Raw genomic sequence first — 144,179 nt, forward strand, 5'->3', positions numbered from 1 at the left:
AGGTCTGGAGGAGGGGCATAGAGGGAGGAGCCAGTGCACACCATACTAGAAAGTTCTTTTAGGTGCCCATGTCTCCTGCGGAGCCCGTCTATACCCCATGGTCCTTACGGAGTCCCCAGCATCCTCTAGGACGTAAGAGAAATATGTTTTTCAAAAAACCATCCACTCTTCTGTCTGACATCATTTAATAATGTTGATGGCAAGGGTAAAATAGATTTTCGCACAAGTCGAATGACGTGGGTATCTACCTTAGGAGGCACTTCTCTTTTTAAACAGTCCCCAGTTGGAAAAGGGTAGTATGAATCCCATTTTCTTGGGATTCTATATTTCTTATTGGGCGTAGCCCAAGGTTCCTCCATAATTTCAGTCAGATCTTCTGACCCTGGAAACTCAACCCTCACTGTTTTGGGACGTTTAAACACAGGTGCTTTAGTTTTAACTACTGGCTCCACTGAATCTTCTAGAGACAGAATAACCTTCATTGCTCCAATTAACTTGTCACGCTCGGTGTAAGTGGGGGCTCCGACAACCGAGTTTACGCTGAAGGGTTAGCTACCTGTGAGGAGAGTAAACGAGGTGGCTGAATGTAATTCCTCCTCATGGGGTGGAAGCCAAATTAGCTGAAGAACTACGGTAAAGAGGAACTGAAGACTGTTTTATGATTAAAGATAAGGCTGAAGAACTTGGACTTTGAATAAATGAAGACTGTGGTTTGTGACTGAAAGACGAGGCTGAAGGACTTGGACTTTGAATAAATGAAGACTGCTGCGGGAACCGCCATTAGCACCTGGAGATCCTCTACGACCTGGAACCCCGTGGGCGCTTCCACGAGTGGCAACGGACTTACAAGGACTGCAGCAGCATTTAGGTAACCGATGGATGAGAGCAACCAGGACCAGGGAACCAGGAGTAACCTGGGAGCACAGAGCTGGAGAACCTTTCACAAGGAGGTAACTTGAAGCACTGGCAATCTCCCTCTGAGCCAGCCCACTTTTGTAAAGGGAGAACACGCAGGATTGGCTGAACACAGATTGGGAACTTCATTGGTAATACTCTGGTCTCCAACATGGCTGTCCCCAGCAAAGGAAACCTACTTAGCTGTTAGCACACAGCTTTAGCCAGCTTGTCTCTGACACACTATACTGTGTCACCACCAGAGGACCATATCGCAGCGATCCCCATCGCAGCGCCCGGCTCTCCAGACCCTCAGCCCTTGGCAGCCGCACATCCATCCAGGAGGACCCGTCGCCAGCAGCTCCTTGCTGCCGCGCCAACCAACGGGACGATAACCCGCGGGAGCACCCGCCGGAGGTAAGGCTCCGGAGCCTGACAGTACCCCCCCTTTTTAGGGTGGGGTCTGAAAACCCTTGTGCTTTCATCGGATTCTTGGTATGAAAGGCCCGGACTAATCTTGGAGCGTGGATGTCCTCTTCAGAAACACAGGAGCTTTCCTACGGTCCATATCCCTTCCAATCAATAAGATATTGGAGACGACCATATCTTTTACGACAGTCAAGGATCCTATGAACTTCAAATTCTCCCTGAGCAGCTTGCACCTTGGGAGGTCTAGGGACGCAGCTCGAAAACGGTTAAGTATGAGAGGCTTCAGTAAGGAGATGTGAAATGCATTTGGGATCTTCAAGTACGGAGGCAACGTCACTTTGTATGCTACTGGATTCAATACTTTTTCAACAGGATATAGTCCAATGAATCTGGGGGCAAATATTTTGGAAGGGACCTTGAGTCTTAAGTTTTGAGTAGAAATCCAAACTTGATCACCCACTTTGAGACTAGGAACAGCCTTCCGTTTCTGATCTGCAAAAAACTTGTATTGATTGGACGTTTTAAGCAGAACCTCATTAACTTGTTTCCACATCTAAGTGAATTGCTGAAGGGCTAACTCTGCGGCAGGTATTTCGAGAGCTGGAAGAGATTGGAAAGCAGGAACACGTGGATGAAGTCCATAATTCACATAAAAGGATGTGGACTGAGTAGCGGAATGGTAGATTGTGAGCAAATTCAGAAAATGGAAGATAGTCCAGCCAATCGTCCTGAGAAGACATGAAGAGTCGTAGGAAAGTCTCTAAGTCTTGGTTCACTCTCTCAGTCTGGCCATCCGTTTGGGGATGGTATGAAGAAGAGAAACTTAATTCCATTCCAAGGGCTGAACTCAGTGCTCTCCAGAATTTAGCCACAAACTGAGGACCTCGATCGGAAACTCTCTCTTGTGGAAGTCCATGTAACCGGAAGATATCTGATATGAACATTTTTGATAGTTGTGGAGCGGTTGGAAGACCTGTGAGTGGGACAAAGTGTGCCATTTTGGAAAATCGGTCCACAATGACCCAAATGGTGATTTCGTCCTCTGGAGACAGGTAGGTCAGTTATAAAGTCCATGGAGATGTGTGTCCAGGGTTTTTGTGGAACAGATAGTGGATGAAGAAGAAGACCCAATGGTGATCCTCTTGGACTTTTATGTTGGGCGCACTTTGGGCAGGCAGCTATGAATTCCAAAACATCAGTCTTCAGATGAGGCCACCAATAGGAGCGTTGGATGAACTTAAGAGTCTTGAGGATACCTGCGTGTACCATACACGGCGAGGTATGAGCCCACGTGAGCAGTTTTTTCCTCAGTTCTGGTGCAACATAAGGTTTTTCCCGGTGGCAGAAGCGGAGTAGTACGAGTTGCAGCAAAGGAGGCCGGATCTAGGATGAATTGTCTGTCCGAAAGATCTGTGGACTCATCTGAATGAGAGAGCGCATCTGCTTTCCGATTAAGAGACCCTGGACGATAACTGAGCTTGAAAGAAAAAATAAGATTTTACTTACCGATAAATCTATTTCTCGTAGTCCGTAGTGGATGCTGGGACTCCGTAAGGACCATGGGGGGTTAGCGGCTCCGCAGGAGACAGGGCACAAGAATAAAAGCTTTAGGATCAGGTGGTGTGCACTGGCTCCTCCCCCTATGACCCTCCTCCAAGCCTCAGTTAGGATACTGTGCCCGGACGAGCGTACATAATAAGGAAGGATATTGAATCCCGGGTAAGACTCATACCAGCCACACCAATCACACCGTACAACTTGTGATCTGAACCCAGTTAACAGTATGATAACAACGAAGGAGCCTCTGAAAAGATGGCTCACAACAACAATAACCCGATTTAGTTAACAATAACTATGTACAAGTAATGCAGACAATCCGCACTTGGGATGGGCGCCCAGCATCCACTACGGACTACGAGAAATAGATTTATCGGTAAGTAAAATCTTATTTTCTCTGACGTCCTAGTGGATGCTGGGACTCCGTAAGGACCATGGGGATTATACCAAAGCTCCCAAACGGGCGGGAGAGTGCGGATGACTCTGCAGCACCGAATGAGAGAACTCCAGGTCCTCCTCAGCCAGGGTATCAAATTTGTAGAATTTAGCAAACGTGTTTGCCCCTGACCAAGTAGCTGCTCGGCAAAGTTGTAACGCCGAGACCCCTCGGGCAGCCGTCCAAGATGAGCCCACTTTCCTTGTGGAATGGGCTTTCACAGATTTTGGCTGTGGCAGGCCTGCCACAGAATGTGCAAGTTGAATTGTACTACAAATCCAACGAGCAATAGTCTGCTTAGAAGCAGGAGCACCCAGCTTGTTGGGTGCATACAGGATAAACAGCGAGTCAGACTTTGACTCCCGCCGTCCTGGAAACATATATTTTCAGGGCCCTGACAACGTCAAGTAACTTGGAGTCCTCCAAGTCCCTAGTAGCCGCAGGCACCACAATAGGTTGGTTCATGTGAAAAGCAGAAACCACCTTAGGGAGAAATTGAGGATGAGTCCTCAATTCTGCCCTGTCAGAATGAAAAAATTAAGTAAGGGCTTTTATATGATAAAGCCGCCAATTCTGACACACGCCTGGCTGAAGCCAGGGCTAACAGCATCGTCACCTTCCATGTGAGATATTTTAAGTCCACAGTGGTGAGTGGTTCAAACCAATGTGACTTAAGGAACCTCAAAACAACATTGAGATCCCAAGGTGCCACTGGAGGCACAAAAGGAGGTTGTATATGCAGTACCCCTTTTACAAATGTCTGAACTTCAGGTACTGAAGCCAGTTCTTTCTGGAAGAAAATCGACAGGGCCGAAATTTGAACCTTAATGGACCCTAATTTTAGGCCCATAGACAGTCCTGTTTGCAGGAAATGGAGGAAACGACCCAGTTGAAATTCCTCTGTAGGGGCCTTCTTGGCCTCACACCACGCAACATATTTTCGCCAAATGCGGTGATAATGTTTTGCGGTTACATCCTTCCTGGCTTTGACCAGGGTAGGGATGACTTCATCTGGAATGCCTTTTTCCTTCAGGATCCGGCGTTCAACCGCCATGCCGTCAAACGCAGCCGCGGTAAGTCTTGGAACAGACAAGGCCCCTGTTGGAGCAGGTCCTTTCTTAGAGGTAGAGGCCACGGGTCTTCCGTGAGCATCTCTTGAAGTTCCGGGTACCAAGTCCTTCTTGGCCAATCCGGAACCACGAGTATCGTTCTTACTCCTCTCCTTCTTATGATTCTCAGTACTTTTGGTATGAGAGGCAGAGGAGGGAACACATACACTGACTGGTACACCCACAGTGTCACCAGAGCGTCCACCGCTATTGCCTGAGGGTCCCTTGACCTGGCGCAATATCTGTCTAGTTTTTTGTTTAGACGTGACGCCATCATGTCCACCTTTGGTTTTTCCCAACGGTTTACAATCAGGTGGAAGACTTCTGGGTGAAGTCCCCACTCTCCCGGGTGAAGGTCGTGTCTGCTGAGGAAGTCTGCTTCCCAGTTGTCCACTCCCGGAATGAACACTGCTGACAGAGCTATCACATGATTTTCCGCCCAGCGAAGAATCCTTGCAGCTTCTGCCATTGCCCTCCTGCTTCTCGTGCCGCCCTGTCTGTTTACGTGGGCGACTGACGTGATGTTGTCCGGTTGGATCAATACCGCCTGACCCTGAAGCAGGGGTTTCGCTTGACTTAGGGCATTGTAAATGGCCCTTAGTTCCAGAATGTTTATATGAAGAGATGTTTCCATGCTTGACCACAAGCCCTGGAAAAAATTTTTCCCTGTGTGACTGCCCCCCAGCCTCTCAGGCTGGCGTCCGTGGTCACCAGGACCCAATCCTGAATGCCAAATCTGCGGCCCTCTAGTAGATGAGCACTCTGCAGCCACCACAGAAGAGACACCCTTGTCCTTGTCGACAGGGTTATCCGCTGATGCATCTGAAGATGCGATCCGGACCATTTGTCCAGTAGATCCCACTGAAACGTTCTTGCATGGAATCTTCCGAATGGAATCGCTTCGTAAGAAGCCACCATTTTTCCCAGGACCCTCGTGCACTGATGCACTGACACCTGGTCTGGTTTTAGGAGGTTCCTGACTAGCTCGGATAACTCCCTGGCCTTCTGCTCCGGGAGAAACACCTTTTTCTGGACTGTGTCCAGAATCATTCCTAGGAACAGTAGACGTGTCGTTGGAATCAGCTGCGATTTTGGAATATTTAGGATCCACCCGTGCTGACGTAACACTACCTGAGATAGTGCTACTCCGACTTCTAACTGTTCCCTGGACCTTGCCCTTATCAGGAGATCGTCCAAGTAAGGGATAATTAAGATGCCTTTTCTTCGAAGAAGAATCATCATTTCGGCCATTACCTTGGTAAAGACCCGAGGTGCCGTGGACAACCCAAACGGCAGCGTCTGAAACTGATAATGACAGTTTTGTACTACAAACCTGAGGTACCCTTGGTGAGACGGGTAGATTGGGACGTGGAGATAAGCATCCTTGATGTCCAGAGACACCATATAGTCCCCTTCTTCCAGGTTTGCTATCACCGCTCTGAGTGATTCCATCTTGAATTTGAACCTCTTTATGTAAGTGTTCAGGGATTTTAGATTTAAAATTGGTCTCACCGAGCCGTCCGGCTTCGGTACCACAAACAGCGTGGAATAATACCCCTTTCCCTGTTGTAGGAGGGGTACCTTGATTATCACCTGCTGGGAATACAGCTTGTGAATGGCTTCCAAAACTGCCTCCCTGTCGGAGGGAGACCTTTGGTAGAGCAGACTTCAGGAACCGGCGAGGGGGAAACGCCTCGAATTCCAGTTTGTACCCCTGCGATACCACCTGTAGAATCCAGGGGTCCACTTGCGAGTGAGCCCACTGCGCGTTGAAATTCTTGAGACGGGCCCCCACTATGTCTGAGTCTGCTTGTAAAGCCCCAGCGTCATGCTGAAGACTTGGCAGAAGCAGGGGATGGCTTCTGCTCCTGGGAAGCGGCTGCATGGTGCAGTCTTTTTCCCCTTCCTCTGCCCCGGGGCAGGAAGGAATGGCCTTTAGCTCGCTTGTACTTATGGGAACGAAAGGACTGAGTTTGAAAAGACGGTGTCTTTTTCTGCTGATGTGAAGTGACCTGGGGTAAAAAGGTGGATTTTCCAGCCGTTGCCGTGGCCACCAGGTCCGATAGACCAGCCCCAAATAACTCCTCCCCTTTATACGGCAATACTTCCATATGTCGTTTGGAATCCGCATCGCCTGACCACTGTCGCATCCATAACGCTCTTCTGGCAGAAATGGACATAGCACTTACTCTTGATGCCAGGGTGCAAATATCCCTCTGTGCATCACGCATATATAGTAATGCATCCTTCAAATGCTCTATAGTTAACAGTATATTGTCCCTATCCAGGGTATCAATATTTTCAGTCAGGGAATCCGACCACGCGACGCCAGCACTGCACAACCAGGCTGAAGCGATTGCTGGTCGCAGTATAACACCAGTATGTGTGTATATACTTTTAAGAATATTTTCCAGCCTTCTATCTGCTGGTTCTTTGAGGGTGGCCGTATCAGGAGACGGTAACGCTACTTGTTTAGATAAACGTGTGAGCGCCTTATCTACCCTAGGGGGTGTTTCCCAACGTGTCCTAACCTCTAACGGGAAAGGATATAGTGCCAATAATTTTTTAGAAATTATCAGTTTTTTGTCGGGGGAAACCCACGCTTTATCACACACCTCATTTAACTCATCTGACTCAGAGAAAACTATTGGTAGTTTTTTCACACCCCACATAATACCCTTCTTTGTGGTACTTGTAGTGTCAGAAATGTTCAATGCTTCCTTCATTGCCGTGATCATGTAACGTGTAGCCCTACTGGACATTACGTTTGTCTCCTCACCGTCGACACTAGACTCAGTATCTGTGTCTGGATCTGTGTCGACCCACTGAGGTAACGGGCGTTTTAGGGCCCCTGACGGTGTCTGAGACGCCTGGACAGGCACTAATTGATTTGCCGGCTGTCTCATGTCATCAACCGTTCTTTGCAAAGTGCTGACATTATCACTTAATTCTTTAAATACGATCATCCAGTCAGGTGTCGACTCCCTAGGGGGTGACATCACTAACCCAGGCAATTGCTCCGCCTCCACATCATTTTCCTCCTCATACATGTCGACATACACGTACCGACACACAGCACACACACCGGGAATGCTCTGATAGAGGACAGGACCCCACCAGCCCTTTGGAGAGACAGAGGGAGAGTCTGCCAGCACACACCAAGCGCTATATATATATATATATATATATATATATATATATATATATATATATATATATATATATATATATATATATATATATATATATATATATATAAGTGTTAATCCCTTATAGCTGCTGTTTATATAGTTTTTAGCTGCCAATAGTGCCCCCCCTTCTCTTTTTTACCCTGATTCAGTAGCAAGTCTGCAGGGGAGAGTCAGGGAGCCGTCCTTCCAGCGGAGCTGTGAGGGAAAATGGCGCTTGTGTGCTGAGGAGATAGGCTCCGCCCCTTCACGACGTCCTTATCTCCCGCTTTTTCTGTAAAAAATGGCAGGGGTTAAAATACATCCATATAGCCCCAGAGCTATATGTGATGTATTCTTTAGCCAATCTAAGGTATATCATGTTATATTGCGTCTCAGGGCGCTCCCCCCCAGCGCCCTGCACCCTCAGTGACCGGAGTGTGAAGTGTGCTGAGAGCAATGGCGCACAGCTGCGGTGCTGTGCGCTACCTTAGTCTGAAGACAGGATCGTCTTCTGCCGCCGATTTCACCGGACCTCTTCGCTCTTCTGGCTCTGTAAGGGGGCCGGCGGCGCGGCTCCGGGACCCATCCAGGCTGAACCTGTGATCGTCCCTCTGGAGCTAATGTCCAGTAGCCTAAGAAACCCGATCCACTCTGCACGCAGGTGAGTCCGTTTCTTCTCCCCTTAGTCCCACGATGCAGTGAGTCTGTTGCCAGCAGGACTCACTGAAAATAAAAAACCTAAAATATACTTTTATTCTAAGCAGCTCAGGAGAGCCACCTAGCCTGCACCCTTCTCGTTCGGGCACAAAAATCTAACTGAGGCTTGGAGGAGGGTCATAGGGGGAGGAGCCAGTGCACACCACCTGATCCTAAAGCTTTTATTCTTGTGCCCTGTCTCCTGCGGAGCCGCTAACCCCCCATGGTCCTTACGGAGTCCCAGCATCCACTAGGACGTCAGAGAAATGTGAGAAGAACAGTGCCCACTTGGCTTGCCGTGAGTTTAAACAACGGGCGGTCTGAAGATATAAAAGATTTTTGTGATCTGTGGTTACTGAGATTGGGTGCTGAGCTCCTTCCAGTAAGTACCTCCACTCTTCAAAAGCAAGTTTTATGGCAAGCAATTGTTCTCCAATGGCGTAGTTTTGTTCTGCCTGAGAGAATCTTCGGGAAAAATAAGCACAAGGATGAGCTTTCTGATCCTCGAAGTACTGGGATAAGACTGCCCCCACTCCTACTGAAGAAGCATCTACCTCCACCTAAAAAAGGACGACTGAGATCAGGTTGCCGAAGGATTGGAGCAGACACGAAGGACTCTTTTAGAAACGAAAAAGGATTTTAGTGCCTCAGGTGGCCAAGCTGCAGAATTAGACCCTTTTCTTGTTAGTGCTGTAATCGGGGCAATGATGGAGGAATAATCTTTAATAAACTTCCTATAGAAATTGTCGAAGCCTAAAAACGCTGAATTCCCTTCAGAGTGGTAGGAAGGGTCCAATCTGATTGCTTGGACTTTGGCAGGATCCATCTGTAATTCCTTCCGGGAAATTATGTAACCTAAAAAAGGGAGGGAACCTCAAACGTGCACTTCTCTAGTTTACAAAAGAGTCGATTTTCCCTTAGACGTCTCAAGACTTCTCTGACTTGTTCCCGATGGACATTCAGATCTTTGGAAAATATTAGAATATCGTCCAGATACACAACCAGGCACTTATAGAGGAGATCTCGGAATAACTCATTGACATAATTCTGGAAGACTGCTGGAGCACTGCATAAGCCAAAGGGCATCATAAGATATTCGTAATGCCCGTTGCGAGTATTGAACGCAGTCTTCAACTCGTCTCCTTTGCGAATGCGTATAAGGTTATAAGCTCCTCGCATATCCAATTTGGTGAAAATGGTAGCCCCCTTTACACGGTCAAATAGTTCAGGAATCAAGGGCAAGGGATATCTGTTCTTAACAGTAATTTCGTTTAGGCCCAGATAGTCAATGCAAGGCCGTAGGCCCCCGTCCTTCTTAACAAAAAAAAAAACCCTGCCCCAGCTGGAGAAGAGGAAGGGTAAAGGAACCCTTTCGCCAAATTGTACTCAGACATCGCTTGGGTTTCAGGGAGAGACAAAGGGTATGTTCGGCCTCTGGGAGGTGTTTTACCAGGCAGTAAATTGATAGGGCAGTCCTAACTTCGGTGGGGAGGTAAGGTATCCGCCACTTGCTTACTGAACACGTCCAGGAAGGGCTGATAGGCATCTGGGAGATTAGTGGAGTGTAGGGTAAGGAGTGACTTAACGGTGGATAAACAACTTTGAGAACACGACTCCCCCCAGGCGAGTACATCCATAGTTTGCCAATCCAAGCGGGGGGTTGTGCTCCTGCAACCACGGTCATACTAGGATTATTTTTTTGAGAGGCTTTGGGAATTACCAGGAAAGAGATAACTTCAGAATGGAGAATACCAACTTTCATTTTCAGAGGAACTGTACGGTGGGTGATGATCCCTTCAGGGATAGAACTTCCGTCAACCGCAGTGATAGAGATAGCTCGCTCCAAACGAGTGGTTGGTACTTCAAACTGTCGGACTAAGGCGGAAGTAATGAAACTTTCTGCAGCTCCAGAATCCAAAAGTGCTGTAACATGAAAGGAGGTAGAGGGAAGTTTCAGACATACAGCCAACAGTGATTCCTTCCTGGTAACTTGGTTGGGGAATGCTCCTAGCTTAACTTCTCCTGCGTAAGCTAGGAGCGGGAGATTCCCAGACGTTGAAGACTTAACAAAGTGGTCGGCCGCCCCACAATACTTGCAGAGGTTGCTCTGTCTGCGTCTTTGACATTCCTCATTGGTGAGACAGGAGCAGTTGACCTGCATGGGTTCTTCAGTAGACGGTGAGGATGGTCTAGGAGTGGGACAGGCCCGAGGTTTCGGTCGCTCGAACCTTCTCTCCAGACAGAGCTCCTTGTATCTTAGATCAATCTTGTTACATAAAGAAATAAGCTGATCGAGCTTAACTGGCACATCCTGAGTGACCAGGTCATCTTTAATTTTGTCGGAGAGACCGTTCCAAAAGGTGGCAATGAGAGCCTCTTCATTCCAGCCCACTTCGGAAGACAGAGTACGGCATTGGATCACGTACTGGGCGACAGTACGTGTTCCCTGATGCAGAATCTCCAAAGAGGCAGAGGTGGTCCAGCCTGGCTCGTCAAAAGATTTTACGAAAAGTTGCCACGAATTCCGGGTAATTCGAGAGTATGGGATCAGTTTTCTCCCATAAGGGTTAAGCCTAATCCAGAGCTGGTCAGGTTAGAAGTGAAATGATTTATGCGATTTTGGTCCGATCAGACGGAAAGTTAGCTGACTGAAGCTCAAACTGGATCTCGCATTGACTGAGGAACCCTCGACATTGCTTTGGACTACCGTCAAATTTACTGGGTGGCGATAGTTGTAAACGAGGAACTGGAATCGACATTAGAGGATTAGGTGCTGGCGGATTGGAAGCTGGAACTGTAGTCCGAGATGTCGAAATGGCTGTGTGAAGGGAATCCAAACGAGTGGACATATTCTGCAAGAACAGTACAATCTGTGCCTGCATGGCCTCCTGTTTATTTAGACGAGACAGAATGTCCACAGAGGCATCGCCCCCAGTACCCTGCTCACTTGCCGGATCCATTAGGCCAGTGCTTACTGTCACGCTCGGCATAAGTGGGGGCTCCGACAACAGAGTTTTGGCTGAAGGGACAACTACCTGTGTGGAGAGCTAACGAGGTGGCTGAATGTAATTCCTCCTCATGGGGTGGAAGCCAAATTAAGTGTTAACATAGGCCGGAGGGCGTAAAGAAAAGGAGGACTTCGTAGGAAGATAACTAGTTTTAATGAATAATCAAACTGTACACGAATATTGGAGAAATAGAAGAAACTGGGAGAATTAGAGTCTATGGTTAAATGACTTGAAGAGTGGAGCTGAAGAACTCCGGTAAAAGAGGAACTGAAGACTGTGTTTTATGATTAAAGATGAGACTGAAGAACTTGGACTTTGAATAAATGAAGACTGTGGTTTGTGAGTGAAAGACTAGGCTGAAGAACTTGGACAATGAATAAATCAAGACTGCTGCGGGAACCGCCGTTAGCACATGGAGATCCTCTACGACCTGGAATCCTGTGAGTGCTTCCACGAGTGGCAACGGACTTAGACAGGACTGCAGCAACGTTTAGGTAACCGATGGATGAGAGCAACCAGGACCAGGGAACCAGAAGTAACCTGGGAGCACAGAGCTGGAGAACCTTTCACAAGGAGGTAACTTGAAGCACTGGCAATCTCCCTCTGAGCCAGCCTACTTTTGTAAGGGGAGAACACGCAGGATTGGCTGAACACAGATTGGGAACTTCATTGGTAATACTCTGGTCTCCAACATGGCTGCCCCCAGCACAGGAGACATACTTAGCTGTTAGCACACAGCTTTAGCCAGCTTCCGTCTCGGACGCACTATACTGTGTCACCACCAGAGGACCTTACCGCAGCGATCCCCGCCGTAGCGCCCGTCTCTCCAGACCCTCGGCAGCCGCACATCCGTCCAGAAGGACCCACCGCAGCCCCGCCAACCAACGGGACGGTAACCTGCGGGAGCACCTGCCGGAGGTAAGGCTCCGGAGTTTGACATAACTCAGCTATATACTCTGAGCTGCAACCCTCTATTTGCTCTTCATAAGGAGAAGTAGAGTATATGGAGTCATCTGTTGTATCATCCTGTGCATTAGACGATATATTTACCCTTGGTTTATGAGCTTGTTGACTTGTAGAAGCTGTAGGGACTATACCATAAGATGGGAGCTGCATGTATGGGTTAATCATGTACCCTATTCCTGCGGTTGGAGCTTACGGGGCCAACAGGATAGTCTGTGCAAATATGGCCCAAGGTGTATCTATTTGTTGTTGAACAGGGATCTGCCTTGCAGTCTGCTGAAATGAAAAACAATTTGCACACAACCCATTATTTCCCAAAGATTGGAGTTATTAACCCCACCTTGCAGGATAAACATGTTTTGAGTGTTGGTGTTACTTTTGTAACCTTGTCACCTTTGCCGCTCTTAGACATGATAAATAATCAACTCTTTCACAGTATACTACACAATCTGTGACTGAAAACACTTTATATTGCATAAAAAGTGATATCAATCCGACCCCAACCCAAGCACCAGCATTGAGATTCAGAAAAAACACTGACAAACATATAAAGTCAGCAATCACACTAGCAGTCAGCCACATGATATTAGTCATATGAGCATATTATCAACTACAAACATATTTCAAGTATGTAGACGTACATTTACTGTTTTCTGTACTATACAGTTATTTTAATGTATTCAGACGCAATTGCGGAGAAAAACCACAGTATTGTACAAAACTCATATGCAATTGGCATTAAACTTAACTATTCATACTAACACAGTAGATAGAAATTTAGTGCGGTATAACCCTTACTCTGTAGAGTGGGATACAGGGAGACTCACCCCACTTCCAGGATCGATCAATATGTTAGCAAACCGCTGAGAGGATCCAGACGCTACTAGTGTACACTACCGCTCCGATATTTTTAATGGACACAGACGCTCAGTGAACATTTAGTGCATGCATACGCTCATGTCTGCGACCCAGTCTCTTAGCGGTAAACCTTAGTGTATACAGACGCAGCGGCCTATGCTGTGACCGAGTCCCCTCGTGGTAGCGTCTGAGACGGAAGTGAGGCAATCCGTTTATGGCGGGAGATGCACGGTAACTGGGGGGAGGGGCGACCAGGAGAGCGTTTGACTCCCCACTGCTGACATCAACCCTAGGGATCACGGCCTCAAACTAAGCCTGGCGCCTTATGATCCCTAAAGCCTAGCGCTAGAGCACCAGTCTCCTCCCAAATCAGTGCAGCTGTGTCTGTATTCCCCCTCTAAGCGGAACCGTTGCCTTACCTTCTCCCCGTGCTCCGGCCACAGCCTGGTAACGTCTGCTGGACCTGTTAGTAACATCCGACACAGACGCCCGTGGAGACGGCACTTGTACCGTGGGTAAGCGTTGTTGCGACCCGGCAGAGAGTTGTTGGAGCGACTCTTTCCAATATGCGTGTAAAACGCTATTAGGAAAGATCACTCAAAAAAAATGGTAAGACTATAAAATAAATCAAAATTAAAGCTTAGGGCTGCCAAACACAGCAGCCCTGTGACCATGGTGCGACTCCTGCCGCACCAAATAAAAAACTGATTTGACTGAGTTGGTGGGCGGGATTGTATGGGCGAGCCCAGTGCATCCTGGGAGGTCACAAAGCTCGTGATCGATTTGATGCCAATCCGCTGACGCTCCAGCATATCCCAATGTTATCCTGTGGATAACCTGTGGACCCAGCCAGTGAAAAGAATTTGTCCATCGAGTTCAACCGGTCAGTGATCTCCTGCACTGTAATACAGGTTGAGTATCCCTTATCCAAAATGCTTGGGACCGGAGGTATTTTGGATATCGGATTTTTCCGTATTTTGGAATAATTGCATACCATAATGAGATATCATGGTGAAGGGACCTAAATCTAAGCACAGAATGCATTCATGTTACATATACACCTTATACACACAGCCTGAAGGTCATTTTAGCCATTGTTTTTTATAACTTTGTGCATTAAACAAAGTGTGTCTACATTCACACAATTAATTTAGGTTTCCTATACACCTTATACACAGCCTGAAGGTCATTTAATACAATATTTTTAATAACCTTGTGTATTAAACAAAGTTTGTGTACAATGAGCCATCAAAAAACAAAGGTTTCACTATCTCACTCTCATTCAAAAAAGTCTGTATTTCGGAATAGTCCGTATTTCGGAATATTTGGATATGGGATACTCAACCTGTATTTTAAAAATAATTTTTAATGTGGTGTATGCTTAGCCGCTATGTCTATTCTTCTTTTTTTCATTTCTATATTGCATGACTTATCCACCATAACACTGTATATCCTTATTCATTAGGAATTTATCTAGCCCATTCTTAAAAGTAATGATCGAGTCCACCATGACTACTCTCTCAGGTAGGGAATTCCAAATACGTATTGTTCTTACTGTGAAGAAACCTTTCAGTCTATTGGTGCGAAATCTCCTCTCCTCTAACTTAAACGGGTGTCCGCATGTCATTTGTGTTGATTTTACACAAAAAAAAATCCCCCGCTGTGTATTGTCAACTAATATATTTTAAAATGTTAATCATGTCCCCACTTAATATCCTTTTTTTCCCCAGTGTAAACATGCCTAGCCTTGCAAGCATTTCATCGTATTCCAGGGTTTCCAACCTCTTAATCAATTTGGTTGCCTGTATCTGAACCTTTTCTAGTTCCAAAATATCCTTTTTATAGTATGGTGCCCATAATTGTGCACAGTATTCAAGATGTGGCCTCACTAGTGATTTATATAATGGGAGTATAACCCTCTCATCCCGTGCATCAACCCCACGCTCTATGTGAACACCAAAATCTTTTTCCAATATAGAATCCCCTAGTTTTTCTCTAGTGTGTAGGTATCTTGCTACCAAGGTGCATTACCTTACACTTGTCTATATTGAACCTCATTCTCCATTTTGCTGCCCATGCTTCCAGTTTAAATAAGTCATTTTGAAGAGACTATGCATCCCCTCCGAATTTATAACCTTACATAGTTTGGTATCATCTGCAAAAATTGACACCATGCTCTCTAGACAAGTCCATGTTGGTTCCTAGTAAAATCCTAATTAGCTTCAAGGAACGCCTGTATTCTATCCCTTAAATTACCTTCCCAGTACTTTCCCCACTATAGATGCAAGACTTACTGGACTATAATTACCTGGTTCAGATTGACTTCAATTTTAAATATCTGCACTATGGTGGTCATTCCGAGTTGTTCGCTCGTTGCCGATTTTCGCTATATTGCGAATAATCGCTTAATGCGCAAGGTTCGCAGAGCGCATGCGCTTAGTTATTTTACACAAAAGTTAGGTATTTTACTCACGGCATAACGAGGAATTTTCATCGTTCTGGTGATCGTACTGTGATTGACAGAAGTAGGTGTTTCTGGGCGGAAACTGGCCGTTTTCTGGGAGTGTGTGAAAAAACGCTAGCGTTTCTGGGAAAAATGCGGGAGTGTCTGAAGAAACGGGGGAGTGTCTGGGCGAACGCTGGGTGTGTTTGTGACGTCAAACCAGGAACGAAACTGACTGAACCGATCGCAATGGCTGAGTAAGTCTGGAGCTACTCAAAAACTGCTAAGAAATTTCTATTCGCAATTGTGCTAATCTTTCGTTCGCAATTCTGCTAAACTAAGATACACTCCCAGGGGGCGGTGGCTTTGCTTTTAGCAGCATTGCACACGCTGCTAGCGAGCGAACAACTCGGAATGAGGGCCTATTTCCACTATACGTCAGTCTTTGGGAACCATGCCTGATCTGAGTAATTGAAAATCAAATATAGGGGGTCTTGCTAAAATCAGAGTGTAGCTCCATGAGAACCCTTGGGTGAATTCCGTCGGGACTAGGTGATTTATTAATCTTAATTTTTTTTGATGTATGGTAACAACTTACCATTGTTAAAATCTCTTTGTGCAAGGTACACTGGGCTCCACAAGGATTAACATCGGGTGTAGAGTAGAATCTTGATCCGAGGCACCAACAGGCTCAAAGCTTTACACTGTTCCCAAGATGCACAGCACCGCCTCCTCTATAACCTCCGCCTCCATGCACAGGGAGCTCAGTTTCGTAAACCAGCCCAATGCAGGAGCAGGTACCAGAGACGACAACCGCTCGTAGCAAAGTACACCACACACTCACCAAAGGAGAGGGTGTCAACGGCTATGCCAATACCAACCCAAAGAAGCTAAGTGCGTCAGGCTGGGCGCCTTGTGGAGCCCAGTGTACCTCGCAGAAAGATTTAACAATGGTAAGTTCTTACCATAAATCTCATTTTCTGCTGTGGGGTACACTGGGCTCACACAAGGATTAACATTGGGGATGTCCTAAAGCAGTTCCTTATGGGATGGGACGCACTGTAGCGGGCACAAGAACCCGGCGTACAAAGGAAGCATCATGGGAAGCGGCGGTATCGAAGGCAAGGAACTTTATAAACGTGTTCCCAGAAGACCACGTAGCCGCCTTGCACAATTGTTCAACGGTCGCACCACGGTGGGCCGCCCAAGAAGGTACAACAGACAGAGTAAAATGGGCCTTAATGGTAGCAGGAGATGGACGACCAGCCTGTATATAAGCATGTGCAATCACCATTCTAATCCATCTGGCCAGAGTCTGCTTGGAAGCAGGCCAGCCACGTTTGCGAAAACCAAATACAAAAAAAGAATCAGACTTCCTAACGGAATAGATATGGAGAGCCCGTACCACATCCAAAGACCGCTCTTTGGTAGACAAATCAGGAGAATTAAAGGCCAGAACCACAATCTCCTGGTAAGGTGGAAGGAAGACACCACCTTAGGTAAATAACCTGGTCGCGCTCTAAGAACCGCCCGGTCACGGTGAAAAATCCAAGAGGGGGACTTACAGGATAAGATACCCAAGTCCGAGACCCTCCTAGCTGAAGCAATCCCCAGCAAGAATAGGACCTTAAGGGAAAGCACCTTAAGGTCAGCAGATGCAAGAGGTTCCAATGGAGACTCTTGTAAGGCCTCCAAAACTACCGACAAGTCCCAAGGGGCCACGGGTGGCACATAAGGAGGCTGAATCCGCAACACACCCTGAGTGAATGTATGGACATCAGGCAGAGTAGCAATTTTTCTCTGAAACTAAATCGACAAGGCAGAGATGTGAACCTTGAGGGAGGCCAAACGCAGGCCTAAGTCCAGGCCCTGTTGTAGAAAGGCCAACAGTATGGCCGTATTAAACTTGAAAACGTCCTGATTGTGAGATGCACACCAAGTAAATATACGTTATGGTAAGAACTTATCGTTGATAACGGTATTTCTCCTATGTCCACAGGTTTCCACAGTATAACATTGGGATATGATGGAGCGACAGCGGATTGGCACCAAACGATCACAAGCTTTCTGGCCTCCCAGAATGCACCGGGCTCGTCCATATAATCCCGCCCACTGACTCAGTCAAATCAGTTGTTTCCAAAGCATTTAGGCAGGAGCATTATGTAGAACCCTATTCATGCGAAAAACACACATGCACACTCTTCCATGCAAGAGGGAAGAGTTTAGTGAATATACAGATTCTCAAATCAGGTGCGTCAGGGTGGAAACCTGTGGACATAGGAGAAATACAGTTATCAATGGTAAGTTCTTATCATAACGTATATTTCTCCGGCAGGGTCCACAGGTTATCCACAGGATAACATTGAAATTTCCCAAAGCAATTTTTAGTGGTGGGGATGCTCCTGATCAATAGGAGAACCTTACGCCCGAATTGAGCATCATGAGAGGCAAAGATATCCCAGGCATAATGTCTGATTGAATGTGTTTATTGGAAGCCATGTGGCAACCTTACATATCTTTTCTGCTAAAGCACATTATTGTGCTACCCATGAAAGACCTTCCTCACATGTAAAGTGAGCAGAGACATTAGCCGGGACAGGGAGATCAGCTTAAGAATATGCTTCTGAAATAGTCATTCGAAGCCATCTTGCTAGTGTCTGTTTAGTAGCAGGCCATCTCCTCGTGAAATCCGTAGAGGATGAAAAGAGAATTTGTCTTTCTGATGGCACTGGTACAATCCATGTAGATACTTAATGCACGGACTACGTCCAGCGACGCATCTCCCACAGAAAATCCCTATTTCTGAAAAACCGGGACCATAATATCTTCATTAAGGTGGAATATAGATCACCCCTTATGAAGATAGCCAGACCTAGTTCTGAGAACTACTTCATCTGGATAACATCAGAAAAGGAGATTAGCATGAAAGTGCTCCTAAATCTGACTCTTCTAGCTGATGCCATAGTCAGCCGAACGAGAAGTTTAGCTGTCAACCATTTAAAATCCACTTCACTTAGTGGTTTAAACAGAGCAACTTGACAGGCTTTGAGGACTAGATTTAGATTCCCTGACCCTGTAGTAGGGAAAATGGGAAGGTTGAATGCTCAGCATTCCCTGGGAAAAAATGCACTCCTGTATTTTGGTATTTTTCTTTCGGAACCATACAGTCAAATGCTGACAATTGTATTTCCAAGGAAGCCACCGCTGAAACCTTTATCTATTCCTGTTTGAAAGAATGGAAAAACCCTGAAATCTCTGCAAGATTTCGGGTCCATACCTCTTGTATTGCACCAATGAATATACGTTTGTCATATTTGGTGATAAATACGAGTCAAGGAAGCTTTTCCTTGCTCTGAGCATTTGTGAGAATCCTCTGGACCTCAGTATATGGATTTCAAAAGCCACGCCATCAAAACATTTGAACAAGATATCTGTGATAATCAAGGTTCCTGTCTTAATCTGGGTGTAGAGGAAAACAGAAAAGGTATTCAACCTTTTCCGGGGATCTGTATACCAACACCTTCTGGGCCAAGCCGAGGCTTATTAGGATCCCGGCATCTTTGTTGTATTTTCCTCACTATCCTGAGTAGCAGGATGATTTGAGAAATGCATAAAAGAAATAAAACTCCCCTTAAAAAGATATCCACAAAGATCACTTCCTTTGTTCCTGACCTGATTATGGCTCTTTGTTCAGATGGGACACCATGAGAATGATCTCTGGCCAAGCCCATTTGTCTACCCGAGTCTGAACCGACTTTAGGGTGCAAAGCCCATTCATTTACCTGAATGGCGTGTCGACTTGAGAAATCAGCTCTTCAGTTTAGGACTCCCGGAACAAACCCTGAGGACAAGGCTGGAAGATGGAGTTCTGCACATTTTAGTATTTGATTTACCTCCTTCCTTGCTATTTGTCTGCACGTTCCTCTCTGAAAGTTGAGGTACACTACTGCACTTTCCCTGTCCTTGCGAATCTGGACCGATCTTCCTTTAGGAATGTCTTGTGCCTGAATCAGGACCCAGTATATGGCCTGAAGTGCTAACAGATTTATTAGCTGGCACCTTTCTTCTGTGGTCCATAATCACCCGGAATCATAATTTTCCGGAAAATGGCCTCCATAGCCGTGAAGACTTCTATTTGTTGTCAGGATTTCCCCACCTGATATCCAAAAAAGAAAAAGGTATCCTCTGATCTAGATGGACTGTCTGTAGACCGCAGGCTACTTCTTACCTTTTTTTTGCCAGTACCACGTACTTGTGTACTGTCCATCTGGCCCATCTACACCCCCTGGTATTCACAGATGGTCTTGTGCTCCGAGAATTTAACCAGGTACAACACTGATAAACTTCCAACATCATTGAGATTGGACATATCCAGTGTGATGCGGCCTTAGATGGAGGAGATGCTGAAAAAAATCTTGAGTGAAATTATGCCCACTCCACCATGTGTATTGTTAACACCATCAAACCCATCATTCGCATTGCTGCGTGAATAGATATTGTTTGACATTGTAACCACTCTCCTAGCTTTGCCTTGGATATCTTGTTCCAAGGTAACGACTTCCTGCAAACTCAAATTCAGTATAGCCCCATCATGAGTTATGTTAGGGAACCAGAGATGATCCCATTTACGAACCACCTGTGCCACTGCAGACAAGTTATTTGTATGTTGTAGATGACACAGAACCTTTCCTGTATTTGTGTCAGGATAGGAAGGTGGTCAAGGTATGGCAATTTTCTTAACCTCTACTAACTGAAATAAATTGCCATAATCATTTTGGTACTCTGGGGCTGTGGCTAACCCAAAGGGTAAGGCCTAACTTAATTTTTGCTGAAGGATGGTAACCTTGAGATAACACTGATGGACAGTGTTATAGGAGCCTGAAGGTAAAATTCCTGACTTATCCAGGAATACCATGTATTATATTGGCTCCTCACCCAACTATGGAGTTGCCTCCACGTGAACCGTGTTACCCAAATTTCTGTTTTTGAAATTGATATTGGGGCGAGGGATTGTTTTTGACCCAGGTGGGAACAAACCCTCCATTATGCATGGGTTACTGGAATGACTATTCCTGACAAAACATTTTTTTGAATTGATTCATGCAAATCCCTCGCCTACGCCTCTACCCGAGACGGGCTGAAACCGAATACCTTTTAGAATGGTTCCAGAAGGGAAAGTATAACCTTAGAGATACCGCTTCTTGCACCCAGGCATCTATTTGTAGACTGCTATCAAATCTGTGCAAACTGAAGAAGTCGGCCCCTTATCCTTCTGAAATCCGCCAGAAGGAGAACCGCACCATCATACTGATGGCCTCTGGTTTGGAAGCTGGTCTCTGGTTTCCTTTGCTTCTTTGACTTACCAAACTTATTGTATGAAGGCTGTTACGTTCCTTTATGACTGACAAGGCCGAACCAGACCCCTGTATTTGGGGTTATATGTGGAAGGGAACGTGACCTTCCTGGAGCCTGTTTCTGACTCCGGAATAACGGTTAATTCAAACAGAAACTTTTAGCCAAGGCAAAAATATCCAGAACCAGCTTCCCGTGTACAGATGAAGAATTTATACTATAAGTCATGTTGTTCCTAGGCACAGAAACTAGTCAAGATAACCGTGGACCCATCTGTACGTGAACCAAGCTGTTCTTGAACAGCAATTGTTATGCTGATACCCTAGAACATTAGTGTCCATATGAGCCATATGGGATTCTTACTCCCTTGCAGGCGCTAAAACCTGTCTTCCAGTACCTCAGCCCAATGTACCAACAGCACCTGGTACTTCAAGGTGGTCTCCCCTCCAAGAACTAACCAGGCTGAACACTGCTTAGTTTCCAAAATCTATTGAGATTGGGCCTATCCAGCGTGGTGTAGCCGTAGACTACACGGTGAAGTCCTGGCTGTCCTTATGACTGCCCCAGACAAAGACAATAGTCTTATTCTTTTGATGGCAGAGGCCCTCTAGATTTTTGCTTTATCAAATGATATGCATATCTATTTTGAGAGGCACTTCCCTATTTTAAACAGTCCCCATCTTGAAAAAGATATTGGAATCCCATTTTCTAGGCATTCTACTTTATTGGGTGTAACCCCAACCTTTTTCCTGAATTCTGCCCCTGTGCAGAAAATCTTTTGGGGCATTTAAACCGAAGTGCCTTATTCTTACCCCAGGCTCTGCTGCCTCTATTGACAGACTAGCCTATTTTTGCTCTCATTTATTTCAGCTTATTTATTTAGTTAGCTGATATCTTTTACCTGTTCTTCGTATGCTGAAGTAGAGTATATGGAGCTTCCATCGTCTGATGATAATCATGTGTATCCTGTGAAGTCGATGATTTAAATTCGGTCATCAGCTTGTCTTATTGAAGATGCTGTTGGGGATATACCACAATCAGTGAGCAGCATGTGTTAATAATGTAAGATTAACATTTCAGCTAAACTGTACAAGGTCTGTGCAAACATCGCCTCAATGGGTCTATCTATACCTGATGTAAATCAGGAATGTATTATGCTAAACAGCAAATCATTTTTACACATAACCATCCTGTACCAGATCATAGAGAATAAGACAGTTTATGCCGAACAACATATAAGCATTTGCTGCCCTTAGACATGATAAATACTCAGCCCTTTCACCGTGTACTACACAATTTTGTGACTGTAATCACTTTCCTCTAAAGTGATGTGTGACCCTTCCCATGCACCTGCATTAAGGATCAGAAGTATCAACCGACAATCATTTATTATGAAGTCAGCATCACACTAGCAGTCAGTCACATATTATACACACACACACATATTTTATAAATATATATATATATATATATACATACATACACACACACATAATATGGGCAGATCATCAACTACGAAACACATCTCAAAGCATGTAGGAGTGCATATTACGGAATTCTGTTCTATACAGATCTTTAAAGTATTCAGACGCATTGCGAAGAAAACCACAGTATTGTACATAAAACTCATATGCAATAGGCACTAAAGTTAACTATTCATACTACAAAGGTAGATAGAATTTTAGTGCTGTATAACCAGTACTCAGTAGAGTGGGATACAGGTAGACTTACCCCACTTCCAGGATCGATCAATACGTTAGCGAACGCTGAGTGGATCCAGACGCTACTAGTGTACACTGCCGCTCCGGTAATTTTTAGTGGACACAGACGCTCCTGTCTGCGACCCAGTCTTAGTGGTAAACCTTAGTGTATACAGACGCAGCGGCCTATGCTACAACCGAGTCCCCTCGTGGTAGCGTCCGAGACGGAAGTGAGGCATTCAGTTCATGGCGGGTGACTCGGCGGAAACTGGTCATGAACTGGGGGGAGGGGCGACCAGGAGAGCGTTTGACTCCCCACTGCAGACATCAACCCTAGGGATCGCTTTAGGAATCATAAGGCCCCAGGATTAGTTTGGCGCTTCAGCCACTGTTTGGTAGTCTCCTCCAAAATCAGTGCGGCTGTGTCCTTATTCCCCCTCTAAGCGGAACCGATGCCTTACCTTCTCCCCGTGCTCAGACCACAGCCAGGTAACGTCTGCTGGACCTGCTAATAACATCCGACACATACGCCCGTCGAGACAGCACTTGTACAGCGGGTAAGCGTTGTTGCGACCCGGCGGAGAGTTGTTGGAGCGACTCTTTCCAATATGCGTGTAAGACGCTGTTAGGAAAGATCACTCAAAACCATAGTAAGACTATAAAAATAAATAAATAAAATAAAGCTTAGGGCTGCCAAACACAGCAGCCCTGTGACCATGGTCCGGCACCTGCCGCACCAAACAAAAAACTGATTTGACTGAGTCAGTGGGCGGGATTATATGGACGAGCCCACTGCATTCTGGGAGGCCAGAAAGCTTGTGATAGTTTGGTGCCAATCCGCTGTCGCTCCATCATATCCCAGTGTTATCCTGTGGACCCTGCCGGAGAAAGTAAGCATTCCAGACCCTATGGTAGATTAGAGCAGAAGCCGGCTTACGGACCTTCAACATAGTTTGAACAACCGCCTCAGAAAAACCCCTGGCCCTCAGGATGGAAGCTTCAAGAGCCATGCCGTCAAAGTCAGACGGGCAAAATCCTGGTAAACACAAGGGCCCTGAACGAGGAGGTCTGGTCGCTGTGGAAGTAGAAGGGGACGATCCCACGAGAGACCCGTAAGTCAGAGAACCAGTGCCATCTGGGCCACGCCGCAGCGACCAGAAGCAGGTTTCCTCCTTCTTGCTTGAACTTCCGTATAACTCTGGGCAGGAGTGACACAGGAGGGAAGATAGGGCACCTGAAAATTCCATGAAATTGCCAGAGCGTCCACGAACGCAGCTTGAGGATCCCTTGTCCTTGCTCCGAAGACCAGGACCTTGTGATTGTGTTGAGACGCCATCACATCTGGAAGGTACCACGTGTCCACGAGAAGTTGAAACACCTCCGGATGGAGGCTACACTCTCCTGCGTGTACATCCAGACGACTGAGATAGTCCGCATCCCAGTTCAAGACGCCTGGAATGAACACTGCAAATATGGCTGGCAGATGGCGTTCTGCCCACTGAAGAATTTGTAATACTTCCCTCATTGCCATGCGGCTTTGAGTGCCGCCTTGATGATTGATGTACGCCACCATGGTGGCGTTGTCCGATTGTACTTGAACAGGTCTGTTCTGTATCAAATGCTGGGCCATTGTCAACGCATTGAACACTGCCCGCAGTTTCAGAATATTTATCGTGAGTCGAGACTCTACCTCGGTCCACCGACCCTGAATAGTGTTGCTCCAACACCGCGCCCCAACTTCTCAGACTGGCATCCGTTGTCAGAAGGACCTAGTCGGATATCCAAAAGGGACGGACCCTGCTCAATTGTTGGTCCTGCAGCCACCAGCTCAGTGACAGGCGGACCTCTGGAGACAATGAGATCATGTGAGATCTGATCCGGTGAGGCAGGCGGTCCCACTTGGTCAGAATTAACTTCTGCAGAGGGCGAGATTGGAATTGAGCATACTCCACCATGTCAAAAACCGACACCATGAGACTCAGCACTTGCATTGCCGAATGTATCGACACTTGCGGACGAGATAGGAAGCATCGAATCCTGTCCTGAAGCTTCAGGACTTTCTCCTGAAATAGGGACAACCGTTTGTTGTGAGTGTCCAATAACGCTCCCAGGTGTAACATGCTCCGAGCAGGAACCAGGTAGGATATCTTCCAGTTGATCAGCCACCCGTGGGCTTTCATGCACTGGACCGTCAGGTCGAGATGAAAAAGGGGAAGTTCGGGGGAATTTGCCAGGATCAACAAATCGTCCAAGTACGGTAGGATCCTGACCCCTTGACGGCAGAGCGCAGCCGTCATGACCGCCATTACTTTGGTGAAAACTCGGGAAGCCGTTGTCAAACCAAAGGGTAACGCCCGAAATTGGTAATGAAGGTTGCCCACCGCAAACCGCAGGTACTGTTGATGAGATACCGCAATATGAATATGCAGGTAGGCATCCTGTATGTCCAGGGAGACCATATAGTCCCCAGGCTCCATGGCCAGAACAATAGAGCGCAGGGTTTCTATACGAAACTTGGAGACTCGCACATGTTTGTTCAAGGACTTCAGATTGAGAATGGGCCGCGAGGACCCGTTCGGTTTCGGGACTAGAAACAGCGGTGAATAGTACCCCTTGCCTCTCTGAACCAGAGGCATATGTACCGCCACTCCTGTGGTCAGGCATATCTGTCAGGCAAAACCGCTGCGGGGGACTATACTTGAAGGGTATGGAGTAACCTCAAGCGACTACTTCCCTCGCCCAGGCATCTGAAGTGGTCTTCAACCATTCCTGGGCAAAACCTAGACGTCGGCCCCCAACCCTGGGATCCCCCAGAGGGAGGCCTGCTCCGTCATGCAGCAGGCTTGTCAGTCTTGGAAGCTGGCTGACGGGCGGCCCAGGCACGTTTCGGTCTGGGCTTGGCAGGTTTGGAAGCCCGAGCTTGCTTTGGGTAAGCCTGACCTTTTGCTTTACCAGGAGTAAGAAAGGGGCCAAGGGAAAGTACTTTTAGCTTTCTGTGCAGAAGAAGCCGTACTAGGTAGGCAAGCTGTTTTAGCAGTAGCCAGATCAGCCACAATCTTACTGAGGTATTCTCCAAAGAGAATGTCTCCCATGAAAGGAAGCACCTCCAGGATTTCCTTGGAATCCAAATCCACCGACCAGGATCTCAACCAAAGGATACGTCTGGCCAAAACAGATGCAGTAGCAGCCTTGTCCACGAGCACCCCGGCATCGGTGGCCGCCTCTTTAAGGTACAGAGAAGCCATGGCAACATATGAGAGACATTGTAGAGCATGCTCAGATGCATCAGAAGGCAGTTCCGCCTCAAAGTTCCTGAGCCCACGCCTCAACAGCCCAAGTCGCTACAATATTTGGCCTTTGCACAGCCCCGTAAGGGTATAAATCGCTTTTAAACAGCCCTCCACACGACGATCCGTAGGTTCCTTCAGAGAAGTGACGGTAGTTACTGGCAAAGTGGAGGAAACAACCATACGCGCCACATGAGAATCTACAGGCAGAGGAGTTTCCCAATTTTTACACACCTCCGCAGAGAGAGGATAGCGAGCCAACAGTCTCTTATTCGGTGTAAATTTTGTCCCCGGATTTTCCCAGGATTCCTGACGTATGACAACCAGGTGTTTAGAATAGGGTAAAACTTGTTTAACCACCTTCTTACGCTTAAACCTATCCGGTTTCTTGGAGACTGTTTCAGGCTCAGAATCAAACACTTGAAGAATGAGTCGTATCACCTCAATCAAATCCGAGACATCCCTTCCCCATCTGAAACATCAGCGTCCGTATATGCACCGTCCTCCTCAGAGGATGTCTGTTAAAGCCGTGGATTGAGAAGAGGTAATGGCCCGTTTAGAAGACGACTTAGTCTTAGGCGGGCGACAGTGACTTCGATTTAGTCATAGAACGGTTCAAATGCTGTAACTTAGAGGAAAGCTAATCCGCTCATGGCGGGTTCACAGCGGGGACCATAAACTGTTGCAGTGGCACAGGTGGTCCCACAGGGGGCGTCCATTTAGTCACAAACGTGTTTAACAAAGTGGAGAATGTAGCCCAAGGTGGGTCCTTTGATGCCCCAAGCACTACCAACCCACTCGGGGGTAAGGAACCCCCAAATCTGAACTCTCAGATGCTAAATTATCCTCCATTACGTCTGCGGCCTCACTACTACGCAGTGTGGGAGAGGCCCCAATGTCATTGCCATGTGTAGCAGACATAACTATATACACAATAATGGGCAACCCGGTACAAAGTGTAGCAGAGAGATGGCACAGACCGGGAGTTCAATAGATATAGAATATATGGTGACTATAAATCACAAGTAAAAATACCCCGTCAGTATATCTTGTGATACAATCCTATATTATTTACGGAAAAAAAACCTGAAACACTTAGCCCCCACAGGTATAGTAATATAGGAATAGCACGCTGAGTGAAATGCCCTGCAATAAGGCAACCACGCAGCAGCTACATGCACACACACAAATATAGTCACAAGTGTACCATGCAGAAATTATGTACCATAAATTGCACTGGACTAGAAATACAAAGTAATACTCAGTATGGCTATATGTGATAACTATAGATATAACAAACACAGTAAGCACTGGATGTATATCACAGGGTGTTTGTACCACACAACCCTGACAGTATGCACTCTTTTTTAACTAACACAGTCGCAGTGACAGGTAGAATACTCAAGTGTCCTGTAGGAAGCACAGCACTGGCAGTCAGGCGGTTCAACAGAGGAGGATTCATCCCAGCAATCCCAGGAACAGCAAGGCTCTATCTGTAATGGCCGCTGACCAGGAGTGAAGGAGAAGGAAGCAGCTCCAGGGCGGGAACATTGTATAAATGGCACCCTGGGGTTGGGGGAAGGGGCCTCAGGTCCGGCCTGGTCCCCCTCAAAATGGGGGAACTTGTACTAAATCCCCCTGACCGGTGCCCAAAATAATACCCTGGTGGCTAGTGGAGCAGCTGCCCAGTACTCAGTGTCCACACCAGCGCGCACACGGCCCGCCTCCTATGGCCGCGCTGGATCGCGGTAAAGTGCGGCACAGGAGCCCCTTACCTCCCCCTTGTCTGCGGCCCCGCGATCCGGGAGACGGCGGAGTGTGTGACTCACATTCAGGAAGAAGCCTGCGTCTCCGCTGCAGTGACCTGGCAACCCCGGCGCAGGAGTATACAGCGCCACTGGTGATGATGGAGCTGCACGCTGGAAAGTCTGAGACTTTGCCAGCAGCAGCCCTTGAAGTCTTCAAACAGATTACTGTTCAGTCTTAATAAAATAACTCTGAAAAAGGCTGCTTAAGGCAACCACCTGTAAAGTGCCTGCATACTGCAAGGCACCAACTTACAAACTGAGCTCCCTGTGCATGGAGGTGGAGTTATAGAGGAGGCGGTGCGGTGCATCTTGGGAACAGTCAAAAGCTTTGAGCCTGTTGGTGCCTCGGATCAAGATCCTACTCTACCCCCGATGTTAATCCTCGTGGAGCCCAGTGTACCCTGCAGCAGAAAAACTTGCTTCATTTTTCCGCTATGTCATTGTAGTCTTTGCTTAGGACCACCAACTTGCCTTTTAAGGGGCCTATACTCTATGTTGTGGTGCCTATATATGTAAAGAGCAGCATTACTCCTAGGTGGTCTCTGCACTAGGTATGTGCAGTCCTATCTCCTAGACCTAGGACTTTAGACATGCCTGCATGACTACAGAAGTGCCAATGTGAAAGTTGGCTGGGAAAGCAGATGTAGATATTACTGAGAGGGATGAGGGCTCCCATGATCTGTGAAGTGCCTGCAGAAAGTAGTCTGTGATAGGTCTACCATTTTACCATAAACTGACGGAAAAGGAGCCAGTTGCAAAGGCTCAAGTCTTGATGAGGTCATACAGCCTCATTACATTGGAACGATTGAGGTAGAACTTCTGTATAACCTTGTCAGCAGAGAATGCATTCGGATTTAACTGTGCACGGAAGAACCTAGGCCTGTGGTAGCTCAATCAGCTGCTGTTGCTCCTGATTCAGGCTCCTTGGCCCTCTCAGTCAGGTGGTGATGTACATATGTCAGGAAAGCGCAGGGCATACCATAGTGTTTCTAATGACATTTTTCCTACACCCCATATGCTGGTCTCTCTTTTTACAGACATCATAATGAAGTTTGGACCACCAGAAACTGGTTAAGAAGTCAAACACACCTGTCAAAATCAACCGAAAATCAACATTTAGTAAATGTACCAGATTTGTCATGTACCTCAAACCATCCCTAAAAATTTTTTGCAGTCTGGGAGGTGGCATTATAAAGAAGCCACTGCCATCAGGGAATACCATTGCTATGAATGGGGGTACTTGGTCAACAAGAAAATCTAGGTAGGCGATACCTGTAACATGTAAACATAACATTCACATAAATGCCTGCACCCAAGGTTTCACAAAAGATTGCCCATAGCATCTCACTAACTCTGCCGGCTTGCCTTTTTCCCTTAGAGCATCCTGGTGCCATCTCTTCCTCGGGCACTAGACACACACGATGCTCATGTGCCCATTGAAGGCACATTTAGCAGTGGGCAGGGGTCAGCATGGGCACTCTGACCAGTCTGTGGTTATGCATTCCCATATAAAAGTCTTATTTGTAGAAGACTGTTCTTAGATTTTCCAGCCTGCTACGGTTCACCATTGCGAAACGAACACAGTGAAAATGAGTGAAGCCGCAAGTCGGCAAAGCCTGTTTATTGAGTACAGAAAATGACAGTGTTCACATAAGAGCCTTTGGCAAAATATGCTGGTGTACAGCAGATAACAGCTTTACAATATAGTTCTATAAGAATACATTAGCTCTCATACAATGGAGTACCCTTACTTCACTATGTAATAAGACTGCAAAAAACATATGGATAGCCAACTAAGTTTCCCAGAAGTACACTTTTACAAGTCCGTTTATGTCAGTACAGTGTACACATAAGAAACAAATTGAAACCACAGGCCCATTGTGCTTTAGGAGGAAAAATAAAGAATAAAGATGTCAAATCTATATCTAACTGCTTTAATAGGACTCTGAAATGCTGTGCTAGATGCAAATGGTGGACACAAACAGCACCAATTTGTGTGTACTCTAAGCAAGCATTACTTGGTGGGAATTAGCGGTTATTGCTTAAAAGGCTAATGTAGCGCACAAAAACATTTTATGTTTTGGAAGGAAAATGGATAAAATCACTTAATATTATTTTCCTGCGCTACAAGAATACTCTAAGTAGGACAATTTACTGTATAACAATCCAACTCAGAGTTGCTATCATGAAGCTTGTTTAAAGAGGGGTACTCATGGAGCGATAATCTAAGCAATCGGACTAGATTGCTTAGAAATTAAGCATGATCTGTACGTGTGTAACCCCCACAGCGATAGCGATGCGCGGTCCAGCGAGACGCTTTCGCTGGTGCTAGATTAAGCCTGCATGCAATCAGGTTTCAAGTTTGGACTGGTAACACATCACCAGCATACCTTTAAAGGATCCAGTATGAAATACCGGCAGTAAGGAGACTAAGTAAATTAAATGCATCCCTCTTTAACAAAGTGCATGTTATCATGTTTCGAGACTTGAGAATATGTTTATACAGTGTCTTAAGTTTTAATGTTAGGCATGCTCCATCCATAATGACAATTTAAAGAAAATTACAGTAGATAACTGTTAAAGTACAGGTTGAGTATCCCATATCCAAATATTCCGAAATACGGAATATTCCGAAATACGGACTTTTTTGAGTGAGAGTGAGATAGTGAAACCTTTGTTTTTTGATGGCTCAATGTACACACACACACTTTGTTTAATACACAAAGTTATTAAAAATATTGTATTAAATGACCTTCAGGCAGTGTGTAGAAGGTGTATGTGAAACATAAATGAATTGTGTGACTGAACACACACTTTGTTTAATGCACAAAGTTATAAAAAATATTGGCTAAAACTACCTTCAGGCTGTGTGTACAGGGTGTATATGTAACATAAATGCATTCTGTGCTTAGATTTAGGTCCCATCACCATGATATCTCATTATGGTATGCATTTATTCCAAAATACGGAAAAATCCCATATCCAAAATACCTCTGGTCCCAAGCATTTTGGATAAGGGATACTCAACCTGTATAACTAGTTTAGTTTAGTTTAAATAGCTGGCAAAAGCAAAATGCACTGAGGAAACCAAGCAGAATCTTTGTAACCAAAGAAAGACTTCAATTTGGAACTAAAAAAAGTACTATAGTAAAGAAGAGGTATAACGTCAGCATTGTGTCCTAAGGTTTAAGCATCACAAGTGAAAAGCATGTAAAGGATTGTCATTGCTGCATAATAAATACTTAAACGTAACACAAAGATTACTCTGTCACTATCCACAGATCAGTAGTAAAACCCTTATTATTTTAGCTGCACTGTTCCTTGAATATCCTCGCCACTGTGTTTCTCTATTACACTTGGTTTCAGACAGAAAGGTCTGTAGCAGCAACAATGAAGTTATTGCAGCAAGTATCCACCTAAGTAGCACTGTTTTTACTTTTTTGAGAGACCCAGCCTTAAACAATGTAAACTATTTTTCTTTTCAGCACAATTTCTTAATGTTGCAACAGCCCTCTATTAAGCAGCTTTTAAAATAGAGAAAAAAAAGTGATCTATTTTGTCAGCATTAGGCCGAGCATAATGTCTATCACTCTGTTAAACACCTTCAAGTCAACTGCACTCATTGCTGGTTTGTATACATTGACTTAAAAACATTGGTCCAATCCTTTTTCGCCTGGAGACAAAACTGTGATGAGGTGAAAACGTTGAAGTGATACAAAACATACAAATAAACAACATTATCTTTATATGAATATAATTTCAGTGGGAAAAAGGTTTACGAAAATTAGCAGCAGGTTCACCATTTTCAGTGCTTTAAAAACAAGAAAAGTGTTGTGCAGACATAAAGATACATTAACCCTTTAGTTTCCAACAGGTTCTCTAATAGCAGCTTCAACCGATTTGCATAAAAATAACCTGTTTTGCAAATTCCCCAAATTGTTGCAAAGTGCTGAAAGCAGCGCCTACAGGTATAATGGAAGGAAATGGCAGCGCAGTGTTTTGGCTGTTCCTTTTAATGTTCTCCAGTGAAAAATAAGAAACCTTTATTCATCTCCCAAACATGCAGAAAATAATGTTTGGGTCCCCATCTAATGTAAAAAAATAGAGCACTATGGAATAAATTTACATCCAAAAATATAGATATATAGGATATCTGATGGAAAAGAACACCTGGTCTTATAAATGTAGCTCTATTTAAAAGCGCGGTCAGAGGCCCCATCATTCAGAATGGGTACTGTAGATTTGAAACAAAAAAAAAAAAAAAAAAAAAAAAAAGTTTATATAGTTTCTAGTTTCGTACAAAACAAATCTTTGATAAAATTCAACAGTTCATGTGACATCTACATGAAGTTTCTCCAACCACTTCTGCACCAGGTTAGTCTGCTATTCACTGTGGATGAAATCTGTTCCCCAGAACAGATCGGGTTATCTTTTGCCTTAACATGACTGCTGAGCTAAGTTCCATGGTTGCTGCTGTTGTCAAGAGCAAAGAGAATGGTGGCTTGGGGATCCCTTCTCCAGTAAATAGCAGACAGGAATGTCACCATACAATGATGGATCCGTAACAGGATAGAGCATCAAAAAGAACAGTACAACACCCAGAATGTAGAAAAAAAGAATGGTTGTACGTTGTGGATGGTCCAAAGCTGTAAATATCGCTGGAAATCCGATGTAATTACAAAAGGAATGGCAGAGAACAGGTCCTATGAAGTGTCCTAAAAATGAAAGAAACAGTGAAATGGACCACAAATAATTGCCTAGCTACAACCCAACCCATTCAACTTGCCTACACATACAGGAGCTGGCTGTGAGCATAAATACTGTAAGATACTACAGGTTGAGTATCCCATATCCAAATATTCCGAAATACGGAATATTCCGAAATACGGAATTTTTTGAGTGAGAGTGAAATAGTGAAATCTTTGTTTTCTGATGGCTCAATGTACACAAACTTTGTTTAATACACAAAGTTATTAAAAATATTGTATTAAATTACCTTCAGGCTGTGTGTTTAAGGTGTATATGAAACATAAATGAACTCTGTGAATGTACACACACTTTGTTTAATGCACAAAGTTATTAAAAATATTGGCTAAAATTACATTCAGGCTGTGTGTATAAGGTGTATATGAAACATTAATCTATTCTGTGCTTAGACTTGGGTCCCATCACTATATCTCATTATGGTATGCAATTATTCCAAAATACGGAAAAATCAGATATCCAAAATACTTCTGATCCCAAGCATTTTGGATATGGGATACTCAACCTGTATTAACATTCTAACGCATCGACTGGCTGCAGGTTTGTTCTAACTCTGGCCACTTTATCTCCTCTTCTGTGTATCCTGCCCTGCAGTGGGACCATAGCTGTTTTAAGGCTTGTGAAACGCACCTAAAATGGCTCTAGTAACATTTAACCTTTTAAAGACTAATGAACAAGGGGAAATAGGTGTCAATTTCTCACTCTAATCAAGCAAATGTTATGTTGCATCTCTGGACACGTATGGGTTTGTTTATATTGACATAAAGTAAACTACTATCTGTGGGCCTGATTCAGAGTTGTATGCTACTGTTCAGCCGCATGGAAGCGGCTGTGCAATACTGTAAAGCTAACGTGCAAATGCAAGCATGAGGCATCTGGTGTAAATGGACGCCTCCTACCTGCTTCCGTGAAATGATAGCGTGTCTGAAGACACACCATTGGATCACACTGCATAATCATTGGTCATCTAAGTAACCTTCAGGTTACTCAGATTTCCATCTCACGTCTGCAGCTGAGGTCAGTAAATTTGCGTCACCAGATGCAGACACTGTCCTCAGCACTCCCACAAAACTGAGGTGACACCTCCGTTTTGAGAAACAGACCCAGTAACCTCCCCTTCCCCGCCACCAAAGTCCTAGACTGTCAATCAGGCTGGGGCTTAGGGGGCACTGCACAGAACGGGTCCTGCACATGCGCAGTGCTCCCACCTTCCAACTTGTACGCTAACCACCGGGTTAGCGCACAAGTCTGAATTAAGCCCTATGTCCATTAGCTATTAAAATAGAAATGTCACTCTGGAGCTTATCTTTTCAGTTCTCCGGAGTACAGCAATGAAATGCATGTGTACACTTTTATTGAACGTCTCAGGGGCATATTCACCACAATCCATATCTCAGATGCGGATGTGATGTGATAAATTGGCCCCAATCCGCAATGCGATAATTGAATACATTGCAGGTATGTACCAATTATCATATGTTTGAAAGAAAGCTCTGTCTCTGTGAACCTGCTTTCCACAATTCTCATGGTATTTTCTTGTGAAAATAAAGAGATTGTATCGTGCATGCGCCAACCACCCCACCCCTACTTGCCCTTCTGCGTATAGTTACCAGCCCTGTGATCAGCGAGTTCTCTCTTCCAGGCAGCTAGTCGCTGGGCTCCTGCTCTATGATCCTGGTCAGCTGTGCTGTAAACCAGCACCTCCTGTAATGCGAGATGCCGGTTTAATGCACAGCTGACTGGGGTCACAGAGCCGGAGCCCGGCGACCAAATGATCGGATGAGAAAGATCACCGGACCCCTGGGTGCAGATAAGATTTTTTTATTTGTTTTATTCTACAGTGAGCAGCTTGTGGTTTATTTAGACCACAAAACTGATCACACTGGCCGTCTCCCAGCTCTGCCTGTCAGAGCAGAAGTTGGGAAAAGAGGGAAACCCTGCTTAATGCCATCTCCAGATAGCGTTATCACAAGGCTTTCCAGTGAGAGCTTTATATATTAAGCTTCAGGTTTTTAAAGCAACCAATTTTCAGAGGTTTTGTTTGCAACATTTAAAACTTCAATAACACAATGAAAAATAAATAAATTCCCTATTATTGTTAACATAAACCCACAGGCAAAGCTACAGGGTGATTCAAAAGTTGCAGTACACCCTTTTGTTTCAAAAACTGTGCAGGAAATAGGAAAACTGAATACTCCAGTAAGGGATGGGTGAGGTGGGCTATCTTTTAGGGTATGTACCGAACATGGGCACCATCTTGAAATTGGCCACCTTGAATCTAAGTCAGTTTTTTCAAATGGAAAGGGGGTCGTGTAACATGTCAAACATCAGAATTTGCTGAAAAGTTTATTGCTGCAAACAGATACATACCCATACCCTAAAAGAAAGCCCACCTCACCCATACCTTACTGGAGTATTCAGTTTTCCCATTTCCTGCATTTTTTTTTTAACAAAAGGGTGTACTGCAACTTTTGAATCATCCTGTACACAAAATATAATTGAGCAAACAAGCCTTGAAAACCTATTGCTTCAAAAATAGGATTTTGGTGCTTACCAGATAAATCCTTTTTGTTTGAATCCACAGGGGGCACTGGAGTACTCTTGGGATATGGATGGGGCGTTAGCAGGGATTGGCACATTTAAATATTTAAATTAGTAACCCTCCACCCCCTCGATACTCCCAAGGTACATCAGTGTTTTTACTGAGCCGAACAGGAGCGACAGAGGATGAACAATGGAGAATTACAAATAACATAACGAACAACGATAAAGTTGACACATAACATAACGGAGCACTAGAAAATAGGATTTTGGTACTTACCAGGTAAATCCTTTTCTTTGAATCCATAGGGGGCACTGGAGTACTCTTGGGATATGGACGGCTTCCGTAGGAAACAGCACTGAATATTTAAATTTAGCACACTCCGCCCCTCCATATCCCCGAGTACCTCAGGTGTTTTTTACTGAGCCGCACAGGAACTATAGAGAGGTTGACAATGGAGTATTACATATAACATAACGGACAACAACGAAGTTGACACATAACGTTACTGACAACTAAACAGTTGACACCATAACCAGCACTTGATAATTTGAACCAGTCGGTGAGAGTGTGTTACCATAAGATCCCCTGAACTTACCACAAACCAGGTAAAACTGCTCTGGGTGGGCGTCCAGTGCCCCCTATGGATTCAAAGAAAAGGATTTACCTGGTAAGTACCAAAATCCTATTTTCTTTTTCATCCACTAGGGGTCACTGGAGTACTCTTGGGACGTACCAAAGCTTCCCCCTTGGGCGGGAGAGCTGTTTGGCACCTGTAACACTAGGCGGCCAAAGCTAGAAGCTGATGCCGCAAACGTATCAAACTTGTAAAAGCGCACAAACGTGTGCACTGATTACCATGTAGCCGCACGGCAAAGCTGCGTCGTGGAAGCTCCACGACCAGCGGCCCATGAAGTTCCCACAGAACGTGTGGAATGAGCCGTTACTGATGTAGGCGGCTGTAACCTAGCATGAAGGTAAGCCTGACGTATGGTCAGTTTTATCCATCTGGATAAGGTTTGTTTAGACGCTGGCCAACCCATCTTGACAGCATCATAGAGAACAAACAACGTATCCATCTTACGAACTGAAGATGTTCGGGATACATAAACGCGTAATGCTCGTACCACATCCAGAGTTCCAGAATGTGCTGTCAACACAGGAACTACTATTGGTTGATTGATGTGAAAAGATGACACTACCTTTGGTAAGAAAGCGGGATTCGTCCGAAGTTCCGCTCTGTCATCATGAAACACCAAATACGGTGGCTTGCATGACAAGGCACCCAAATCTGAAACACGCCTTGCCGAAGCTAAGGCTAGAAGAAAAATTGTTTTCCAAGTGAGAAACTTTATATCCACTTGCTGTAAGGGTTCAAAATATGAAGACTGTAAGAAATCTAAAACCAGATTCAAGTCCCATGGCGCTGTAGGTGGAATGAATGGAGGCTGTACTCTGAGGACACCCTGCAGAAAAGTGTGTACCGACGGCAACAGAGCCAATCGTCTTTGAAAATAAATTGACAACGCAGATACCTGCACCTTTAGTGTAGATAAACGCAGTCCTCCATCTAACCCAGTTTGTAGAAATAACAGAAGACGGGATAACTTGAAAGATGATGTCGGAAACTTACGAGTTTCACACCAACCTATATAGGCACGCCAAATTCTGTAATAATGAGCTGCCGTAACTGGCTTCCTAGCTCGTAACATGGTTGGTATAACCGATTCTGGAATGCCCTCTCTTCTTAAGAGGGCGGTCTCAACAGCCACCCCGTCAAACGCAGCCGCGCTAAATCGGGGTAAAGGAACGGACCCTGTTGTAACAAGTCCGGACGTAGAGGGAGCGGCCAAGGTTAGTCTGCGAGTAGTCCGCGGAGATCCGAGAACCAAGCTCTTCGAGGCCAATGAGGCGCCACTAGTATGACTGTGACAGACTCTCTTTTGATCCGTTTTAGCACCAGAGGGAGTAACGGAAACGGTGGAAACAGATACACAAGACTGTACAGCCACGCGATGGTGAGAGCATCCACAGCCACTGCCTTTGGATCTCTCGTTCTGGACACATACTGGAGCGTTTGGCGATTGTGTCGAGACGCCATCAGGTCCACCTGAGGATAACCCCAACGCTGAACCAACATGTGAAACACTTCTGGATTTAATGCCCATTCTCCTGGATGAAAATCCAGACGACTGAGATAATCCGCTTCCCAGTTGTCCACTCCCGGAATGAACACTGCCGACAATATCACATGGTGGTATTCCGCCCAACTGAGGATTCGAGCTACTTCCCGCATTGCCATGCGGCTTCTCGTTCCTCCTTGTTTGTTGATGTATGCGACCGCCGTCGCATTGTCTGACTGCACCTGGACAGTGTGAGACCGAAGCATGTGCACTGCTTGTCGTAGCGCATTGTAAATTGCGCGGAGTTCCAGGACATTTATAGACTGCAATCTTTCGTGATCTGCCCAGAGACCCTGGAGCTGACAATTTTGAACTACAGCTCCCCAACCTCTGAGACTGGCGTCCGTCGTTAGAATTATCCAATTCCAGCCGCCGAACAGTCTCCCTGCGGTTAGATTGTGTTCCTTGAGCCACCAGAGCAGAGACCCTTGCCCTTGGCGACAACCTCACCCTGTGGTGAATCTGCAGATGCGAGCCCGACCACTGTGCGAGCACATCCAGTTGAAATGGACGCGAGTGAAATCTTCAGAACTGAAGCGCTTCGAAAGCTGCCACCATTGTGCCTAAGAGGCGAATGCACAAATGTACCGACACTGTGCGTGGCTTGAGCACTAATTGTACCAGATATCGTAGAATCTGTACTTTCTGTTGTGGTAGGTTAATTCTTTGATTGACCGTATCGAAAATCATACCTAGGAATTGCAGGCGTTGAGACGGAATTAGATGTGATTTCTTGAAGTTGACAATCCAACCGTGGTGAACCAGTACATTGTACGTTAGCAGCGCATGTTGGAGAAGTATGTGTTGAGACGGGGCTTTGATGAGCAGATCGTCTAAATACGGAACTATTGTCACTCCCAGGGATCTGAGATGAGCTATCATCACAGACATCACTTTGGTGAACACCCGAGGCGCGAACGATAGGCCAAACGGTAGAGCCTGAAACTGGTAATGGTTTTGGCGTATCGCAAACCGCAAGAATCTCTGATGAGGCTGCCAAATCGGAATGTGTAAGTGCGCATCCTTGAGATCTAGCGCAATCATGAATTCCTTTGGCTCTAAACCCGCAATCACGGAACGCAGAGATTCCATCTTGAATCTGTAGTAAGTTACGTACCGATTGAGACCCTTTAAGTTCAATATTGGTCTGACTGAGCCATCCGGCTTCGGTACCACAAACAGACTGGAATAATAACCCTGACCCTGTTGATGTACAGGGACCGGAATCAAAACTGCTGAATCCAGTAGGGACTGAATGGCAATTTGCAGAACCGCCCTCTTGTCGTCCGACAGAGGCAATCCTGTCTTGAAAAACCGCAGTGGCGGAAGACAGTCGAACTCTATTTTATAACCTTTTAACACTAAATTGCGGATCCACCCATCCGCGGATGTCTGTAACCACGCCAACTAGAGCGTCTGAAGGCGTGCTCCCACAATCGGAGAACCGAGATGGGCTGGTAGCCCGTCATGCCACTGGCTTGTCGGTAACCTTAGCGTCCTGACGACTTGTGTTGGTTTGTTGGAAACCACGTCCACGACCACGTCTACCAGGCGTGGCTGTTCCTCTGCCACGTCCTCGAAAGGACTGAGGTCTAAAGGATTTGAACGAAGGTCCAGAGTACCTCCTTCTTGGTACCGGTGGAGGCAATAGTAAGAAAACCGACTTTCCTCCCGTAGCCTCAGCAATCCATGTGTCCAATTCAGGACCAAACAACTTCTTGCCATCGTAAGGTAACGCCTCTATACCTCGTTTGACCTCTGCCTCCGCTTGCCAAGCACGCAGCCAGAGTGCTCGTCGTGCCGTAACTAGCGACGATGAAATACGAGAAGTGAGCTGACAGACGTCAGTAGAAGCTGTACAGAGATACTCTGCAGCCTCACACATTTGATCAGCAAGAAGTATAAGGTGTTCGTCATGTAAGGCAGACTTAAGTTCTGTTATCCATACTATGAGCGCCTTAGTGACCCAGATACCAACCAAGCCAGGTCTCAGCAGCACTCCTGCTGCTACATACATGGACTTTCCTAAAAAAAAAAATATTCAAAGTAATTGTGGACTCAGCCACAGAGCTGTTACTACTTCGAGCACAGAAAAAACACTGAGGTACTCGGGGATATGGAGGGGTGGAGTGTGCTAAATTTAAATATTCAGTGCTGTTTCCTACGGAAGCCGTCCATATCCCAAGAGTACTCCAGTGACCCCTAGTGGATGAAAAAACAAAGTTGACATGACAATAGATAATCACCTTAACCATTGAACAAGTCGGTAAGAATGTGTTAACATAAGATCCACTGAACTTACCACAAGACAGGTGAAAACTGCTTTGAGCGGGCGTCCAGTGTCCTCTGTGGATTCAAAGAAAAGGATTTATATGGTAAGTACCAAAATCCTATTTTTTTTTTTTTTCATCCACTAGGGGTCACTGGAGTACTCTTGGGACGTACCAAAGGTTCCCCCTTGGACGGGAGAGCTGTTTGGCACCTGTAACAGTAAACGGACAAAGCTAGATGCTGAAGCCGCAAACGTATCAAACTTGTAAAAGCACACAAATGTGGGCACTGATGACCATGTAGCCGCACGGCAAAGTTGCGTCGTAGAAGCTCCACGACCTGCTGCCCATGAAGTTCCCACAGAAGGTGTGGAATGCGCTGAAACGGATGTAGGCGGTTGTAGCCTAGCATGAAAGTAAGCTTGACAAATGGTCAGCTTAATCCATCTGGCCATGGTCTGCTTGGAAGCTGGCCAACCAATCTTGACTGCATCATAAAGAACAAACAATGTATCTGTTTTACGTACTGTTGATGTTCGGGCTACATAAACGCGGAGTGCGGGTACCACATCCAAAGTAGCTGGAGTTCCTACCCCTTCTGATAACCGAGGAACTACAATTGGTTGATTGATGTGTAAAGAAGATACCACCTTTGGTAGGAAAGCGGGATTTGTCCGAAGTTCCGCTCTATCATCATGAAACACCAAATACGATGGCTTGCATGACAAGGCACCCAATTCTGAAACGCGTCTTGCTAAGGCTAGTAGATAAACTTTTTTCCAAGTGAGAAACTTAACATCCACTTGTTGTTAGGGTTCAAAAATTGAAGACTGTAAAAAAAAAAAAAAAAATCTAAAACCAGATTCAAGTCCCATGGCGCTGTAGGTGGTATAAATGGAGGTTGAACTCTGAGGACACCTTGCGGGAAAGTGAACTGTTGGCAAAAGGGCCAAACGCCTTTGAAAGTAAATTGACAATGCAGAGACCTGCATCTTTAGTGTAGATAACCGTAGTCCTCCATCTAAACCAGTCTGTAAAAATAGCAAAAGATGCGAAAATTTGAAAGATGTCGGAAACCTCCGAGCTTCACACCACCCTATATAAGCTTGCCAAATCCTGTGATAATGAGCTCCTGTAACTGGCTTCCACGTAACATGGTTAGTATAACAGACTCTGGAATGCCCTCTCATCTTGAGAGCGGTTTCAACAGCCACCCCATAAAACGCAGCCGTGCTAAATCAGGGTAAAGGAACGGACCCTGTAGCAGTAGGTCTGGACGAAGCGGACACGGATGGTCTGCGAGTAGACTGCGGAGATCTGAGAACCACGCTCTTCGAGGCAAATTATGTGCCACAAGTATGACTGTTGGACTCTCGTTTGAGCCGCTTTAGCAACCGAGGAAGTAGCGGAAATGATGGAAATAGATATACGAGGCTGTATGGCTACACGATTGTGAGAGCATCCACTGCCACTGCCTTTGGATCTCTTGTTCTGGACACATACTGGGGTGTCTGACGATTGTTACGAGATGCCATTAGATCCGCCTGTGGGTAACCCCACCGCTGTACCAACATCTGGAACACTTCTGGATTTAACGCCCATCCTCCTAGATGAAAATCCTGATGGCTGAGATAACCCGCTTCCCAGATGTCCACTCCTGGAATGAACACTGACGAACAATATCATTGGTGATGGTCAGCCCAATTCAGGATTCGAGCAACTTCTCGCATGGCCGTGTGACTTAAGAGTTCCTTCTTGTTTGTGGATGTATGCAACTGCCGTTGCGTTGTCTGACTGAACCTGAACAGTGCGAGACTGGAGCATGTGCACTGCCTGTCGCAGTGCATTGTAAATTGCCCCGAGTTCCAGGACATTTATTGACAGTTATCTTTCTTGGTCTGACCATAGACCCTGAAGTTGACAATTGAAGACCACTGCTCCCCACCCTCTGAGACTTGCGTCCGTTGTCAGAATTATCCAATTCCAGACTCTGAACCTTTTTCCTGTGGTGAGATTGTGTATGTCGAGCCATCAGTAGTGATACTCTGACTGTTGAACCTCACCATCTGATGAATTTGGAGATGAGAGCCTGACCACTGTGCGAGAAGAACCAGTTGAAAAGGCAGTGAGTGAAATCTTCCGAACTGGAGAGCTTCGAAAGACGCCACCATCTTTCCTAACAGTCAAATGCATGAATGCACTGAGACTGTCCGTGTTTTGAGCACTAACTGTACCAGATGACGAATACTTTGTGCTTTTTGTTCTGGCAGGTAAATTCATTGATCCACCGTATCCATAATCATTCCTAGGAATTGAATTCTTTGATGCAGAACCAGGCTTGATTTCTTGAAGTTGACAATCCAAACGTGCTGAACTAGTACATTGTACGTTAGTAAGGAATGTTGAAGGAGTATGTGTGGAGACGGAGCCTTGATAAGGTCGTCTAAGTACGGAACTATTATCACTCCCAGGGATCTGAGATGAGCTATCACAGACATCACCTTTGTGAATACCCATGGCGCGGATGAGAGGCCAAACGGTAGTGCCTGAAATTGATAATGGTTCTGTTGCACAGCAAACCTTTAGTACGCCTGATGCGGTGAACAAATTAGAATGTGTAAGTACGCATCCTTGAGATCCAGCGAAATCATGAATTCCTGTGGCTCTAAACCTGCAATCACTGACCGCAGGGATTCCATCTTGAATCTGTAGTAAGTCCCGTACTGATTGAGCCCCTTCAGGTTCAGTATCAGTTGGACCGAGCCGTCCAGCTTTGGTACTACAAAAAATAGGATTTTAATTACCTACCAGTAAATCCTTTTCTCATAGTCTGTAGAGGATGCTGGGGTCCACATTAGTACCATGGGGTATAGATGGGTCCACTAGGAGCCATTGGCATTTTAAGAGTTTGAGAGTGTGGGCTGGCTCCTCCCTCTATGCCACTCCTACCAGACTCAGTCTAGAAACTGTGCCCGAGGAGACGGACATCTTCGAGAGAAGGATTATACACAGATAGTGGCGAGATTAATACCAGCTCACACATACAAGTGCCTTGCTAACCAGCTTGAAAAACCCAGCAACTGCTGAAACATTACTTACCAAGTAACAATGCAGTACATAACTAAACAAAGTTGTACTGAACCAGATAACGGTTGCAGGAAAACGAAGCGCTGGGCGGGAGCCCAGCATCCTCTACGGACTACGAGAAAAGGATTTACCTGTAGGTAACCAAAATCCTATTTTCTCTTACGTCCTAGAGCAGGATTGGGGAACCTCCGGCCCGCGGGCCGTATAAGGCCCGCAAAGCCGTTTGTTCCGACCCACCTGCTTGCGTCAGTGAGACACGCCGCCGCTCAGTCCGGCGGCAGCGTGTCTCAGCTGTCAGGGCAGAGAGGAGAGCGCAGCTACTATGTCCGGCGGCAGGTAAGATCTCAAACCAGCTGCCGGTTCGTGAGCCAATCAGAGCTCGCGGACCAGCAGCCAATCAGGAGCCACCGCTGCCGGTCCGCGAGCTCTGATTGGCTCACGAACCAGTGGCTGGTTTGACGTCCTACACGCCGCCACCCGACATAGCCACGCTCTGCTCCCTGTCCTGATCCAGACACCCGAGACACACCGCTGGATGGAGCAGCAGCAATAAGCAGCCCAGTGGGGTGGGGGGGCACTGTGGGGGCGTTTGTATACCTGGCACCGTGGGGGCATTTGTATACCTGGCACTGTGGGGGCATTTGTATACCTGGCACCGTGGGGGCATTTGTGGATCTGGCACTGCACTGTGGGGGCAATTGTGGATCACGTCCCACTTTAATTGGCCATACCCATTTTTTTGACGCGCGCACACAGTACCTCTAAGGGGCACACCTACTGGGGGGCAGGATAATTTTTTATGTTGAGAATTTTTGTATGGCCCCCGAAGGATTTTATAAATATCCAAATGGCCCTTGGCAGAAAAAAAAAAAAGGTTCCCCACCCCTGTCCTAGAGGATGCTCGGGTCCACATTAGTACCATGGGGATTTACCAAAGCTCCCAGAACGGGAGGGAGAGCGCTGAGGCTCCTGCAGAACTGATTGGCCTCTGATGATCTGAAGTTCAGTCAAAGTATCGAACTTGTAAAACTTTGTAAATGTGTTCGACCCAGACCAAGTTGCAGCTCGGCAAAGTTGCACTGCCGAGACATACCGGGTAGCCGCCCAGGAAGACCCCACCTTACGAGTAGAATGGGCCCTAACAGATTTTGGACACGGCAGTCCTGCCGTAGAATAAGCGTGCTGAATAGTGAACCTAATCCAGCGAGAAATAGTCTGCTTAGAAGCAGGACACACAACTTTCTTGGGATCATATAGGACAAACAGAGAGTCTGACTTTCTGTGACAAGAAGTTCTCTGCACATATATCTTCAGAGCCCTTACAACATCCAAGGACTTTGATGTGATTGAGGAGTCAGTAGCCACTGGCACCCCAATAGGTTGGTTGATATGAAATGCTGACACAACCTTCGGAAGAAACTGCTAACGTGTCTGGAGCTCAGCCCTATCTTCGTGAAAGATCAAGTATGGGCTTTTACAGGATAAATCCACCAATTCGGACATGCGTCTAGCAGAAGCTAAGGCCAACAATGTGACCGCCTTCCATGTAAGAAATTTGACATCATCCTCCTGCAGAGGCTCAAACCAATCCGACTGGAGGAACAGCAACACCACATTAAGGTCCCAAGGCGCCGTAGGTAGTACAAAGGGAGGTTGGATGTGCAGAACTCCCTTCAAAAAAAATCTGAACCTCAGGGAGGGCAGCCAATTGTTTCTGGAAGAAAATAGATCGGGCCGAAATCTGGACCTTCACAGATCCCACCCTCAGGCCCATATCCTCACCTGCCTGCAGGAAGAGGAGAAAACGTCCCAGTTGAAACTCCACCGTAGGAAACTTCCTGGATTCACACCAAGTGACATATTTCTTCCAAATACGATGGTAATGTTTAAACGTTACCCCGTTCCTAGCCTGTATCAGGGTAGGAATGACCTTCATCGGAATGCCCTTCCGAGCAAGTACCAGGTGTTCAACTATCATGCCGTCAAACATAGCCACGGTAAGTCTTGATAGGCGAACGGCCCCTGCTGCAGCAGGTCCTCCTGAAGAGGAAGAGGCCTCGGTTCTTCTTGCAGTAGATTCAGAAGGAATAATAACGCCGAAGCTTCTTGTTGAGACGAGAGGCCATCATGTCTATTTGGGGTAATCCCCAAAGATCTGTTATTTCATTGAATACCTCTGGATGGAGACCCCACTCCCCTGAATGGAGATCGTATCTGCTGAGGAAGTCTGCTTCCCAGTTGTCTACTCCCAGAATGAAGATGGCTGACAGCGCCAACGCGTGTTTTGCTGTCCAGAGGAGTATTCTTGTCACCTCTGACATTGCCGCTCTGCTCTTCATTCTGCCCTATCGGTTTATGTAAGCCACTGTTATGTTGTCCGACTGCACTTGAATGGCCCGATTTCTTAGAAGAGGGGCAGCTTGAAGAAAACCATTGTAGATGGCTCTTAGTTCCAGGATGTTGATGGGCAGGCCGGCTACCAGGCTTGACCACCGTCCTTGGAAAGTTACTCCTTGAGTGACTGCTCCCCAGCCCCGAAGGCTCGCATCCATGGTTAGGACCCAATCCTGAATCCCGAACCTGCGGCCCTCCAGAAGGGGAGGTAATTGTAACCACCAGAGGAGTGAAATCATGGCCTTCGGCGACAGACAAATTCTCTGGTGCATGTGGAGATGAGATCCCGACCACTTGTCCAGAAGATCCAGTTGGAAGCTTCGAGCGTTGAACCTCCCGCACTGGAGAGCCTCGTAAGAGGCCACCATCTTTTCTAACAGGCTAATGCATTGCTGAACAGACACCCGGGCTGGCAGCAGGACATCCCGGACTATAGCCTGTATTACCAACACCTTTTCCTGCGGAAGAAACACCTTCTGCATTTCCGTGTCGAGGATCATTCCCAGAAAGGACAACCTCTGGGTTGGTTTCAAATGTGACTTTGGAAGGTTCAGAATCCAACCATGACTCTTGAGTAGGCGTGTTGTGAGAACAATGGACTGCAGCAGCTTCTCTTTGGGCGATGCCTTTATTAGCAGATCGTCCAGATATGGAATGACGTTCACCCCGTTTGCGGAGGAGAACCATCATCTCTGCCATCACCTTGGTAAACACCCTCGGTGCTGTGGAGAGGCCGAATGGCAGGGCCTGGAACTAGAAATGACAGTCCAGCAATGCGAAACGGAGATAAGACTGATGTGGCAGCCATATCGGAATGTGGAGATAAGCATCCGTGATATCCAGGGATACCAGGAATTCCCCTTCTTCCAGACCGGATATCACCGCCCTAAGAGACTCCATCTTGAACTCCTTTAGAAAGGGGTTTAATGATTTTAGGTTCAGAATAGGCCTGACCGAACCATCCGGTTTCGGTACCACGAAAAAGGTTCGAATAGTAACCTGTAGCCTGCGCAGGAGGAGGAACTGGCACAATGACCTGTGCCTCCACCAGCTTTTGGACAGCTTCTTGTAATACAGTGCTTTCTGCCAACAGAGCTGGTAAGCCTGATTTGAAAAAATGAGGAGAAGGGAGACTTTGAAATTCCAGCCTGTATCCCGGGGATACAATATCTATCACCCAGGGATCCAGTCCGGACGATACCCAGATGTGACTGAATTGTCTGAGTCTCGCTCTCACTGGCCCCACCTCCAGGCCGTGCGGTACACAGTCGTGCGGAGGACTTTGGCGTACCTGAAGCAGGCTTTTGTTCCGGGGAAGCTGCAGCGGCAGGTTTCTTGGACTTAAATCGACCTCCCCTAAAGAAGGTATTGGACGGTCTGGCCTTTCTAGGCTTGTTAGACCGAAAGGACTGTGTTGCAGATGAAGAGAAGGATTTCTTCGGAGCAGGTGCTGCTGAGGGAAGAAACGGAAACTTACCCGCTGTAGCTGTGGATATCCACACGTCTAGAGCTTCCCCAAAGAGAACCTGACCTGTATAGGGTAGGGACTCCACACTTTTTCTGGATTCTGCGTCGGCCGACCACTGGGGCAGCCACAGGCCACAGTCCCCGACGAGCTGAAATAGACATGGAAGATATTCCCGCAGCCATGGAACCCAGGTCTTTCATGGATTCTACCATAAAACCTGCTGAATCATGTATGTTGCGTAAAAATAATGCAACATCATCCTTATCCATTGTATCCAAATCCTCAAGTAAGGTAGCCGACCACTTTACTTTAGCCTTTGCAATCAATGCACTAGCAATAGTGGGAAGTAATATGGCCCTTGAAGCAGTGTACATTGATTTAAGCTTGTTATAAATTTTCCGAACAGCCGGCTCCTTTAAGGCGGTAGATCCTGGAACAGGTAAAACCACCTTCTTTGAGAGTCTGGACACAGATGCGTGAACAATCGGCGGGTTTTCTCATTTTTTTTCAATCCTCCTCAGGGAAAGGAAACGCCACCTGTACCCGTTTAGGGATTTGGAATTTGTTTCTCCGGGTTTTCCCATGCTTTCTCAAATATAGCATTCAATTCCTTTGACGCAGGGAAGGTTTGCGAGGCCTTTTTATTTTCAGTAAAAAAGGCCTCCTCAACCTGGTCAGGTGTGGTATCATATATTCAACACATCCCTGATAGCCTCTATCATCAATTGCACCCCTTTTGCAAGAGATGCGGACCCCCGCGACACATCCCCATCACCGTCTGTGGTATCAGAATCGGTATCCATGTTGTCTTGTGTGACATGCACAAGCGCGCGCTTATGGGGGTATATAGCAGAGCGTCCTGATGTACCAGAAACCGGCCATACTGCCATAGAGTTCTGTAATACCTGGTTTGCAGATTCATTACTTGCAACCCTGTCAGAAATCTGAGAAATCCAAGATTTGATAGAGGAAAACCACTCAGGCTCCCTTGCTGGTATCTGTGCTAAACCAGTGCTATCCTGATTACATGGAATGGGATCATCCTAGGAGGAAAAATCCTCTGCAGCATATGACACAGTTTCCCTGGACATAGCTAAAGAAGACCACCAAATACTCCACACACACAGGGGAGGGCAGACAGGGTTTCATCCCCAAGAATGGCAAAAGAGACACAGAGATTGGAGCCAACCCACACACAGCACTTTTACCAAAGGGAGACCCCTTATCAGCGCTGATTGTGCACCTTAATAGGACACACAGTCGTATCACAGCCTCCCCTGCTACAACCCCCTGGTACCGTTTACAGAAAGCTGGAGTTGCTGTGGAGGGACCTGATTCTCCATCTCAGCGCTGTGCAGGCAGGAAAATGGCGCTGAAACGCTGCTGGGTCTGCTCTGAGAAGCTCCGCCCCCTTAATGGCGCTGTCTTCCCGCTCTTCATGGATTATACTGGCCTAAGGAATTAGTGCAGGCTGAGATCCGAGGACCCCGACAGGCTGAGTGACCAGTGTAGGGGGTAAGCACTGGCCCAGAGCGCCCCTCACAGCGTCGCACTATGTACTGCTGAGCCTTCACAGGAGTGCAGTTAATACTGTGCTCCCTCACCGCTGCCGCCATCTTCACACCGGCCCCCCACTTGCTAGGGGGGGTCGGTGTCTCACTCGCCACTTCTTCAGCTCTGTAAGGGGGTGGCAGCTTGCTGCTGGGGCGAGCGATCCCTTGTGGCGAACAGCAATCTGACCCCTCTGGTGGTCAGCGGAGAGAGTGGCTCAGACCCCGCAGGGCGGACACTGCTCCCCCCCTTAGTCCCTTGCTGCCAGCAGCCTCCCTGTAAAATAAAAAACTCGAACAAAACGTTCCTCTAGGAAAACTCTGGAGAGCTCCCCTAGCTGTGACCGACTTCTCATGGCACATTTTCTAAACAGAGTCTGGTAGGAGATGCATAGAGGGAGGAGCCAGCCCACACAAACTCTTAAAGTGCCAATGGCTTCTGGTGGACCAGTCTATACCCCATGGTACTAATATGGACCCAAGCATCCTCTAGGACGTAAGAGAAACATTACTTGCCAAGTAACAATGCAGTACTTAACTGAAAACAAAGTTGTACTGAACCAGAAAACCACTGCAGGAAAAGGAAGCGCTATGCAGGTGCCCAGCATCCTCTACAGACTACGAGAAAAGGATTTACCAGTAGGGAATTAAAATCCTATTTTCTCTTACATCCTAGAGGATGCTGGGGTCCACATTAGTACCAAGGGGATGTACCAAAGCTCCCAGAATGGGAGAGAGAGCGCGGAGGCTCCAGCAGAACTGATTGACCAAACTTAAGATCCTCGGAGGCCAAAGTATCGAACTTGTAGAACATGTTCGACCCCGACCAAGTAGCCGCTCGGCAGAGTTGTAAAGCCGAGACACACCAGGCAGCCGCCCAGGAAGACCCCACCTTACGAGTAGAGTGGGCCTTAACAGACGTAGGACACGGCAAGCCTGCCATAGAATACGCATGCTGGATAGTGAACCTGATCCAGCGAGAGATTTTCTTGGGATCATACAGAACAAAGAGAGAGTCCGATTTTCTGTGATGAGCAGTCCTCCTCACATAAATTTTTAGAGCCCTTACAACATCTAAGGACTTTGATGAAATTGAGGAGTCAGTCGCAACTGGCACCACAATACGATGATTGATATGAAAATAAGAATTTACTTACCGATAATTCTATTTCTCGGAGTCCGTAGTGGATGCTGGGGTTCCTGAAAGGACCATGGGGAATAGCGGCTCCGCAGGAGACAGGGCACAAAAAGTAAAGCTTTAGGATCAGGTGGTGTGCACTGGCTCCTCCCCCTATGACCCTCCTCCAAGCCTCAGTTAGGTACTGTGCCCGGACGAGCGTACACAATAAGGAAGGATTTATGAATCCCGGGTAAGACTCATACCAGCCACACCAATCACACTGTACAACCCGTGATCTGAACCCAGTTAACAGTATGATAACAGCGGAGCCTCTGAAAAGATGGCTCACAACAATAATAACACGATTTTTGTAACTATGTACAAGTAATGCAGATAATCCGCACTTGGGATGGGCGCCCAGCATCCACTACGGACTCCGAGAAATAGAATTATCGGTAAGTAAATTCTTATTTTCTCTATCGTCCTAGTGGATGCTGGGGTTCCTGAAAGGACCATGGGGATTATACCAAAGCTCCCAAACGGGCGGGAGAGTGCGGATGACTCTGCAGCACCGAATGAGAGAACTCCAGGTCCTCCTTAGCCAGGGTATCAAATTTGTAGGATTTTACAAACGTGTTTGCCCCTGACTAAATAGCCGCTCGGCAAAGTTGTAAAGCCGAGACCCCTCGGGCAGCCGCCCAAGATGAGCCCACCTTCCTTGTGGAATGGGCATTTACATATTTTGGCTGTGGCAGGCCTGCCACAGAATGTGCAAGCTGAATTGTATTACACATCCAACTAGCAAAAGTCTGCTTAAAAGCAAGAGCACCCAGTTTGTTGGGTGCATACAGGATAACAGCAAGTCAGTTTTCCTGACTCCAGCCGTCCTGGAACCTATATTTTCAGGGCCCTGACCACATCTAGCAACTTGGAGTCCTCCAAGTCCCTAGTAGGCGCAAGACACCACAATAAGCTGGTTCAGGTGAAACACTGACACCACCTTAGGGAGAGAACTGGGGACGAGTCCGCAGCTCTGCCCTGTCCGATGGACAAACAGATATGGGCTTTTTTGAGAAAAAAACCACCAATTTGACACTCGCCTGGTCCAGGCCAGGTCCAAGAGCATGTTCACTTTTCATGTGAGATGCTTCAAATCCACAGATTTGACTGGTTTTAAACCAATGTGTTTTGAGGAATCCCAGAACTACGTTGAGATCCCACAGTGCCACTGGAGGCACAAAAGGGGGTTGTATACGCAATACTCCCTTGACAAACTTCTGGACTTCAGGAACTGAAGCCAATTCTTTCTGGAAGAAAAATCGACAGGGCCGAAATTTGAACCTTAATGGACCCCAATTTGAGGCCCATAGACACTCCTGTTTGCAAGAAATGCAGGAATCGACCGAGTTGAAATTTCTTCGTGGGGCCTTCCTGGCCTCACACCACGCAACATATTTTCGCCACATGTGGTGATAATGTTGTGCGGTCACCTCCTTTCTGGCTTTGACCAGGGTAGGAATGACCTCTTCCTGAATGCCTTTTCCCTTAGGATCCGGCGTTCCACCGCCATGCCGTCAAACGCAGCTGCGGTAAGTCTTGGAACAGACATGGTACTTGCTGAAGCAAGTCCCTTCTTAGCGGCAGAGGCCATAAGTCCTCTGTGAGCATCACTTGAAGTTCCGGGTACCAAGTCCTTCTTGGCCAATCCGGAGCCATGAGTATAGTTCTTACTCCTCTACGTCTTATAATTCTCAGTACCTTAGGTATGAAAAGCAGAGGATGGAACACATACACCGACTGGTACACATACACCGACTGGTACACCCACGGTGTTACCAGAACGTCCACAGCTATTGCCTGAGGGTCTCTTAACCTGGCGCAATACCTGTCCCGTTTTTTGTTCAGACGGGACGCCATCATGTCCACCTTTGGTAATTCCCAACGGTTTACAATTATGTGGAAAACTTCCCCATGAAGTTCCCACTCTGCCGGGTGGAGGTCGTGCCTACTGAGGAAGTCTGCTTCCCAGTTTCCATTCCCGGAATGAAACACTGCTGACAGTGCCATCACATGATTTTCCGCCCAGCGAAAAGTCCTTGCAGTTTTTGCCACTGCCCTCCTGCTTCTTGTGCCGCCCTGTCTATTTACGTGGGCGACTGCCGTGATGTTTTATCCCACTGGATCAATACCGGCTGACCTTGAAGCAGAGGTCTTGCTAAGCTTAGAGCATTATAAATTTACCCTTAGCTATATTTATGTGGAGAAAAATCTCCAGACTTGATCACACTCCCTGGAAATTTTTTCCTTGTGTGACTGCTCTCCAGCCTCTCGGGCTGGCCTCCGTGGTCACCAACATCCAAAACTGAATGCCGAATCTGCGGCCCTCTAGAAGATGAGCACTCTGTAACCACCACAGGAGAGACACCCTTGTCCTTGGATATAGGGTTATCCGCTGATGCATCTGAAGATGCGATCCGGACCATTTGTCCAGCAGATCCCACTGAAAAGTTCTTGCATGAAATCTGCCGACTGGAATTGCTTCGAAGAAAGTCACCATTTTTTTACCATGGCCCTTGTGCAATGATGCACTGATTTTAGGAGGTTCCTGACTAGCTCGGATAACTCCCTGGCTTTCTCTTCCGGGAGAAACACCCTTTTTCTGGACTGTGTCCAGAATCATCCCTAAGCACAGGAGACTTGTTGTCGGGATCAGCTGCGATTTTGGAATATTTAGAATCCACCCCTGCTGTTGTAACAGTATCCGAGATAGTGCTACTCCGACCTCCAACTGTTTCCTGGACTTTGCCCTTATCAGGAGATCGTCCAAGTAAGGGATAATTAAGACGCCTTTTCTTCGAAGAAGAACCATCATTTCGGCCATTACCTTGGTAAAGACCAGGGGTGCCGTAGACAATCCAAACGGCAGCGTCAGAAACTGATAGTGACAGTTCTGTACCACGAACCTGAGGTACCCTTAGTGATAAGGGCAAATTTGGGACATGGAGGTAAGCATCCCTGATGTCTCGGGACACCAGATAGTCCCCTTCTTCCCGGTTCGTTATCACTGCTCTGAGTGACTCCATCTTGATTTGAACCTTTGTAAGTGTTCAAATTTTTTTAGATTTAGAATAGGTCTCACCTAGCCTTCTGGCTTCAGTACCACAATATAGTGTGGAATAATACCCCTTTTCTTGTTGTAGGAGGGGTAATTTAATTATCACCTGCTGGGAATACAGCTCGTGAATTTTTTCCCATACTGCCTCCTTGTCGGAGGGAGACCTTGGTAAAGCAGACTTCAGGAGCCTGCGCAGGGGAAACGTCTCGACATTCCAAACTGTACCCCTGGGATACTGCTTGTAGGATCCAGGGGTCCTGTACGGTCTCAGCGTCATGCTGAGAGCTTGTCAGAAGCGGTGGAACGCTTCTGTTCCTGGGAATGGGCTGCCTGCTGCAGTCTTCTTCCCTTTCCTCTATCCCTGGGCAGATATGACTCTTATAGGGACGAAAGGACTGAAGCTGAAAAGACGGTGTCTTTTTCTGCAGAGATGTGACTTAGGGTAAAAACGGTGGATTTTCCAGCAGTTGCCCTGGCCACCAGGTCCGATGGACCGACCCCAAATAACTCCTCTTCCTTTATACGGCAATACACCTTTGTGCCGTTTGGAATCTGCATCACCTGACCACTGTCGTGTCCATAAACCTCTTCTGGCAGATATGGACATCGCACTTACTCTTGATGCCAGAGTGCAAATATCCCTCTGTGCATCTCGCATATATAGAAATACATCCTTTAAATGCTCTATAGTCAATAAAATACTGTCCCTGTCAAGGGTATCAATATTTTTAGTCAGGGAATCCGACCAAGCCACCCCAGCTCTGCACATCCAGGCTGAGGCGATCGCTGGTCGCAGTATAACACCAGTATGTGTGTATATACTTTTTATGATATTTTTCCAGCCTCCTGTCAGCTGGCTCCTTGAGGACGGCCCTATCTATAGACGGTACCGCCACTTGTTCTGATAAGCGTGTGAGCGCCTTATCCACCCTAAGGGGTGTTTCCCAACGCGCCCTAACTTCTGTCGGGAAAGGGTATACCGCCCATATTTTCTATCGGGGGGAACCCACGCATCATCACACACTTCATTTAATTTATCTGATTCAGGAAAAATAAGAATTTACTTACCGATAATTCTATTTCTCGGAGTCCGTAGTGGATGCTGGGGTTCCTGAAAGGACCATGGGGAATAGCGGCTCCGCAGGAGACAGGGCACAAAAGTAAAGCTTTTACAGGTCAGGTGGTGTGTACTGGCTCCTCCCCCTATGACCCTCCTCCAGACTCCAGTTAGGTACTGTGCCCGGACGAGCGTACACAATAAGGGAGGATTTTGAATCCCGGGTAAGACTCATACCAGCCACACCAATCACACCGTACAACTTGTGATCTAAACCCAGTTAACAGTATGATAACAGAGGAGCCTCTGAAAGATGGCTTCCTAAACAATAACCCGAATTAGTTAACAATAACTATGTACAAGTATTGCAGATAATCCGCACTTGGGATGGGCGCCCAGCATCCACTACGGACTCCGAGAAATAGAATTATCGGTAAGTAAATTCTTATTTTCTCTATCGTCCTAAGTGGATGCTGGGGTTCCTGAAAGGACCATGGGGATTATACCAAAGCTCCCAAACGGGCGGGAGAGTGCGGATGACTCTGCAGCACCGAATGAGAGAACTCCAGGTCCTCCTTTGCCAGGGTATCAAATTTGCAAAAATTTACAAACGTGTTCTCCCCTGACCACGTAGCTGCTCGGCAGAGTTGTAATGCCGAGACCCCTCGGGCAGCCGCCCAAGATGAGCCCACCTTCCTTGCGGAATGGGCCTTAACAGATTTAGGCTGTGGCAGGCCTGCCACAGAATGTACAAGTTGAATTTTGTTACAAATCCAACGAGCAATCGACTGCTTAGAAGCAGGTGCACCCAACTTGTTGGGTGCATACAGTATAAACAGCGAGTCAGATTTTCTGACTCCAGCCGTCCTTTAAATGTATATTTTTAAGGCTCTGACAACGTCCAACAACTTGGAGTCCTTCAAGTCGTCTGTAGCCGCAGGCACTACAATAGGCTGGTTCAGGTGAAACGCTGATACCACCTTAGGGAGAAAATGCGGACGCGTCCGCAGCTCTGCCCTATGTCGAATGGAAAATTAAATAAGTGCTTTTATAAAACAAAGCCGCCAGTTCAGATACTCTCCCGGCCGAAGCCAGGGCCAGTAACATAGTCACTTTCCATGTGAGATATTTCAAATCCACATTCTTTAGTGGTTCAAACCAATTGGATTTGAGGAAATCTAAAACTACATTTAGATCCCACGGTGCCACCTTAGGCACCACAGGAGGCTGTATATGCAGTACTCCTTTGATAAAAATCTGGACCTCAGGGACCGAGGCCAATTCTTTTTGGAAGAATATTGATAGGGCCGAAATTTGAACCTTAATAGATCCCAATTTGAGACCCATAGACAATCCTGATTGCAGGAAATGTAGGAAAACGACCCAGTTGAAATTCCTCCATCGGAGCACTCCGCTGCTCGCACCACGCAACATATTTTCGCCCAATACGGCGATAATGCTTCGCGGTGACTTCCTACCTTGCCTTTATCAAGGTAGGAATGACTTCTTCTGGAATGCCTTTTCCTTTTAGGATCTGGCATTCAAACGCCATGCCGTCAAACGCAGCCGCGGTAAGTCTTGAAAAAGACAAGGACCCTGCTGAAGCAGGTCCCTTCTCAGAAGTAGAGGCCACGGATCGTCCGTGACCATCTCTTGAAGTTCCGGGTACCAAGTCCTTCTTGGCCAATCCGGAGCCACTAGTCTTACTCCTCTTTGCCGTATAATCCTCAATACCTTTGGTATGAGAGGCAGAGGAGGAAACACATATACCAACTGGTACACCCAAGGTGTTACCAGCGCGTCCACAGCTATTGCCTGCGGATCTCTTGACCTGGCGCAATACCTGTCCAGTGTTTTGTTGAGGCGAGACGCCATCATGTCCACCATTGGTTTTACCCAACGGTTTAATAGCCTGTGGAAAACTTCTGGATGAAGTCCCCACTCTCCCGGGTGAAGGTCGTGTCTGCTGAGGAAGTCTGCTTCCCAGTTGTCCACGCCCGGGATGAATACTGCTGACAGTGCTATCACGTGATTCTCCGCCCAGCGAAGGATCCTGGCAGCTTCTGCCATTGCCCTCCTGCTTCTTGTGCCGCCCTGTCTGTTTACATGGGCGACTGCCGTGATGTTGTCCGACTGGATCAACACCGGTCTTCCTTGAAGCAGAGGTTCCGCCTGGCTTAGAGCATTGTAGATTGCTCTTAGTTCCAGAATGCTTATGTGAAGAGACTTTTTCAGGCTCGACCACACTCCCTGGAAATTTTTTCCCTGTGTGACTGCTCCCCAGCCTCTCAGGCTGGCATCCGTGGTCACCAGGATCCAATCCTGCATGCCGAATCTGCGGCCCTCCAATAGATGAGCCTCCAGCAACCACCACAGAAGGGATACCCTTGTCCTCGGCGACAGGGTTATCCGCAGGTGCATCTGAAGATGCGACCCTGACCATTTGTCCAGCAGATCCCTTTTCATGGAATCTGCCGAAAGGGATTGCTTCGTAAGAAGCTACCATTTTTTCCCAGGACTCTTGTGCATTGATGTACAGACACCTTTCCTGGTTTTAGGAGGTTCCTGACCAGGTCAGATAACTCCTTGGCTTTTTCTTCGGGAAGAAAAACCTTTTTCTGAACTGTGTCCAGAATCATCCCCAGGAACAGCAGACGAGTTGTCGGCATTAATTGGGATTTTGGAATATTCAGAATCCATCCGTGCTGCTTTAGCACCTCTTGAGATAGTGCTAAACCCATCTCTAGCTGTTCTCTGGACCTTGCCCTTATTAGGAGATCGTCCAAGTATGGGATAATTAATACGCCTTTTCTTCGAAGAAGAAATATTATCTCGGCCATTACCTTTGTAAAGACCCGAGGTGCCGTGGACAAACCAAACGGCAGCGTCTGAAACTGATAGTGACAGTTTTGTACAACGAACCTGAGGTACCCCTGGTGTGAGGGGTAATTGGAACGTGGAGATACGCATCCTTGATGTCCAAGGATACCATAAAGTCCCCTTCTTCCAGGTTCGCTATCACTGCTCTGAGTGACTCCATCTTGAACTTGAACTTCTTTATGTACAGGTTCAAGGACTTCAGATTTAGAATAGGCCTTACCGAGCCATCCGGCTTCGGTACCACAAAAAGAGTGGAATAATACCCCTTCCCTTGTTGTAGAAGAGGTACCTTGACTATCACCTGCTGAGAATACAGCTTGTGAATGGCTTCCAAAACCGTCTCCCTTTCTGAGGGGGACGTTGGTAAAGCAGACTTCAGGAAACGGCGAGGTGGCTCTGTCTCTAATTTCAACCTGTACCCCTGAGATATTATCTGCAGGATCCAGGGATTTACCTGCGAGTGAGCCCACTGCGCGCTGTAATTCTTGAGACGACCGCCTACCGCCCCCGAGTCCGCTTGCGAAGCCCCAGCGTCATGCTGAGGCTTTTGTAGAAGCCGGGGAGGGCTTCTGTTCCTGGGAAGGAGCTGCCTGTTGCTGTCTCTTCCCTCGTCCTCTGCCTCGTGGCAGATATGAATAGCCCTTTGCTCTCTTATTTTTAAAGGAACGAAAGGGCTGCGGTTGAAAGGTCGGTGCCTTTTTCTGTTGGAGAGTGACTTGAGGTAGAAAGGTGGATTTCCCGGCCGTAGCCGTGGCCACCAAATCCGATAGACCGACCCCAAATAACTCCTCTACGCATCGCCTGTCCACTGTCGTGTCCATAAAGCTCTTCTGGCCGAAATGGACATAGCACTTACCCGTGATGCCAGTGTGCAGATATCTCTCTGTGCATCACGCATATAAAGAAATGCATCCTTTATTTGTTCTAACGACAGTAAAATATTGTCCCTGTCCAGGGTATCAATATTTTCGATCAGGGACTCTGACCAAACTACCCCAGCACTGCACATCCAGGCAGTCGCAATAGCTGGTCGTAGTATAACACCTGCATGTGTGTATATACCTTTTTGGATATTTTCCATCCTCCTATCTGATGGATCTTTAAGTGCGGCCGTCTCAGGAGAGGGTAACGCCACTTGTTTTGATAAGCGTGTTAGCGCTTTGTCCACCCTAGGAGGTGTTTCCCAGCGCTCCCTAACCTCTGGCGGGAAAGGGTATAAAGCCAATAACTTCTTTGAAATTAGCAGTTTTTTATCGGGGCACCCCACGCTTCATCACACACGTCATTTAATTCTTCTGATTCGGTAAAAACTACTGGTAGTTTTTTCACACCCCACATAATACCCTGTTTAGTGGTACCTGTAGTATCAGCTAAATGTAACATCTCCTTTATTGCCAAAATCATATAACGTGTGGCCCTACTGGAAAATACGGTTGATTCGTCACCTTCACCACCGGAATCAGTGCCTGTGTCTGGGTCTGTGTCGACCGACTGAGGCAAGGGGCGTTTTACAGCCCCTGACGGTGTTTGAGGCGCCTGGACAGGCACTAATTGAGTGTCCGGCCGCCTCATGTCGGCAAACGACTGCTTAAGCGAGTTGACGCTATCCCGTAATTCCACAAATAAAGGCATCCATTCTGGTGTCGACCCCCTAGGAGGTGACATCCTCATATTTGGCAATTGCTCCGCCTCCACACCAATAACGTCCTCATACATGTCGACACACACGTACCGACACACAGCAGACACCCAGGGAATGCTCTATACGAAGACAGGACCCACTAGCCCTTTGGGGAGACAGAGGGAGAGTCTGCCAGCACACACCAAAAAGCGCTATATATGACAGGGATAGCCTTATGATTAAGTGCTCCCTTATAGCTGCTTTTATATTAATATATATATAGCCATTTATTTTGCCCCCCCTCTCTGTTATACCCTGTTTCTGTAGTGCAGTGCAGGGGAGAGACCTGGGAGCCTTCCTGACCAGCGGAGCTGTGACAGAAAATGGCGCCGTGTGCTGAGGAGATTGGCCCCGCCCCTTTTCCGGCGGGCTCGTCTCCCGCTATTTAGTACATTTAGGCAGGGGTAAATATCTCCATATAGCCTCTGGGGCTATATGTGAGGTATTTTTAGCCTTTTTAAAGGTTTTCATTTGCCTCCCAGGGCGCCCCCCCCCCAGCGCCCTGCACCCTCAGTGACTGCCGTGTGAAGTGTGCTGAGAGGAAAATGGCGCACAGCTGCAGTGCTGTGCGCTACCTTAAGAAGACTGCAGGAGTCTTCAGCCGCCGATTCTGGACCTCTTCTTGCTTCAGCATCTGTGAGGGGGCCGGCGGCGTGGCTCCGGTGACCATCCAGGCTGTACCTGTGATCGTCCCTCTGGAGCTTCATGTCCAGTAGCCAAGAAGCCAATCCATCCTGCACGCAGGTGAGTTCACTTCTTCTCCCCTCTGTCCCTCGTTGCAGTGATCCTGTTGCCAGCAGGAATCACTGTAAAATAAAAAACCTAAGCTAAACTCTCTAAACAGCTCTTTATGAGAGCCACCTAGAATTGCACCCTTCTCGGCCGGGCACAAAAATCTAACTGGAGTCTGGAGGAGGGTCATAGGGGGAGGAGCCAGTACACACCACCTGACCTGTAAAAGCTTTACTTTTGTGCCCTGTCTCCTGCGGAGCCGCTATTCCCCATGGTCCTTTCAGGAACCCCAGCATCCACTTAGGACGATAGAGAAAACTACGGTAGTTTTTTCACATCCCACATAATACCCTCTTTTGTGGTACTTGTAGTATCAGAAATATGTAACACCTCCTTCATTGCCCTTAACGTGTGGCCCTAATAAGGAATACGTTTGTTTATTCACCGTCGACACTGGATTCAGTGTCCCTGTCTGTGTCTGTGTCGACCGACTAAAGTAAACGGGCGTTTTAAAACCCCTGACGGTGTTTTTGAGACGTCTGGACCGGTACTAATTGTTTGTCGGCCGTCTCATGTCGTCAACCGACCTTGGCGCGTGTTGACATTATCACGTAATTCCCTAAAATAAGCCATCCATTCCGGTGTCGACTCCCTAGAGAGTGACATCACCATTACAGGCAATTGCTCCGCCTCCTCACCAACATCGTCCTCATACATGTCGACACACACGTACCGACACACAGCACACACACAGGGAATGCTCTGATAGAGGACAGGACCCACTAGCCCTTTGGAGAGACAGAGGGAGAGTTTGCCAGCACACACCAAAAACGCTATAATTATATAGGGACAACCTTATATAAGTGTTTTCCCTTATAGCATCTTTTTTATATATTTCTAACGCCAAATTAGTGCCCCCCCTCTCTGTTTTAACCCTGTTTCTGTAGTGCAGTGCAGGGGAGAGCCTGGGAGCCTTCCCTCCAGCCTTTCTGTGAGGGAAAATGGCGCTGTGTGCTGAGGAGATAGACCCCGCCCCTTTTTCGGCGGCCTCGTCTCCCGCTCTTAACGGATTCTGGCAGGGGTTAAATATCTCCATATAGCCCCCGGAGGCTATATGTGAGGTATTTTTAGCCAAAAAAGGTTTTCATTTGCCTCCCAGGGCGCCCCCCTCCCAGCGCCCTGCACCCTCAGTGACTGCCGTGTGAAGTGTGCTGAGAGGAAAATGGCGCACAGCTGCAGTGCTGTGCGCTACCTTAAGAAGACTGAGGAGTCTTCTGCCGCCGATTCTGGACCTCTTCTCGTTTCAGCATCTGCAAGGGGGCCGGCGGCGAGGCTCCGGTGACCATCCAGGCTGTACCTGTGATCGTCCCTCTGGAGCTAATGTCCAGTAGCCAAGAAGCCAATCCATCCTGCACGCAGGTGAGTTCACTTCTTCTCCCCTAAGTCCCTCGTTGCAGTGATCCTGTTGCCAGCAGGACTCACTGTAAAATAAAAAACCTAAGCTAAACTTTTCTAAGCAGCTCTTTAGGAGAGCCACCTAGATTGCACCCTTCTCGGCCGGGCACAAAAATCTAACTGAGGCTTGGAGGAGGGTCATAGGGGGAGGAGCCAGTGCACACCACCTGATCCTAAAGCTTTACTTTTTGTGCCCTGTCTCCTGCGGAGCCGCTATTCCCCATGGTCCTTTCAGGAACCCCAGCATCCACTAGGACGATAGAGAAATGCCAATACAACCTTCGGAAAAAACTGCTGACGTGTCCGAAGCTCAGCTCTATCTTCATGGAAGATCAAGTATGGGCTTTTACATGACAAAGCCCCCAACTCCGACACACGTCTAGCAGAAGCTAAGGCCAACAAAGTGACAGCCTTCCACGTGAGAAACGTGACCTCAACCTCCTGTAGAGGCTCAAACCAGTACGACTGGAGGAACTGCAACACCACGTTAAGATCCCAGGGCGCCGTAGGCGGTACAAAGGGGAGGTTGGATGTGCAGAACTCCCTTCAAAAAAGTCTGAACGTCAGGGATGCAGCCAACTGTTTCTGGAAGAAAATGGATAGGGCCGAAATCTGGATTGTTACGGATCCTAACCTCAGGCCCATATCCACACCTGCTTGCAGGAAGAGGAGAAACCGTTCCATTTGAAACTCCACTGTAGGAAACTTCTTGGACTCACACCAAGACACATTTTTTTCCAAATACGATGGTAAAATGTTTAGATGTTACTCCTTTCCTAGCCGGACCATTGTTTGCATCACCAACGCTTTTTCCTCTGGAAGAAACTCCACCTGCACTTCCGTGTCAGGGATCATTCCCAGAAAGGATAACCTCCTGGTTGGTTCCAAATGTGATTTTGGAAGATTCAGGATCCAACCGTGTTCCCTGCGTAGATGGGTCGTGAGAACTATGGACTGTAACAGCATCTCCTTGGACGATGCCTTTATCAGCAGATCGTCCAGATATGGAATTATGTTCACCCCGCCTGCAGAGGAGAACCATCATTTCCGCCATCACCTTGGTGATTACCCTCTGTGCTGTGGAGAGGCCGAATGACAGGGCCTGGAATTGAAAATGACAGTCCAACATTGCCAATCGGATAAGCTTGATGTGGCGGCCAAATCAAAATGTGGAGGTACGCATCCTTGATATCCAGGGATACCAGGAATTCCCCCTCCTCCAGACCTGATATCATCGCCCTTAGAGACTCCATTTTGAACTTGAAATCCCTCAGGAAGGGGTTTAACGATTTTACGTTCAGAATGTGCCTGACTGAACCATCCGATCTCGGTACCACAAAAATGTTCGAATAGTAACCTTTGTTTTGTATATGGGGAGGAACTGGTACAATAACCCATGCCTCCACCAACTTCTGGATTGCTTCCTGTAGGATAGCCATGTCTGCCAGCAAAGCTGGCAAGCCTGATTTGAAAAACCAGTGAGGAGGGAGATCTTGAAAATCCAGCCTGTACCCCTGGGACACAACATCTTGCACCCAGGGATCCAGGCCAGACGACACCCAGACGTGACTGAAATGCCTGAGTCTCGCCCCCACCTCCAGGCCGCACGGTCCACCGTCATTTACCCCAAGTAGGTTTCTGTTCCTGGGAACCCGCCGCAGCAGGTTTCTTGGATTTTGCCCGACCTCCTCTAAAGGTGGTGTTAGACGGCTTGGCCTTTCTTGCTTTGGCAGGCCGAAAGGACTGAGATGCAACTGAAGAAAAGTGTTTCTTCGTAGCAGGTGCAGCTGAGGGAAGAAAAGGAGACTTACCCGCTGTAGTCGTGGAAATCCACACATCCAACACTTCCCCAAAGAGAGCCTCACCTGTGTAGGGTAGGGTCTCCACACCTCTCCTGGATTCCGCGTCGGCAGACCACTGGCGCAGCCAAAGTCCCCTACGAGCTGAGACAGACATGGAAGATATCCCTGCAGCCATGGAACCCAGGTCTTTCAAGGATTCTACCATAAATAATGCAGAATCCTGAATGTTAAGTAAAAACAATTCAACGTCACTTTTATCCATTGTATCCAAATCTTCAAGTAATGTGCCTGACCACTTTACTATAGCTTTGGAAATCCATGCACAGGCAATAGTAGGAAGTAGTATCGCCATGAAGCCGTGTATATGGATTTGAGCGTAGTGTCAATTTTGCGATCAGCCGGCTCTTTTAAGGTGGTAGATCCTGGAACAGGTAAAACCACCTTTCATGAGAGTCTGGACACAGACGCGTCAACTATGGGTGGGTTTTCCCATTTTTTCCTATCCTCGTCAGGGAAGGGGAAAGCAACCAGAACCCTTTCAGGGATCTGGAATTTGAGAAAGCATGGGAAAACCCAGAGAAAACAAATATAGCATTTAGGGGGTCAGTCCGAGTTGATCGCTGGCTAGCAGTTTTTAGCAGCCGTGCAAACACTATGTCGCCTCCCACTGGGAGTGTATTTTAGCTTAGTAGAAGTGCGAACGAAAGGATCGCACAGTGGCCACAAAGTTTTTTTTGTGCAGTTTTAGAGTAGCTCAATACCTACTCAGCGCTTGCGATGACTTCAGACTGTTCAGTTCCTGTTTTGACGTCACAAACGCCCTGCGTTCGCCCAGCCACGCCTGCGTTTTTCCTGGCACGCCTGCGTTTTTTCGAACACTCCCTGAAAACGCAGAAATGCCCACTTCATATCAATCACTCTGCGGCCAGCAGTGCAACTGAAAAGCTTCGCTAGACCCTGTGTGAAACCACATCGGCCGTTGTAAAAGTACTTTGCGCGTGGGCATTGCGCTTCATACGCATGGGTAGAAGTGCCTTTTTTTGCCTCATCGCTGCAGAGCGAATGAAAGCAGCTAGCGATCAACTCTGAATGACCCCCTTAATTCTTTAGACGCAGGGAAGGGTAGCGAGGCTTTCTTATCGTCAGTGAAGTAAGCCTCCTGAACCTGTTCAGGTGTTGTATCCGCAATATTCAACACATCTCTAATAGCCTCGGTCATCAACTGCACCCCTTTTGCAAGAGATGCGGCCCCCTTCCCCCAGCACATCCCCCTCACAGTCTGCCATTTCAGAATCGGTATCCGTGTCATCTTGCATAATCTGGGCAAGAGCACGTTTGTGGGAACATACAGTAGAGGGTCCTGAGGTAACCGAACTGGACCAAACTGCCATAGAGTTCTGTAAAACCTGAGTTGCAGATTCATTCTGTGCAACCATAGTAGAAATCTGAGAAATGATAGTTTTAATAGAGGATAACCATTCAGGCTCCCTGCTGGTATCTGCGCTAAAACAGTGCAATCCAGATTACATGGAATGGAATCCTCCTGAGAGGACATATCCTCTGCAGCATATGACACAGAGTACCTGGACATAGCTTAATGGAAACCACAGACACTCCACACACACACACACACACACACACACACACACACAGTTTCACCCCCAAGAATGGCAAGAGAGACACAGAGATAGCAGCCAACCCACACACAGCGCTTTTAAGGTATAGGGAGACCCCCAACCAGCGCTGACTGTGCACCTTAATAGGTTACACAGTCTGTACAACACCCTGTTACCGTAAGAGATAGCTGGAGTTGATTTGGAGGGACAGCTCTCGCTGATAGCGCTTCTGCAGGCAGGAAAATGGCGCTGAACGCTGCTGGGTCCGCTCAGAGAAGAAGCTCCACCCCTTCATGGCGCTGTCTTCCCGCTCTTCTGAAGATTATACTGGCCTGAGGAATTGTGCTGGCAGCGATCCTGGGACCCTGACAGGCTTGGAGGTCAGTGTAGGCGCTGGCTCAGGGCGCCACTCACAGCGCCGCACTATGTACCGCTGAGCCCCGGAGCACAGTTAGTACTGAGCTCCATGCCCTGTTGCCGCCATCTTCACACCAGACCCCTGCTTGCTAGGGGGGCCGGTGACTAACTCGCCACTGATCTTCTGGCTTTGTAAGGGGGTGGCGGCATGCTGCCGGAGTGAGCGATCCCGTGGGGCAGGGGAATAATCGATCCCCTCAGGAGCTCAGTGTCCTGTCAGCGGAGATAGTGGCTGATACCCCGCAGGGCGGATACTACTCCCCCCCCTTAGTCCCACGAAGCAGGGAGGCTGTTGCCAGCAGCCTCCCTGTAAAATAATAAACTCTAAAAAAAAACTTTTACCAGAGAAGCTTTGTAGAGCACCCCTAGCTGTGACCGACTCCTCCTAAACGGAGTCTGGTAGGAGGTGCATAGAGGGAGGAGCCAGCCCACACTCAAACTCTTACAGTGCCAATGGCTCCTAGTGGACCAGTCTATACCACATGGTACTAATGTGGACCCCAGCATCCTCTACGGACTACGAGAAAAGGATTTACCGGTAGGTAACCAAAATCCTATTTTTTCTTGTTCTGAGACCAAATTGGTCCTTCCGGCCTATACTGGTGGTAGACAATCGAACTCTATTTTGTAACCTTTGAACACTACATTTCGGATCCACCCATCTGTGGATGTCTGAAACCATGCCAAGTGAAACGTTTGAAGGCGTGCTCCCACAACTGAAGATCCGAGATGGGCTGGAAGCCCATCAAGCCACTGGCTTGTCTGCAGACTGTGTCCCGACGACGGTTACTGGTTTGTTGAAAACCACGTGCTCTACCACGTCTACTCTGTATGGTTGTTCCTCTAGAACGGCATCAAAAGGACTGAGGTCTAAAAGATTTAAATGCCGGTCCAGCGTATTTACGTTTAGAAACTGGCGTGGGCAATGGCAGGAAAACAGATTTTTTTCCCCAGTAGCCTGCGAAATCCATTTATCCAATTAAGAACCAAATAACATCTCGCCAGTGTAAGGCAACGCTTCTATTCCTCATTGCTAAGAACGCAGCTAAAGCGCCTGTCGTGCTGCAACTAGTGAAGCTGAAAGCAGAGAACAAACCTGGCTGACGTCCATAGAAGCCAAACCTAAATACTCCGCAGATTCACATATGTGATCAGCAAGAAGTATAAGCTGGTCTAAGGGAAGATCCTGTTGTAGGCCCAACTTGAGCTGAGTTGACCATGCAACGACAGCCTTGTTAACCCAAACCTCAACCAAAGCAGGTCTAAGCAACACCCCTACTGCTGTATACATTGACTTTAGCATAGCCTTTAGCTTACTCTCTGACGGGTCTTTAAGAGTCGTATCAGCAGGGACTGGAATGGTTCACTTTTTTGAAAGTTTTGACACTGGGGAATCCACAGCTGGTGGGTTCTCCCATTTAGTCGTCATAAATTGTGGAAAACGGGTAGTTAGACAGAAACCGTCTAGGCACTGCAAACCGTTTATCTGGATGCTTCCAAGCTTCCAGTTAACTGTTTATTATAATAATAATTTTATTTATATAGCGCTCCTTTCTCCAATAGGACTCAAGGCGCTTAACAGATACATAGCATAATATAGTACATAAAATAATGAAGTATAGAAAAGCTTTTCATAAAATACAGAAGCATGTAGATACTAAAGGGACTTTATGGAAATGCTTGAGTAAACAGGAAAGTCTTGAGTCTACTTTTGAAGTCACTATCTGACTCCTGGCCCAATTCACCTTTCTCATGTTCCTCTTGCGAAATAAGGTCTGACATTGAATCGTCTGAAAGCAACACCGCTGAAACCGGTACATTATGAGACAAACTATGAACACTTTTAGGAATAGAGGCAGATCTGGACTTTTGTAAAATCTGCAAAGTCCTTGACATATCCTGAGCCCACTCTGGTAGCACAGATGGTATTAACCTACCCTCAGATCTAGAGGTTTCACGCTCCTTTCGCGCAGCAGCCAACTCTGATTGTAAATCAGTCATCACACCTGCCATCATCGCCCAAGGCGGATCAGGGTAGAGGTTTGTATTAGTCTCTGTATCGACAAGACACACTTTGCAGGTGGTAGTTCCATGAGGTAACATATTCTGACAGACATCGCAGACAAGCTGCTTTTTTGATTTTGCATTAGCTTTACTCATTATGTACACAGACAGACAGTATACAGATAAAGACAAGTCCCACGACTCAGTAAAAATGTATTTAAGGTGTGTATAGCCCAGAAGTGCAGTGCACCTTGTACACACTATGGGGGTCATTCCGACCCGATCGCTCGCTGCAGTTTCTCGCAGCGCAGCTATCGGGTCAGAACTGCGCATCCACCGCCGCATGCCAGCCGTCGTTGCCTATCGATCGCCTCTGAGGCAGAGACGGTCGCTGGGCCAGAGGGGGCTGGATGGCGGCGTTAAGCCGCCGTTTAGGGGGAGCGGTCTGGCCAACGCAGGCGTGGCCGGACCGTTGGGGGGGGGGGGGGGGGGGAGGCTGCGGCGACTGCGTGACGCCGCTGCGGGCCGGGGAGTGACGAGTAGCTCCCGGCCAGCACGCTAAAGCTGCGCTGGTCGGGAGCTACTCTTGAAGTGCAAAGACATCACCGCTGTGCGATGCCTTTGCACTTCTGCAGGGGGGGGGGGGGCAATGACATGCGTGGCGGACTAGCTCTGTGCTGCCCCCCCCCCCCCCCCCCCCCCACATGTCAATGTGCATGATCGTAGCTGTGCTAAATTTAGCACAGCTACGATCAACTCAGAATGACCCCCTAAAATCTGTGAAATATGCTGTACAGAATTCCTACTAACACACCTGCTCCCCCAGTGGCCGAGTGTTGTAGGACCGCAGAAAACTTCCTGTAAGAAGCAGGGAGTTAAAATGGCGTCCAGCCATGTGCTTTTATCCTATACAGTACTTGTTATGAATAATAAAGCCAAATTGTCAGGTTATACTAATCACAGTTACAACAGATTATGTATAAACCTCTGTAATATAAACCTCCTATGCATATATTATGGGCTTAATAACCAGATATCAGGGACTGTCATTACTAATAGCCATAATGTGTGCAAACCTCCCTAGAGCCATGGTGCTGCGGGTATAATCATCCCCCCTCTGCCCCCGCAATCTCCCCCTCTGCAGCGTCTCTGCTCGTAGCGCTGGCAGACCGCAGCAGCAGTGAGAGCTGTCCGCGGTTTGAGTAAGGGCTGAGCCGCAGCAGCGCTACTATCTGGAAGCAGTCCGTGGTAGTGCTCACCCCTCTCCCGCTGTGATCAAAGCTAGCGGGAGGGAGCTGGAGAGCAGAGGGAGCCGGGCAGTGGCGTGGCTGTCCGCGGCTGGGCTGAGTAGCGGTAAGCAGGGGCTTGGTGCACTAAGGTATTAAAAATGCACACAGCGGGGTGTGCCCCGATCCCCCAGTAAACAGCAGCAAAATAGCAGCGGCAATGTGAGCTGCCTGCCTGCTCATTTCCTGATGACAGTGGAGCCTATGAAGGGGCGTCTTCTGTAAGCTCTGTCCAGCTCCTTGATGCAGCCCTAGGCTGAAATCAGCTCTGCTGATTGTGGTCTATGGCGGGGCTCCTCTCCTGAGCACTGACAAGCCAACTGCTACACTCCCGCAGCCTCTACAATCCCGGACCCAAGCTTCTTAAGAAACTGGGAAGGGATTGAGTGTAAAAATAAAAATATCTAGTCAAAAATAGAAGTAAACTGTGGAGAATCCTCCACGTGTGTCTATCCCGGCTGAGGCACAGAAAAACACTGAGGTACCTTGGGAGTATGGAGGGGGTGGAGGGTTACTAAATTAAATATTTAAAATCTCCATATCCCAAGAGTACTCCAGTGCCCCCTGTGGATTCAAACAAAAAGGATTTATCTGGTAAGCCCTAGTGGATGAAAAAGAAATTTAGCTTAGATTACGATAGGTCTTATTTTATTACCAGCAGATACAATATAAACTGAATCTCAATAGCCCAACCCAATAGCATTTATTAGTAAGCTACAGTTTAGTATGACCAAATACATAGGGAATATTCTCTGGATTTTCTGCGTCAATGTAGAAGCACTCCGGCATTATCACATTGTGCAAACACTGTTCAATTATGAGTGCAGTTCTATATTATGGGACCAAGAATCAAATAAAAGGTTTCTATGCCTTTGCTACATGTGGCAGCAGTCACTGACCACAATGGCTGCGAGTCACTGTAGCATGTGATTCCCTCAGGAATAAATCAATTAAAGCAGGACACTGGTACAAACGATTTCTTACATCAAATTGGGGAGGAAAATAAAAACTAACCTTTTTAATTTAATAGCTTTCAAGATCACATTGTTATCCTATATAGTTTTAGCATTTGGACTGCTTTAAATAAGGCTTGCTATTTATTTAAAAACTGGTTTACATGGTTTGGCCAGAAAATAATCAACAGTATACATATGCATCGTGTTAGGGACCGTTGAGCCCCATGTTAAAATGCATTATGAACACGCATGAGTTCCGGATGACTAGACATGCACATTGCTTTAATTTCTATTTATTTTTTTGAGCGAGAGGGAGGGGAATTAAGTATAGACAATGAGAGAATGCATTTAATAAAATTGTTAACCATGATGTGAGCAACAGCAACACGTGCACAGGTGGGAATACAACCTGTCAGTATATAAAACATACTGTAAATAGCCAAAATGGAATCCTTATCTGTGCCCAAATGAATTCCAAAATGCAAAGTTTTCTAAACTATTGTTGGATCAAGACAAAATGTTCTTACCTGTTCTTATGAAGATAAACGCTGTGTATGCTCCAAACACTGCAGTGTATGAAAACTGAAACGCTACAAAAAAAATAAAAAAATGGCTAAATTGTTCAAACACAACAATAAAAGAAGAGTGAATAATAGAGATAAACCATACGGAAAAAATTCAGAGATATAAACAAACCAAAAACATAATAAACAAAATGTATTGTTACACACCAGCTGACAGGAAAATGTTCACAATAGTTCCCTGTCGAAACCTTAGCTGCTCAATGACGTGATGAAAATGGGCTGGAAAAGAATTAGGAGACAGTTAGTGGACAATTCTCTAGCAGTAAACAAGAGTAAACAGGAAAATCCCCCACTACATAATAAAAGCAAAGATATCTAAGAATACAGTATTCTTGTTATAGGACTTTCCCCAGCATTTTTTATGCAGGTGTCAGTTTACAGAGATCACTACATAGTACAGTTTTCACGCCCCCCCCCCCCCCCATTATCCCTTTATCTTCTTCTAGAGCTCTCCTATCAATATACGGCCTTTACAATACAATATAAAGCAGCATGGCCTAACAGCATGGTTTGTATGTGACATTTTGGTAACATGGTATGCGTTTAGCATACCGCCCGTCGGGATCCCATCTGCCTCAATACAGATGCCGGGATCCCAACGGAGGTACTATACGGCTGCCGGAATACCGGCGAGGTAGGAGATTCCCTCTCTATGGGTGTCCATGACACCCATTGAGCGAGAATAGAACGCGTGACGAGCCTGCAAGGTGCTTTGTTGCTCTCTCCCCACTCCGGCATTCTAGCTCCCGGGATGCCGATGTCGGTATACTGACATTCGGCATTCCGTGGGTCGGAATCACACACAGTTACCGGTAAGAGAGACATCTCTGCGGCTGTAATCTACATCCGGAGACACCCAAATTAACTCCTACACAAATTATAATAAATCATATTTTAATTATGCAAAAAATATTTTGAAGTTACAATCACTTTAAACATTAAAGAAGAGATCTGATGTCAACATTAACGTATGTTTTAGTGTAAATTAGCGTAAATATGCAAGTCGACAGTGCCCAATAAAAAAATTTTTTTTAAAAAGAAGTGTTTACGCCGATGTATTTATGCAGATTAAACTGCAACTTAAACTCACAATTTATTATTGTAGCGATGGGATGGGGGAGTCCAAGTACAGTAAGGGTGTGAAATTCTGGTAATTGTGACTGAGGCAGACCCAGAGAGGTTAGCTACTGTTGTTTAGCTGACTGGCCACTGAACCAGACAGTGCTTTTGGTACTTTTAATATCAAATTTTGTGGGTATATATTTTACCAAGAAAATTGGTGCTCAAAAGGAAGATTACATATAAAGATTATATGCTAAAAGTCTTTAAAAAATTGTTTATAAATGGGACAGTTGCAGATCATTCACAATGCACAAACTGAAGGAGTTGGGAGTATCAGATGTATACAGGACATAAACCTGACACAAACACCACTGGTGCAAAGCTAGACACATTTTGAGATGAGTCCAGCAGAGATTATCTGTGTGAACTGCTATTTGACAAACTTTTTTTTTTTAAATGACACATACGTCAAACTCAGCATCAGCTTCAGGAAGTCTGCTGGGCATGGGAACAAACTGCATAATCAAAACAGAAAAAAACCCTATATTGGGGTAAATGCAACAGCTTGCAAGCTGTCGCGGGAGCTGGACTTTGTGCGAGAATGCCCATATTTTTAAAGTGGCAATCATAGACAAGGCAAAACGAGGTAGGTTTTGCCTTGTAAAATGATTAGCACTTCAAAAAAAAAAAAAAAAACACGAGACCAGAGGTATTTTGGGATGGGACTGAAGTCTAAACACAGAATTCATTATGTTTCATATAAACCTTTTACTCACAGCATGAAGTTTGATTTTAGAAGACATCTGAAATAATTCTGTGCAGTAAACATCAACAAGCAAACGTACCACTATCTCAGTTATGCAGATAAAAATTCAATAAAAAGAACCAGATATCCTGGAGAATGGAGGGAGTGATCAGCCGGTGGCACGGCACTGTGCACTAGCAAAACACAGTATAGCCAGTATAAGGACCACGTCCCAGCGAAAATCAGGGGAGGTGACATAGGGAAGAAATTGCTACAATTAGAAAGCAAATGGATTTTTCAGCATGAAACGCTGACACCCAGGGGTCGGAATGACTCTTTGGGATTGCAGTGTTTCCTTTAAGCCTTATTTTGACTGGTTACCAGATGGGAATTTAGTATAATAGAGATTTAACATCATAATATAATACAGGAGCATACATTATAATAACATTTATTGAAAAAAAACTTTTTTCCTCTACATAATGATTTAATTACAGAGTAACAGCAAGTCCATTTCTCTACATGTTACACTGTTTATTCAGAGTAACCATTTTTTGAAACTTTGTAACTAAAGTTTTAACTTTGTATTTGTTCGTCCGGTCGCATAACAGTGTCCGGAGAGGGAACGACGACGACATCCAGGTGAGGCCAATCCGGCAAGTACGTGTCTGTATGTTAGGGTATTTAATGAGCCCGAAATGTACAAAAAAAATAAAAAGCACTTTTTTTGTATTATGGAAAATCTCCGAGTGGAACCAATCTGCATGCCTACATCGGGATACCAATCCCCTGGAGGGCACCGGAGCATGTAACAGCATAAAACCAGTGACTAGTACCGGGTACTTACTTCCAGTGTGTGGTATGTCTGTGTCTGTCTGTCTCTGTAACACAATTACCCAACTGCACTAGGACAAATAAACAGCATCACCTTTTGAAGAGCCCCCCCCCACTAGTAAGGGCTCATAGATAAAACACAAAACACAGTTCTGAGGGCGCTAATGTTGAAAACTGTATATCTAACAATATTTCCTATGATGTTATTGTAAACATAAAAACAATGTAATAGATGCAAATAAAATTTATTTACAATTCCGCACAGGAAAGCACATATACATAAATTTATAATTGCATGGGAAATTGTTCCAGTTGAATGGAGCAGATTGTTTTGCCGAAAAGTTGTCCAAATGGTGATACAGATATCAAAAAGACACACAGAACCCAACGCGTTTCGTCCCAAAGGACTTCTTCAGGGTAAAAATCAATAATTATGGAAAACATGATGTACAGAGAAAAGGTCAATAGGAGTGCCGGTTTGGAACAATCTGAAAACATTATTTTCCCACATGGAAAAATCAATAAAAACCATCAATTTAAAATTTAATAGATAATTCTGCAAGAAAAAATCCTTAGAAGGAACTGCTATATATGATCACCAACGATTATGTTGGGTCAAGAAAATGGGTAAATGTAAGGAACACTACTGAACTTATACTGGTTCCACTAGATGGTACAATGGCATTCACCGAACCAGCAAAGAGTTCAAAAGTAGAATCTATTTATATCTATATTATGTGGAAGTGACACGGTTAGTGCCAGAGCCGATGCAGGTGCTGAACGGAGCAGGCAGTGGGAGCTTGAGCTGCCGCTCCAAGTATAAGGTATGTAAGGGTGGCTGATTGTGAGAAGAAGCGGAGTGGGCAGCGGAACAGAGAGCTGCCGCTCCGTGTGCGCGCTGTGTGGAGCAGCGTGTGCGGACACAGGAAGTCTCTTGCCTGATTGGGTGCTGGAGTGCAGGTGAGGAGCGGGCAGTGGTAAACTGAGCTGCCCCAACGTGGGCATTTGCGGACACAGGGAGACACTGAAGGAACGTCACCAGGAGTGCCGGGAACAGTGGCGTGTGAGAACGGTGGACTGTGCAGGGGACAGAATGGAGGTGCACGGATACCAGAGCCTGAACCACAGGTACTGCAGGACGGCTAAAGCCGACCCTTTGAAAAGTGAAAAAGTTCGGAGGTACTGCGGTGCCGCAGGAGAGGGCCTCCTCAGATAAGTATTAACTTACCTATTTTATCGTAATGCTGTATATTACATATGTGATTGTTTTTCTTCTTTTGTTTTCTCCCCATGCCCTTAATTTGTATTGCCAAAAACTGTTCTGTAACTTTTCTGACATTATTATTGTTTTTCCTCACAGCTAGGCAATAGTACAATGTATAGCATAGGTTGTGTTGTTTACTGAAGGTAACAGGGAGTTAGCGTTTAAAAAAAAGAAAAAAAAAATAAGATTTTAAACCTACCGGTAAATCTTTTTCTTGTAGTCCGTAGAGGATGCTGGGGACTCCGTAAGGACCATGGGGATAGACGGGCTCCGCAGGAGACATGGGCACTTTAAGAAAGACTTTGACTCTGGGTGTGCACTGGCTCCTCCTTCTATGCCCCTCCTTCAGACCTCAGTTAGAGAAACTGTGCCCAGAGGAGACTGACAGTACGTGGAAAGGATTTTAGTTAATCCAAGGGCAAGATTCATACCAGCCACACTGTATAACTTGTGATATACTATATAGTTAAGAGTATGAAAAAAAAAAAAACATATCATCGCTCCAAAACCGATGAAACTATCACATAACCCTTATGTAAGCAATAACTATATACACAAGTCTTGCAGAAGTAGTCCGCACTTGGGACGGGCGCCCAGCATCCTCTACGGACTACGAGAAAAAGATTTACCGGTAGGTTTAAAATCTTATTTTCTCCAACGTCCTAGAGGATGCTGGGGACTCCGTAAGGACCATGGGGATTATACCAAAGCTCCCAAACGGGCGGGAGAGTGCGGATGACTCTGCAGCACCGATTGAGCAAATAGGAGGTCCTCCTCAGCCAGGGTATCAAACTTATAGAACTTTGCAAAGGTGTTTGACCCCGACCAAGTAGCAGCTCGGCACAGCTGTAGTGCCGAGACCCCTCGGGCAGCCGCCCAAGACGAGCCCAGCTTCCTAGTGGAATGGGCCTTAACCGATTTCGGTAACGGCAATCCTGCCGTAGAATGCGCCTGCTGAATCGTGTTACAGATCCAGTGAGCAATAGTCTGCTTTGAAGCAGGGCCGCCAACCTTGTTGGCTGCATACAGGACAAACAGTGCTTCTGTTTTTCGGATCCTAGCCGTTCTGGCCACGTAAATTTTCAAAGCCCTGACCACATCCAGGGACGCGGAATCCTCCAAGTCACGTGTAGCCACAGGCACGACAATAGGTTGTTCATTTGAAAGGATGAGACCACCTTAGGTAGGAATTGAGGACGGGTCCGCAATTCCGCTCTATCCATATGGAAAACCAGATAGGGGCTTTTATGTGATAAAGCCGCCAATTCCGAAACTCGCCTAGCCGAAGCCAAAGCTAACAACATGACCACCTTCCAAGTGAGATATTTCAACTCCACTGTTTTAAGTGGTTCAAACCAATGTGACTTAAGGAAACTCAACACCACGTTAAGGTCCCAAGGCGCCACCGGGGGTACAAAAGGAGGCTGAATATGCAGTACTTCCTTCACAAAAGTCTGTACTTCAGGTAAAGAGGCCTATTCCTTTTGAAAGAAAATGGATAGGGCCGAAATCTGAACTTTAATGGAGCCTAATTTTAGGCCCAAATTCACTCCAGTTTGTAGGAAGTGAAGAAAACGGCCTAGATGGAATTCTTCCGTAGGAGCATTCCTGGCCTCACACCAAGAAACATATTTACGCCATATTCTGTGATAATGTTTAGATGTCACATCCTTCCTAGCCTTTATTAACGTAGGAATAACCTCATCCGGAATACCTTTTTCCGCTAGGATCCGGCGTTCAACCGCCATGCCGTCAAACGCAGCCGCGGTAAGTCTTGGAACAGACAGGGACCTTGTTGTAACAGGTCCTGCCTTAGAGGAAGAGGCCACGGATCTTCTGTGAGCATTTCCTGCAGATCCGGATACCAGGTCCTTCGTGGCCAATCCGGAACAATAAGTATTGTTCTCACTCCTCTTTTTCTTATTATCCTCAACACCTTGGGTATGAGAGGAAGAGGAGGAAACACAAAGACCGACTGGAACACCCACGGTGTCACTAGGGCGTACACAGCTACCGCCTGAGGGTCTCTTGACCTGGCGCAATACCTTTGTAGCTTTTTGTTGAGATGGAACGCCATCATGTCTATTTGGGGCAGTCCCCAACGACTTGCAATCTGCGCGAAGACTTCTTGATGAAGTCCCCACTCTCCCGGATGCAGGTCGTGTCTGCTGAGGAAGTCTGCTTCCCAGTTGTCCACTCCCGGAATGAACACTGCTGACAGTGCACTTACATGATTCTCCACCAAGCGAAGAATTCTGGTGGCTTCCACCATTGCCACCCTGCTCCTTGTGCCGCCTTGGCGGTTTACATGAGCTACTGCGGTGACGTTGTCTGACTGGATCAGAACTGGTCGATCGCGAAGTAAGATCTCCGCTTGACATAGGGCGTTGTATATGGCCCTTAGTTCCAGGATGTTGATGTTTAGACAAGTCTCTTGACTTGACCAAAGGCCTTGGAAATTTCTTCCCTGTGTGACTGCTCCCCAACCTCGGAGGCTCGCGTCCGTGGTCACCAGGATCCAGTCCTGAATGCCGAACCTGCGGCCCTCTAGAAGGTGAGCACTTGTCAGCCACCACAGGAGAGATACTCTGGCCCTGGGGAACAGGGTGATCCGCTGATGCATTTGCAGATGTGACCCGGACCATTTGTCCAATAGGTCCCATTGGAATGTCCTTGCATGGAATCTGCCGTAGGGAATGGCTTCGTATGTCGCCACCATTTTTCCCAGGACTTGAGTGCAATGACGTATTGACACTTGTTTTGGCTTCAACAGGTTCATGACTAGAGTCATGAGTTCCTGCGCTTTTTCTGTCGGAAGAAAAATCCTCTTCTGGTCTGTGTCCAGGATCATGCCCAAGAAGGGCAGACGAGCTGTAGGATTCAGCTGCGACTTTGGAATATTGATATCCAGCAGTGTCGCTGTAACACAGTCAGTGAAAGTGAGACGCTATTCAGCAACTTCTCCCGTGATCTCGCTTTTATGAGGAGATCGTCCAAGTACGGGATAATTGTGACACCCTGTTTGCGCAGGAGCACCATTATTTCCGCCATTACCTTGGTGAAAATTCTCGTGGGCCGTGGAAAGCCCAAACGGCAACATCTGAAATTGGTAATGACAATCCTGTACCGCAAATCTCAGGTACGGCTGAAGAGGATATATGGGAACATGCAGGAATGCATCCTTTATGTCCAGAGATACCATAAAATCTCCCCCTTCCAGGCTGGCGATGACCGCTCTGAGCGATTCCATCTTGAACTTGAACCGTTTTAAGTAAAGGTTCAGGGATTTTAAATTCAAAATGGGTCTGACCGAACAGCCCGGTTTCGGGACCACAAACAGAGTTGAGTAGAACCCCTTCCCTCTTTGAAGCAGGGGAACCTCTACCACCACTTGTTGAAGACACAATTTGCGAATCGCATGTAACACTATCTCCCTTTCCAGGGGGGGAAGTCGGTAGGGCCGATTTGAAAAACCGGCGAGGAGGCACCTCTTCGAATTCCAGCTTGTAACCCTGGGAAACAATTTCTATTGCCCAGGGATCCACCTGTGAGTGAACCCAGATGTGGCTGAACAGTCGAAGACGTGCCCCCACTGAGGCGAACTCCCTCAGGGGAGCCCCAGCGTCATGCGGTGGATTTTGCAGAGGCCAGGGAGGACTTCTCTTCCTGGGAACTAGCTGTATTATGCAGCTTCTTCCCTCTGCCCTTACCTCTGGCAAGAAAGGACGATCCACGTCTTGCTTTTATTGGAACGAAAGGACTGCATTTGATAATGAGGCGCTTTCTTAGATTGTGAGGGAATATATGGCCAAAAATTAGATTTACCTGTCATAGCGACGAGGTCCGAGAGGCCCTCTCCAAACAATTCCTCACCCTTGTAAGGCAACAACTCCATATGTCTCTTGGAGTCGGCATCACCTGACCACTGTCGGGTCCATAAGACACGCCTAGCAGAAATAGACATAGCGTTTATCCTGGAACCCAGTAAACTAATGTCTCTTTGAGCATCCCTCATATATAAGACAGCATCTTTTATATGCCCTAGGGTCATTAAAATGTTATCCTTATCAAGGGTCTCAATATCCGCTGATAAGGAATCTGTCCATGCTGCTACAGCACTACAAATCCAGGCCGACGCAATAGCCGGTCTGAGTAACGTACCAGAATGTGTGTAAATGGACTTCATGGTAACCTCCTGCCTGCGGTCAGCAGGATCCTTGAGGGTAGCCGTATCTTGGGATGGAAGCGCTATCTTTTTTGATAAGCACGTCAAAGCTTTGTCTACCCTAGGGGAGGATTCCCACCGGATTCTGTCCTGCGACGGGAAAGGATACGCTATTAGAATCCTTTTGGGAATCTGCAGTTTTTTGTCTGGAGTTTCCCACGCTTTTTCGCATAATTCGTTCAGCTCATGTGATGAGGGAAAGGTGACCTCAGGTTTCTTTCCCTTATACATGTGTACTCTCGTGTCAGGGACAGGGGGTTCCTCAGTGTTATGCAAAACATCTTTTATTGCGATAATCATATATCGAATACATTTAGCCACCTTTGGCTGTAATTTTGCATCATCGTAGTCGACACTGGAGTCTGAATCCGTGTCGGTATCTGTGTCAACTATTTGGGATAGTGGGCGCTTCTGAGACCACGAAGGTCCAGGCGACATTGGGACAGGCATGGGTTGACTCCCTGACTGTACCCTAGCTTCAGCTTTGTCTAATCTTTTGTGCAATAAATTAACATTAGCACTTAAAACATTCCACATATCCATCCAGTCAGGTGTCGGCACTGCCAACGGAGACCTAACATTCATACACTCCCCCTCCTCCTTAGGTGAGCCTTCAACCTCAGACATGTCGACACACGCGTACCGACACACCACACACACACACACACACACACACACACAGGGAAGCTCTTTTCTGAAGACAAGTTCCCCACCAGGCCCTTTGGAGAGACAGAGAGAGAGTATGCCAGCACACACCCCAGCGCTATATGACCCAGGAAAAAATAAGAATTTACTTACCGATAATTCTATTTCTCGGAGTCCGTAGTGGATGCTGGGGTTCCTGAAAGGACCATGGGGAATAGCGGCTCCGCAGGAGACAGGGCACAAAAGTAAAGCTTTCCGATCAGGTGGTGTGCACTGGCTCCTCCCCCTATGACCCTCCTCCAAGCCAGTTAGGTACTGTGCCCGGACGAGCGTACACAATAAGGGAGGAATTTTGAATCCCGGGTAAGACTCATACCAGCCACACCAATCACACCGTACAACTTGTGATCTAAACCCAGTTAAAAGTATGATAACAGCGGAGCCTCTGAAAGATGGCTCACAACAATAATAACCCGATTTTTGTAACTATGTACAAGTATTGCAGATAATCCGCACTTGGGATGGGCGCCCAGCATCCACTACGGACTCCGAGAAATAGAATTATCGGTAAGTAAATTCTTATTTTCTCTATCGTCCTAGTGGATGCTGGGGTTCCTGAAAGGACCATGGGGATTATACCAAAGCTCCCAAACGGGCGGGAGAGTGCGGATGACTCTGCAGCACCGAATGAGAGAACTCCAGGTCCTCCTTAGCCAGGGTATCAAATTTGTAGGATTTTACAAACGTGTTTGCCCCTGACTAAATAGCCGCTCGGCAAAGTTGTAAAGCCGAGACCCCTCGGGCAGCCGCCCAAGATGAGCCCACCTTCCTTGTGGAATGGGCATTTACATATTTTGGCTGTGGCAGGCCTGCCACAGAATGTGCAAGCTGAATTGTATTACACATCCAACTAGCAATAGTCTGCTTAGAAGCAAGAGCACCCAGTTTGTTGGGTGCATACAGGATAACAGCAAGTCAGTTTTCCTGACTCCAGCCGTCCTGGAACATATTTTCAGGGCCCTGACAACATCTAGCAACTTGGAGTCCTCCAAGTCCCTAGTAGGTGCAAGGCACCACAATAAGCTGGTTCAGGTGAAACACTGACACCACCTTAGGGAGAGAACTGGGGACGAGTCCGCAGCTCTGCCCTGTCCGAATGGACAAACAGATATGGGCTTTTTTGAGAAAAAACCACCAATTTGACACTCGCCTGGTCCAGGCCAGGGCCAAGAGCATGGTCACTTTTCATGTGAGATGCTTCAAATCCACAGATTTGACTGGTTTTAAACCAATGTGATTTGAGGAATCCCAGAACTACGTTGAGATCCCCCAGTGCCACTGGAGGCACAAAAGGGGGTTGTATATGCAATACTCCCTTGACAAACTTCTGGACTTCAGGAACTGAAGCCAATTCTTTCTGGAAGAAAATCGACAGGGCCGAAATTTGAACCTTAATGGACCCCAATTTGAGGCCCATAGACACTCCTGTTTGCAGGAAATGCAGGAAACGACAGAGTTGAAATTTCTTTGTGGGGCCTTCCTGGCCTCACACCACGCAACATATTTTCGCCACATGTGGTGATAATGTTGTGCGGTCACCTCCTTTCTGGCTTTGACCAGGGTAGGAATGACCTCTTCCGGAATGCCTTTTTCCCTTAGGATCCGGCTTTCCACCGCCATGCCGACAACGCAGCTGCGGTAAGTCTTGGAACAGACATGGTACTTGCTGAAGCAAGTCCCTTCTTAGCGGCAGAGGCCATAAGACCTCTGTAAGCATCTCTTGAAGTTCCGGGTACCAAGTCCTTCTTGGCCAATCCGGAGCCATGAGTATAGTTCTTACTCCTCTACGTCTTATAATTCTCAGCACCTTAGGTATGAGAAGCAGAGGAGGGAACACATACACCGACTGGTACACCCACGGTGTTACCAGAACGTCCACAGCTATTGCCTGAGGGTCTCTTGACCTGGCGCAATACCTGTCCCGTTTTTTGTTCAGACGGGACGCCATCATGTCCACCTTTGGTATTTCCCAACGGTTTACAATCATGTGGAAAAAACTTCCCGATGAAGTTTCCACTCTTCCGGGTGGAGGTCGTGCCTGCTGAGGAAGTCTGCTTCCCAGTTTCCATTCCCGGGATGAAACACTGCTGACAGTGCTATCACATGATTTTCCGCCCAGCGAAAAGTCCTTGCAGTTTTTGCCATTGCCCTCCTGCTTCTTGTGTCGCCCTGTCTGTTTACGTGGGCGACTGCCGTGATGTTTTTCCCACTGGATCAATACCGGCTGACCTTGAAGCAGAGGTCTTGCTAAGCTTAGAGCATTATAAATTTACCCTTAGCTCCAGTATATTTATGTGGAGAAAAGTCTCCAGACTTGATCACACTCCCTGGAAATTATTTCCTTGTGTGACTGCTCCCCAGCCTCTCGGGCTGGGCTCCGTGGTCACCAGCATCCAATCCTGAATGCCGAATCTGCGGCCCTCTAGAAGATGAGCACTCTATAACCACCACAGGAGAGACACCCTTGTCCTTGGATATAGGGTTATCCGCTGATGCATCTGAAGATGCGATCCGGACCATTTGTCCAGCAGATCCCACTGAAAAGTTCTTGCGTGAAATCTGCCGAATGGAATTGCTTCGTAGGAAGCCACCATTTTTACCAGGACCCTTGTGCAATGATGCACTGTTTTTAGGAGGTTCCTGACTAGCTCGGATAACTCCCTGGCTTTCTCTTCCGGGAGAAACACCTTTTTCTGGACTGTGTCCAGAATCATCCCTAGGCACAGCAGACGTGTCGTCGGGATCAGCTGCGATTTTGGAAGATTTAGAATCCACCCGTGCTGTTGTAGCAGTATCCTAGATAGTGCTACTCCGACCTCCAACTGTTCCCTGGACTATGCCCTTATCAGGAGATCGTCCAAGTAAGGGATAATTAAGACGCCTTTTCTTCGAAGAAGAATCATCATTTCGGCCATTACCTTGGTAAAGACCCGGGGTGCCGTGGACAATCCAAACGGCAGCGTCTGAAACTGATAGTGACAGTTCTGCACCACGAACCTGAGGTACCCTTAGTGAGAAGGGCAAATTTGGGACATAGAGGTAAGCATCCCTGATGTCCCGGGACACTATATAGTCCCCTTCTTCCTGGTTCGTTATCACTGCTCTGAGTGACTCCATCTTGATTTGAACCTTTGTAAGTGTTCAAAAAAATTTTTAGAATAAGTCTCACCTAGCCTTCTGGCTTCAGTACCACAATATAGTGTGGAATAATACCCCTTTTCTTGTAGTAGGAGGGGTAATTTAATTATCACCTGCTGGGAATACAGCTTGTGAATTTTTTCCCATACTGCCTCCTTGTCGGAGGGAGACCTTGGTAAAGCAGACTTCAGGAGCCTGCGAAGGGGAAACGTCTCGACATTCCAATCTGTACCCCTGGGATACTACTTGTAGGATCCAGGGGTCCTGTACGGTCTCAGCGCCATGCTGAGAACTTGTCAGAAGCGGTGGAACGCTTCTGTTCCTGGGAATGGGCTGCCTGCTGCAGTCTTCTTCCCTTTCCTCTATCCCTGGGCAGATATGATCTTATAGGGACGAAAGGACTGAGGCTGAAAAGACGGTGTCTTTTTCTGCAGAGATGTGACTTAGGGTAAAAACGGTGGATTTTCCAGCAGTTGCCGTGGCCACCAGGTCCGATGGACCGACCCCAAATAACTCCTCTTCCTTTATACGGCAATACACCTTTGTGCCGTTTGGAATCTGCATCACCTGACCACTGTCGTGTCCATAACATCTTCTGGCAGTTATGGACATCGCATTTACTCTTGATGCCAGAGTGCAAATATCCCTCTGTGCATCTCGCATATATAGAAATGCATCCTTTAAATGCTCTATAGTCAATAAAATACTGTCCCTGTCAAGGGTATCAATATTTTTAGTCAGGGAATCCGACCAAGCCACCCCAGCTCTGCACATCCAGGCTGAGGCGATCGCTGGTCGCAGTATAACACCAGTATGTGTGTATATACTTTTTATGATATTTTCCAGCCTCCTGTCAGCTGGTCCTTGAGGACCGCCCTATCTATAGACGGTACCGCCACTTGTTTTGATAAGCGTGTGAGCGCCTTATCCACCCTAAGGGGTGTTTCCCAACGCGCCCTAACTTCTGGCGGGAAAGGGTATACCGCCCATAATTTTCTATCGGGGGGAACCCACGCATCATCACACACTTTATTTAATTTATCTGATTCAGGAAAAACTATGGTAGTTTTTTCACATCCCACATAATACCCTCTTTTGTGGTACTTGTAGTATCAGAAATATGTAACACCTCCTTCATTGCCTTTAACGTGTGGCCCTAATAAGGAATACGTTTTTTTATTCACCGTCGACACTGGATTCAGTGTCCCTGTCTGTGTCTGTGTCGACCGACTAAAGTAAACGGGCGTTTTAAAAACCCCTGACGGTGTTTTTGAGACGTCTGGACCGGTACTAATTGTTTGTCGGCCGTCTCATGTCGTCAACCGACCTTGCAGCGTGTTGACATTATCACGTAATTCCCTAAATAAGCCATCCATTCCGGTGTCGACTCCCTAGAGAGTGACATCACCATTACAGGCAATTGCTCCGCCTCCTCACCAACATCGTCCTCCTACATGTCGACACACACGTACCGACACACAGCACACACACAGGGAATGCTCTGATAGAGGACAGGACCCACTAGCCCTTTGGAGAGACAGAGGGAGAGTTTGCCAGCACACACCAAAAACGCTATAATTATATAGGGACAACCTTATATAAGTGTTTTCCCTTATAGCATCTTTTTTATATATTTCTAACGCCAAATTAGTGCCCCCCCTCTCTGTTTTAACCCTGTTTCTGTAGTGCAGTGCAGGGGAGAGCCTGGGAGCCTTCCCTCCAGCCTTTCTGTGAGGGAAAATGGCGCTGTGTGCTGAGGAGATAGGCCCCGCCCCTTTTTCGGCGGCCTCGTCTCCCGCTCTTAACGGATTCTGGCAGGGGTTAAATATCTCCATATAGCCTCCGGAGGCTATATGTGAGGTATTTTTAGCCAAAATAGGTATTCATTTGCCTCCCAGGGCGCCCCCCTCCCAGCGCCCTGCACCCTCAGTGACTGCCGTGTGAAGTGTGCTGAGAGGAAAATGGCGCACAGCTGCAGTGCTGTGCGCTACCTTTAGAAGACTGAGGAGTCTTCTGCCGCCGATTCTGGACCTCTTCTTACTTCAGCATCTGCAAGGGGGCCGGCGGCAAGGCTCCGGTGACCATCCAGGCTGTACCTGTGATCGTCCCTCTGGAGCTGATGTCCAGTAGCCAAGAAGCCAATCCATCCTGCACGCAGGTGAGTTCACTTCTTCTCCCCTAAGTCCCTCGTTGCAGTGATCCTGTTGCCAGCAGGACTCACTGTAAAATAAAAAACCTAAGCTAAACTTTTCTAAGCAGCTCTTTAGGAGAGCCACCTACATTGCGCCCTTCTCGGCCGGGCACAAAAATCTAACTGGCTTGGAGGAGGGTCATAGGGGGAGGAGCCAGTGCACACCACCTGATCGGAAAGCTTTACTTTTGTGCCCTGTCTCCTGCGGAGCAGCTATTCCCCATGGTCCTTTCAGGAACCCCAGCATCCACTAGGACGATAGAGAAAAACACAGTATGTTTACCCAGTAACGCTTTTGTTATGTATATGCGCCAATTATGTGCCCCCCCCCCACCCCTCTACTTTAAAACCCTTCTTTCACCGTGTGTTAAGCAGGGGAGAGTCCGGGGAGCTTCCTCTCAGCGGTGCTGTGGAGAAAATGGCGCTGGTGAGTGCCGAGGGAGAAGCCCCGCCCCCTCGGCGGCGGGCTTCTGTCCCACTCAAATTTGTCAACAACATGGCGGGGGCTCTTAATATACATGTACAGTGCCCAGCTGTACATGTATATATCTATATATGCCACAGGAAATGTTAATATTGCTGCCCAGGGCCCCATTATGGTATGTAATTATTCCAAAATAGGGAAAAATACGATATCCAAAATACTTCTGGTCCCAAGCATTTTGGATAAGGGATACTCAACACGTGTAAATAAGTAAATTATCGGTGGCACTCGCTGGGGACTCTCTCAGCACAGGAAGAAGAGACACAGCTCAAGTCTGCAGTTAACGTTTCAGTTTATGCAACTTTCGTCAGAACAACATACATAATGAAAAACACATACCTTTATACCTGCACCAAGCACCTGTGTGCACGTCCCAGGCTCGGTCACGCCGGCGGGGAATGGATGACGTCATCAGCCCGCATCACTGCCAGAACGCTCCTCCCCGTCGTCGCTCCGGTTACCATGGAGACATACTCTATACAATGAAAAAACATGTGATATAACCCTGAGGATGCCAAAGAGTCCGTGGCCATGCAGTTTGATCAATTGTGTTTATGCTAGCAGCTAGCTCTGGTATGATGTGTGACAATGTAAATCTATGCTATACATATCTCATTCAAGAAAGCAATTTAAATTAAACTGCTCATTAAGACCTCTGGGGGCGATAGTATTTAAACGGTGTATCCACCTAGTTTCTCTCTGTAGTAATAATTTATTTCTATCTCCCCCCCCTGATATTGTCAGGTTGCTGGTCTATAATTTTGTATTTAAGCAAATGTTATGTTTCGCAAAAGGTCTAGCCACTGGTAATTGAAATATTTCCGTATAGGGCTGCAGTCCTATCAATTATCTGTTTCTTGGACATTATGATTTTTTGGACATTATGACTTTTATTTCTTGACTTGAGTAAGTTTGATCTTACACTCACTATATGTTTCTAGGTCCATATTCTATTGCTCGAACTAGGTTGTTATTCTTTCCAATGTGTTTTGTAGGACCTAGTAACTTTGTATGCTGCAGGATTACAGGACCACTGACTTGTGGAGCTGGTTAAAATAAGATTTTACTCACCGGTAAATCTATTTCTCGTAGTCTGTAGTGGATGCTGGGAACTCCGTAAGGACCATGGGGAATAGCGGCTCCGCAGGAGACTGGGCACAACTAAAAGAAAGCTTTTATACTACCTGGTGTGCACTGGCTCCTCCCACTATGACCCTCCTCCAAGCCTCAGTTAGGATACTGTGCCCGGAAGAGCTGACACAATAAGGAAGGATTTTGAATCCCGGGTAAGACTCATACCAGCAAAACCAATCACACCGTATAACTTGTGATACTATACCCAGTTAACAGTATGAAATATAACAGCCTCTCAGATGGCTAAACAATAACCCTTAGTTAGGCAATAACTACATACAAGTATTGCAGACAATCCGCACTTGGGATGGGCGCCCAGCATCTACTACGGACTACGAGAAATAGATTTACCGGTGAGTAAAATTTTATTTTCTCTGACGTCCTAGTGGATGCTGGGAACTCCGTAAGGACCATGGGGATTATACCAAAGCTCCCAAACGGGCGGGAGAGTGCGGATGACTCTGCAGCACCGAATGAGAGAACTCAAGGTCCTCCTCAGCCAGGGTATCAAATTTGTAGAATTTTGCAAACGTGTTTGCCCCTGACCAAGTTGCAGCTCGGCAAAGTTGTAAAGCCGAGACCCCTCGGGCAGCCGCCCAAGATGAGCCCACTTTCCTCGTGGAATGGGCTTTTACGGATTTAGGATGCGGCAATCCAGCCGCAGAATGCTCCAGCTGAATTGTGCTACAAATTCAGCGAGCAATAGTCTGCTTAGAAGCAGGAGCACCTATTTTGTTGGGTGCCTACAGGATAAAAAGCGAGTCAGTTTTCCTGACTCCAGCCGTCCTGGAAATATAAATTTTTAAGGCCCTGACTACGTCCAGTAACTTGGAATCTTCCAAGTCCCTAGTAGCCGCAGGCACTACAATAGGTTGGTTCAAGTGAAAAGCTGATACCACCTTAGGGAGAAACTGGGGACGAGTCCTCAATTCTGCCCTATCCATACGGAAAATCAGATAAGGGCTTTTACATGACAAAGCCGCCAATTCTGACACACGCCTGGCCGAAGCCAAGGCCAATAACATGACCACTTTCCACGTGAGATATTTAAAATCCACAGTTTTAAGTGGCTCAAACCAATGTGATTTTAGGAAACTCAACACCACGTTGAGATCCCAAGGTGCCACAGGAGGCACAAAAAGGGGGCTGAATATGTAGCACTCCCTTTACAAATGTCTGAACTCCAGGCAGTGAAGCCAGTTCTTTCTGGAAGAAAATCGACAGCCGAAATCTGGACCTTAATGGAACCCAAGTTTAGGCCCATAGTCACTCCTGACTGTAGGAAGTGCAGAAAAAGACCCAGCTGAAATTCCTCCGTTGGGGCCTTCCTGGCCTCACACCACGCAACATATTTTCGCCAAATACGGTGATAATGGTTTGCGGTTACTTCTTTCCTGGCTTTTATCAGCGTAAGAATGACTTCCTCCGGAATGCCCTTTTCCTTTAGGATCCGGAATTCAACTGCCATGCAGTCAAACGCAGCCGCGGTAAGTATTGGAACAGACAGGGCCCCTGCTGTAGCAGATCCTGTTTGAGCGGTAGAGGCCATGGGTCCTCAGATATCATTTCTTGAAGTTCTGGGTACCAAGCTCTTCTTGGCCCATCCTGAACCACGAGTATCGTTCTTACTCCTCGTTTTCTTATTATTCTCAGTACCTTTGGTATGAGAGGCAGAGGAGGGAATACATAAACCGACTGGTACACCCACGGTGTCACTAGAGCGTCCACAGCTATTGCCTGAGGGTCCCTTGACCTGGCGCAATATCTAGTTTTTTGTTTAGGCGGGACGCCATCATGTCCACCTGTGGCCTTTCCCAGCGGATTACCAACAGTTGGAAGACTTCTGGATGAAGTCCCCACTCTCCCGGGTGTAGGTCGTGTCTGCTGAGGAAGTCTGCTTCCCAGCTGTCCACTCCCGGAATGAACACTGCTGACAGTGCTAAGACGTGATTTTCCGCCCATCGGAGAATCCTTGTGGCTTCTGCCATCGCCATCCTGCATCTTGTGCCGCCCTGTCGGTTTACATGGGCGACCGCCGTGATGTTGTCTGATCGGATCAGTACCGGCTGGTTTTGAAGCAGAGGCCTTGCCAGACTTAGGGCATTGTAAATGGCCCTCAGTTCCAGAACATTTATGTGTAGGGACGACTCCTGACTTGACCAAAGTCATAGGAAATTTCTCCCCTGTGTGACTGCCCCCCAGCCTCGAAGGCTGGCATCCGTGGTTACCAGGACCCAGTCCTGTATGCCGAATCTGCGGCCCTCTTGAAGATGAGCACTCTGCAGCCACCACAGTAGAGATAACCCTGTCTCCAAGGACCAGGGTATCAGCCGATGCATCTGAAGATGCGATCCCGACCACTTGTCCAAGAGGTCCCACTGAAAGGTTCTTGCATGGAACCTGCCGAATGGAATTCTGCTTCGTAAGAAGCTATCATTTTTCCCAGGACTCGTGTGCAGTGATGCACCGATACCTGTTTTGGTTTCAGGAGGTCTCTGACTAGAGATGACAGCTCCTTGGCTTTCTCCTGCGGGAGAAATACTTTTTTCTGTTCTGTGTCCAGAACCATCCCCAGGAACAGTAGACGTGTGGTAGGAACCAGCTGTGACTTTGGAATGTATAGAATCCATCCGTGCTGTTGTAGCACTTCCCGAGATAGTGCTACTCCGACCAACAACTGCTCCTTGGACCTCACCTTTATAAGGAGATCGTCCAAGTACGGGATAATTAAAAACTCCCTTTTTTCGAAGGAGTATATAATTTCTGCCATTACCTTGGTAAAGACCCTCGGTGCCGTGGACAGTCCAAACGGCAGTGTTTGGAATTGGTAATGGCAATCCTGTACCACAAATCTGAGGTACTCCTGGTGAGGATGGTAAATGGGGACATGTAGGTAAGCATCCTTGATGTCCAGGGATTCCATGTAATCCCCCTCCTCCAGGCTTGCAATAACCGCCCTGAGCGATTCCATCTTGAACTTGAATTTTTTTATGTATGTGTTCAAGGATTTCAAATTTAACATGGGTCTCACCGAACCGTCCGGTTTCGGTACCACAAACAGTGTGGAATAGTAACCCCGTCCTTGTTGAAGTAGGGGCACCTTGACTATCACCTGCTGGGAATACAGCTTGTGAATTGCCTCTAGCACAGCCTCCCTGCCTGAGGGAGTTGTCGGCAAGGCAGATTTGAGGAAACGGTGGGGGGGAGACGCCTCGAATTCCAGCTTGTACCCCTGAGATACTACTTGAAGGATCCAGGGATCCACCTGTGAGCGAGCCCACTGAGCGCTGAAATTTTTGAGGTGGCCCCCCACCGTAACTGGCTACGCCTGTGGAGCCCCCGCGTCATGCGGTGGACTCAGAGGAAGCGGGGGAAGAATTTTGATTCTGGGAACTGGCTGACTGGTGCAGCTTTTTCCCTCTTCCCTCGTCTCTGTGCAGAAAGGAAGCGCCTTTGACCCGCTTGCTTTTCTGAAGCCGAAAGGACTGTACCTGATAATACAGTGCTTTCTTAGGCTGTGAGGAAACCTGAGGTAAAAAATTTTCTTCCCAGCTGTTGCTGTGGATACGAGGTCCCAGAGACCATCCCCAAACAATTCCTCACACTTATAAGGCTCTATGTGCCTTTTAAAGTCAGCATCACCTGTCCAGTGTCGGGTCTCTAATACCCTCCTGACAGAATGGACATTGCATTAATTCTGGATGCCAGCCGGCAAAATATCCCTCTGTGTATCCCTCATATATAAGACGACGTCTTTAATATGCTCTTATGTTCGCAAAATAGTATCCCTGTTTGACAGGGTCACAGACCACGCTGCAGCAGCACTATCTGCAGGTCTCAGTCTAGTACCGGAGTGTGTAAATACAGACTTCAGGATAGCCTCCTGCTTTTTATCAGCAGGTACCTTCAAAGTGGCCGTATCCTAAGACGGCAGTGCCACCTTTTTTGACAAACGTTTGAGCGCCTTATCCACCCTAGGGGATATCTCCCAGCGTAACTTATCCTCTGGCGGGAAAGGGTACGCCATCAGTAACTTTTTAGAAATTACCAGTTTCTTATCGGGGGAACCCACGCTTTTTCACACTTCATTCACTCATTTGATGGGGGAACAAAACACTGCCTGCTTTTTCTCCCCACACATAAAACCCTTTTTTAGTGGTACTTGGGTTAATGTCAGAAATGTGTAACACATTTTTTATTGCCGGGATCATGTAACGGATGTTCCTAGTGGATTGTGTATATGTCTCAACCTCGTCGACACTGGAGTCAGACTCCGTGTCGACATCTGTGTCTGCCATCTGAGGGAGCGGGCGTTTTTGAGCCCCTGATGGCCTTTGAGACGCCTGGGCAGGCGCGGCTGAGAAGCCGGCTGTCCCACAGCTGTTACGTCATCCAGCCTTTTATGTAAGGAGTTGACACTGTCGGTTTATACCTTCCACCTATCCATCCACTCTAGTGTCGGCCCCACAGGGGGCGACATCACATTTATCGGCATCTGCTCTGCCACCACATAAGCCTCCTCATCAAACGTGTCGACACAGCCGTACCGACACATCGCACACACAGGGAATGCTCTGACTGAGGACAGGACCCCACACAGCCCTTTGGGGAGACAGAGAGAGAGTATGCCAGCACACACCAGAGCGCTACATAATTTAGGGATTAACACTATATTGAGTGAATTTTTCCCAATAGCTGCTTGTATATACAATATTGCGCCTAAATTTAGTGCCCCCCCTCTCTTTTGAACCCTTTGAGCCTGCAAACTACAGGGGAGAGCCGTCTTCCAGCTGCAATGTTAAGAGAAAATGGCGCCAGTGTGCTGAGGGAGATAGCTCCGCCCCTTTTCCGCTGACTTTTCTCCCGCTTTTTTATGGATTCTGGCAGGGGCATTTATCACATATATAGCCTCTGGGGCTATATATTGTGATATATTTGCCAGCCAAGGTGTTTTTATTGCTGCTCAGAGCGCCCCCCCCCCAGCGCCCTGCACCCTCAGTGACCGGAGTGTGAAGTGTGCATGAGGAGCAATGGCGCACAGCTGCAGTGCTGTGCGCTACCTTGGTGAAGACTGATGTCTTCTGCCGCCGATTTTCCGGACCTCTTCTTGCTTCTGGCTCTGTAAGGGGGACGGCGGCGCGGCTCCAGGAACGAACACCAAGGCCAGTTCCATGCGGTCGATCCTTCTGGAGCTAATGGTGTCCAGTAGCCTAAGAAGCCCAAGCTAGCTGCAAGCAGGTAGGTTCGCTTCTTCTCCCCTTAGTCCCTCGATGCAGTGAGCCTGTTGCCAGCAGGTCTCACTGTAAAATAAAAAACCTAAAATAAACTTTCTTTCTAGGAGCTCAGGAGAGCCCCTAGTGTGCATCCAGCTCGGCCGGGCACAGAAATCTAACTGAGGCTTGGAGTAGGGTCATAGTGGGAGGAGCCAGTGCACACCAGGTAGTCTAAAAGCTTTCTTTTAGTTGTGCCCAGTCTCCTGCGGAGCCGCTATTCCCCATGGTCCTTACGGAGTTCCCAGCATCCACTAGGACGTCAGAGAAGTTGCATTAGTGAGTATATGGCCAGTGAACATTGGTGTTTTTGTGTACCCAGAGGCATATTTTTACCACTCCCCTCCTTGTATCTAGGCACATGTATTTTGGTGCTAGATATCTTTCTTTCACTTGGTGGTGGTTGTCCTTGTTTGGGTCCGTAAGAGTGTTTGTACTTACGTTTGCTTTTTTCTTCTTTCCTTTTTTGTATATTGCAGTCTATGTCTGTTGAATTGATCTATTTTAATTGAATTATATATAGCTAGTCTTGAGAAAGGCTTGTGTCTTTGAGCCAAAACGTCGACCTATTAAAGCCTATGATTAAATCCTGATATGACGACTTGACCCATTTTCTTAAGGAGAGTGCCCCTCCAGGATACTAGAATCTCTGTCTATATATACACATACATACATACATACATACACATACTTTGTTTTCTTCTAATGAATGAATTAGCTTTGCTTCAAATATACACATAATTGTACTACTTATTTCATGATAGCGCATACGCATTATGAGAGAACTTATTTAATTTCACATTTAATTTCCATTCCACTATATTCTTCTAGCAATTAAAACACAGAGGCCGATAACACGGAGGTTCTCCATCTCGTACTGCTTAAGCGCAGGACACACTATCCCACAACAAGACAGACATTATAAGCAATCCATATCAGTATCAAAAGGTAATGTATTCATATTATGTTTGCAATGTGATATGTATATATTATAAACCATCTACCTTTTCTGGACATAAATCCCAGATCTAATTATGCAAGAACATGTTAATTACTCACCAATACCAAAGAACAATGGGCATGTAAAGATTGCTGTGCCAGGGCTAGTACATGGTACTAACATGGGCAGCATGCAGGCCCTGAAGACCAACTCCTCTGTAAGAGGGGCAATAACCTGGTTACGAAGCCACCGCATGTCAGTCACACAAAGCATCCAAAAACGAAGATCTGTAAGTTTACAAACAGTTACATATAAGTAGACAGTACAATAATGTGTAATGTAGCACAATCAGAAGATAACTACAGTATTTTCACAAGCAGCAACTTACATGTCTCCTAAAAGCACCTACCAAAAGCAACTTTTAATCCATCAATAAAATCCCAAGGGCAATCCAGAGAAAGGTGTACAAGAGGGCCCAAGAATAATATCTGCAAAGATTAAAATAGAAAACAAAAATAAACACCTTTTTAGGTCTTTCATTTAAGTCAAAATGTTTATTTTATTTAACTCTCAGAATGGTCAGCCTTACCATAGTGAGTAGCAAAGGTAAAATTGTTGCTGTGAGGAGACCCTCAAGTCGGAAACCCATAAGTGAGAGTATGGCTGCACCTGTCTTAGGAGAACAGTAAATATATTAGCCACGGATAAAATGCTTTCATACAAGTAAGGAGATGACCATCATGTTTTCTGTTGTCCCATCAGAAAGGTTGGGGTGTATAAAAGGGTCATTAATTAGTTAGAAAGCATCAATGTTACTTATTCAAAAATATCAATCCTTCCCTAGTACAACATAATGTTTCCTTTTACAACCACAAACAATCTAATGGTGGGTACACATCAGAACGACGGCGAATCGAACCAATGGTCGGGATGTTTTCTTTTCATCCCAGACCATCACCGACTGGCCGTACACAGACGATTTGTAATTCATTAATACGCACAGCGCCGCATATATCACCCAGTTTTCCGTGCAAGACGGCCAACCAAAAGATATCACATCCAACCCGCCGAAGCACGCAATTGATTTTACACTTCAGACTATATGCACGATTTGTCATTACTATACGACAAATCGTGCCGATATCGGCATGCTGTGTACCCACCGTAAAGGTACATCTTAGACTATAGGAGAAACCCAAAGTTCACACACAGGGGCTCATGTACAGTTGGGCATGCATCCAACTCTGAAGAGGAATATGCAGTTTTCAGTAATTTCTTAGGTCTGCAGACGTACTTCCCACATATGCCTATCTAAGTTTAGAGAAGCGGGATGGGAAAGAAGGAGTGGGCTGCAATAGCCAAATGAATGAGCCTTTCTTATTATGTATAAAGAGTTACAACTAGAGATGTGCACCGGAAATTTTTCGGGTTTTGCGTTTTGGTTTTGGATTCTGTTCCGCGGCCGTGTTTTGGATTCGGACGCGTTTTGGCAAAACATCCCTTAAAATTTGTCGTATTCGGGTGTTTTTTTTCAAAAACCCCTCAAAAACAGCTTAAATCATAGAATTGAGGTAATTTTGATCCTATAGTATTATTAACCTCAATAACCATAATATCCACCAATTTCCAGTCTATTCTGAACACCTCACAATATTATTTGTAGTCCTAAAATTTGCACCGAGGTCGCTGTATGACGAAGTTAAGCGACCCAAGTGGCCGGCACAAACACCTGGCCCATCTAGGATTGGCACTGCAGTGTCAGACAGGATGGCACTTAAAAAAATTGGCCCCAAACAGCACATGATGCAAAGAAAAGAGAAAAAGAGGTGCACTGTGGTCGCTGGATGGCTAAGCTAAGCGACACAAACACCTCAATATAACAGGAATTATTTGTTCTAATCAATGGTATTATTGGTCCAAATAACTGGAAGAAAATGACAAAATCACTGGAATTATTTGGCAAGATCACTGTAATTAATAATTATAAATCACTGATATTAATTGGTAAAAATAAGATTTTACTTACCGATAAATCTATTTCTCATAGTCCGTAGTGGATGCTGGGGACTCCGTCAGGACCATGGGGGGGGGATAGCGGCTCCGCAGGAGACAGGGCACAAAAGCAAGCTTTTAGGATCACATGGTGTGTACTGGCTCCTCCCCCTATGACCCTCCTCCAAGCCTCAGTTAGGTACTGTGCCCGGATGAGCGTACACAATAAGGAAGGATCTTGAATCCCGGGTAAGACTCATACCAGCCACACCAATCACACCGTACAACTTGTGATCTGAACCCAGTTAACAGTATGATAACAAAGAAGTAGCCTCTAAAAAAAAAAAAAAAGATGGCTCACAACAATAATAACCCGATTTTTGTAACAATAACTATGTACAAGTAATGCAGACAATCCGCACTTGGGATGGGCGCCCAGCATCCACTACGGACTATGAGAAATAGATTTATCGGTAAGTAAAATCTTATTTTCTCTAACGTCCTAGTGGATGCTGGGGACTCCGTCAGGACCATGGGGATTATACCAAAGCTCCCAAACGGGCGGGAGAGTGCGGATGACTCTGCAGCACCGAATGAGAGAACTCCAGGTCCTCCTCAGCCAGGGTATCAAATTTGTAGAATTTTACAAACGTGTTCCCCCCTGACCACGTAGCTGCTCGGCAAAGTTGTAAAGCCGAGACCCCTCGGGCAGCCGCCCAAGATGAGCCCACCTTCCTTGTGGAATGGGCATTTACAGATTTTGGCTGTGGCAGGCCTGCCACAGAATGTGCAAGCTGAATTGTACTACAAATCCAACGAGCAATAGTCTGCTTAGAAGCAGGAGCACCCAGCTTTTTGGGTGCATACAATATAAACAGCAAGTCAGACTTTCTGACTCCAGCCGTCCTGGAATTAAATATATATATATATATTTTCAGGGCCCTGACAACGTCTAGCAACTTGGAGTCCTCCAAGTCCCTAGTAGCCGCAGGCACCACCATAGGTTGTTTCAGGTGAAACGCTGACACCACCTTAGGAAGAAAGTGGGGACGAGTCCGCAGTTCTGCCCTGTCCGAATGGAAAATCAAATATGGGCTTTTGTAAGACAAAGCCGCCAATTCTAACACTCGCCTGGCCGAGGCCAGGGCCAACAGCATGGTCACTTTCCATGTGAGATATTTCAAATCCACAGATTTGAGCGGTTCAAACCAATATGATTTGAGGAATCCCAACACTACGTTGAGATCCCACGGTGCCACTGGAGGCACAAAAGGGGCTGTATATGCAATACTCCCTTGACAAATGTCTGGACTTCAGGAACTGAAGCCAATTCTTTCTGGAAGAAAATCTACAGGGCCGAAACTTGAACCTTAATGGACCCCAATTTGAGGCTCATAGACACTCCTGTTTGCAGGAAGTGCAGAAATCGACCTAGTTGAAATTTCTTCGTGGGGCCTTCCTGGCCTCACCCACGCAACATATTTTCACCACATGTGGTGATAACGTTGTGCGGTCACCTCCTTCCTGGCTTTGACCAGGGTAGGTATGACCTCTTCCGGAATGCCTTTTCCCTTAGGATCCGGCGTTCAACCGCCATGCCGTCAAACGCAGCCGCGGTAAGTCTTGGAACAGACATGGTACTTGCTGAAGCAAGTCCCTTCTTAGCTCCCGAGGCCATTAGTCCTCTGTGAGCATCTCTTGAAATTCCGGGTACCAAGTCCCTCTTGGCCAATCCGGAGCCACGAGTATAGTTCTTACTCCTCTACGTCTTATAATTCTCAATACCTTGGTTATGAGAAGCAGAGGAGGGAACACATACACCGACTGTTACACCCGCGGTGTTACCAGGACATCCACAGCTATCGCCTGAAGGTCTCGTGACCTGGCGCAATACCTGTCCCGTTTTTTGTTCGGGCGGGATGCCATCATGTCCACCTTTGGTCTTTCCCAACGGTTCACAATCATGCGGAAAACTTCCCGATGAAGTTCCCACTCTCCCGGGTGGAGGTCGTGCCTGCTGAGGAAGTCTGCTTCCCAGTCGTCCACTCCCGGAATGAACACTGCTGACAGTGCTATCACATGATTTTCCGCCTAGCGAAAAATCCTTGCAGTTTTGCCACTGCCCTCCTGCTTCTTGTGCCGCCCTTTCTGTTTACGTGGGCGACTGCCGTGATGTTATCCCACTGGATCAATACCGGCTGACCTTGAAGCAGAGGTCTTGCTAAGTTTAGAGCATTATAAATTTGCTCTTAGCTCCAGTATATTTATGTGGAGAGAATTCTCCAGACTTGATCACACTCCCTGGAAATTTTTTCCCTGTGTGACTGCTCTCCAGCCTCTCAGGCTGGCCTCCGTGGTCACCAGCACCCAATCCTGAATGCCGAATCTGCGGCCCTCTAGAAGATGAGCACTCTGTAATCACCACAGGAGAGACACCCTTGTTCTTGGATATAGGGTTATCCGCTGATGCATCTGAAGATGCGATCCGGACCATTTGTCCAGCAGATCCCACTGAAGAGTTCTTGCGTGAAATCTGCCGAATGGAATCGCTTCGTAATAAGCCACCATTTTTACCAGGACTCTTGTGCAATGATGCACTGACACTTTTCCTGGTTTTAGGAGGATCCCGATTAGCTCGGATAACTCCCTGGCTTTCTCCTCTGGGAGAAACACCTTTTTCTGGACTGTGTCCAGAATCATCCCTAGGACCAGCAGACGTGTCGTCGGAACAACTGCGGTTTTGGAATATTTAGAATCCACCCGTGTTGTCGTAGAACTACTTGAGATAGTGCTACTCAGACCTCCAACTGTTCTCTGGACCTTGTTCTTATCAGGAAGTCGTCCATTTTCTTTGAAGACGAATCCTCATTTCGGTCATTACCTTGGTAAGGACCCGGGGTGCCTTGGACAATCCAACGGCATCGTCTGAAACTGATAGTGACAGTTCTGTACCACGAACCTGAGGTACCCTCGGTGAGAAAGGCAAATTTTTGGGACATGGAGGTAAGCATCCCTGATGTCCCGGGACACCATATAGTCCCCTTCTTCCCGGTTCGCTATCACTGCTCTGAGTGACTCCATCTGGATTTGAACTTTTGTAAGTGTTCAAATATTTCAGATTTAGAATAGGTCTCACCTAGCCTTCTGGCTTCAGTACCACCATATAGTGTGGAATAATACCCCTTTCCTTGTTGTAGGAGGGGTACTTTGATTATCACCTGCTGGGAATACAGCTTGTGAATTGTTTTCAATACTGCCTCCCTGTCGGAGGGAGACATTGGTACAGCAGACTACAGGAACCTGCGAGGGGGAAACGTCTCGACATTCCAATCTGTACCCCTTGGATACTACTTGTAGGATCCAGGGGTCCTGTACGGTCCCAGCGTCATGCTGAGAACTTGGTAGAAGCGTTGGAGGGCTTCTGTTCCTGGGAATGGGCTGCCTGCTGCAGTCTTCTTCCCTTTCCTCTATCCCTGGGCAGATATGACTCTTATAGGGACGAAAGGACTGAGGCTGAAAAGACGGTGTCTTTTTCTGCAGAGATGTGACTTAGGGTAAAAAACTGTGGATTTTCCAGCAGTTGCCGTGACCACCAGGTCCCATGGACCGACCCCAAATAACTCCTCCCCTTTATACGGCAATACATCTTTGTGCCGTTTGGAATCTGCATCACCTGACCACTGTCGTGTCCATAAACATCTTCTTGCAGATATGGACATCGCATTTACTCTTGATGCCAGAGTGCAAATATCCCTCTGCGCATCTCGCATATATAGAAATGCATCCTTTAAATGCTCTATAGTCAATAAAATACTGTCCCTGTCAAGGGTATCAATATTTTTAGTCAGGGAATCCGACCAAGCCACCTCAGCTCTGCACATCCAGGCTGAGGCGATCGCTGGTCGCAGTTTAACACCAGCATGTGTGTGTATACTTTTTAGGATATTTTCCAGCCTCCTATCAGCTGGCTCCTTAAGTACGGCCCTATCTGTAGATGGTACCGCCACTTGTTCTGATAAGCATGTGAGCGCCTTATCCACCCTAAGGGGTGTTTCCCAACGCGCCCTAACTTCTGGCGGGAAAGGGTATACCGCCAATAATTTTCTATCGGGGGAAACCCACGCATCATCACACACTTCATTTAATTTATCTGATTCAGGAAAAACTACAGGTAGTTTTTTCACATCCCACATAATACCCTTTTTTGTGGTACTTGTAGTATCAGAAATATGTAACACCTCCTTCATTGCCCTTAACGTGTGGCCCTAAAGGAAAATACGTTTGTTTCTTCACCGTCGACACTGAAATCAGTGTCCGTGTCTGGGTCTGTGTCGACCGACTGAGGTAAATGGGCGTTTTACAGCCCCTGACAGTGTTTGAGACGCCTGGGCAGGTACTAATTTGTTCGCCGGCCGTCTCATGTCGTCAACCGGCTTGCAGCGTGTTGACATTATCACGTAATTCCATAAATAAGCCATCCATTCCGGTGTCGACTCCCTAGAGAGTGACATCACCATTACAGGCAATTTGCTCCGCCTCCTCACCAACATTTTCCTCATACATGTCGACACACACGTACCGACATACAGCACACACATAGGGAATGCTCTGATAGAGGACAGGACCCACTAGCCCTTTGGGGAGACAGAGGGAGAGTTTGCCAGCACACACCAAAACGCTATAATTATATAGGGACAACCTTTATATAAGTGTTCCTCCCTTATAGCATTTAATATATATTCATATCGCCAAATCAGTGCCCCCCCTCTCTGTTTTAACCCTGTTTCTGTAGTGCAGTGCAGGGGAGAGCATGGGAGCCTTCCCTCCAGCATTTCTGTGAGGGAAAATGGCGCTGTGTGCTGAGGAGAATAGGCCCCGCCCCCTTTTCGGCGGGCTTCTTCTCCGGAGTTTGTGATATCTGGCAGGGGTTAAATACATCCATATAGCCTCAAGGGCTATATGTGATGTATTTTTCGCCATACAGGTATTATACATTGCTGCCCAGGGCGCCCCCCCCCGCGCCCTGCACCCTCCGTGACCGCTGTGTGAAGTGTGCTGACAACAATGGCGCACAGCTGCAGTGCTGTGCGCTACCTGATGAAGACTGAAAGTCTTCTGCCGCCTGGTTCCGGACCTCTTCAATCTTCAGCATCTGCAAGGGGGGTCGGCGGCGCGGCTCCGGGACGAACCCCAGGGCGAGACCTGTGTTCCGACTCCCTCTGGAGCTAATGGTGTCCAGTAGCCTAAGAAGCCAATCCATCCTGCACGCAGGTGAGTTCACTTCTCTCCCCTAAGTCCCTCGATGCAGTGAGCCTGTTGCCAGCAGGACTCACTGAAAATAAAGAACCTAAAAACTTTTTCTAAGCAACTCTTTAAGAGAGCCACCTAGATTGCACCCTGCTCGGACGGGCACAAAAACCTAACTGAGGCTTGGAGGAGGGTCATAGGGGGAGGAGCCAGTACACACCATGTGATCCTAAAAGCTTGCTTTTGTGCCCTGTCTCCTGCGGAGCCGCTATCCCCCCCATGGTCCTGACGGAGTCCCCAGCATCCACTAGGACGTTAGAGAAATCTAGCTATCACCTGCCTAGTAAGTGGAATCTAGATGGGATTTTGTACCGGGGACACAATAACTTCATCAATTGTCTAAATCCCAATGCACTAATGGCGGAAAACGAGCGCACGTCTAACAGCGCACTGATTATTCTTAGAACTGATTATACTGATCACTGCTGATACTATGGAGAACTGACACTGAGCAGCGAGAACAGCACTGGACTATTGTACTGTAGTATACTGGTCCCCACAATGCAGCAAAGATATTGAGCACTGATCTGGAGAATAGAGCTGAGTCTGACACAGAGCTGCAAGATACAGCAATGGCCTACTGTACTGTACTACTATATATACTGGTGGTCACCAAAATGCTGCACTGTACTACTATGTAGTATATACTGGTCACACAACAATGCAGCAGATATTGAGCACTGATCAGGATACTGTCTAGAACGGAGTCTGACACGGAGCTGCAAGATACAGCAATGGCCTACTGTACTGTACTACTATAATATACTGGTGGTCACCACAATGCAGCACACTGAGCACAGATATTGAGCTTTTCAGGCAGAGAACGTAGCCACGTCCTCTCCGCTGCACGAGTGAAAATGGCAGCGACGCGCGGTTCTTTATATGGAATACGAATCTCGAGAGAGAATCCGACAGCGGGATGATGACATTCGGCCTCGTTCGGGTTAACCGAGCAAGGCGGGAAGATCCGAGGCTGCCTCGGACCCGTGTAAAACACGTTAAGTTAAGGGAGGTTCGGATCTCGACGAACCGAACCCGCTCATCTCTAGTTACAACCAGTGGTGGTTGCTCCACCAGGGCTGCAGGCAGACCAAAATTGTAGTCAGGCTGCCACCGATATCACTGCCGCTGATATTACCGATAATCCAGCAAAAAAGGGTAATACGGCACAGTGCCAGAACCAACCTTGACTGATTATCAGTGTTGTACCTGCACTAGCGTTAGGCTACATTTTTGGAAAAAATTGTGTTCCCCTCTACACAAGCCCCACAGGAGAACATACACATTCCTAACAGGTAGCACTCTAGCCCTTAAAGCTGTTAAATTAGCCTAGTTGAAGGCAAAAATAGCAAATTGTAACAGGGGTTTTCAGCGTATTTCTGTGCGTGCAAGCAGCAACCTATGGCGCATGCACCTATACCAAAAGTGAGGGGGGGGGGGACGACATAGTTCCCCATTGAGTATGTGTAGATCAGTCCGCCCTGCCACACGCTCCACTGCACACTCTGCAACAAGGTGAGGTGAAGGGGCTATAACTAGGGTTGGGGGTGTCATCTTTTGCCACTAAGGGGGCTATGCTGGATGGGTAGAGGGAGGAAGAAATATATTAATAATAAGAAATACATATATAGTGACATATGGGGGGGGGGGGCGCTATTTACAATGGGGGTGAAGATGGGTGTTTTGCCAGGAGATCTAATACCACCGAGGTAGTGGGGGGGATGGGGTTGATAAAGCAAGGGAATTTATGCCACTAGGGGGAATATTTCTGATGGGGGTTGGAAAGTAAAGTTTCATGGTGGCCTATGGACACAGGGGTGGGGTGCAGAACATTCACTAGGTATATTTTTCAAATACTTTTTACACTATTTTTTATTTTATTTTATTTCATATTCTGCACTATTTTGGGGGAAAAAATTGTGGCAGTTAAGTGGTTAAAAATGCAAACAAATACAGCCTGGCCTAATGTCACACGAGTGTGAGATTAGCATAAATTTCCAATAGCCAGTGAGAAAAAAAAAACAACAACACACAGGTACCTAATGCAATGCATTCACTTAAACAAATAATAATAAAATGTACAAAATAACATAATAAACACTTCAAACTGCCCTCCATTTCCTAAACACAGAATGTTGCAAGTGCTGGAAAAGCAATTTTTAAGTATCACACATTAACATGAAAGCTTTTATTGTCTGCATTAACCTACCTCTTACAATGAGGGGCTGATAAAGCAACAATACTGTAATTGCCAGTAAATTTTGTCTCTCTGATCTACAATTAAATAGCAGTTCAAGTTTAAAATACATAAAGGCAGATATTATACCTGCCAATCATAGGAGTGGTTGCTTCTAATATAGGGGGTAATTCCGACCTGTTCGCACGCAACAGTTCTTCGCTATGGTGCGAACAGGTCAGGACTGTGGCTGCGCGGCTCCTGCAATGCGCACGCGCGTCATCGCCGGGCAATGCCGCCGCCAGCGCAGAAAGTGATTGCAGCGGCGATCGCATGAAGACTGACAGGCAGGAGGCGTTCCGGGGCGTCAACTGACCATTTTCAAGGCGTGGTGAGGCGAACGCAGGTGGATCCAGGTGTTTGAAGAGCGGATGTCTGACGTCAATCCCGGGACCTTCGTCGATGGATCCGTCGCACAGGGTAAGTAGGTCTGACCCTGGTCTTGTTTTGCAGGAAACTTTTTTTTTTAGCATAGCAGAGCTGCACAAGCGATCGCAGCCCTGCTATGCTAAAATACACTCCCCCATAGGCGGTGTCAAGTTGATCGCACGAGCAGCAAAAAGTTGCTACGTGCGATCAACTCGGAATGACGGCCATAGGCTGACCATATTATCCCTTTAACCTGGGACACTCATGAATTACACAGATTCTGTGGCTGCTTAAAAGCAGGTGAAATGCAGGCTTGTAGTCAGCCAGCCACAGAACCTGTGTAATTCATGAGTGTCCCAGGTTAAAGGGATAATATGGTCAGCCTATCTAATACAATACTTCCCAAAATGCGATAATAGTCCATTTACACTGGTCAGTTATTAACCTCCATCAGATGTGACCGGTACCCGGATGACAGGTCGACAGTTAGTAGGTCAACATGGTCAAAAGGTCGACATGAGTTTTTGGGAATTTTGTTCATTTTTTCTACTTTTCAATACTTCACCATCCACGTGGACCACAACTGTGAACCTGTGCTGAATGCAGTGGGATACCTTGCCCGAATCATGGCCAGCAAAGCTGGCTACGCGAGGAGACGCTAATTGGGGGTTCATGTGCTGAAAGCTAAAATTTGACACAAAGAAAAAAAAAAAAAAACACACTCATGTCAACATTTTAATTGTGTCAAACTTTTTCACATATCGATCATTTGGTATCAAACTAATACCCCTTTCAAACAGACAAATATTTCCCAGGTTATTGCACATCAACCTGAGAATTTGCTCAGTGTGAAAGGGTCCTGAAAGAATATCCTGGGTCAAGCGTCCCAGCATTTCATCCCAGGTCTCGACCAGGGTTGAATCCGGAATCGACCCGGGATGCAGTGTAGTGTGAATGGGCCCTACCCGGTATTCAGTACACGGGACTGTTAAAAGGCATTGGAGCTTTCCTGAGCTCAGAAAAGATGTCATCATCCAGAGCCCGGTAAAACGGAGAAGCCCTAAAAGCGGAGGAGACAGGCAATACGGCGACCTGGACAGATCAAGAGATCAGAGAGCTGCTCAGCATAAGGGGGGGAGGAAATAGAGAGACAGATAACAGGCACAGTGAAGGATGCTATTGTTTATAAGAACATTGCAAAGCTGCTTGAAGCCAGAGGAATTATCCGTAAGACCAATACTCACTGGCCGATTCGGGAGAGATGTGTGCTGAGCGAACCGCTCAGCACACATCTCTCCCGCCGCTCAGCACAGCGCGATGTGTGCTGAGCGTGCGGGGGGAGACAGGGGGGCCGCTCATTTCACCCACCGGCAGGCCAAACTAGCACCAGCGATTGTGATGCGCAGGGCTGCGCATCGCTATTGCTGTAGGTGATACACACAGAGCAATCAGGCTTAAAATCTAAGCAACCTAGTCAGATTGCTTAGATTTTAAGCAGTGTGAGTACCCCCCTGTACACAACAGCAAGTTGGTAATAAAATGAAGACTCTGAAAAAGCAGTTCTTGAAGGTTCTATGTGAGCCAGAAAAATTTCCATTTCTAATAACATACATATGTATTTGCAGGGATTTCCCGGGATCAGTGTAAACGGGGCTCTCCGTGGTCGATCCCAGGTCTAAGTGCAGTGTGAAAGGGGTCATTCCCGGGTTGTGTCCCAGGATGCGTCCAGGAACACATTCCCGGGTGTGACCCAGTTCTGTCAGTCTGAAAGGGGTATTAGACACTGTCGACCTTTTGACTATCCATAATTTCCCCATTTTACAGATTCCTAGGTTGGGGGATCAGGGAAATCAAACATGTTGCAAATTCTCGATTTGCAGATACCAACCAAAAAAATAGGATTTTAATACCTACCCGTAAAAATCCTTTTCTCCTAGTCCGTAGAGGATGCTGGGGACTCCAAAAGGACCATGGGGTATAGACGGGATCCGCAGGAGCTTGGGCACACTAAAAAGACTTTGACTGGGTGTGAACTGGCGCCTCCCTCTATGCCCCTCCCCTAGACCTCAGTTATAGAACTGTGCCCAGGAGAGATAGACATTTCGAGGAAAGAATTTATTATTGAAACACGGTGAGTGTCATACCAGCTCACACCATGAACATACCGCAAAACGTAGCATTCAATAGAATACCAGCCAACGGTATGAAAAAATACACAGCCACATGCTGAGAGAATATGTAACACAACCTGTGTGTCAACACAACCAATAAGAAAACACCGCATGCCATGGCATGGCATGAACAACGTCAGCAACAGGCTGACAGAAAGAAACACCACCAGAGTGTAACCATAACCAATTACTGCAGACACAGTCCGCACTGGGACGGGCGCCCAGCATCCTCTACGGACTAGGAGAAAAGGATTTACCGGTAGGTATTAAAATCCTATTTTCACTTACGTCCTAGAGGATGCTGGGGACTCCAAAAAGACCATGGGGTCTATACCAAAGCGCCAGACCGGGCGGGAGAGTGCGGACGACTCTGCAGCACCGATTGAGCAAACACGAGGTCCCCATCAGCCAGGATATCAAACTTGTAGAGCTTAGCAAAAGTGTTTGAACCCGACCAAGTAGCCGCTCGGCAAAGGTGAACCGCCGAGACTCCTCGGATATCCGCCCAAGAAGAGTCCATCTTCCTAGTAGAATGGGTCTCCACCAACTATGGTAACGGCAATCCAGCCGTAGAACGAGCACGCCGAATCGTATCACAGATCCAGCGTGTAACAGACTGCCTACACGCAGGTACCCCAATCATGTTGAGAGCATACCGGACAAACAGAGCCTCTGTTTCCCCAATCTGAGCCAAATTGGCGACATAAATATTTAAAGCCCCAACTACATCGAGAGACTTTGAAGAAGCCAATGCTTAAGTAACCACAGGCATCACAATAGACTGGTTTCTGCGAAATACATAAACCACTTTCTCTATCGTCCTAGTGGATGCTGGGGTTCCTGAAAGGACCATGGGGAATAGCGGCTCCGCAGGAGACAGGGCACAAAAGTAAAGCTTTTCCGATCAGGTGGTGTGCACTGGCTCCTCCCCCTATGACCCTCCTCCAGACTCCAGTTAGATTTTTGTGCCCGGCCGAGAAGGGTGCAATTCTAGGTGGCTCTCCTAAAGAGCTGCTTAGAGAAAGTTTAGCTTAGGTTTTTTATTTTACAGTGAGTCCTGCTGGCAACAGGATCACTGCAACGAGGGACTGAGGGGAGAAGAAGTGAACTCACCTGCGTGCAGGATGGATTGGCTTCTTGGCTACTGGACATCAGCTCCAGAGGGACGATCACAGGTACAGCCTGGATGGTCACCGGAGCCGCGCCGCCGGCCCCCTTGCAGATGCTGAAGTTAGAAGAGGTCCAGAATCGGCGGCTGAAGACTCCGACAGTCTTCTAAAGGTAGCGCACAGCACTGCAGCTGTGCGCCATTTTCCTCTCAGCACACTTCACACGCTGTCACTGAGGGTGCAGGGCGCTGGGGGGGGGGCGCCCTGGGAGGCAAATGTAAACCTATATACTGGCTAAAAATACCTCACATATAGCCCCCAGAGGCTATATGGAGATATTTAACCCCTGCCAAACTTCACTAAAGAGCGGGAGACGAGCCCGCCGGAAAAGGGGCGGGGCCTATCTCCTCAGCACACAGCGCCATTTTTTCTCTCACAGAAAGGCTGGAGAGAAGGCTCCCAGGCTCTCCCCTGCACTGCACTACAGAAACAGGGTTTAAACAGAGAGGGGGGCACTAATTGGCGATATAAATATATATAAATATATATATATATATATATATATATATATATATATATATATATATATATATATATATATATATATATATATATATATATATATATATATATATATATATATATATATATATATATAGATGCTATTAGGGAGAAACACTTATATAAGGTTGTCCCTATGTAATTATAGCGTTTTTTGGTGTGTGCTGGCAAACTCTCCCTCTGTCTCTCCAAAGGGCTAGTGGGGTCCTGTCCTCTGTCAGAGCATTCCTGGTGTGTGTGCTGTGTGTCGGTACGTGTGTGTCGACATGTATGAGGACGATGTTGGAGGAGGCGGAGAAATTGCCTGTAATGGTGATGTCACTCTCTAGGGAGTCGACACCGGAATGGATGGCTTATTTAGGGAATTACGTGAAAATGTCAACACGCTGCAAGGTCGGTTGACGACATGAGACGGCCGACAAACAATTAGTACCGGTCCAGGCGTCTCAGAAACACCGTCAGGGGTTTTTAAAAAAAAAAAAAAAAACGCCCGTTTACCTCAGTCGGTCGACACAGACACAGACACGGACACTGAATCCAGTGTCGACGGTGAATAAACAAACGTATTCCTCATTAGGGCCACACGTTAAGGGCAATGAAGGAGGTGTTACATATTTCTGATACTACAAGTACCACAAAAAAGGGTATTATGTGGGAGTGAAAAAACTACCTGTAGTTTTTCCTGAATCAGATAAAATAAAATGAAGTGTGTGATGATGCGTGGGTTTACCCCGATAGCATATATTGGCGTTATACCCTTTCCCGCCAGAAGTTAGGGCGCGTTGGGAAACACCCCTTAGGGTGGATAAGGCGCTCACACGCTTATCAAGTGGCGTTACCGTCTCCAGATACGGCCGCCCTCAAGGAGCCAGCTGATAGGCAGCTGGAAAAATATCCTAAAAAGTATATACACACACATACGGTGGTTATACTGCGACCAGCGATCGCCATCAGCCTGGAGATGCAGTGCTGGGTTGGCTTGGTCGAATTCCCTGACTAAAAATATTTTATTGATATAGAGCATTTAATAGGATGCATTCTATATATATGTATGCGAGATGCACAGAGGGATATTTGCACTCTGGCATCAAGATAAGTGCGTTGTCCATATCTCCCAGAAGATGTCATGGACACGACAGTGGTCAGGTGATACAGATCCCATACGGCACATGGAAGTATTGCCGTATAAAGGGAAGGAGTTATTTGGGGTCGGTCCATCGGACCTGGGGGCCACGGCTACAGCTGGGAAATCCAACCTTTTTACCCCAAGTTACATCTCAGCAGAAAAAGACACTGTCTTTTCAGCCTCAATCCTTCCGTTTCCCATGTGGGCAAGCGGGCAAAAGGCCAGTCATATCTGCCCAGACATAGAGGAAAGGGAAGTAGACTGCAGCAGGCAGCCCCTTCCCAGGAAAAGAAGCCCTCCACCGCGTCTGCCAAGTCCTCAGCGTGACGCTGGGGCCGTGCAAGCGGACTCAGGTGAGGTGGGGGGTTAGTCTCAAGAGTCTCAGCGCGCAGTGGGATCACTCGCAAGTTGACCCCTAGATCGTACAAGTATTATCCCAGGGGTACAGATTGGAGAGTCGAGACATTTTTTCCTCGCAGGTTCCTGAAGCCTGCTTTACCAACGGCTCCCTCCGACAGGGAGGCAGTATTGGGAAAAAATTCACAAGCTGTATTTCCAGCAGGTAATAATCAAAGTACCCCTCCTACAACAAGGAAAAGGGTATTAGTCTTCCACACTATATTGTGGTACTGAAGCCAGACGGCTTGGTGAGACATAGTCTAAATCTGAAATCTTTGAACACTTACATAAAAAGGTTCAAATCAAGATGGAGTCACTCAGAGCAGTGATAGAGAACCGGAAAAAAGGGGACTATATGGTGTCCCTGGACATCAAGGATTACCTCCATGTCCAAATTTGCCCTTCTCAACAAGGGTACCTCTGGTTCGTGATACAGAACTGTCAATATCAGTTTCAGACGCTGCCGTTGAATTATCCACGGCACCCCGGGCCTTTACCAAGGTAATGGCCGAAAAGATGATTCTTAAAAGAAGAAAGGCATCTTAATTATCCCTTACTTGGACGATATCCTGAAAGGGGCAAGTTTCCAGAGAACAGTTGGAGGTCGGAAAAGAACTATCTAAAGTAGTTCTACGACAACACGAGTGGATTCTAAATATTCCAAAAATCGCAGCTGTTTTCCGATGATACGTCTGCTGTTCCTAGGAATGATTCTGGGCATAGTCCAGAAAGAGGTATTTCTCCTGGAGGGGAAAGCCAGGGAGTTATCCGACCTAGTCAGAAACCTCCTAAAACCAGGCCAAGTATCAGTGCATCAATGCACAGGAGTCCTGGGAAAAATGGTGGCTTCTTACGAAGAGATTCCATTCGGCAGATCTCACGCAAAAACTTTTCAGGGGGATTTGCGGGACGAATGGTCCGGATCGCATCTTCAGATGCATCAGCGGATAACCCTGTCTCCAAGGACAAGGGTGTCTCTTCTGTGGGGGCTGCAGAGTGCTCATCTTCTAGAGGGCAGCACATTCAGCATTCAGGACTGTGTTCTGGTGACCACGGATGCCAGTCTGAGAGGCTGGGGAACAGTCACACAGGGAAGAAATTTCCAAGGAAGTGTGGTCAAGTCTGGAGATTTCTCTCCACATGAATATACTGGAGCTAAGGGCAATTTACGATGCTCTGAGCCTAGGAAGACCTCTGCTTCAAAGTCAACCGGTGCTGATCCAGTAGGACATCATCATGGCAGTCGCCCACGTAAACAGACGGGGCGGCACAAGAAGCAGGAGGGCAATGACAGCAAGGATTCTTCGCTGGGCGAAAAATCATGTGATAACACTGTCAGCAGTGTTCATTCCGGGAGTGGACAACTAGGAAGATTTCCTCAGCATGAATGAATTCCACCCGGAAAAGTGGGAACTTCATCTGGAAGTTTCCACATGTTTGTAAACCGTTGGGAAAGACCAAAGGTGGTTATGATGGCGTCCCACATGAAGCGCCAGGTCTAGAGACCCTCAGGCAATAGCTGGGACGCTCTGGTAACACCGTGGGTGTACCAGTCGGTGTATGTGTTCCCTCCTCTGCCTTTCATACCCAGTGTATGGAGAATGATAGGAAGGAGAGGAGTAAGAACTATACTCGTGGCTCCGGTTTGGCCAAGAAGAACTTGGTACCCGGAACTTCAAGAGATACTAGAAAGGATCTTGATTCAGCAAGAATCATGTCTGTTCCATGACTTACCGCAGCCGCGTTGACGGGTGAACGCCGGATCCTAAGGGAAAAAGGCATTCCGGAAGAGGTCATCCCTACCCTGGTCAGAGCCAGGAAGGAGGTGACCGCACAACATTATCACTGCTTAGGTGAAAATGTGTTCCATGGTGTGAGGCCAGGAAGGCTCCACGGAAGAATTTCAACTAGGTTAATTCCTACATTTCCTGCAAACAGGAGTGTATATGGGTCTCAAATTGGGGTCCATTAAGGTTCAAATTTCGACCGGTCGATTTTCTTCCAGAAAGAAATTGGCTTCAGTTCCTGAAGTCCAGAAGTTGTTAAGGGAGTACTGCATATACAACCCCCTTTTGATGTCTCCAGTGGCACTGGGCGATCTCAACGTAGTTTGGGATTCCTAAAATCACATTGGTTTAAACAACTCAAATCTGTGGATTTGATATATCTCACATGGAAAGCGACCATGCTGTTGGTCCTGGCCTCGGCCAGGCGAGTGTCAGAATTGGCGGCTTTATCTCACAAAGCCATATCTGATTGTCCATTCGGACAGAGCAAAGCTGTGGACTCGTCCCCAGTTTCTCCCTAAGGTGGTGTCAGCGTTTTACCTGAACCAGCTTATTGTGGTACCTGCGGCTACTAGGGACTTGGAGGACTCCAAGTTGCTGGATGTTGTCAGGGCCCTGAAAATATAGTTTCCAGGTCGGCTGGAGTCAGGAAATCTGACTTGCTGTTTATCCTGTATGCACCCAACAAGCTGGGTGCTCCTGCTTCTAAGCAGACTATTGCTCGTTGGATTTGTAGTACAATTCAGCTTGCACATTCTGTGGCAGGCTTGCCACAGCAAAAAATATGTAAATGCCCATTCCACAAGGAAGGTGGGCTCATCTTGGGCGGCTGCCCGAGGGGTCTCGGCATTACAACTCTGCCGAGCAGCTACGTGGTCGGGGGAGAACACGTTTGTAAAATTCTACAAATTTGATACCCTGGCAAAAAAGAGGACCTGGAGTTCTCTCATTCGGTGCTGCAGAGTCATCCGCACTCTCCCGCCCGTTTGGGAGCTTTGGTATAATCCCCATGGTCCTTTCAGGAACCCCAGCATCCACTAGGACGATAGAGAAAATAAGAATTTACTTACCGATAATTCTATTTCTCGGAGTCCGTAGTGGATGCTGGGCGCCCATCCCAAGTGCGGATTATTCTGCAATACTTGTACATAGTTATTGTTACAAAAATCGGGTTATTGTTGTAGGAAGCCGTCTTTCAGAGGCTCCTTTTGTTATCATACTGTTAACTGGGTTTAGATCACAAGTTGTACGGTGTGATTGGTGTGGCTGGTATGAGTCTTACCCGGGATTCAAAATTCCTCCCTTATTGTGTACGCTCGTCCGGGCACAGTACCTAACTGGAGTCTGGAGGAGGGTCATAGGGGGAGGAGCCAGTGCACACCACCTGATCGGAAAAGCTTTACTTTTGTGCCCTGTCTCCTGCGGAGCCGCTATTCCCCATGGTCCTTTCAGGAACCCCAGCATCCACTACGGACTCCGAGAAATAGAATTATCGGTAAGTAAATTCTTATTTTTTGGCAGAACTATTATCAGAGTTCTTAATTCCACTCTATACACATGGAAGATCCAACAGGGGCTCTTGTGAGACAAAGCCGCCACTTCCAACACCTGCCTTGTGGACGCCAAAGCCAATAACAAGACCACTCTTCAAGAGAGAAATTTTAAACACAACCTTTCATAAAAGTTCCAATCAGTGTGACACAAGAAACGCAACACCACGTCAAGTTCCCACGGTGCCAATGGTGCACAAATGAAGGTTGGATGTGCAGTACTCCTTTCATGAAAGCCTGAACTTCCGGAAAGGTGGCCAATTCTCTCTCTTTTTTTTTTTTTTTTTTTTTAAAGAAAATTTATAAGGCCAAAACTGCACTGAAATGGAGCCTAACTTTAGGCCTGCAGCCACACCTGCTTGCAAAGAGTGGAGCAGAATGACCCAGCTGAAAGACTTCTGTAGGAATCTTCTAGGATACATACCAAGACACACATTTACGCCAACTACAGTGGTAAAGATTTGCCGTTACTTCTTTTCTAGCCTGAAGAAGCGTGGAAATGACTTCACTGGGAATACCCTTTTGGGCTAGGATATGGCATTCAACCGCCACGCCGTCAAACGCAGCCTCGGTAAGTCTTGAGATACGCCCGGATCTTGCTGTAACAGTTCCTCACGTAGAGAAAGAGGCCAGTGATTTTCTATGCGTAATCATGAAAAACTGGATACCAAGCCCTCCTCGACTAAACCGGAACAATGAGGATCGCCTGAACCTTTTTTTTTTTTTTTTTCTTCTTACGTCTATCACCTTCAGACGAATGAAATCGGAGGGGACACACAGACCGACTGAAAAACACCCAAGGGGACACGAGGGCGTCCACTGGTATAGCTTGAGTGTCCCTTGACCTGGAACAATATCCCTGAGGCCTCTCGTTGAGGCGAGATGCCAACATGACCAATTGAGGCACTCCTCAAAGACTTGTCACTTCTGTGAAAACTTCTCGATGACGACTGTATTTCTCCCAGATGGAGATCGCGTCTGCAGAGGAAATCTATTTCTCCGTCGTTTACCTCCGGAACGAAGACTGCCAATATAGCGTTTACCAGTCTGTCCACCCAGCGGCAACCTTCTGCATCCTCTGCCATTGCCACTTTTCTCCTTGTTCCGCCCTAGCGGCATACTTACGTCACTGCTGTCAAGTCGTCCGACAGAACTAACAAGGGCAGATCACGAAAAATATGTTCGTCTAAAATAGCTCTTAATTCAAGAGAGCTTATTGCATAAAAGCTTCCCAGCTTGACCTTTCCCTCTGGAAATACTTCCCTTGCAAGGACTGTTCCCCAGCCTCGGAGATCTGCATGCATGGACACCAGGATCTAATCCTGGATTCCGAACCTTCGTCCCTCTAGAAGGTGAGAACCTAGCAGACACCACCGGAGCGATGTCCTGGCCATTAGGATCATATCCCGGTGCATGTGCAGGTGAGACCCGGACCACATTTCCAACTGGTCCCTTGAAAACCACTCTTGGCATTTGACCTGCTCACCGAAAAGGTCTCTTAGACCGCACCCATCTGCTTCATTAATGGAACCTATTGATGGATTGTTACTGCAAATCTGATCCGACTCTGGATCCTCAGGCCTCTTTCCACAAAAAAAAACACAGAACCTCAACCGTTCAGTATCTACTCTGATACCCACCTCCGACATCTGCGTCGTTGGGAACAACAGCCATTCCCTGTGTTGAACAGTCAGAGAGAAACAACGATTTGCACCACTTGTTTCTTGACCTTGCCTTAGTCAGGAGAGCGTCTCAGTACAGAATAACAATGGCTCTTACTATTGAAAGAAAACCATCATACCACCATCACTCTGGTGAAATGGCAAAGACAATCCTGGATATCCCCCCAGGTAATCTGAATGCGTAGAACAACGCATGTAAACCTCTTGGTTTTTTTGTTTGTTTTGTTTTTTTAACAGGGACAGCAGGACAATGCCCTGCACCTGACGCACCTCTGGTATGGCGTCGCGTACTACCTCCCCTTCCAGAGGGGAAACGGCAAGATCCATTAGAAAATCAGTGAGGGGAAACATCTGTAACTCCAGAATGTCCCCCTTTGGATTCTATAAGTAACTCACCGGTCCTAGTCTATTCCCGGACTAACTGAAAGTAGTAAACGAGTCCTCACCGGAGTGGGGTCCAGCCAGATAGACTCCGCGACATGTGGTGTATGTGGTAGAAACAGAAACGACATCCTCTTCTGCGAACCTAACCAGGCTGCAGAACTCCTACCTTTTCACCTTCCACAGTCTACACAGAAAAAGAAAAAAGAACTGTATCGAACCGGTTAAAACGACTGCATCCCACAAAAGAATGCGTCACCAACCGTTGTGAGGGAATCTAACTCACGAAGTCAGACTTACCAGCAGTATCCGCTGAGATTGACTAAACTGAGGCATCCCCCCAAACAGCGGTACACCGTCCCAGGGAAAAACTCGAGTATCTCTCGGAGTCAGCCTCAGCATTCCCCCGGCCACACCTCCTGTATACGTACAGCAGCCTGCCGCAATGTTATAGAGAAGAACCAACATAAGGAACATCCCCTCTCTCTTTAGGGTAATTCTATCGGATGTCTTACCGAATATAAACACTCCCTCATGTGCATGTAATGCAAATAAGCCCAAAGCATAGAAATAAAATATCACTTAGCTTTCCTGTATACGATCCTTTGAGACAGGGCCCCGTGTCGACCAGGAGTTGACTTACACAGTATTCTATCCGTGGCGGGAAATGAATAAACCTTCAGACTCCTTGAGAGGATGCGAGACACGGCCGACCTAGAGCTTTATCAACAGAGCGACCAGCACATGAGAAGGAATACTATTACTTCAGCATTCATTTTAAATCATAATATGAATATACATATTGTAATACATATACATTATATATATATATATATATATATATATATATATATATATATATATATATATATATATATATATATATATACACACACACACATACATACACACGTACATACATATACACACACACATAAGCGTATTGTCCGGAGCCTTCGGTTTCCTAGTGACATTAATGTGTTCTGAATGTGTATGACCATGTACTGAATGCCCCAGTTGTGGATCTACCAGGAAACATTATAGTCGACAGAAAAACCTAGTATTCGCCGACAGGAGGGATTAGTAACCAGGCAAAATAACATTCTTGCGACCCCAAGGGAAGTATACCTATATAATCCTAATATCACTCCCCCACAAATACTACTATGTCCGTGCTACAGGCTCATGGAACCGTAATAAATAAATAAATATATATATATATATATATATATATATATATATATATATATATATATATATATATATATATATATATATATATATATATATATATATACACACACATATATATATACACACATACATATATACACATACATATATACACATACATATATACACATATATATACACACACACACACACACACACACACAGGTATAAGTCAGTTACAGCATGTCAATTTACCCCCGGTAATTTCAGTTGGTGCCGACAGGGTCACCCACATACTACTGTGTCTCCCATATAGTATTTACTTTTTACAAGCATACCACTACCGACCTGTTGACTACTGTATCAAGTACCCACAGGCGTCGGCGATGCCAACAATGAACCCCATAGGTGTTTGTGACAGAACACTCACGCCTGTCGACACAAGTGAACTATAGTGGGTATATCTGACAGGGGGCACACAGAAAATACACACAACAATGATTACATGCTCATCTCTAAATCAAATAGTGTTATATATGCCCAACATAACACTAAAAGACTGTGCCCCCCCCACCTTTTTGTGCTGTACACATTTTTTGGCGGGGACAGTGAGAAAGTGGCGCTGAACCCTGTGTGTGAGGGCTAAGCCCCGCCCCCATCGGCACGCTTCAGCCCCGTTATCGTATACATGCAGGCAGGGGACCGTATATAGTGTATACACACTATATACCTCCTGAAACCCTATACATATTGCTGTCCAGGGCACCCCCCCTGCATCCAAGTAAAATTGTTGGTGTGTGGGAGCACTGGCACGCAGGGCGACCGCTGCTATGTACTGACGGGGGTATCGTACGCGGTGCCCGACTATGCTCTCTTGCCAGTTAAAGCAGACCTCAGTAACTGCTGCCCAGGGCGCTCCCCCCCAGCGCCCTGCACCCTGTGAGTGCCGTTGGTGTGTGGGAGCACGGAGCGCAGCGCTACCGCTGCACTTACCTCTGTTACTGAAATCTTCTGCCGACTGACGCCTTCTGTACTTCTCATACTCACCTGGCTTCTGGCTTCTGTGAGGGGGGTGACAGCGCGGCTCCGGGAACAAGCAGCTAGGCGAACCAAGTGATCGAACCCTCTGGAGCTAATGGTGTCCAGTAGCCTAAGAAGCAGAGCCCTTGAAATAAGAAGAAGTAGGTCTGACTTCTCTCTCCTCAGTCCCTCGATGCAGGGAGCCTGTAGCCAGCAGGTCTCCCTGAAAATAAAAAACCTAACAAAGTCTTTTCAGAGAAACTCAGTAGAGCTCCCCTAGTGTGTGTCCAGTCACTCCTGGGCACAAAGTCTAACTGAGGTCTAGGGGAGGGGCATAGTGGGAGGAGCCAGTTCACACTCAGTCAAAGTCTTTTTAGTGTGCCCAAGCTCCTGCTGATCCAGTCTATACCCCATGGTCCTTTTGGAGTCCCCAGCATCCTCTAGGACGTAAGAGAAATTATAGGAACCAAGTCAAGGATTTTTAACATGCTGTTTTTAAACAGATTCCCGGTTAGATGACCGATCATCGGTGTCCATCAATTGGCAGATCGGGTAATCAGGCTGTAGATGTATTAGTCTCACCTTGCTGGTACATACCTTAATGCCTGTGACTTCTTTCCATACCCATAGGAATAAAGGTGACAGTAAGGATACAACCAGTACACTGGTAAATCTTCTCTTGATGACTGCAGGGTGGTCCCTATATGAGAAAATGTAGCGATCACACACACATCTGACACCAGTCACTAGACTGCTGCTGTGCAGGCACGGTCACATGCACTATGCACTATGAAGTATATGTTCAATCCATGGGGTACACTAACCTTTTACTATATTACATATGTTGTGCTATACAGGTTGAGTATCCCATATCCAAATATCCGAAATACGGACTTTTTGAGTGAGAGTAAGATAGTGAAACTTTTGTTTTTTGATGGCTCAATGTACACAAACTTTGTTTAATACACACAGTTATTAAAAATATTGTATTAAATGACCTTCAGGCTGTGTGTATAAGGTGTATAGGAAACATAAATGAATTGTGTGAATGTAGACACACTTTGTTTAATGCACAAAGTTCTAAAAAATATTGGCTAAAATTACCTTCAGGCTGTGTGTATAAGGTGTATATAAAACATAAATACATTCTGTGCTTAGATTTAGGTCCATTCACCATGATATTTCATTATGGTATGCAATTATTCCAAAATACGGAAAAATCCGATATCCAAATACCTCTGGTCCCAAGCATTTTGGATAAGGGATACTCAACCTGTATTGAGTTTACTTAGGTTAGTATACCCCATGTTCTGGACTTTTACCACACTACGGCGCTGCATACCCACATGCACTACACGGGAGGCGGTCGTTAGGTCGACATACATTGTGTCAACATGGTCATTAGGTCAACATGTACTAGGTCAACATGCAAAAAGGTTGACATGAGTTTTTCATAATATTTTTTCACCTTTTTCATATTTAACAATCCACATGGACTAAAATTGGGAACGGTAACCTGTGCCAGGCACAGCGGTAGCGGAGCGAGGAACCTTGGCCGAAGCTATCTCGCCATGCGAGGGGAAACGATGCACTAATTGGGGTTCCCAGTCACCAAAAACAGTATAAAAAAAAAAACTCATGTCAACCTTTTTCCATGTCAACCTAATCACCATGTCGACCTTCAGTGGTCAATCCAATGCTTGTCGACCCAATGAACCACAACTGCACTACACATGCATAGCCACGTGCATCGTGGCGCTACGCACAAAGACGTATGCACTACACACACACAACCTGTATGAACTACAGCGCTGAGCAACACACTGACCTATGGCGCTGTGCTCGCACAGCTGCGTGCGCTGAGGAACTACACATGCACAGCCCCATGCACTGCAGTGCTGTGAACACACAGCTACATGTAACGTTGCCAAACAGCTTCACTGACAGTAGGGTCTATTGCAGTGGTTCTCAAACTCGGTCCTCAGGACCCCACACAGTGCATGTTTTGCAGGTAACCCAGCAGGTGCACAGGTGTATTAATTACTCACTGACATTTTTTTATGGTCCACAGGTGGAGCTAATTATTTCACTTGCGATTCTGTGAGACCTGAAAAACATGCACTGTGTGGGGTCCTGAGGACCGAGTTTGAGAACCTGTGGTCTATTGGATACAGATAAAGTGGATGGTGGTAAAGTAGTACAAGCCAATCAGCTTCAAACTGTCAAAAACACAGTCTGTGACATTGCAGTTAGAAGCGGATTGGCTGGTACTTTACTACCAATCAAGGCTTAGTTAGTAAACAGACCCCATTATCAATCATTGAAACTCAGAGTCCACTTCCCCGCATCCTCCATCAGAAGCTGGCCACCTCTCACTGTTAACTATTCCCACCACGCTGCACCCCGGCATCTGTACCTGGACAGCCCGCTCTTCCACACATACAGGCTGCCCACGTAGGAGCACGCCAGTGACAGGCAACAGAGTACAGACACAGCGCAGATCCCAGATCCGGGCGCCTCTTCCAGAGCCTCAGACATGGCTGTAGAGGCGTCATCAGACCATGTGATCTTACCTCATCAGACCACGTGATCATACCATGTGATCGCAATTAAACTCTTTGCGGCGGGGCAGCAGTTTGCCGGGTCGGGACTCCTCAGTCCTCCGGCTGTAGCGCGGAAGTACATTACGTCCCCGGGTGTACGTATTGGAAAACATTAAGATAAGAGGCCTGTGTGACAGGATGGGCAGATGCTGAGGCGTTTGGAATGCACATGTTGTGGGGCAGCAGGCCAAAACTGTAGGCAATTGGGCCATGTGGGGCTACAGACTGCTGGGGGAGTGAACAGGGCAGGCAAACACTGGGGGCAGTTGATGTACACAAATGGCCATGTGTAGCAAGCACACAAGCTGTGTGGGGGTTAGGGGGTGACGCTGGGGGCAAACGGGGTGTCATGTGAAGGGGAACTATCTCTCTCATACCTCCCAACATGGGGAATCGGTGAAAGCCGGACCGGACCAAATTCCGGAACGCCGGACCGGATCAGCTCCCTGCAGCGACCTCTGCCGCTGGGGAGCTGTGAATGCGCGTCCCCGTCCGGGGGGCGGGTCCGCGACGGGCTGTCAGCGGTGAGGGAGAACTCCCTGCCGGCTCCCGCACGAAGCTGCTGCTGCCCCCGCACGAAGCTGCTGCTGCCCCCGCACTGCTAGGAGGCTGTCAGCCCAGCACAGTGTCGCTGGCTGACAGCCTCCTACCTACCCCGCTGATACTACTACACTTGGGGAGGGGGGTGAACGGAGAAAGCTGCTGGAGCTGCAGCGCATCTATTTCAGCATACGGAGGGGGATTTTTTTTTAGTGCGGTATAAATATATATCAAATATTAATAATAAATGACCCTTTGCCCATTGTTTTTGTTGGGAGGGTAGGGGGTGTGACCATGCCGCCTTTAATAAAAAAAATATAATTAAAACTAATTTCTCTTACGTCCTAGAGGATGCTGGGGACTCCGTAAGGACCATGGGGTATAGACGGGCTCCGCAGGAGACATGGGCACTCTAAAGACTTTGGATGGGTGTGCACTGGCTCCTCCCTCTATGCCCCTCCTCCAGACCTCAGTTAGATCCTGTGCCCAGAGGAGACTGGATGCACTGCAGGGAAGCTCTACTGAGTTTCCCTGAAAAAAGACTTTTGTTAGGTTTTTTTAATTTCAGGGAGCACTGCTGGCAACAGGCTCCCTGCACCGTGGGACTGAGGGGAGAGAAGCAGACCTACTTAAATGATAGGCCCTGCTTCTTAGGCTACTGGACACCATTAGCTCCAGAGGGTCGGAACACAGGTCTCACCCTCGTTGTTTGTCCCGGAGCCGCGCCGCCGTCCTCCTCACAGAGCCGGAAGATAGAAGCCGGGTGAGTATAAGAAGAAAGAAGACTTCAAAGGCGGCAGAAGACTTCTGATCTTCACTGAGGTACCGCGCAGCGGTAACGCTACGCGCCATTGCTCCCACATTCACACACACTGACAGCACTGTATGGGTGCAGGGCGCAGGGGGGGGCGCCCTGGGCAGCAATTATAAACTTCTAGGGACACTTGCATAGATATATATATACTGCGGAGGCAGTATATTACAGAAACCCCCGCCAGTATAAAGATTTGAGCGGGACCGAAGCCCGCCATTGAGGGGGCGGAGCTTGATCCTACTGCACTAACCAGCGCCATTTTCTCCACAGCACGCTGCAGAGAAGCTGGCTCCCCGGACTCTCCCCTGCTGAACACAAGTACTGAGGGCACAAAGAGGGGGGGGGGCACATTTATTTGGCGCAGTGAGTGTATTATTATATATATATATATATATATATAAAAGCGCTGTACTGACTGGGATTGTATTCCAGTGTCCGGTGGCGCTGGGTGTGTGCTGGCATACTCTCTCTCTGTCTCTCCAAAGGGCCTCATTGGGGGACTGTCTCTATATAGATATATATCCCTGAGTATGTGGGGGTGTCAGTACGTATGTGTCGGCATGTCTGAAGCGGAAGGCTCATCTAAGGAGGAGGTAGAGCAGATGATTGTGGTGTCTCCGTCGGCGACGCCGACACCTGATTGGATGGATATGTGGAATGTTTTAAATGCAAATGTGTCTTTATTACATAAGAGATTGGACAAAGCAGAGTCCAGGGAAGAAACAGGAAGTCAATCCATGGCTTTGGCTGTGTCACAGGGCCCTTCAGGGTCTCAGAAACGTCCCCTGTCCCACGTAGCAGACACTGATACCGACACGGATTCTGACTCCAGTGTCGACTACGATGATGCGAGGTTACACCCAAGGGTGGCCAAAAGTACTCATTATATGATTATTGCTATAAAAGATGTTTTGCATATCACAGATGACCCCTATGTCCCTGACACGAGGGTATGCATGTTTAAGGAAAAGAAACCTGAGGTAACCTTTCCCCGGGTGTAGTACGGGTGACCGGCGGTCTCCTGACCGCCGGTCACCTTACTGACGCCGGGATCCCGGCAGCATACCGACGCCGGGATCCCTGCGGGGAGGGGCGAGTGCAGCAAGCCCCTTGCGGGCTCGCTGCGCTCGCCACGCTGCGGGCTCGGTGGCGACCTGCGGTCGCCACGGGTTCTATTCCCACTCTATGGGTGTCGTGGACACCCACGAGTGGAAATAGTCCCTGTTGTTCGGCATGTCGACCATCGGGATAGTGAGCCGTCGGGCTCACGGAGGAGGTCATGTGACTGTCGGTCAGCCGACCGGCGGTCACATGACTGCCACCCCCTTTCCCCCATCTCATGAGCTTAACGCTTTATTTGAAAAGGCTTGGGAAACTCCAGACAAGAAACTGCAGATTCCCAAGAGAATTCTTATGGCATACCCTTTCCCCGCGCAGGACAGGTTACGGTGGGAATCCTCGCCCAGGGTGGACAAGGCTTTAACGCGCTTGTCCAAAAAGGTGGCGCTACCATCTCCGGACACGACAGCCCTCAAGGATCCTGCTGATCACAGACAGGAAACTACCTTAAAATCAATTTATACACATACGGGTGCCTTGCTCAAACCAGCAGTAGCGTCGGCATGGGTATGTAGCGCAGTAGCAGCATGGGCAGATAACTTGTCATCTGACATTGATACCCTAGATAGGGATAGCATTTTATTGACCTTGGGTCACATTAAAGACGCAGCCTTATATATGAGAGACGCTGCGAGAGACGTTGGGCTGTTAGGTTCAAGAGCCAACGCCATGGCTATTTCTGCTAGGCGAGCCCTGTGGACCCGCCAATGGACGGGTGATGCCGACTCAAAGAGACATATGGAAGTTTTACCTTACACGGGTGAGGTCTTATTTGGGGAGGGACTCGCGGACCTGGTTTCCACGGCTACCGCGGGTAAATCTTTTTTGCCTTATGTTCCCCCACAGCAAAAGAAAACACTACAATATCAGATGCAGTCCTTTCGGTCGCATAAGTCCAGAGGAGGTCGGGCTCTTCCTTCCTCGCCAGAGGTAAGGGTAGAGGGAAAAGAATGCCTGCTACGGCTAGTTCCCAGGAGCAGAAGTCCTCCCCGGCTTCTACTAAATCCACCGCATGACGCTGGAGCTCCACTGAGGGAGTCCGCGCCGGTGGGGGCACGTCTTCGACTCTTCAGCCAGGTCTGGGTTCTGTCAGACGTGGATCCTTGGGCGATGGAAATTATATCCCAAGGCTACAAACTGGAATTCGAAGAGGTGCCTCCTCGCCGATTTTTTTCAACTCGGCTTTACCAGTTTCTCCCCCAGAGAGGGAAATCGTTTTCGCTGCAATTCAAAAGCTGTATCAACAGCAAGTGATTATCAAGGTTCCCCTAGTCCAACAGAGGAAAGAGTACTGTTCAACCCTGTTTGTGGTCGCGAAACCGGATGGCTCGGTCAGACCCATTCTGAATCTAAAATCCCTAAACCTGTACTTAAAAAAGTTCAAATTCAAGATGGAATCGCTCCGGGCAGTTATCTCCAGCCTGGAGGGGGGGGGGGTTTATGGTGTCACTAGACATAAAGGATGCATACCTTCTTGTCCCTATATATCCTCCTCATCAGGCGTACCTGAGATTCGCTGTACAGGACTGTCATTACCAGTTTCAGACGTTGCCGTTTGGGCTTTCCACGGCCCCGAGGATTTTCACCAAGGTAATGGCGGAAATGATGGTGCTCCTGCGCAGGCAGGAAGTAACAATTATCCCGTACTTGGACGATCTCCTGATAAAAGCGAGATCGAGAGATCGATTGCTGAAAAGCGTGTCGCTCTCCTTGAGAGTGCTGCAGCAGCACGGCTGGATTCTAAATCTACCAAAGTCACAGTTGATTCTAACGACTCGGCTATGTTTCTTAGGCATGATTCTGGACACGGAACAGAAGAGGGTTTTTCTCCCAGTGGAAAAAGCCCAGGAACTCCAGAACATGGTCAGAGACCTGCTAAAACCAAAAAGAGTGTCAGTCCATCATTGCACTCGAGTACTGGGAAAAATGGTGGCGGCCTACGAGGCCATCCCCTTCGGCAGGTTCTATGCGAGGACATTTCAGTGGGACCTGGACAAATGGTCGGGGTCCCATCTACAAATACATTAGAAAATAAGCCTGTCCCCCAGGGCCAGGGTGTCTCTCCTGTGGTGGCTGCAGAGTGCTCACCTTCTCGAGGGTCGCAGGTTCGGTATTCAAGACTGGGTTCTGGTGACCTACCGGTTCTGATTCAATCAGACAACGTCACAGCCGTGGCTCATGTAAACCGCCAAGGCGGGACAAGGAGCAGAGTGGCAATGGCGGAAGCCACCAGGATTCTTTGCTGGGCGGAAAATCACATAAGCGCTCTGTCAGCTGTCTTCATTCCGGGAGTGGACAACTGGGAAGCAGACTTTCTCAGCAGACACGATCTCCATCCAGGAGAGTGGGAACTTCCTCAAATATACATGATGGTGTCACGCCTCAACAAGAAACTTCAGAGGTATTGTGCCAGGTCAAGGGACCCTCAGGCAGTAGCGGTGGACGCCCTGGTGACACCATGGGTGTTTCAGTCGGTCTATGTGTTCCCTCCTCTTCCGCTCATCTCAAAAATATTGAGAATCATAAGACGAAAAAGAGTACAGACAATACTCATTGTTCCAGATTGGCCTCGAAGGGCCTGGTATTCAGATCTTCAGGAAATGATCACAGAAGATCCATGGCCTCTTCCTCTCAGGGAGGATCTGTTGCAGCAGGGACCCTGCGTGTTCCAAGACTTACCGCGGTTACGTTTGACGGCATGGCGGTTGAACACCAAATCCTAGCTGGGAAAGGTATTCCGGAGGAAGTTATCCCTACTCTGATAAAGGCTAGGAAGGAGGTGACGGCGAAACATTATCACCGTATCTGGAGGAAGTATGTATCTTGGTGTGAAGCCAAGAATGCTCCTATGGAAGATTTCCATCTGGGCCGTTTTCTCCACTTTCTACAGACAGGAGTGGATATGGGCCTAAAGTTAGGCTCCATTAAGGTACAGATTTTGGCCCTATCAATTTTCTTTCAGAAGGAATTGGCTTCTCTCCCAGAAGTCCAGACTTTTGTAAAGGGAGTGCTGCACATCCAGCCTCCTTTTGTGCCCGCAGTGGCACCATGGGACCTTAACATGGTGTTACAGTTCCTAAAATCTCACTGGTTTGAACCTCTTCAAACGGTTGAATTAAAATTTCTCACTTGGAAGGTGGTCATGTTGTTGGCCTTGGCATCTGCAAGGCGGGTGTCCGAATTGGCGGCTTTATCTCACAAAAGCCCCTATCTGATTTTCCATGTGGATAGAGCAGAGTTGAGGACTCGTCCTCAATTTTTGCCTAAGGTGGTTTCATCGTTTCATATGAACCAACCTATTGTGGTACCTGTGGCTACGGGTGACTTGGAGGATTCCAAGTCCCTTGATGTAGTCAGGGCCTTAAAAATTTATGTAGCCAGGACGGCTCGGGTTAGGAAAACAGAGGCACGGTTTGTCCTGTATGCAGCCAACAAGGTTGGCGCTCCTGCTTCTAAGCAGACTATTGCTCGCAGGATCTGTAACACGATTCAGCAGGCTCATTCTACGGCTGGATTGCCGTTACCAAATTCGGTAAAGGCCCATTCCACTAGGAAGGTGGGCTCTTCTTGGGCGGCTGCCCGATGCGTCTCGGCATTACAGCTTTGCCGAGCGGCGACTTGGTCGGGTTCAAACACTTTTGCTAAATTTTACAAGTTTGATACCCTGGCTGATGAGGACCTCATGTTTGCTCAATCGGTGCTGCAGAGTCATCCGCGCTCTCCCGCCCGGTCTGGAGCTTTGGTATAATCCCCATGGTCCTTACGGAGTCCCCAGCATCCTCTAGAACGTAAGAGAAAATAAGATTTTAAACCTACCGGTAAATCTTTTTCTCTTAGTCCGTAGAGGATGCTGGGCGCCCGTCCCAGTGCGGACATATTTCTGCAAGGCTTGTATATAGTTATTGCTCACATAAGGGTTATGTTACAGTTAAGATCAATCTTTGGCTGATGCTGTTTTGTTCATACTGTTAACTGGTTGCGTATATTCTATGTTATACGGTGTGGATGGTGTGGGCTGGTATGAATCTTGCCCTTACATTAACAAAAATCCTTTCCTCGTACTGTCCGTCTCCTCTGGGCACAGTTCTTTAACTGAGGTCTGGAGGAGGGGCGTAGAGGGAGGAGCCAGTACACACGCATCTAAAGTCTGTAGAGTGCCCTTGTCTCCTGCGGAGCCTGTCTATACCCCATGGTCCTTACGGAGTTCCCAGCATCCTCTACGGACTAGGAGAAAAAGATTTACCGGTAGGTTTAAAATCTTATTATATATGAGCAGCGCCACACGCAGTGGTGCCGCGAGGCGGGTAATCAGGTATTAATTACCCCGTCCCAGGCTGCTGAAAGGGCCCGACAGGGGAGTCCACATCCACCTTCCCAAATATACTTACTCTTGGCGATACTGGGCAGCGTCCTGTAGTGCACATGCGCCATGTTCCCAGATGTTACTAGGCAGATGGCGCCGTCGGCTGAAGAGGAGGGACCTGCTTCCGATCAAGCAACCTGGCCCCGTTGAATAAATTACACACAATTAATACCTTAATTAATTATATCTTTCAGAGGTGTAGACACGCCCCTTATTTAGGCTACAGCCCGTTACATTACTGGGGCCCAGCATGGCTTTCCACACCCCTGACCACACGCTCTATTGTGGGGTGGGGCGCCGTTATAACCCATTCCGGTTGGTAGAACTGGGTGCAGAACACCCAAACAAACTTAGATGCTCAGGGTGACGGAATAGGACCACCTTAGATATCAGTTCCAGGTGCCGGAATGGGGGGCAGACCATCTTAGATACCTGTTCCTGGTGCTGGAACAGGATGCATACCACCTTAGCTAACTGTTTCATGTGCCGGAATGGTGTGCAGGACACCCAGACAGCTTTAGATAGCTGTTCAGGGTGCCGGAATAGGACGCAGACCACCTTAGATACCTGTTCCGGGTGCCGGAACAGGGCTCAAACCATCTTAGATACCCGTTCCGGGTGCCGGAACAGGAGGCAGACCACCTTAGATAGCTGTTTCATGTGTTGGAATGGTGTGCAGGACACCCAGACAACCCTAGATAGCTGTTCAGGGTGCCGGAATAGGGCGCAGACCACCTTAGATACCTATTCCGGGTGCCGGAACAGGGCTCAAACCATCTTAGACAACCGTTCCGGGTGCCGGAACAGGATGCAGACCACCTTAGATAGCTGTTTCATGTGCCGGAATGGTGTGCAGGACACCCAGACAAACTTAGATAGCTGTTCAGGGTGCCAGAATAAGGCGCAGACCACCTTAGATACCTGTTTCGGGTGCCGGAACAGGGCTCAATCCGTCACAGACAACCGTTCCGGGTGCCAGAACAGGATGTAGACCACCTTAGATAGCTGAACAAGAAAAAAAGGCATTTGGTTTCCCCCAGCACCCTGAATGATAACAGTAACTAGATATAAATCCCATATAATAATAGAATTCAGAGATCTTCGTTACACATATTTGCGCAAATGTCTGGTTAAGCCCCAAAGCCGCATCAAGGCGTCTGTATATTTGGGGTCCCTAACGCTATCTCTAGGTGCAGGGTGTGGCACCCCAAAACACCAGCATAAGCCAGAAAGCCCAGCGTAGCATACCAGTGAAAAAACTATAGTGTTAATAAATTAGTATTTAGGAAGCCGAAGCTATAGAGAGGGTGATAGAAACATGAAATGTAATTAAAATAGAGAAATAGTGTTAAAAAATTAATAAGTGAAAAGTGTTAATAGAATGTAAAGGTATGCCATACTAAAGCCATCCAGCTCAGCCAGTCCAGAGGCACCACACCTCACACCTCCATTACCCCAATCTGGGTCTAATATTAACCAGCAAGGAGCCACATGATAAAAGCTCCTTACAACAATATGTCTAAGCTAAGAGCTACCCACCTTGGAGCAACCCCATAATGCTCCATGTTGCATGTCAGGGCCTGCACCTCCTCCTAGTGCAGGAACCTCCCTGCCTCTCACAACAGACATATATATTGGTAGATGCTCAATTAGCTTAGTGATCCACCTTAGATAGCTGTTTCATGTACCGGAATGGTGTGCACAACACCCAGACAACCGTAGATAGCTCTTCAGAGTGCCGGAATAGGGTGCAGACCACCTTAGATACCTGTTCCGGGTGCCAAAACAGGGCTCAATCCATCTTAGACAACCGTTCCGGGTGCCGTAACAGGAGGCAGACCACCTTTGATGGCCGTTTCATGTGTCGGAATGGTGTGCAGGACACCCAGACAACCCTAGATAGCTGTTCAGGGTGCCGGAACAGGGCTCAAACCATCATAGACAACCGTTCCGGGTGCCGGAACAGGATGCATACCACCTTAGATAGCTGTTTCATGTGCCGGAATGGTGTGCAGGACACCCAGACAACCTTAGATAGCTGTTCAGGGTACCATAAAAGGCCGTAGACCACCTTAGATACCTGTTCCGGGTGCCGGAACATGGCTCAAACCATCTTAGACAACTGTTCCGGGTGCCGGAACAGGAGGCAGATCACCTTAGATTGCTGTTTCAGGTGCCGGAATGGTGTGCAGGACACCCAGACAACCTTAGGTAGCTGCTCAGGGTGCCGGAATAGGGTGCAGACCACCTTATATACCTGTTCCGGGTGCCGGAACAGAGCTCAAATCATCTTAGAGAACCGTTCTGGGTGCCGGAACAGGATGCAGACCACCTTAGATAGCTGTTTCATGTGCCGGCATGGTGTGCAGGACACCCAGACAACCTTAGATAGCTGTACAGGGTGCCGTAAAGGCTGCAGACCACCTTAGATACCTGTTTCGGGTGCCGGAACAGGGCCCTAACCATCATAGACAACTGTCCGGTTGCCGGAACAAGATGCAGACCACCTTAGATAGCTGTTTAATGTGCCGGAATGGTGTGCAGGACACCCAGACAACCGTAGATAGCTGTTCAGAGTGCCGGAATAGGGCGCAGACCACCTTAGATACCTGTTCCGGGTGCCGGAACAGGGCTCAATCCATCTTAGACAACTGTTCCGGGTGCCGGAACAGGAGGCAGACCACCTTTGATAGCCGTTTCATGTGTCGGAATGGTGTGCAGTACACCCAGGCAACCCTAGATAGCTGTTCAGGGTGCCGGAACAGGGCTCAAACCATCATAGACAACCGTTCCGGGTGCCGGAACAGGATGCATACCACCTTAGATAGCTGTTTCATGTACCGGAATGGTGTGCAGGACACCCAGACAACCGTAGATAGCTCTTCAGAGTGCCGGAATAGGGTGCAGACCACCTTAGATACCTGTTCCGGGTGCCAAAACAGGGCTCAATCCATCTTAGACAACCGTTCCGGGTGCCGTAACAGGAAGCAGACCACCTTTGATAGCCGTTTCATGTGTCGGAATGGTGTGCAGGACACCCAGACAACCCTATATAGCTGTTCAGGGTGCCGGAACAGGGCTCAAACCATCAGAGACCACCGCGCCGGGTGCCGGAACGGGATGCATAACACCTTAGATAGCTGTTTCATGTGCCGGAATGGTGTGCAGGACACCCAGACAACCTTAGATAGCTGTTCAGGGTGCCATAAAAGGCCGTAGACCACCTTAGATACCTGTTTCGGGTGCCGGAACAGGGCCCTAACCATCTTAGACAACTGTCCGGTTGCCGGAACAAGATGCAGACCACCTTAGATAGCTGTTTAATGTGCCGGAATGGTGTGCAGGACACCCAGACAACCGTAGATAGCTGTTCAGAGTGCCGGAATAGGGCGCAGACCACCTTAGATACCTGTTCCGGGTGCCGGAACAGGGCTCAATCCATCTTAGACAACTGTTCCGGGTGCCGGAACAGGAGGCAGACCACCTTTGATAGCCGTTTCATGTGTCGGAATGGTGTGCAGGACACCCAGACAACCCTAGATGGCTGTTCAGGGTGCCGGAACAGGGCTCAAACCATCAGAGACAACCGCGCCGGGTGCCGGAACAGGATGCATACCACCTTAGATAGCTGTTTCATGTGCCGGAATGGTGTGCAGGACACCCAGACAACCTTAGATAGCTGTTCAGGGTGCCATAAAAGGCCGTAGACCACCTTAGATACCTGTTCCGGGTGCCGGAACAGGGCTCAAACCATCTTAGACAACTGTTCCGGGTGCCGGAACAGGAGGCAGATCACCTTAGATTGCTGTTTCAGGTGCCGGAATGGTATGCAGGACACCCAGACAACCTTAGGTAGCTGCTCAGGGTGCCGGAATAGGGCGTAGACCACCTTAGATACCTGTTCCGGGTGCCGGAACAGAGCTCAAATCATCTTAGAGAACCGTTCTGGGTGCCGGAACAGGATGCAGACCACCTTAGATAGCTGTTTCATGTGCCGGAATGGTGTGCAGGACACCCAGACAACCTTAGATAGCTGTTCAGGGTGCCGTAAAAGGCCGCAGACCACCTTAGATACCTGTTCCGGGTGCCGGAACAGGGCTCAAACCATCTTAGACAACTGTGCCGGGTGCCGGAACAGACGGCAGATCACCTTAGATTGCTGTTTCAGGTGCCGGAATGGTGTGCAGGACACCCAGACAACCTTAGATAGCTGTTCAGGGTGCCATAAAAGGCCGCTGACCACCTTAGATACCTGTTTCGGGTGCCGGAACAGGGCCCAAACCATCTTAGACAACTGTTCCGGTTGCCGGAACAAGATGCAGACCACCTTAGATAGCTGTTTAATGTGCCTGAATGGTGTGCAGGACACCCAGACAACCGTAGATAGCTGTTCAGAGTGCCGGAATAGGGCGCAGACCACCTTAGATACCTGTTCCGGGTGCCGGAACAGGGCTCAATCCATCTTAGACAACCGTTCCGGGTGCCGGAACAGGAGGCAGAACACCTTTGATAGCCGTTTCATGTGTCGGAATGGTGTGCAGTACACCCAGGCAACCCTAGATAGCTGTTCAGGGTGCCGGAACAGGGCTCAAACCATCATAGACAACCGTTCTGGGTGCCGGAACAGGATGCATACCACCTTAGATAGCTGTTTCATGTGCCGGAATGGTGTGCAGGACACCCAGACAACCTTAGATAGCTGTTCAGGGTGCCGTAAAAGGCCGCAGACCACCTTAGATACCTGTTCCGGGTGCCGGAACAGGGCTCAAACCATCTTAGACAACTGTGCCGGGTGCCGGAACAGAAGGCAGATCACCTTAGATTGCTGTTTCAGGTGCCGGAATGGTGTGCAGGACACCCAGACAACCTTAGATAGCTGCTCAGGGTGCCATAAAAGGCCGCAGACCACCTTAGATACCTGTTTCGGGTGCCGGAACAGGGCCCAAACCATCTTAGACAACTGTTCCGGTTGCCGGAACAAGATGCAGACCACCTTAGATAGCTGTTTAATGTGCCTGAATGGTGTGCAGGACACCCAGACAACCGTAGATAGCTGTTCAGAGTGCCGGAATAGGGCGCAGACCACCTTAGATACCTGTTTCGGGTGCCGGAACAGGGCTCAATCCATCTTAGACAACCGTTCCGGGTGCCGGAACAGGAGGCAGAACACCTTTGATAGCCGTTTCATGTGTCGGAATGGTGTGCAGTACACCCAGGCAACCCTAGATAGCTGTTCAGGGTGCCGGAACAGGGCTCAAACCATCATAGACAACCGTTCCGGGTGCCGGAACAGGATGCATACCACCTTAGATAGCTGTTTCATGTGCCGGAATGGTGTGCAGGACACCCAGACAAACTTAGATAGCTGTTCAGGGTGCCGTAATAGGGCGCAGACCACCTTAGATACCTGTTCCGGGTGCCGGAACAAGGCTCAAACCATCTTAGACAACTGTTCCGGGTGCCGGAACAGGAGGCAGATCACCTTAGATTGCTGTTTCAGGTGCCGGAATGGTGTGCAGGACACCCAGACAACCTTAGGTAGCTGCTCAGGGTGCCGGAATAGGGCGTAGACCACCTTAGATACCTGTTCCGGGTGCCGGAACAGAGCTCAAATCATCTTAGAGAACCGTTCTGGGTGCCGGAACAGGATGCAGACCACCTTAGATAGCTGTTTCATGTGCCGGAATGGTGTGCAGGACACCCAGACAACCTTAGATAGCTGTTCAGGGTGCCATAAAAGGCTGCAGACCACCTTAGATACCTGTTCCGGGTGCTGGAACAGGGCTCAAACCATCTTAGACAACCATTCCGGGTGCCGTACCAGGATGCAGACCACCTTAGTGTCACAACTGAGGGCCTGAGCTGACGGAAGGCAGCCTCAGTTGTAGGGGCTGAGATGTACCGGAACCTGGGGAGGTTGTATCAGACCCCTGGACATGTAAGTAACATGAAGAGAAACCGCCCGAAGGCGTGACCATGACAACTTGAGTAAAAGTCAATGATATTTATTTATGACAAACTCCATGCATCACAGTAGCAGTAAAAAATAAGAATTTACTTACCGATAATTCTATTTCTCGTAGTCCGTAGTGGATGCTGGGGACTCCGTCAGGACCATGGGGAATAGCGGGCTCCGCAGGAGACAGGGCACATCTAAAAAGCTTTTTAGGTCACATGGTGTGTACTGGCTCCTCCCCCTATGACCCTCCTCCAAGCCTCAGTTAGGTACTGTGCCCGGACGAGCGTACACAATAAGGAAGGATCTTGAATCCCGGGTAAGACTCATACCAGCCACACCAATCACACCGTACAACTTGTGATCTGAACCCAGTTAACAGTATGATAACAAAACGAAGTAGCCTCCGAAAAGATGGCTCACAACAATAGTAATAACCCGATTTTTTGTAACAATAACTATGTACAAGCATTGCAGACAATCCGCACTTGGGATGGGCGCCCAGCATCCACTACGGACTACGAGAAATAGAATTATCGGTAAGTAAATTCTTATTTTCTCTAACGTCCTAGTGGATGCTGGGGACTCCGTCAGGACCATGGGGATTATACCAAAGCTCCCAAACGGGCGGGAGAGTGCGGATGACTCTGCAGCACCGAATGAGAGAACTCCAGGTCCTCCTTAGCCAGAGTATCAAAATTTGTAAAATTTTACAAACGTGTTCTCCCCTGACCACGTAGCTGCTCGGCAAAGTTGTAATGCCGAGACTCCTCGGGCAGCCGCCCAGGATGAGCCCACCTTCCTTGTGGAATGGGCATCTACATATTTCGTCTGTGGCAGGCCTGCCACAGAATGTGCAAGCTGAATTGTACTACAAATCCAGCGTGCAATAGACTGCTTAGAAGCATGAGCACCCAGCTTGTTGGGTGTATACAGTATAAACAGCAAGTCAGACTTTCTGACTCCAGCCGTCCTAACTATATATATATATATATATATATATATATTTTTAGGGCCCTGACCACGTCTAGTAACTTGGAGTCCTCCAAGTCCCTAGTAGCCGCAGGCACCACAAGAGGTTGTTTCAGGTGAAAACGCTGACACCCCTTTATGAAGAAACTGGAGACGAGTCCCAGTTCTGTCCTGTTCAAATGGAAAATTTTAATATGGGCTTTTGTAAGACAAAGCCGCCCATTCTGACAATCGCCTGGCCGAGGCCAGGGCTAACAACATGGTCACTTCCCATGTGAGATATTTGTCAACAGCATGGTCACTTTCCATGTGAGATATTTCAAATCCACAGATTTGAGCGGTTCAAACCAATATGATTTTAAGAAATCCCAACACTATGTTGAGATCTCACGGTGCCCCTAGGGGCACAAAAAAGCTGTATATGCAATACATCCTTTACAATCTGGACTTCAGGAACTGAAGTCAATTCTTTCTGGAAGAAAATCTACAGGGCCGAAATTTAAATGTTAATGAACCCCAATTTGAGGTCCAAAACACTCCTGTTTTCAGGAAGTGTAGAAATCGACCTAGTTAAATTTCCGTCGTGGAGCCTTCCTGGCCTCACCCACGCAACATATTTTCACCACATGTGGTGATGACGTTGTGCGGTCACCTCCTTCCTGGCTTTGACCAGGGTAGGTATGACCTCTTATGGAATGCCTTTTCCCCTCAGGATCCGGCATTCAACCGCCATGCCGTCAAACGCAGCCGCGGTAAGTCTTGGAATAGACATGGTACTTGCTGAATCAAGTCCCTTCTTAGCTCCCCAGGCCCTTAGTCCTCTGTGAGCATTTCTTGAAGTTCCGGGTACCAAGTCCCTCTTGGCCAATCCGGAGCCACTAGTATAGTTCATACTCCTCTATGTCTTATAATTCTCAATACCCTGGTTATGAGAAACAGAGGAGGGAACACATACACAGACTGGTACACCCACGGTGTTACCAGAACATCCACAGCTATCGCCTGAAGGTCTCATGACCTGGCGGAATACCTGTCCCGTTTTTTGTTCGGGCGGGACGCCATCATGTCCACCTTTGGTCTTTGCCAACGGTCCACAATCATGTTGAAAAACTTCCCTATGAAGTTTCCACTCTCCCGGGTGGAGGTCATGCCTGCTGAGGAAGTCTGCTTCCCAGTCGTCCACTCCCGGAAAGAACACTGCTGACAGTGCTATCACATGATTTTCCGCCTAGCGAAAAATCCTTGCAGTTTTCACTGCCCTCCTGCTTCTTGTGCCGCCCTTCTGTTTACGTGGGCGACTGCCGTGATGTTATCCCACTGGATCAATACCGGCTGACCTTGAAGCAGAGGTCTAGCTAAGTTTAGAGCATTATAAATTTGCTCTAAGCTTATTTATGCGGAGAGAATTCTCCAGACTTAATCACACTTCCCTGGAAATTTTTTCCCTGTGTGACTGTTCCCCAGCCTCTCAGGCTGGCCTCCGTGGTCACCGGCATCCAATCCTGAATGCCGAATCTGCGGCCCTCTAGAAGATGAGCACTCTGTAATCACCACAGGAGAGACACCCTTTTCCTTGGATATAGGGTTATCCGCTGATGCATCTGAGGATGCGATCCGGACCATTTGTCCAGCAGATCCCACTGAAGAGTTCTTGCGGGAAATCTGCCGAATGGAATTGCTTCGTAATAAGCCACCATTTTTACCAGGACTCTTGTGCAATGATGCACTGACACTTTTCCTGGTTTTAGGAGGATCCCGATTAGCTCGGATAACTCCCTGGTTTTCTCCACTGGGAGAAACACGTTTTTCTGGACTGTGTCCAGAATCTTCCCTAGGAACAGTAGACGTGTCGTCGGAAAAAGCTGCGATTTTGGAATATTTAGAATCCACTCGTGCTGTCGTAGAACTACTTAAGATAGTGCTACTCCGACCTCCAACTGTTCTCTGGACCTTGCCCTTATCAGGAAAGCGTCCATGTTTCTTTTAAGAAAAATCATCATTCCGGCCATTACCTTGGTAAAGACCCGGGGCGCCGTGGACAATCCAAACGGCAGCGTCTGAACTGATAGTGACAGTTCTGTACCAGGAACCTGAAGTACCCTTGGTGAGAAGGGCAAATTTGGACCTGTAGGTAAACGTCCCTGATATCCAGTGACATCATATCGTCCCCTTCTTCCTGGTTCGCTATCACTGCTCCGAGTGACTCCATCTTGATTTGAACGCTTGTATGTAAGTGTTCAAATATTTCAGATCTCACCGAGCCGGTTGGCTTCAGTACCACAATATAGTGTGGAATACTACCCCCTTCCTTGTTGTAAGAAGGGTACTTTGATTATCACCTGCAGGGAATACAGCCTGTGAATTGTGTGAGGGGGAGACGTCTCGAATTTCCAATGTACACCTGGGATATTACATGTAGGATCCCGGAGTTCCCTTGCGAGTGTTGCTGAAACTCTTGAGATGACCCCCTACCGCACCTGAGTCCGCTTGTACGGCCCCAGCGTTATGCTGCGGACTTGGCAGAAGCCGTGAGGAGCTTCTGTTCCTGGGAATGAGCTGCTTGCTGCAGTCTTCTTCCCTTTCCTCTCCCCCTGGGCAGATATGACTGGCCTTCGCCCGCCTGCCCGTATGGGGACGAAAGGACTGAGACTGAAAAGACTGTGTCCTTTTCTGCCAATATGTGACTCGGGGTAACAAAAGGTGGATTTTTCAGCTGTTGCCATGGCCACCAGGTCCAATGGACCGCCCCTTTATACGGCAATACTTCCATATGCCGTCTGGAATCTGCCTCACCTGACCACTGTCGTGTCTTCGTCTGGCAGATATGTACATCACATTTACTCTTGATGCCAGAATGCAAATATGCCTCTGCGCATCACACATATATAGAAATGCATCCTTAAAATGCTCTATAGACAATAAAATCCTGTCCCTGTCAAGGGTATCAAAATTTTCAGTCAGGAAATCCGACCAAGCCCCCTCAGCGCTGCACATCCAGGCTGAGGCGATTGCTGGTCGTAGTATAACACCAGTATGTGTGTATATACTGTTATGATATTTTCCAGCTTCCTATCAGCTGGCTCCTTGAGGGCGGCCGTATCTGGAAACGGTAACGCCATGTTTTTTATAAGCGTGTGAGCGCCTTGTCCACCCTAAGGTGTGTTTTCCAACTCGCCCTTACTACTGGCGGGAAAAAGGGTATACCGCCCATAACTTTCTGTCGGAGGAACCCCACGTATCATCACACACTTCATTTAATTTATCTGATTCAGGCAAAACTACAAGTAGTTTATTCCCACCCTACAAAATACCCTTATTTGTGGTACTTGTGGTATCAGAAATACGTAACACCTCCTTCATTGCCCTTAACATGTAACTTGTGGCCCTAAAGGAAAAATACGTTTGTTTCTTCACCGTCGACACTGGGGTCAGTGTCCGTGTCAGTGTCTGTCGACCGACTGAGGTAATTGGGCGTTTTTACAAGCCCCTGACGGTGTCTGAGACGCCTGGACCGATACTAATTTGTCCGCCGGCTGTCTCATGTCGTCAACCGGCTTGCAGCGTGTTGACATTATCACGTAATTCCATAAGTAAGCCATCCATTCTGGTGTCGACTCCCTAGAGAGTGACATCACCATTACAGGCAATTTTCTCCGTCTCCTCACCAACATTTTCCTCATACATGTCGACACACACGTACCGACCTACAGCACACACATACAGGGAATGCTCTGATAGAGGACAGGACCCACTAGCCCTTTGGGGAGACAGAGGGAGAGTTTGCCAGCACACACCAAAAGCGCCATAATGTATATAACAACCCTAGAAGGTGTTGTTTCTATATATGGGCTCTTAATATATAATTATATCGCCAATTTATGCCCCCCTTCTCTTTAACCCTGTTTCTGTAGTGCAGGGGAGAGTGGGAGCCTTCCTCACCAGCGGAGCTGGTCAGGAAAATGGCGCTGAGTGCTGAGGAGAATAAGCTCCGCCCCTTTCACGGCGGGCTTTTCTCCCGGTTATTAGGAAAACTGGCCTGGGTTAAATACATACATATAGCCTTAATGGCTATATGTGATGTATTTATTTGCCAAATAGGTATTTATATTGCTGCCCAGGGCGCCCCCAGCAGCGCCCTGCACCCTCCGTGACCGTGTCAGTGAGCCGTGTAGCAACAATGGCGCACAGCTGCAGTGCTGTGCGCTACCTCTCTGAAGACTGTGAAGTCTTCTGCCGCCTGTTTCCGGACCTCCGTTCCGCCGTCTTTCTTCAGCGTCTGTAAGGGGGATCGGCGGCGCGGCTCCGGGACGAACCCCAGGCTGACCTGTGTTCCGACTCCCTCTGGAGCTCAGTGTCCAGTAGCCTAAAACTTCAATCCTCCTGCACGCAGGTGAGTTGCAAGTCTCTCCCCTAAGTCCCTCGTTGCAGTGATCCTGTCGCCAGCAGGAATCACTGATTAGAAACCTAAAAAAAAACTTTACTAAACAGCTCCTTAAGAGAGCCATCCAGTTTGCACCCTTCTCGGACGGGCACAAAAACCTAACTGAGGCTTGGAGGAGGGTCATAGGGGGAGGAGCCAGTACACACCATGTGACCTAAAAAGCTTTTTAGATGTGCCCTGTCTCCTGCGGAGCCCGCTATTCCCCATGGTCCTGACGGAGTCCCCAGCATCCACTAGGACGTTAGAGAAAGTAACATAACAATCAGCAGAGAAATAATAATACAGTTCCTGGGTACTACAGGGTGGCAGGGGCCACAGAGCTCTGGTGGTATGAGACAGTTCTTATTATCTGCAAGTTGGAAAGTCCTTACCAGGCTCAACTGTAGCAATGAGGAAAGCCCAGGGTCGTACCAGCTGGTGTTCCAGGGAAAGCTGGACTGCTGTAGATAAAATGCTGCTGTGGGTACTGGTTAGAACCAGACAGGTGTTGGCACGGAGTGGATACTGGCTGGAACCAGTTAAATAATAAATAAAGCTTGAGAGCGATGCAATGTAGATGAAATGTAGAATTTGAGAGCGGAGAAATAATACCGGTGGAGAGTGGTAAACTGCAGAAAGGACACCGGCCCTTTAAGAGAAGCTGTACACTGCTGGAAGCTGAGCTGGAAGCAGGTGATGTTGTAGCTAGAAACAGGTGAGTCCAGAACGGATCGGAGAGTCAGGCTACACCGCAGATGGAATGCTGGTGCGGGTCTCTATAGCAGAAGTCTGGAGACAGGAGCTGGAACCTGGAAGACATTCACAGAAGAGAGACAAACTGGAACTAGGTTTGACAACCAAAGCACTGACGCCTTCCTTGCTCAGGCACAACCTATTTATACCTGCAGCAAGGAAGGCATTGGCTAGGCAATTATGCAAATTAATAATACTGACAACGGATTGGTAGGAAAGATCAGCTGACAGAATCCAAGATGGCTGCGCCCATGCAGACACTTGGAGGGAAGTTTGGATTGTAATCCATGTGGTCTGGAAAACAGTAATGGCGGCGCCGGCCACCGGAGACAGGAGACGTCAGGCTGACAGATGCACATCCGACCACGCGGACACAGCGGAGGCCGCGGCTGACGTAATCGCCACTCTGAATGCAGAAGCTCAGGGACGGCGGCGGAGGCCGCGGGAGACGCCATGCCAGATGTATAAGGCGTTACTGTGACTGCGTCCAGAGAGACAGGAGAGGATGCGGGAATGTGCACATCAGGATAACAGATGGGATCCGGTCCTGGAGCGCTGAGCCAGCCTTAGGAGGCATCTGATAGGTAAGAAATGGCGTCCAGATACCCGGATCGTGACAGCACCCCCCCCTTTAGGAGTGGCCCCAGGACACTTCTTTGGCTTTTGAGGAAACTTGGAATGGAATCTCCGGACCAAGGCAGGAGCATGGACATCAGAAGCATTGGTCCAAGAACGTTCCTCAGGGCCATAACCCTTCCAGTCAATAAGATACTGAAGTTGACCGTAACGGTGACGTGAGTCCAGGATCTTGGCTACTTCATACTCAACGCCTCGTTGAGTTTGGACTTTCGGAGTTGGAGGAAGTGAGGAATGAAACCGATTCAAGATTAGCGGTTTCAACAGGGAAACATGGAATGTCCTGGGTATTTTTAAGAAGGGAGGCAACTGGAGTCTGTAAGCAACAGGATTGATGACTTGATCAATTTTAAAAGGACCGATGTAGCGAGGTGCAAACTTCATACTGGGAACTCTTAACCTCAAATTCTTCGTGGATAACCATACCCGATCACCCACCTTGAGAGCAGGAACTGCCCGACGCTTCTTATCCGCAAACTTCTTGTACCTGAACGATGCCTTGAGCAGAGCAGATCGTACGCTCTTCCAGATATTGGCAAACTGATGCAAGGTGATATCCACTGCGGGAACAGAAGTTGCTGGAAGCGGTTGGAACTCAGGGACTTTAGGGTGGAATCCAAAGTTGGTGAAGAATGGTGTTGAAGAAGATGAAGAATGATACTGGTTGTTATGACAGAACTCGGCCCAGGGAAGTAATTGAACCCAGTCATCTTGAGAGGAGGACACATAGATGCGGAGGAAGGACTCCAAGTCCTGATTCACCCTCTCAGTTTGACCATTGGTCTGAGGATGGTAAGCCGTGGAAAACTTTAGCTTGACTTGGAGGACTTGACATAAACTTCGCCAGAATTTGGCTGTGAATTGAACTCCTCGATCTGAGATAATTTCTTCTGGAAGACCGTGGAGTCGAAAGATCTCTTGTATGAATACTTGAGCCAACTTGGAAGCTGACGGAAGACCGGTGAGAGGAATGAAGTGTGCCATCTTGGTGAACCGGTCAACTACCACCCAGATGGTATTAAACTTGTTGCACATGGGCAAATCTGTAATAAAATCCATCGACAAATGGGTCCATGGTCGACGGGGAACAGATAGTGGAACCAGTTGCCCCGCAGGCGACTGGCGGGACACTTTATGTTGAGCACACTTTGGGCAAGATGCAATAAACTCCAAAACGTCCTTTTTCAGAGTTGGCCACCAATAGGACCTAGAGATAAACTCCAGGGTTTTTTGGATACCTGTATGTCCGGCAAAGCGGGAAGCATGGGCCCAATGCAAGAGCTTCTTCCTTAGTGTCGGCTTCACAAAACTTTTCCCTGATGGGGGCGTAGAGTCCATCCCTACCGTGGAGAATGCCAACGGATTTATAATAGGATGCTTGTCTGAAGACTCTGACTCATTTTCTTGCTCCCATGAGCGGGAAAGGGCATCGGCCTTGCGATTCTGAGAGCCCGGGCAGAACTGGAGTTTAAAGTCGAACCTGGAAAAGAAAAGTGCCCATCTGGCCTGACGAGGGTTGAGACATTGTGCGCCTTTCAGATATAGAAGGTTCTTGTGGTCTGTAAGGATGGTGATAGAATGAGAAGCTCCCTCCAACAGATATCTCCACTCCTCTAGAGCGAGCTTGATGGCTAGCAACTCCTGGTCGCCAATGGCATAGTTGCGCTCCGCTGGGGAGAACTTCCGTGAGAAGAAACTGCAAGGATGTAAATGGCCATCTTTAGCCCTCTGAGATAACACCGCTCCTACTCCAACGGAGGAGGCATCCACCTCTAAGATGAAAGGAGAGTCGATGTCAGGCTGTTTCAGGACAGGCGCAGAGATGAACCTCTGTTTTAAAAGATGAAAAGCTTGCATGGCTTCTTCAGACCACTTGGACGGGTTAGCACCCTTCTTGGTGAAAGCAGTAATAGGCGCCACAATGGTGGAAAAGTCTCGTATAAACTTTCGGTAATAATTGGCGAACCCTAAGAACCTCTGGACCCCTTTGAGGGTTAAGGGTACCGGCCAATTCTGGATTGCTTGTAGTTTCTCAGGATCCATCTCTAGTCCGGAACCGGACACAATGTACCCTAGAAACGGAATGGAGTTGACTTCAAAGACGCATTTCTCTAATTTGCAATAGAGATGATTGACACGGAGACGGGACAGAACCTCCTTTACCCAAAAACGATGTTCCTCTAAATTGTTGGCAAAAATGAGGATATCATCTAGATAGACCACGACATGACGGTATAGAATGTCTCTGAAGATCTCATTGACGAAATGCTGGAAGACAGCTGGAGCATTGCTCAATCCGAAGGGCATGACGAGGTACTCATAATGTCCGTCACGGGTGTTAAATGCGGTCTTCCACTCGTCACCCTCACGGATCCGTATGAGATTGTATGCACCTCTCAAGTCCAGCTTTGTAAAGATGGTAGCTCCGCTAACTCTGTCAAAGAGCTCAGTAATCAGGGGTAAAGGATAACGGTTCTTGATGGTAATGTCGTTCAAACCTCTGTAGTCGATGCACGGCCGCAGACCACCATCTTTCTTTTTTACAAAAAAGAAGCCTGCGCCGGCTGGAGAAGAAGAAGGTCGAATGAACCCCTTTGCTAGGTTCTCTTTAATGTATTCCTCCATAGAATGCGTCTCAGGCAGAGACAACGGATAAGTTCGGCCTCGAGGTGGAACCTTCCCTGGAACGAGATCAATCGGGCAGTCCCATTCTCTATGAGGAGGAAGGATATCAGCAGAAGCTTTACTGAACACATCCGTGAAATCTTGATATGGAGGAGGTGGAACATCAGACGACCTGGGGGAGGAAGAACAGACAGGCAACACTTTAAACAAACATGTCTCAGCACAGGAGGGACCCCATGCCAGAATTTGCGTAGTCGTCCAATCAATTGTAGGATTGTGAAGACGGAGCCATGGAAGGCCCAGGACCACAGGATGTGTGGCTCTTGGAATCACTAAAAGTGAAATAAGTTCGGAATGAAGAACTCCCACTCTCAGACGAACTGGTAGAGTCCTTAGAGCAATAACAGTATCAAAAATTTTACTGCCATCCACGGCAGTTAAGGAAAAGGAGGAAGGAAGTCTCTCGGTGGGTAGGGACCACCGTTTAACATAGGCTTCAGTAATAAAGTTCCCAGCTGCTCCGGAATCAAGGAGGGCAATGACGTTCCGATAACGTTGAGCAACTTGAAGCGAGACTGGGAGATTACAATCATGAGGAGATGGAGAGGAGATCATTACTCCTAGCCGGCCCTCTCCTGGGCGAGCTAGGGTTTGGAGTTTTCCCGGACGTTCGGGACAGGCATTGATGGTGTGAGACGGAGCTGCACAGTAAAGACAAAGAGACTCAGAGAGACGTCTTCGGCGCTCAGCAGGAGTTAAACGGGAACGGCCAATTTGCATGGGTTCATCTTTAGTTGGTGACAGTTGGCGAGGAGGAGGAGCAGAAGATTTTGGAGCAGATGATCTTCCACGCTCAATTGCTCTCTCTCTGAAACGTAAGTCAACTTTCGTGCAAAGTGAGATTAGCTCATCTAACTTGGAGGGTAAGTCTCTGGTAGCTAACTCATCTTTAATACGCTCGGATAAACCATGCCAGAATGCAGCATACAGGGCCTCGTCGTTCCATGCCAGTTCAGATGCCAGGATCTGGAACTGTATAAGATATTGTCCTACAGTACGTGATCCCTGGCGTAAACGGAGAATCTCAGACGAAGCTGAAGTTACCCGGCCTGGCTCGTCGAAGATGCGCCTGAATGTTGACACGAATGCAGTGTAAGAAGATAGCAGGGTGTCGGACCTCTCCCATAACGGTGATGCCCAGTCAAGGGCGGAGCCACTGAGAAGAGAGATGATGTAGGCAATTTTTGTACGGTCACTGGGAAAATTGCCAGGTTGTAGCTCAAACTGAATCTCGCACTGGTTGAGAAATCCCCTGCAGAATCTTGGAGATCCGTCAAATTTTGCTGGCGTTGAAAGATGAAGACGTGGAGCAGAAACGGGTAAGGTGGGTGGGGTTATAGTTGGAGTCACTGTGGTTGACGCCCCAGATGCGTCTGATCCACGGAGAGTTGTCTGAATCCCATCCAGCCGAGTAGAGAGATCCTGGAGACAGCGGATGATGTGGCCCTGTGCAGCCTCCTGATGTTCCAGTCGGGCTGTCAGTTCTTGCATCGGCCTGGCCGCTTGATCCTGGTCTCCGGCTGGATTCATTAGGTCAGTGCTTACTGTCACAACTGAGGGCCTGAGCTGACGGAAGGCAGCCTCAGTTGTAGGGGCTGAGATGTACCGGAACCTGGGAGGTTGTATCAGACCCCTGGACATGTAAGTAACATGAAGAGAAACCGCCCGAAGGCGTGACCACGACAACTTGAGTAAAAGTCAATGATATTTATTTATGACAAACTCCATGCATCACAGTAGCAGTAAAAAGTAACATAACAATCAGCAGAGAAATAATAATACAGTTCCTGGGTACTACAGGGTGGCAGGGGCCACAGAGCTCTGGTGGTATGAGACAGTTCTTATTATCTGCAAGTTGGAAAGTCCTTACCAGGCTCAACTGTAGCAATGAGGAAAGCCCAGGGTCGTACCAGCTGGTGTTCCAGGGAAAGCTGGACTGCTGTAGATAAAATGCTGCTGTGGGTACTGGTTAGAACCAGACAGGTGTTGGCACGGAGTGGATACTGGCTGGAACCAGTTAAATAATAAATAAAGCTTGAGAGCGATGCAATGTAGATGAAATGTAGAATTTGAGAGCGGAGAAATAATAATACCGGTGGAGAGTGGTAAACTGCAGAAAGGACACCGGCCCTTTAAGAGAAGCTGTACACTGCTGGAAGCAGGTGATGTTGTAGCTAGAAACAGGTGAGTCCAGAACGGATCGGAGAGTCAGGATACACCGCAGATGGAATGCTGGTGCGGGTCTCTATAGCAGAAGTCTGGAGACAGGAGCTGGAACCTGGAAGACATTCACAGAAGAGAGACAAACTGGAACTAGGTTTGACAACCAAAGCACTGACGCCTTCCTTACTCAGGCACAACCTATTTATACCTGCAGCAAGGAAGGCATTGGCTAGGCAATTATGCAAATTAATAATACTGACAACGGATTGGTAGGAAAGATCAGCTGACAGAATCCAAGATGGCTGCACCCATGCAGACACTTGGAGGGAAGTTTGGATTGTAATCCATGTGGTCTGGAAAACAGTAATGGCGGCGCCGGCCACCGGAGACAGGAGACGTCAGGCTGACAGATGCACATCCGACCACGCGGACACAGCGGAGGCCGCGGCTGACGTAATCGCCACTCTGAATGCAGAAGCTCAGGGACGGCGGCGGAGGCCGCGGGAGACGCCATTCCAGATGTATAAGGCGTTACTGTGACTGCGTCCAGAGAGACAGGAGAGGATGCGGGAATGTGCACATCAGGATAACAGATGGGATCCGGTCCTGGAGCGCTGAGCCAGCCTTAGGAGGCATCTGATAGGTAAGAAATGGCGTCCAGATACCCGGATCGTGACACTTAGATTGCTGTTTTAGGTGCCGGAATGGTGTGCAGGACACCCAGACAACCTTAGATAGCTGTACAGGGTGCCGTAAAGGCTGCAGACCACCTTAGATACCTGTTTCGGGTGCCGGAACAGGGCCCTAACCATCATAGACAACTGTCCGGTTGCCGGAACAAGATGCAGACCACCTTAGATAGCTGTTTAATGTGCCGGAATGGTGTGCAGGACACCCAGACAACCGTAGATAGCTGTTCAGAGTGCCGGAATAGGGCGCAGACCACCTTAGATACCTGTTCCGGGTGCCGGAACAGGGCTCAATCCATCTTAGACAACTGTTCCGGGTGCCGGAACAGGAGGCAGACCACCTTTGATAGCCGTTTCATGTGTCGGAATGGTGTGCAGTACACCCAGGCAACCCTAGATAGCTGTTCAGGGTGCCGGAACAGGGCTCAAACCATCATAGACAACCGTTCCGGGTGCCGGAACAGAATGCATACCACCTTAGATAGCTGTTTCATGTACCGGAATGGTGTGCAGGACACCCAGACAACCGTAGATAGCTCTTCAGAGTGCCGGAATAGGGTGCAGACCACCTTAGATACCTGTTCCGGGTGCCAAAACAGGGCTCAATCCATCTTAGACAACCGTTCCGGGTGCCGTAACAGGAAGCAGACCACCTTTGATAGCCGTTTCATGTGTCGGAATGGTGTGCAGGACACCCAGACAACCCTATATAGCTGTTCAGGGTGCCGGAACAGGGCTCAAACCATCAGAGACCACCGCGCCGGGTGCCGGAACGGGATGCATAACACCTTAGATAGCTGTTTCATGTGCCGGAATGGTGTGCAGGACACCCAGACAACCTTAGATAGCTGTTCAGGGTGCCATAAAAGGCCGTAGACCACCTTAGATACCTGTTTCGGGTGCCGTAACAGGGCCCTAACCATCTTAGACAACTGTCCGGTTGCCGGAACAAGATGCAGACCACCTTAGATAGCTGTTTAATGTGCCGGAATGGTGTGCAGGACACCCAGACAACCGTAGATAGCTGTTCAGAGTGCCGGAATAGGGCGCAGACCACCTTAGATACCTGTTCCGGGTGCCGGAACAGGGCTCAATCCATCTTAGACAACCGTTCCGGGTGCCGGAACAGGAGGCAGACCACCTTTGATAGCCGTTTCATGTGTCGGAATGGTGTGCAGTACACCCAGGCAACCCTAGATAGCTGTTCAGGGTGCCGGAACAGGGCTCAAACCATCATAGACAACCGTTCCGGGTGCCGGAACAGGATGCATACCACCTTAGATAGCTGTTTCATGTGCCGGAATGGTGTGCAGGACACCCAGACAACCTTAGATAGCTGTTCAGGGTGCCATAAAAGGCCGTAGACCACCTTAGATACCTGTTCCGGGTGCCGGAACAGGGCTCAAACCATCTTAGACAACTGTTCCGGGTGCCGGAACAGGAGGCAGATCACCTTAGATTGCTGTTTCAGGTGCCGGAATGGTGTGCAGGACACCCAGACAACCTTAGGTAGCTGCTCAGGGTGCCGGAATAGGGCGTAGACCACCTTAGATACCTGTTCCGGGTGCCGGAACAGAGCTCAAATCATCTTAGAGAACCGTTCTGGGTGCCGGAACAGGATGCAGACCACCTTAGATAGCTGTTTCATGTGCCGTAATGGTGTGCAGGACACCCAGACAACCTTAGATAGCTGTTCAGGGTGCCGTAAAAGGCCGCAGACCACCTTAGATACCTGTTCCGGGTGCCGGAACAGGGCTCAAACCATCTTAGACAACTGTGCCGGGTGCCGGAACAGAAGGCAGATCACCTTAGATTGCTGTTTCAGGTGCCGGAATGGTGTGCAGGACACCCAGACAACCTTAGATAGCTGTTCAGGGTGCCATAAAAGGCCGCAGACCACCTTAGATACCTGTTTCGGGTGCCGGAACAGGGCCCAAACCATCTTAGACAACTGTTCCGGTTGCCGGAACAAGATGCAGACCACCTTAGATAGCTGTTTAATGTGCCTGAATGGTGTGCAGGACACCCAGACAACCGTAGATAGCTGTTCAGAGTGCCGGAGTAGGGCGCAGACCACCTTAGATACCTGTGCCGGAACAAGGCTCAAACCATCTTAGACAACTGTTCCGGGTGCCGGAACAGGAGGCAGACCACCTTAGATAGCGGTGTCATGTGTTGGAATGGTGTGCAGGACACCCAGACAACCCTAGATAGCTGTTCAGGGTGCCGGAATAGGGCGCAGACCACCTTAGATACCTGTTCCGGGTGCTGGAATAGGGCTCAAACCATCTTAGACAACCGTTCCGGGTGCCGGAACAGAATGCAAACCACCTGAGATAGCTGTTTCATGTGCTGGAATCGTGTGCAGGACACCCAGACAAACTTAGATAGCTGTTCAGGGTGCCGGAATAGGGCGCAGACCACCTTAGATACCTGTTCCGGGTGCCAGAACAGAGCTCAAATCATCTTAGAGAACCGTTCTGGGTGCCGGAACAGGATGCAGACCACCTTAGCTGTTTCATGTGCCGGAATGGTGTGCAGGACACCCAGACAACCTTAGATAGCTGTTCAGGGTGCCGTAAAAGGCCGCAGACCACCTTAGATACCTGTTCCGGGTGCCGGAACAGGGCTCAAACCATCTTAGACAACTGTGCCGGGTGCCGGAACAGAAGGCAGATCACCTTAGATTGCTGTTTCAGGTGCCGGAATGGTGTGCAGGACACCCAGACAACCTTAGATAGCTGCTCAGGGTGCCGGAATAGGGCGCAGACCACCTTAGATACCTGTTCCGGGTACCGGAACACAGATCAAATCATCTTGGAGAACCGTTCTGGGTGCCGGAACAGGATGCAGACCACCTTAGATAGCTGTTTCATGTGCCGGAATGGCGTGCAGGACACCCAGACAACCGTAGATAGCTCTTCAGAGTGCCGGAATA

General features: G+C 47.6%; 1 protein-coding gene across 3 annotated transcripts; it reads right to left on the reverse strand.

The window, feature by feature from the left end:
- Positions 1-29,316: 29,316 nt before the first annotated feature.
- Positions 29,317-116,204, reverse strand: RCE1 (Ras converting CAAX endopeptidase 1). 3 transcript variants are annotated; one of them, XM_063945147.1, is made up of 8 exons: positions 116,102-116,204; positions 114,126-114,228; positions 91,255-91,338; positions 91,075-91,153; positions 90,785-90,952; positions 68,821-68,892; positions 68,617-68,679; positions 29,317-32,425 (listed from the first exon to the last, which is right to left on the reverse strand). In XM_063945147.1, exons 1-8 carry the CDS (start codon positions 116,104-116,106, stop codon positions 32,190-32,192), a joined length of 810 nt encoding a protein of 269 aa, XP_063801217.1. In that variant the 5' UTR covers positions 116,107-116,204; the 3' UTR covers positions 29,317-32,189. The 3 variants fall into 3 exon arrangements, with proteins under 3 accessions (XP_063801217.1, XP_063801216.1, XP_063801218.1); XM_063945146.1 differs by lacking the exon at positions 116,102-116,204 and adding an exon at positions 115,945-116,095; XM_063945148.1 differs by lacking the exon at positions 116,102-116,204 and having other exon boundaries at positions 91,255-91,334; positions 114,126-114,209.
- Between the last annotated feature and the right edge of the window lie 27,975 nt (positions 116,205-144,179).

This window comes from Pseudophryne corroboree, chromosome 11 (genome assembly GCF_028390025.1).
Source record: "Pseudophryne corroboree isolate aPseCor3 chromosome 11, aPseCor3.hap2, whole genome shotgun sequence".
NCBI lineage: Eukaryota > Metazoa > Chordata > Amphibia > Anura > Myobatrachidae > Pseudophryne > Pseudophryne corroboree.

Excerpts from the sequence above, each read along its gene's own strand:
- RCE1 (XM_063945146.1), bottom strand. The coding sequence starts at position 116,066 with ATGTCTGAGGCTCTGGAAGAGGCGCCCGGATCTGGGATCTGCGCTGTG. Across the intron at positions 91,154-91,254 it reads TACCTTTGCTACTCACTATG|ATATTATTCTTGGGCCCTCT; the intron begins GTAAGGCTGACC and ends TAATCTTTGCAG. Across the intron at positions 68,680-68,820 it reads GAACATTTTCCTGTCAGCTG|CGTTTCAGTTTTCATACACT; the intron begins GTGTGTAACAAT and ends TTTTTTTTGTAG.